A 108,339-nucleotide genomic window follows, 5' to 3' on the forward strand; every position below is an offset into this window, starting at 1 on the left:
CCCTCTCACTAGCAGGACCATCCTGACTATAAAAGAGTCGGATATAAAAGATTAACCAAATTTGAATAGTACTCTCCATATTTTCATCTGATCTAATATTAAGGGTTCCACCAAACCAAACCCTCCTTGGAGTACTACACTGTCGCAAAAGATGATTGATATCTTCTTCTTCACTATTACAAAGCTCACACAAGCTCGAATCGCTTAGATTTCTATGAAGCAGATTACTCTTAACCGGCAAACCATTATAAAACACTTTCCAGATAAATATTTTCCATTTTGGAAGCAGTTTCTGTTTCCACATGAAGTTCAAAAAATTAACCTCATCAAGCGTAATTCTATCATTCTGAAATTGTTTGCTTAGTAAAAAGGCATATCCCGATTTCGTGGTAAAGTCACCAGCCTTGGTAAAATTCCAACAAAACACATCATCCCTATCTACCTCCGGGAGTTCCATATCCCCTATTTCTCTCGCATCTGCAAACGTGAAGGAGTCACGTAGTTTCCTTGCATCCCATGCTCGGTCTTCCCTTTTTATAAAACTACTCACCTTACATCTTAAAGCTTGTTGAAGAGTTACACTTGACTTAGGCTCTGGAATTTTCCCGTTTACCCAAACGTCACGAAAAGCATTAATATTACTCCCATTTCCTACCTTCCATCCGTATCCTTCTTTAAACTTCATTTCACTACTCCTTATACCTCTCATTCCCCAAGAGATCTTTCTGTTTTTTAGGGAGTGTCCCCTACCCTTTAATAGCATAGAAGGGCATTTCATGGAATAGATCCTAGAAATCAATAGTTGAGGGTTATTGTGCATACGCCAAGCTTGCTTCATCAGCAAGGTATCATTCAAAACTTCCACCTTTCTTACCCCTAAACCCCCCATTCCTTTAGGCAGTTGAACAATCCCTTTTTTTACCCAATGGATACCCTATTTCCCTTATTACCCCATAGGAACCTCATCACCAAACTCTCAATCTTGTTAGCAATAGCACACGGAAGCTTGAAACAATTCATAACATGTGCTGCCATCGAGACAAGGACTGTATTTACTAGTACTAATTTTACTGAAAATGAAATGTTGAGAGCATTCCATGACAAAATTTTCCCCGCAATATTATCCACTAGTAATGTGAAATTTGAGCTCTCATTCGATTGAAAATCAACTGGAGCTCCCAGGTGAGTTCCCAAATTTGTCGTAATGTTCATACGCAAGATATTTTTAAAGCTATCTTGCTTTTCCGAAGTTGTGCTTGGGCTGAATTTGATAAAGGATTTGTTCAAATTCAATTGCTCTCCTGAAATCTTACAAAAACGCCCAATAATGGTTGAAATAGAGGTACAAGCCTCTTTCAATGGATGATAGAAAAGTAGGACATCATCCGCGAAGAAAAGGTGATTAATCCTTGGTGATTGTCTTGACAATCTGATTCCTTTAAGAAGATTAATGTCCTCCGCAAGCTGTAGCATTCTTGAAAAAATATCCATACAAAACAAAAATAAATACGGAGAAAGGGGATCACCTTGTCGTAATCCACAACTGGGCTTGAAATTTGACGAGACACTCCCATTTATAAGAATCTTGTAGGAGACTGTAGAGAAACATTGTCTACACAAAGAAACCAAATGGTTGGGGAAACCATATCTTTTCAGAATATTTTCCAGAAAATCCCATCTTACACGGTCGTAAGCTTTGCTCATATCCATTTTAACCACTGCCAAGTCTGCCCCCTTCCGCCTACCATTTATCATATGGAGAAGCTCATGGCTAAGAAGAACATTATCGGACATATGCCGACCCGGGACAAAAGCATGTTGATAGTCTGAAATAAGCTTTGGTAGGACAAGCTTTATTCTGTTTACCATACACTTAGAGGCACACTTGTATATAGTATTGCATAGACTTATAGGTCTAAGATGTCCTACTTCTTCTGGATTTTCAATCTTAGGAATCATAACCAGGATGGATTCGTTCCAAGATTTTAGGATAAAACCATTATTTAAGAAGCTAGTAATACCCGTTATAACCGAAGGTCCAACAATTCCCCAGTGCCTCTTAAAAAATTCCGCATTATAATTATCTGGACCCGGAGATTTATCACTTTTAATCCCAAACATGGCCTCCTTAGTTTCTTCCGGAGTAAAATTCTTATTAAAAATTTCTTTATCCTCTTCTGATAAACAAGGTAGCTCCATTTCCCTTAGTACCAAATCAATCTCATCATCACTATTTCCTCCTAGTTTTGGATCATAAACATCCTTTAAAAAATTTACTACGACAGGAATAACATTTTCTTGTCCCTCCACCCATGTATCATCAGTATCCTTCAACATACAAATATCATTTTTTTTCTTTGTCTTTGTTTCATTTTAGAGTACATTTGTTTAGAGGAAATGTCCCCTTTTTGTATCCATACTTGTTTAACCCTTTGCTTCCAATACATAAAGTCAATATCAATTTTTGTAATATTAGACTTTAGAAGAGTAATGAAATCCATACCTTCCTCAACCGTATTAATTCTTGAAGCTTCATTAGCCAAAGTTTCCGTAAGATCATTCCAATGTATACCCCAAAACTTCCTATACTTTAAGCACCATTGTCGAAGTAAAGGCCTTAAAATTTGCATTTTTTGTTGCACCACAAACATATGAGACCCATTAATATTTGCCTCCCACACTTCTTTAATGATCTTAGTAATCTCCTCAAAATGAAGGCACCAATTCTCGATTTGATAAGGTCTTCTTGAAACAAGCTTCCCATAGTCACTATCATATACAATCGCTCCATGATCCGAGACGGTTAAAGGTTGGTGAATCACACGACCATTTGGGTAATTGTCCAACCAAGTAGTATCACAGTAGGCTTTATCTATTCTTTCCAAAACTAGAGTATGATCTTTCCTTTTATTATTCCAAGTATATTTTGGAACTAGGTACGGCACCTCCATTTTTCTAGAATTAAACCTCCAATCCATAAATTCATTCCACCCTTTAATAATTCTAGAACCCCCTAATTTATCGTAAGAGTGTTCAACTTGATTAAAATCCCCAATTACTAGAAAATTGGGATTTAATCTGATTTGTGAAAGTAAAGAAAACCACACCTCCTCCCTATTGTCTAGGTGAGGAGCACCGTACACAAATAGCACATTCCATTCATTACCATTAGGTTCTACTACATTACAAGCTACAATATTTTTAGAAGAGAAAGTACAAGAAATATTAAAAGTGCTTCAAGCTAATACTAGTAAGCCTCCACTAGCCCCTACCGAGTCCGAACCGAAAACAAATTAAGAAAACACTTTTAAAATAGATGTGCTAAGCCTACTGGATAGATTTTATTAGAATGATATTAAATAATTATATCATTTATCCCATCCACATTTGTCTTATCTCCTAATTTCCAACTTTAGAATCATCATCAAATTCAACCTGCACCATAATTTGATCCTAAATACAATGCTGGTTGATTATATTAGTTTTCACACATTCATTCGTATAACATCTTCGAGCTTCAATTTGAAGTTTGGAAATATAATCAAAACTACTTGAAATATTCATAATTAAACTATCCATAGCAAAACCACTCAAATAAATTTCAATTATGTTTTCCTTTGATATTACAACAAATCTTATATTAGATGTTTTTTTTTATATATGTGTTCAATCATCATATGTAAATTACATTAAATTATTAATATATTTACAAATAACGTTCTTTTTAAGAGGGGAAGATTTCTCCTAAAAGCAACCTTTCCTTTCATTCATTTAAGCGATTCAATCAGTAGGAAAGTCATATCACTGAATACTTTTTAGATATCTGTCTTCCTCATAAGCTGCATGAGCGAGAACGGCAAAGAGCGGTGTCGTTGCGCGGGGATGCGATTCGCCAAGCTAAAGCTGCCCGGCCCTACCGGATTATTTCAAACAAAATTAACAAATTACGTTAAAATACATACTTCGTATGTATTATATTGTATATAACTAACACATAAAATTACGTGTATCGCTACATATTACTCATAGTTTTTATTTTATCATATTCATATTAAATAATTCAATGTTTAATATATAGTTATTTTTCCATCTTTTTAAATATATATATTAATAATTTTTTATAAATTAATAGGCCCAATTAACTTAAAACGTCCATACTTAAGGATGCTTAAAATATTTAAATTTTTTGTTAACTAATATGTGTAGATTTAATTATTAAATATATTTAAAAGTAAAAGAGATTTGAAGAAAAAAATAAAAATACACAAAATGAAAATATCAAATTAATATTTTTATATTTTAACACAAAATGAGAAAAAGTCATAATATACGAAATGAATGATATTTTCTTATTTGTACATATTTTCTAGGGGTGAACAAATCGGGGACTCCGTCAAAATATTAGAAATCGAACCTGGAATTGGTTAGGATTGAGTTTTAAAATTCGGAATTAGAATTGGAATTAGTTCAATTAGGTCCTAAAATGTTGGAATCAGAATTGAAACCATAGGGACTAATTTTAGTTTCGGGTACTCACTTATGCATATAATGATATAATCGTGAAAATAAAATACAAATAATAATACTTAATTTGGACTATTTTCATTTTGAGTGTATAATATTTTAGGATAAATATGTTTTAGTAATCCCAACTATTTCGGCGTTTTTGTGTCCCACAGAAGAGTTAAAACACGAAGACTGGATTCTACAAAGACGCCTGTACCTGCAAAACAACGGAACATCGAATGGTCGGTGGTCCGCCTCCGAAGATTAAGTTAGTACGGATTCGGAGAGAAAACGTGCGAAAAGAAAGGTTATCTGCTTGGATTCCAAGCTCGAGTGTACTGTTTCTTGAGAGTGACAGTTCAGGCAATGATTGGTATTCAATCAGTGATGTGTCCTAGAAAAGTGTGTACGTATCAAAATCATACCCCATAAATGAGGGGAATGTTCCCTATTTATAGGGTCCTAGGAATGTGTCATTCCTAGGGTTTTGTGCCCTTCGGAAGGGCACACTGTTTTTTGCAGGGCCTCGGGATTTGGGCCTTGAAATCCGCCAATCCCAGGGGCCTTTATTTGCCTGCCACGTGTCGCCCTCTAGAAGGTCCAAAGTGGCGCCCCTTCCAGTGACACGTGGCGGGCTCTAATTGGGCAAGCTAGCTAGGGTAAAAATACCTAAATCACCAACTTTGATTGATTTTCTTTAAATGATCCCAACTTTTGATTTTTCTTGAATAATCTTAACTTATGTAGGTATCTTCCTAAAATAATCCAAAATGTTATTTTGTTGCTTTTGATAATCCCTTTTGGGACTATTGTGAATAAGTAAAATATAAGTTCGGATTATTATAAGAAGATACTCACATAAGTTGGGATTATTCTAGAATAATAAAAAAATTGGATTATTTATAGAAAATCAATCAAAGTTGAGATTATTAAAATTATATTTGCCTAATATAAATATGCATATATGCATTAAGCTATTTTATTTATGCTAGATATTTTTTTTTGTTTTTTGTTTTTTTACTAACTAGATACCTTCAACATATTTTTATTTTGGGGTTTTTCTATATAGTAACCCTGTTATGTAAAGGGAGGAAATGAAAGGGTAAATTTAGGCTTGTCTTGCAATGACGGGGTGTTTGGTAACAAGGATAAGTAGAGAGGATAAAGATAGAGAATTAGGCCCTGTTTGATTCACCTTAATTTTGCTGAACTGAAATTATTTTTACTGAACTGAACTTATTTTTACAGAACTGAACTTAATTTTACTGAACTGAAATTATTTTTACTGAACTGAAATTATTTTTACTGATTTTCTATTATAATTCTTCTTTAAGAAAACTGAATTTTACTGAACTGAACTTATTTTTACTGAACTGAAATTAATTTCACTGAACTGAAATTATTTTTACTTAATATTATTTTTTTTAAGGTGAATCAAACAGGGCCTTAGTAGGTGGACGAGGATAAATAATTATTATACCATATTGGTATGTAATAATTGTGGGATAAATGATATAACTACAAAATTACCCTTATGAACTTTTCGTTCTCTCCTTAGAATGCGTTTTACTCATCTGATTTTCACTTATTTAAATTTTTTATTTATGGTTTAAATTTATTTGAACTTATTAAAATTTATTGTAGTTTTAATATGACGATAAACCTAAAACAAGTGAAAATAAGATGAACTAAGTAGGCCCATACACTTTCCATTTCATTAAGGGCAAATTGGTCTTTTTCAACCCATTTTCTATCTCTTTGCCACCTCTTGGTTATAGAAATAGAAGGATAAGGGGGTATTTTTATCTGTTTCGTTTTCCATGTCTCCTTAACCAAACATTGTATTTTTCTTACCCAAACATCTTCTTCATCATCCATCCCTTTACTCTTGTAAACAAACACCCTCTAAGGGTACGGTGCTCTTAGGTGAGAGTGAGATCTAAAGTAAAATGTGAATAATAATATTGAAATATAGTAAAAGTACATGGAAGAGAGAGAGAGAGAGAGAGAGAAGAAAATAATGTGGATCCTACCATCAAGAGAAAATAGTGATGGAGACCACCCTCTAATTATATCACAAGAAGCTTATACTCGTAGAATACTAGTGATGATCAAAGGGCAAGCCGAGACAAGAGTAAACTTTTTTGCATGTTTTGGTCGAGTTGGACCTAAAATGCATGCCTAAAACTTGAAATATTAGAGCAAGGCTGGCAGGCTCTTAGGGCCTTTTCGAGTCGGACTAAAAAAACTAACTTTAATGCTTGAAAATGCATGTCCAGACTTGCAGGAAGATAAATAAAATTTGGGCAGAAACTTTTTTGTCCAAAGCCCATCCAAACTTAAGTCAGGCCTGACAAGATCATGTCTATAGAATACAATTGAAATTTTATTAAAATACCACTTTTAAGACCTGTTGGAAGATTAAAAAATTTTGGGTGGAAAAATTTTGTCCAAAGCTTGTCCAAAATTGAGCCAGGCTAACTGGTCGGGCCTGATCAAATCTATAGAATAGAATTGAAATTTTACTAAAATACCACTTTTAAGTGTATTTGATGCTACTACAAGCATTACATATAGTATTGCTACCAAGCTAAACTTGGTCTAGTGGTGAGCATAAATTGCATTCTCGAGATCAGTTTCAATTTCACTGTAATTTTTAAGCTCCCAAGCTTCTTGCCAAAATTTTGGGTAATGTGCCAAATACACCATCGATGAATGGTTCCTTTCATAGCCACTTTCAACGCTTTCCTCATCGCCGGATCTTGATCCGTTAGGATCCCAACAGGCTGTTTTCACCCATACACCTCAACCAACTGGAGAAGACCCATTCAAACGTTTCCGCGGTCTCGCGACACACTAGTGCACATCCGAACAAGACGGTTTGACCGTGATGGTTAACCCCGACAAAATCACAAAATGGGAGCTTATACTCATTTGTCAAGTAAGTTGAATCAAAGTATACAACATCTCCAAATTCCTCGTACGCCACCCAGCTCCTAGCATCGACCCATAACACATCTTGGAGCCTACCCAAATCATCCACTCGATGGGTATGGAAAAAAAGTGGGTTATCATCCACCATCCTTTTGAAGTAATAAGCAAACATTGCTTTTGCATCACCTTCTTCAAATATGATTTTCCTTTGCTTCGCAACCTCATCATGCAAATCCCTTTGAGTAAATTGGATCTCCTCTCAGCCATTCCTTTGACGGACCATACAATTGAATATTGATGCAGCTGGAACACTCGCCCTGCGGTCATTGAATACTTGTTTAAGAATGTGCGGATTGTCCGTCAAGAACTTCTTCCTAAATTTAGTGATGTTCTTTGTAATACCCCGTATTTTTAATGTATTTTATAAATCATTTATTTAATTATAAAATATATTTTGGGTCAAACTATTTGAATTATTGGATTATAGTTAAAGCAAGTATTTATATTTGGGTCAACAAGTATTTAATCCAAATGTAGCCCATCTTTCTTATGAACCCAATCACCCTATTTTTTACTTTTGGGCCACCTATTTCAACATTTAAAGTCCATGACTATATGAAGCCCAAACCTACACTAATTACCCTACACTATATATATCTACTAGATCCCCAAAATTTCCCACACAAAAAGGTTAGTCTTATTTTCTTCCTTTTTCTCTCCTCTTTTCATTCTAGCTATTTTGATGATTTTATTTATGGGTTTTGGTTTTAATTATTCAAAATATGTTTGATTAATATCATAATTATGTTTTGATGATTAAAGATTGTAAATTTTAAATAATAAAGTGTTTTATATTCATATTTCATAAAATTATAAGTTAGGGTTTTAAAATTATTAAAGACTTGATTTTTAGGGTTTTTATGAATAATTGATTTAGGGCTTTATAGTAATGATATTTTGGAAATTTTGGTGATTATAACTACTAATTAGTTTAACTTAATTCCAGATTATTTTGAACACATAAATTCGTGTTTTAATTTATAGATTCCCGTTCGTTAATATTAATCCCGTTTTAATCCCGATCAGGTTCTAAACTCATCCGATTTTGACAAAAAAAGTAGTGTTTTCCATGTGGAAACAACGTTTTAAGAAAGACTTTGGTAGTGAGCACCACCCTCTCGTGGCCAAATTCAGCCTCTAAGTATGATTTTCGGGCAGTTTTTGATTTTTAATGAAGTTTTTTTAAAATTTTATCCTTGAGTTTAAAGGGTAAGAGATAATTTAATTTTTCTATAGATAATTTAAGTATGAAAATATATTTTGATGAAGTTTTAAAGGGGTTTTTGATTAGTTTAAAATGCTGGAATTTTATTTAAAGTAGTATAATTGTGATTTTAATAAAAGGGCGTGATAACCTATTAAAAAGGAGTTTAATTAGGGGTTTTAAAATAAATTTCAGATTATTCTAAATAGTTTAAAGTGAGTTTAAGTTGCTGGAAATTGTGTATACAAGAGTAATTAATTTAATATTATTGTCCCTTATTGTAGGAGACTTGATTCGGGAATTGTTGTAGTATTTTCGGCCACTTTATGGGCTTAATTGAGGTACGTGCGCGTACTTAGCATATTTGATGATGTAGAATCATGCTAGGTTTGGTTTCAATCAATTACAAGTAGTATCATGCTAAGGTTTATGTATTAAATTGTGAATTTATTAGTATTGGTGATTGAATTATGAAGCATGAATTTATTTGTGATGATCTATGGATTGGAAATTATATTTTTAGCATGAGTATATGGACTACATATTTATTTATGGCATGTTAGAGAGCATGTTTAATTAAACTAATTGTTTAATTATGTTTGGAATATTGAAAAGGAATTTTATTATTATCCATATAATTTTTATTGATGCATTAAGCATGAGGAAGGAACTATATAAGTGTCTATGTACACAAGGAATAAATAGTATGTTGGTGCCTTTGTGCACTTAAGGTGTTTTTAACACCGAGGGATAGGATTATTGGCGCTTTATGCGTTTAAGGTGTCTTTGACACTGAGGTAGAATTAAAAAGGGTTCAACATTAAATACTATGTGGTCACTAAATATTCAAGAATTAAATTGGTATGTTTGAGTGATTGAATTATTATTGATGATAGAGTTGTTATGCTTTGAGAGTCATCACCAAGTCTAATAATATGTAAATAACGTAAAGTGAAAGAGATTACGCACCAAAACTCTTGGAACGTATATACCTTGAGTATGAACATATGGGGGGAATTATGGGGTTTTATATTTAACCATAACTTCTAATGGAGTACAGGACGCTGTATATTCCCTTTTATTATTATGCGCTGGAATTCCGCCACCAATGTGTGGCATAGGTGATGCTAGCACGGTTAGCTCCCGTGTTAGTGGGCCTCAATTTATTGAGGTAGGTTTAGTTGGAAACCCGTTCGATGCGTAATCAACGCTAAATGAATTATTTAGTGTCCAGTTAAAGAGTCTTGTTGCTTATTGTGTGTGCTTTTAGACAGGTGCAATGAGGTAAGTATGTGTGATGCTAGGAGTTGCATGTTAGTGTGTTGAAATACGCTTATGTACTCAGCTTTGCTGATTATGTGTGTTGTTTGTGTCTGGCTATGTCTTTATCTTGGCCCTACGATGATCCATTTTAATGGAGAGTAGTGGGGGCAAGTGGAGATATATGATCTTTTCAGGTGTTGAAACATATTCATGACGGGACATGAGTGAAGAGCGAATCATGCTAGTTTCTGTTAGTTGAGATGTGGCTTATTGCATTCAAATATTATATTATATTATGTTATGCTTATGAGACTAACGCAAAGGTTTTTGTAATTTAATTGGATTTGATAAGGGCCTTTAATGGTTCCAAGTTGTAGGTTGATTTTATTTGACTTCGTTTGACTTTGGTTTTAATCTTTACTTTCGTTTGGTTGACTTTTAAGTTGACTTGTTTTGAATGGTTTTGAGTTAAGTCTTCCGCTGTGTGTCTTTGATAATTGCCTTAGCCATTTTCACAGTGGCGGTAATGTCTTAGATATTCCCAAATCGTATTTTTAAAAGAGTAAAGTGTGTATTTAAAGGAAAGGAATTTCTAGAGTGTTACATTCTTGGACTTCCCCGGGGTTGGTAAGTGACCTTTATGTTCTAGAATGGCTTTATCAATTACCCAATCCCCACCTTCGTTCACCTTTGCATATAATTTCACCGGGCATTGCACTTTTTTGCTCTTTCGTCCTACACAAACTTCGTCACATATTTGTAAATTCGAAACAAGCGTGGCATCAGTTTTCTTGCCCCTCTTGGTAGGCATACCGTAACATTCACACGCCCATGTCAAAATCCGCTTGTCCTTAACATTAGAACCTTTCCCTATTGAGGCTCCACTTGAACGGACTACACCGAAACCTTCCTGTTTCCCGTAGTCCCTAAAATATGAGTCAATTTTTCTTCCAACTATCAAAGACCATTCTTGGTTCAGGTGGAGAAAGGGAAACCTCTACATTTGCAGACTCTTCGATCTCGAAGCATATAGCCACACGACTCTTTCCTTTGGTTAGAGTCTTGTATGAATCTTCACCAACAATCACCTTTTCCAACATTATTCAAAGCATATCAAAATTCAAACAACAGCAACTAATTTCAGGGCACCTTTCATCTCATATTCTCATTATTTACGTAAAACAACAACAATAACAGAGCGAGTCAAACTAAAAAACTAACCAAAACAAACACATTTCATCAATTTAAACTAAAGCACATCTAAACTAAACAATCACAATTCATCAATTTAATTTAATCAATTTAATATCAAATGTTATTAGTTTCAGATTAATTAATTGTAGGGAATATTTCAAGCATTATGACCCCAAACTTGAACCCCACTGTGATCATACACTTAAGTATGGTGGCGTTCCAAAGGGAAAGAAAAGAGAGCAAAAGAGTCGCCAACAAGTTTTAGGAACTTGTAAACCCAAAAGACAATCCAAAAGGACCATCAACTCCATAAGGTCTTAAACCAAATAGGGTTCGGGGATGAGGGTATGATGTGTTCATTTTATATATATATTTATCCCCGTCCCTTGGTCGTAATTAGTAGTGTTTTTGGCTCAACCGAGCCACTTTTATTACTAATTTGTGTTTTCCAGTGCTTGGGTAGTTTTGCTTGTGTTTTGTAGGAATTTGCGTACTTGGAGCATTTTCCCGAGCTTTTAGAGGAGCATCTACAAGTATTGGAGGACCGCGACCCAGTTCGATAGCCCAAGACCGATTGGAGGCATCAAATCGGTGATTAAGGGCTCGATTATGAAGATTCGAGGACTTGGGCCAAGTTCGGAGGCCCAAGGGAGCAAGTTTCGAGGCCCGGAAGCCTCGCCCAAGGCAATACGCTCCGCCCGAAGGCGGGCCCGGTCGGGCGAGCCACCGCCCGACCGGGCGCGTGTCCCCTCTCAGCAATAATTAGCTTTCCGATCAATTTTGTTTAGCGTTTTAGAGCTTGCTTAGTATTAATGTAATTTTTATTAGGCAAGAGGACGATCTTTTCTTATTATTATTACTCTAGTTTTAGTTTCTCTCCTCCTTCTCTCTACTTAACTTTCTCTCTCTAGATTTTATTTTCTTTCCTTGTTCTTCACACTCTTGTAATTCCGCCGTCTTGGTACGATTTCTCCTTTAATTAATTTCAGTATTTTATTCTTTCCGATTTATGTTATGTCTTGTTTAATTATTATGCTTTGTTTAGTTTTGATCATGTCGGAGTAGTTTCCTTCTAGGGTTTATGGGGATCTAATAAATAATATGAAGGGGTTAATTATATGATCGTTAATTATTAATGCTTAATTGATTTCTTATTGATTGTTTACATGCTATGCAATTAGATTTGGCCAGATTTGATTGTATGAGTTTAGCAATATTGATTCGAGATTCGAGAGATGAGAATTGATGTTTAGGCTTAGTTTCAATAAGCAGATTAATTTATAAATGGTTAGGTCGAGATTCGAGAGATGAGATTCAATACCGGTAAATTAATTCTGTGATTGTAATACGTAGCGAAAGCCCTTTACGATCTGATTAATTAATGCATTGATGATTGGTTATCGTGTTTACCCTGGAATATTGTTTATTAGTGAACCTATACCCTAGACTTTATTATTATTGTTTTCTTCCCTTACTCATTCTCCCTACTTATATCCTTCGTAGTATAGACTTTTATTCACAATAATATTGGTTACTTTAATAATTTAGATTATAATTAATTAATTAATTAATTAGGATTCGACCCTACTTCCCTATCTGCATTAGCTAGTGGACTTAGGTAATTATTTTTGATTAGGTGATACGACTTTAGCCTGTCAAAATTTGGCGCCGTTGCCGGGGAAACGGTTTTATTTTTATTTCTAATTGTTTTTATAGTTTAGATTATTTTCTCTTTTGCCTCAAGGGACATTAGTTCTTTGAGGTAGTACTAATATCTGTTTTTTTTAGTTCTTTGTTTATGCCCAGGTGTTCCAGATCAGGTTACATTCCATTCGATCCTGAGATCGAACGCTCGTTTCATAGACAAAAGAATCTTTACAGGCAGATCTTAGCAGATTCCGGGAGTAGTGATATTCCTGGAAATCCATTACCTTCCTCTAGTGATTCGGAGCATTCTTCTGATTCAGAACTAGAGATGGGTACACCACCACCTCCACCACCTCGTAAGCTAAGCGATTATTCGCAACCATCGCTGACAGATTTTCCGCATCTTTCTCCTACGCCCGATCTCGAGGGAGTCCAGTTCGAGATCAAGCCCCAATTCATCACGATGATAGAAAGAAAGCAATTCAGTGGAGCAAAGGGTGAAGATCCTAACCTTCACATTGCAGATTTCTGTCAATACTGCAATACTATTAGGCAGAATGGGGTAACGCAGGATCAAATCAGGGAGATTCTTTTTCCCTTTTCTTTATGTGGAAAAGCTAAATTATGGTTTAATGGTTTGAATAGAGCTGCACTTGGTATTACTAACTGGGAGACTCTTGCGTTGAATTTCTATAATAAATATTACCCTGCAGAGAAAACAGCTTTATTAAGAAGCGCCATTCAGAACTTTGCCCAGGAACCAGATGAAGCATTATATGAAGCTTGGGAAAGGTTCAAAGATCTGCAGAGGGAGTGTCCTCACCACAATTTGGCTAAGTGGCAACTAATTCAAGCCTTTTACAACGGATTAGGAAATGCATCTAGAACAATTTTAGACTCCGCAGCTAGCGGTAGATTTATGAATTTAAATGTTGATGATGCAGGTCAGGTTATTGAAGATATGGCAATCCATAATTCCCAATACGGGAATGCTAGAGGTTTTGCTCACAAGGGCAAGCATCATGTTGATTCAGTCACTCTTTTGCAAGCCCAGCTTACTTCTATTTGTCAGAAATTAGATAATCTTACCACGAACAATTCTAATTCCGTTGCTAATGTTTCTGCTGTTGCTAATAATGCTAATGATGCTTTTTGTGAAAATTGTGGCAGTGTAGGTCATTATGAACAAGATTGCAGGAGTTCTATGGAGCAAGTTAATGCTTTCCAAACTTACAAGCAAAATAACCCTTACTCCAATTCCTACAATCCTGGCTACCGGAACCATCCCTACCTATCTTACCGTAGCACCAATGTTCAAAATCCTCCACCTCCACAACAACCACAACAAGCACCCCCTCCACAGCAGAAATACTACCATCCTCATGCCAATCAGAAACCCCCATCACAACCCCCTACTACATCTTCTGACCCTGCTTTATCAGAAATTAGGGCAATGCTGACTAATATGCAAAAGCATATGGAGAGTAGAGATCAACAGATTGACTCTATTATAGCCCATAATAAAGTCATGGACACCCAAATTGCCCAATTGTCCTCTACCCTTCAATCTCGTCAGCAGGGAACTTTATCAGCGCAGGGAATCCAACCAACGGATCATGCAAATGCAATCACCCTAAGGAGTGGTTCACACTACGATGGGCCCCAAATGCCCAAAGAGGATGAACCTGAATTATCTGACGTTGCTAATCCTGATTCCTTTGTACCAATTTCCCCTGCAGGGCTGCAGGGTAAAATTCCTGACGCTAATATTTTTGATGATTCATTGCAGGGTACAACCCCAGGGAAGGATACACCCCAGGAGAAGAGTAGGGAAGCACCACCAATTATCAAATTACCTTTCCCTAATCGCCAACTAAAGACTAAGTTGGACAAGCAGTTTGGTAAGTTTCTGGAGGTTGTTAAAAATTTGCAGGTAACGGTTCCTTTTACTGAACTTATTACACAGGTTCCTGCATACGCTAAATTTATGAAAGATATTCTGACTAGGAAGAGGGCCTTTATTGAAGTAGAAACTGTCGCTTTTACTGAGGAGTGTAGTGCATTATTACAAAATAAATCTCCTCCTAAATTAAAGGATCCTGGTAGTTTTTCTATCCCTTGTCATATTGGTAATGTCTTCATAGATAAAGCATTATGTGATTTGGGTGCTTCTGTTAGCGTAATGCCATCGTCTATTTGTTCTAAATTGAATATGGGAGAATTAAAAATTACTAATATCACTTTGCAAATGGCAGATCGTTCTGTTAAATATCCCTTAGGTATTTTAGAGGACGTCCCTGTTAGAGTCGGTAAATTTTTCATCCCTGTTGACTTTGTTGTTTTAGACATGGCTGAGGACACACAAATACCCATTATATTAGGTAGGCCTTTTCTCCATACTGCAGGAGCCATTATAGATGTTAAAAATGGTAAACTAACCCTATCTGTTGGTGATGATAATATTACTTTTAATTTAGGGAAGGTTTTAAAAGGTCCTATGCTTGAGGAAAACTGTTGTTTGATTGATGTGTTGGATATAATGGATGATATTTGTGATGATAGCTTGACACAGATTCTTGCAAGGGATCCCTTGGAAGAAATACTTTGTGGTAATTTGTCTGCAGGAGATGCGAGTATCTGGAGCAAGGAGGTGGATATTATTGAGAAAGCACTTGCCATAGAAGAACTGGATGACAAGGAAAATAAGAAGGTAGTAAAATTAGTTCAGGAATCGAAACCTGCAGAGGTAAAGAAACCTGAACTAAAACCTCTCCCTTCTCATTTAAAATATGTTTTTCTTGATGAGCAGGAAATGAACCCTGTGATCATCAGTACTGCACTTGATGACCCACAAATTTCCCAACTTCTAGAGGTTCTCAGAACCCACAAAAGGGCAATAGGGTACAGTATTGATGATCTCAAGGGTATTAGCCTAGATTTTTGTATGCATAGGATACACCTAGAGGATAACTACAAGCCCTGCATTCAACCCCAGAGGAGGTTGAATCCTAACATGCAAGAGGTAGTCAAGAAAGAGGTTATGAAATTGCTTGATGCAGGTATCATCTATCCTATTTCTGACTCCTAATGGGTAAGTCCTGTACAGGGGGTTCCTAAGAAGGGTGGGATGACTGTTGTTAAGAACGATAAAAATGACATAATTCCCACTAGAACTGTTACAGGGTGGCGTATGTGCATTGATTATCGTAGATTAAATGTCGCCACTAAAAAGGACCACTTCCCTCTCCCCTTCATTGATCAAATGCTTGAGAGGTTAGCGAATCATAAGTTCTTTTGCTATTTAGATGGGTATTCGGGATTTTTCCAAATCCCGATCCACCCCGAAGATCAGGAAAAGACAACATTTACATGCCCTTATGACACTTTTGCATATCGGAGAATGCCTTTTGGTTTATGTAATGCACCTGCTACTTTTCAACGTTGCATGATGAGTATCTTTTCTGAGTTCATAGAGTCTATCATGGAAGTCTTTATGGATGATTTTAGTGTCTATGGTTCTTCATTTGATGCATGCTTAATTAACCTAGCTAAAATCCTGAAAAGATGTGAAGAATGCAATTTGGTCTTAAATTGGGAAAAATGTCACTTTATGGTGACAGAGGGAGTAGTATTGGGTCACATTGTATCTGATAAGGGCATACAGGTAGACAGAGCAAAAATTTCAGTGATTGAGCAATTACCTCCCCCAGTAAATGTTAAGGGAGTTAGGAGTTTCTTGGGTCATGCGGGGTTTTATCGCCGTTTTATCAAAGATTTTTCTAAAATTGCTAAACCACTGACTCAGCTTTTGCTAAGGATGCCCCTTTTGTTTTTACTGACGAGTGTCTTGAGTCTTTTAACAGGATCAAGCAGGCTTTAATTTCGGCGCCCATCATATGTGCTCCTAATTGGAATCTTCCCTTCGAGATCATGTGCGATGCAAGCGACTTTGCTTTAGGAGCCGTGCTTGGACAGAGGAAGGACAAAGTTTTACATGCTATCTATTATGCTAGTAAAACTTTGGATGAGGCTCAAATCAACTATGCCACCACAGAGAAGGAGTTTTTAGCTGTCATTTATGCTTTAGAAAAATTTAGATCATATCTAGTTGGTTCTAAAGTTATTGTTTTTACTGACCATGCAGCTTTAAAGTACTTGATAGCCAAGGCGGAATCAAAACCTAGGCTACTCCGGTGGGTTCTCTTGCTCCAGGACTTCAACATTGAAATTAGGGACAAAAAGGGCGCAGAGAACGTTGTGGCAGATCACTTGTCACGAATCAGGTATGATGAGGGTAAGGATTTTCTCCCTATAGATGATTCTTTCCCTGATGACAACCTGTATGCAGTGGTAGAGCAACACCCCTGCTACGCCGATTTTGCAAATTATTTAGTGGGTGGTACTCTACCTCTTGACTTATCCTACCAGCAAAAGAAGAAATTCATGTATGATGTTAAACATTATTTTTGGGATGATCCTTTTTTGTTTCGTGAGTGTGCGGATGGATTATTTCGCAGGTGTGTTCCCGAATGGGAGGTACACGGTATTCTCACTAGCTGCCACACTTCACCTTATGGAGGACATCATGGTCCCTCTAAAACAGTGGCCAAGATAAATGAGTCAGGATTCTATTGGCCCACCATGTTCAAGGATGCTAACATTTTCGTGCAGGCTTGTGACTCTTGCCAGAGGACCGGCAACATCTCGCGGCGGCATGAGATGCCTCAAACTGGTATTTTGGAAGTTGAAATTTTTGATGTTTGGGGTGTTGATTACATGGGACCGTTCCCTTCCTCTAGAGGGAACCGCTATATACTAGTCGCCGTAGATTATGTATCCAAGTGGGTAAAAGCCATTGCCACTCCTACCAATGACGCCAAGGTGGTCCATAGGTTTTTCAAGAAAACCATTTTTCCTAGATTCGGAGTGCCTAGAGCCATAATTAGTGACGGAGGATCCCACTTTCATGAGCGGAAGTTAGATACCCTCCTAAAGAAGTATGGTGTTTACCATAGGACAGGGCTAGCCTACCATCCCCAAACTAGTGGCCAAGTCGAAGTGTCTAATCGCGAGATTAAGGTCATCTTAGAGAAGGTGGTAGCAAAATCTAGGAAAGATTGGAGCGATAAGTTGGATGACACCCTATGGGCATATAGAACCGCATTTAAGACCCCTATAGGTACCACTCCCTATAGACTTGTGTACGGAAAAGCATGTCATCTTCCGGTAGAGTTAGAGTACAAGGCATATTGGGCTATTAAGGAGCTCAATTTGGACGCTAAGCTAGCGGGAGAGAAGAGGCTTCTACAACTTAACCAACTTGATGAGTTTAGGTTGATGTCCTATAATAGTGCGCGAGTCTACAAGGAGAAGACAAAGAGATGGCACGACAAGATGATCCTTCCGAGAGAATTCAACGAGGGTGATAAGGTGTTGTTGTTCTACTCTAGGCTTAAACTTTTTCCAGGAAAGTTGAAGTCAAGGTGGTCGGGTCCTTTCACAGTAAAACGGGCCAACAAATTCGGTTCCGTAGAGTTGTTTGATGAGAATGGTAATGAATTCAAGGTAAATGGTCAGAGGCTTAAGATTTATCATGACGGGGCTACGATTGGTGCAGTTGAACTCCTACACCTGACTAGTTCCAGCTCACCTTGAGAAACCTATGGTAAGTAGGTCGAGCGGGACCTAGATAAACCAGCGCTTTGCGGGAGGCAACCCGTATTTTACTTGCTTTTATTTTTGTTTTCTCTTTGTTTTTCTTATGAGAGGAGAGAGGAGGGAATTTAATGAGTTTTATGAGCTTTTGGTACAGTTTACAGGAAAAGAGTTAGTCAAATTTTGTGGAGGAAAAATTTCGTCAAATCTTGCTCTCGGGCCCGGCCGGGCGAAGTTTCGCCCGACCGGGCGCGAGAGTTGACGTATACGGACTAAAAATTGGCCCGTCCGGGCGGGATTACGCCCGACCGGGCGCGAGAAGAGACCTCAAAATTGAAGGAAAATCGCCCGACCGGGCAGTGAGACGCCCGATCGGGCGCGAGACAAAGTTGCCCCAAGGGCGAAAGATCGCCCGATCGGGCGAATTGACGCCCGATCGGGCGCGAGAGAAAGAGCATGGGGTGGGTAAGATCGCCCGACCGGGCTCAATACCGCCCGGTCGGGCGCGAGAACTAATAGAAGAGATTCGTCAAGATCGCCCGACCGGGCGGCCCATCGCCCGGCCGGGCGCGTCTACCCGGCTCCCTTTTCTTCTTCTTCCTTCGTTTTTTTTCGTCATTTCTCTTCTCATTCTTTTACTTTCTCTCTCTAAAACTCTAAATTTCCTCTGACTTCTCTCTAAGATTTCTCCTCCTTCTCTTACCCAAATCCAAAACTTTTTACATTTTCCTACTCCTCTCTTCATCCTCTACGTTTCTATACCAAAATTTCTACATTTTCCACAACATAAAATTTCCGACCACTCCTAATGGCGGCAAAACGGGGAAGAAGTTTACTCGGGGGTAGCTCCAGTTCTTCACAGCAGTACGATCCGGCGCTCCAACTTCCCCAATGGCCGACGATCAAGATCGCAACGGCGGAACAACGGGAGAAGCTCGAAGTGTTATACGGTCGCGAGGTAATCCCTTCACGGTGGTTACACCTCCCTACTTTAGAAGCTTTAGGCATTTTTGGTTTTGTTAGAAGATTTTTAAATGATATTGGTATGCGTAAATTTGTTGATATGCATTATGCGACTTACCGTGAATTAACTTGTGAATTTTTGTCTTCTCTTGTTATTCAAAACCATAAAAGTGGTCCTAAATTAATATTTAGGCTTAACAATAAAAACATCACTCTTACTTTTGCGGAATTTTGTAAATTGTTTGAACTGGAACCGGAATTAAACCGCCAATGAAATGCTGAATTTAAAATGGAGGATGTTTATTTAGCTTTAACTGGTATTCCACATGTGAACGCCCAACATGCTAGTGCTAGGCCTATTCATCACCCCATCCCCAAATTGTGGCAAAGATTTGCCGGCGTATGTTTCCTAGGTAGAAATGAACCCCATAACTGTCAGACCTACGAACTTGCTGTGATTGGTCATTACATTTTTGGGTATGAAAAACTGAACATCGCCCGGTACATTATTCACCACCTAGGTAGGCACGCCACGGCCAGCAACCACCACACTACCCCTATCCGTCTTGGTGGCCTTATCACTAGGATAGCCATCAAGAAGGCCGGTTTTGTAGAGAGTGGACCTCATAGGATGACCAACATGGGGCCGGATACTTACATGACCTCTAGGTACCTTGAGGAGCTGGGGTGGTTGAGAGCGGACGAGAACCAGGTCCCCCATTGGTGCATTAGGACAGGGACTGAACAACCCTTGCCTATTTTTCCTTTGCCCAACCCTGACCTGACCGCCTTTCCCCCAGGGCAGGAGTCTTATACTTATGCCCTGTTAGTTGCCCATGCTAGGGGTGATGATCCACAGCAGGCCCAGCCACCTCCTGTACAGCCCATTCCCCAGCCACCATCACCTCCCCGACAGTCCTACTCCGTCCCTCACGGTGACTCTGACCCAGTTTGGGATTTACAGAGTATTGGCCAAGCCATAGGTCGTATAGAGCAGACCCAGACCGAGTTTAGGCAGATGATAGGCTCTGTTGACCATAGGTTAGGCTACCTCGAGAGGAATCAGGGTAGGGGGCTCTACCCTATTTATGATGATTACGCTCGTCGGGGCAACATTCCCGACGATGCGGTTTACCCAGATTGGTTTCAGCCCCCACCCCAGGGATACGATAGGGATCCCACTGCCCATGGCATTTACACAGACTATTCCTCGTTCCATGGGTACGGACAGGACATTCCTTTTGGGGGACCGCCGGGGGGGGACTTTTCACGCTAACTATTTTGGTAGTGGCTCTTTCGGTGCAGATGGTGCCGGTTCCAGTGGTGGAGCAGGTGGGTCCTCTCATATGGACCAGGATGCGGATGAGTAGCCAGCTGGGCTACTTTCGAGCCAATGAGGACATTGTCCGATCTTGGCTTGGGGGAGGATTTTTGGATTTGGTATATACTTTTCTCTTTCCTTTTCTTTATTTTTGTTTATTTTTGGTGTGTTTTGTTAGTTTAGTTTTATTGCTTTCTAGTTTAGTCTATTGTTTTCCTTATATGAAAAATACAAAAAAAAATTGATTGAAAAATAAAAAAAAAAAATAAAAAATACGAACCAATGAACTGTAAATCATGCTTCCCTGTGCCCCATACTTGAGAAAAATTGTTTTGATTCTTGGCATTTGATTGTGAGCATTGTGGATTAGTTGATCATAACTTGAAGTTTAATTATTTGGATTCCTAAACATGCGTCAATTTTGTCCAACTACTTGTGAATATAGTGCTTGACTAGTTGATTTGGTTAGGAATGTGTGATTAGTTCCTGGTATGTCAATGAATTTGAGTATTGGTTTGCAACTATGAGTAGTGTTTCATGACTCAATATTATGCACTTGTGGAGGACAAAGGCATTTGTTATTTTAGGTGGCCTTCAGATTTATTTAGATACATTTGTTCCCTTCTTGCTACCCATGTTGTTGCCTTGACCTTTTGTTGTTTATTTGCCACATTACAAGCCTAATTTGCCCCATTGGTTACTAGTCCCAAGCTTGGCTTGGGGGAGCTATTAGTGAGTGAGGTGAGGGAGTTTGTAGTGTGCACATTATTTGCTCAATTGGGTGGGTTTGAGAAGTTATTTGTTCTTGATCATATTTTTATTTGATGAGTTTTATTGTGTACATATTTGAGAAAAATAAAAGTGTGATGAAAAAAAAAGGAGAAGTTCAAAAAAAAAATAGTGAAAAAAATGAAAAAAAGAAAGTGAACTTCTAGAAAAAAAAGAAAAAAAGAAAAAAAGAGCAAAAGGAAAAAGTGTTTGATGTTCAAATGTGCTAAGTGAAGGTTGATCAAAAGAAAAAAAATTGAGTTTCATTGTAAATATTTGAGTTTTGAGTTCAAAGTTTGTTTATTCACTCTTGTTCCTTATTATTATATTTTTATGAGTGAAATTGTAAGTTTTGGGATTGATTTTTATGATTGGAGTATATTTGGTGGATTTGTGTTGGAGTTGGTTATGTTGGAGATGTGTATGATCATTATTTTTGGTCATGGGTTTATTTAGGATATGGCTCCCTTATTGCATAGCTTTTCTCTCACATGTTCCCAAATTTATCCTACCCTTTTCCCTAGCCTTACATTACAAGCTTTAAAAGACCTTTTGACCTTGTGCATAGAGTTGTGTAAATATGAAAGTGTTGTTTATCAATGCAAGTTATGATTTGACATATTCCGAGTCGACTATTAGGTTGAGTGTATGTCTTTTTAAACACACGAGTGTTGTGAGTTGGGAGGGCATTGTTCACATTAAAGGGGTTGGGATGGAGAGCGATCGAGTACATCTTTTACTCGCCACATAAATGAGAGTTGAGTGTGTGAGCACTAGTCTTGAATTCTATATGCTCTTGTGGTTTGCTCTATTTGACAATTGTTGGTGATGAAGGGTGATTAGATGGATAGGATTGGTTGATTTGGAAGCATGTTCACTTGATTTGCCTTTAATCGTTTGTGCTTGATTTTTATATTGGGGTGAGGCATGTTTTATTTGTTCATTGAGGAGCTCCTTGCTTAGGGACAAGCAAGGGTTTGGCTTGGGGGAGTTTGATGTGTTCATTTTATATATATATTTATCCTCGTCCCTTGGTCGTAATTAGTAGTGTTTTTGGCTCAACCGAGCCACTTTTATTACTAATTTGTGTTTTCCAGTGCTTGGGTAGTTTTGCTTGTGTTTTGTAGGAATTTGCGTACTTGGAGCATTTTCCCGGGCTTTTAGAGGAGCATCTACAAGTATTGGAGGACCGCGACCCAGTTCGATAGCCCAAGACCGATTGGAGGCATCAAATCGGTGATTAAGGGCTCGATTATGAAGATTCGAGGACTTGGGCCAAGTTCGGAGGCCCAAGGGAGCAAGTTTCGAGGCCCGGAAGCCTCGCCCAAGGCAATACGCTCCGCCCGAAGGCGGGCCCGGTCGGGCGAGCCACCGCCCGACCGGGCGCGTGTCCCCTCTCAGCAATAATTAGCTTTCCGATCAATTTTGTTTAGCGTTTTAGAGCTTGCTTAGTATTAATGTAATTTTTATTAGGCAAGAGGACGATCTTTTCTTATTATTATTACTCTAGTTTTAGTTTCTCTCCTCCTTCTCTCTACTTAACTTTCTCTCTCTAGATTTTATTTTCTTTCCTTGTTCTTCACACTCTTGTAATTCCGCCGTCTTGGTACGATTTCTCCTTTAATTAATTTCAGTATTTTATTCTTTCCGATTTATGTTATGTCTTGTTTAATTATTATGCTTTGTTTAGTTTTGATCATGTCGGAGTAGTTTCCTTCTAGGGTTTATGGGGATCTAATAAATAATATGAAGGGGTTAATTATATGATCGTTAATTATTAATGCTTAATTGATTTCTTATTGATTGTTTACATGCTATGCAATTAGATTTGGCCAGATTTGATTGTATGAGTTTAGCAATATTGATTCGAGATTCGAGAGATGAGAATTGATGTTTAGGCTTAGTTTCAATAAGCAGATTAATTTATAAATGGTTAGGTCGAGATTCGAGAGATGAGATTCAATACCGGTAAATTAATTCTGTGATTGTAATACGTAGCGAAAGCCCTTTACGATCTGATTAATTAATGCATTGATGATTGGTTATCGTGTTTACCCTGGAATATTGTTTATTAGTGAACCTATACCCTAGACTTTATTATTATTGTTTTCTTCCCTTACTCATTCTCCCTACTTATATCCTTCGTAGTATAGACTTTTATTCACAAAAATATTGGTTACTTTAATAATTTAGATTATAATTAATTAATTAGGAATAAAAAGACTTGTTTCCCTGTGGATTCGACCCTACTTCCCTATCTGCATTAGCTAGTGGACTTAGGTAATTATTTTTGATTAGGTGATACGACTTTAGCCTGTCAGGGTACGAATCCAATCTAAAAAAGAAAGGATCCGCCCTATAAAATAGGCCTCTACTTTGTTCAGCTCGTATTCATGTGCGCTTTTCGAATAACATACAAACATTAGGTTTAATCCTAACTTGTTTATCTATGTTGGTTGAATATTAATGCACAAATAAAACTATCATTGGCGATCACTTGAGTTAAAATCACATTAGCCTAAACCAAATTAATAATTATCTTATTAAGCGTGATTTCAAGTACAAATTCCCTTTAACAAGCATAAAAGGTGTGATCAAGCAATAACAATAAAAATATAATATCAAGCAACATAATCATAAAGCAATAATCATAATAACAATCATAATATAATGATAATCATGATAAGGTATAATAAAGCTTAATAAAATAGTAAGATCCTAGGCATGATACTAACAAGATTAATAACAAATCCTAGCATGTCACTAAACAATAAAGATCAAAGCTTTAAACCTAACATGGCACTAACATGATATTAGAAAGCATAAAATAACATCCTAACATGATACTAGGAATTAAAAGCATCCTAACATGATACTAGGAATTAATCAATAATAAACATACTTTCTACATTGAAAGAGGGTAATAAGATTACATACTTTGAAGCCTCGTACCTCTTTCTAATAACAAAATACACAAGTTAGTAAACTTCAATGAAAATAATAAACCAAAGAATTAAATTAAATAATTGAAAGAAAGAGTTATAAAGTTTAGACTGGATTTGGGACCAAACCTTCAGAAAAGTATAAACCTTTCACGTCTAGGGCGAAGGCAACTTCGAACTTGGCTAAGTGATTCTAAGTCTTGTGAATGCGGAATTGTGTTTTATAAAAGGTTGGTTTAGAAAGAGAGAGAGAAAATAAGAATTGAGTAATTCTTAATGAGAGTTGATGAAAATTGATCGGGAGAATTGATGAATAAAAACAGAGGTCGAGGACCCTATTTATAGGAAAATAGTCCGGAAAATCATAGAATTTGATAAGGAATAAAACTCCACTCTGTCGCCAGAAAACTAGACTTGTTGACAGAAATTTATCTTGTCGCGAGGCGACAGGCTTGTCGTTTCGCGACAAGACAGTTTTTTGCGGATTTTGTTTTTATCATATCTTTTGATCTAGAAGTCCAAATAAGTCATATAATATGTCGTTGGAAAGCTCTTGAAGTCTACTTTCTAATGCAATTAAAATCAGATTAAAATATTTTGTAGGTAAAAAGATATGAGCGAAATAGTAAAAGGGTGTCAGTTTTGGATAGAGTTTCGTATTCCTTTCATATCTTTTTCGTTATAGCTCAGATTTAATATTATAATATATCATTGGAAAGATAATTTCAAGATCTATCCAACTATATAAAATTTGGATAAAAAATATGAGGCACAAAAATAATATCTGACTATCTTTGAACAACTTTAAATTCGAATAGAATTAAAACTTTAAAAAAGGAAAGTTTATATTCAAATCAAATTCCATGATCTTATCTTTTCAAAAAGGATAATTAAGATCTTTTAGAATCTTATACAAGATTCTAATCAATCCTAATTAGTTTAGGAATAGGATTAAACCTTTGGACCCTCCTCATGATCATTGGGTCGTAGGTAAAATCCGGTTTGGGCCCAATTAAGTATTTTGGCCATAACTTCCTCATTATTCATCGGAATTGGGCTTATAATATATCGTTGGAAAGGTCTTTTCAAGCCCCATCCAACTACACCATTATTGGACCCTTATCATGGACCAAACTAAATAGGATTGGACGTTTTTATAAAATAGAGTGGGTTTTCAAAAACAGAAAAAAGATTTTAATAAAAACTAACCGCAACACTTGACTTTTCACACTTTCACCTCATTCGATTATGGTTCGACGCAAAAGGTATTCATCACTGGGTTTGGTTTTGGGGAGACACAAATGGGTGCCTACATTAATCAAAACCCTAATTAAAACAGCGATTTCTACCCTGAATTCAAAAGGTTACTTGCGACATTACCTCCTTCAACAAAGCTTAAAGAGCTAACGAACAGTCGTCTTCGTCATCTTCTGCTTCTTCATTGGCGGTTGCATGATCTTCAATGTCCGTTTCGTTCACTTCTTCTTCAATGGCGGTCGCGTTCAATGGGTCTTCAACGGCGGCTGTGTCACCATCAGATAAGTCGAAACCTTCTGAAAAGAGTGAGTCCTCCATCACCAACATCTTCCTCGCCATTTTGCCTCGAGGTTTTCACCTGGAAATGGCGAAGGTGAGGTTGAAGACAAAGAGGAGTAAAAACTGAAAGGAGGAGTAAAAAGTAAAAGAGATAAAAAAAAAAAGGGCAAAGTTGTCTTGTACACTTGTATATTTGATTATACACTTGTATTATACCTTGTAATTCCCTTTTTATTTGATAAAGTGATGTAGTAATTATACCTGACATGTGGGACCAATCCCTTTCATTTTTTCCTCCGTTCCGCTCGTTATGTAACGAAACTGCATTACTACTTCCTCGCCTTGTATAAATAAAATTATTTATTTACCCCTCGGTATATATATGAGTACATACAACGATTATTAATTTAAAATGCCTAGGGATGGCAACGGGTCGGACTCAGAGCGGATTATGCTAAATCCGACTCCGACTCGAAAGGATGTCGGAGGTTAAATCTGACATTCGACATCCGACTCCGACATCCGACTTCGACTCCAAATTCAAAATCCGACCTCCGACTCCGATCCGACCCGACTCCGAATTTTTTTTCATTATTTTATATACTTTGAGATGTTGGGCTATTAGGGCATTTACAACCCACACCCAATGCCACCATGAGCCACACAAAATCCCACTATCTATTGGAGTCGGAGTCGGATAATCCGTCAAAGTCGGACATTTGTCGGAGTCGGATTTTTTTCTCGGATTTTTTGTAGGATCCGACTCCGACCTTCATCCGACTCGGAATCGGATTATTTTAACTGAGTCGAACTCGGATTACTTTTTTCTCAAACTCGGAGCGGATTTTTTTTACCTCGGATCGGGCAGAGTAGGGTCGAATCCGGACTAGATTGGCATCCCTAAAAATGCCTCGCGTAAAATGAGCGTCGCGACCTGTAAGAAAAAGTATTGGTCCCGCAATGGCCACAAGGCCACAGTCCAAATTCTTACAACAATTATTCCCCTTTTAGCCACGTAAACCATCCATCTAGTAGCTTCATTCATCAATTCATCATCAAAGATCCTTGTAACAATGCACTCTCCTTGAATAAATAATAAACCACGTTAATTGTGTGTTTATGTTACTGTATTTGTAGCTTTATAAGCGTCTCCACTCTCTTGTATTCTCACTCTCAATTCTAAACGTCTCAAATTCGACTCATCATTTCATTTGCAAAATGGCTATCGAAGTTTGTGTCAAAGCTGCTGTCGGTGCTCCTGATATCCTAGGCGACTGTAAGCCCCCAAATTTTTCATCTACCTTAATATTTGTATAATTTGGTGGTTTATTTGGTGAATTTTGTTGTGATTAATCTATAATTATGATAAATTAGGTCCATTTAGCCAAAGGGTTCTTTTAACATTGGAAGAGAAGAAAATCCCTTATCAGATGCACCTTATTGATGTTAGTAACAAGCCCAAATGGTAAAATTCAACCTTGTTTTCGTCATTTATGATCAAAATTTTTGTGGGGTTTTTATTATCTTATTAATTTTTAATTATTTGTGAAGAAATTGAGGTGGGTATTTCTTGTATGTAATGTTTGATTATATTTTTTTTAATAATCATGAAGGTTTTTGGAGGTGAATCCTGAAGGGAAAGTACCAGTGATTAAGTTGGATGACAAATGGGTTTCTGACTCTGATGTCATTGTTGGCCTTCTTGAGGAGAAATATCCTGATCCTCCTCTTGTTTCTAACCCTGAATTTTCATCTGTGTAAGTTTTCTTTTCATGTTTAGTTTTGTGTATGTTATTTGGATTTAAGGTACTCGTGTTGGAGATGGGTACGTGTCCAAGTATCGGATGTTATTTTATGACATGTCTCAATAACTTTGGTTTAAAATGGAGTGTCTAAGCGTCGTTACTCGTGTTGGAGTGTTGAGGGTTTGACATAGATACTTAAGGTGAAAATAACGTGTAGTAGGATAACATATTTATACATGTTTTTATAAATTAATCAAGTTTTTTTAATGGAGCAAAACATGCTGCATCTTGTTCACAGGATGTTTGACTCAAAGTTGTTATTGTCAATTGTGACCTTAAGAATGAAAACAAAACTTGTTATTTTCATTAAAATTTTTTTATGACTTGTTTTATTGACTATTTTAGAGGCAAATATCAAGGTTATAGTCAACAGGTTATGAAGGTATTAATCAATAAAATCAAGTTCATGTTATTTGGGACCCAAATGAATTGTTATCTTTTGGTCAATGATGTATACTTCATTGCATCTTTGTGAGTTGAATCCACCACCGCCTTACGAATCACAGTTTTTAGGTTATGTAATGACGAAATTAAGTTTCATTTAGCTGTTTTGTTTACCTTGTTTGTTATGTAGTAGCTAGCCAACCGATGGTTTTTACTCAGAACTAGTGAATGAAAACGTCTAAGATCGTAGGAATTTTTGGAAACTCATGACAAAGTCAGATTTGGTGAATCTTGACGGAGTCACAATGGTGTTTTTATTGCTTGAATATTATATATTTTAAATTTATAATTAATAATACAAGTACAAAACAAACTAGATTGATAAACCGAAGAAAGTAATTCATGTCTACAAGCTACTGCTCTCTAGTGAATTTTCTCCATCTGTGATACGGAAATTTTCATGTTATCTAAAGGGTGACGTTTTTTGGAAGGATGGAAGGGCAATATGTTTCTTTTGTACTGAGAATCCATCTAGCTGTTTAATCAATGTTTCTTTTCTTTTTGCATATCTTACTAGCATGGAGGAATCTGATTCCAGATATAAAGTAATATTGACTTGATGGAAAATATTGATACTTTTGGTCACTTTGTAACATTGACTACTGTATGAACTCAGGGGGTCTAAGATCTTTTCAACTTTCGTGACTTTCTTGAAGAGCAAAGATGCAAACGATGGGTCTGAGCAAGCTCTGCTTGTTGAGTTGAAGGCACTAGATGACCATCTCAAATCTCATGTATGCTTAAACACTACAATTTTACTATTTTTATCAATTTGGGGTTGGATAATTAACATTTTGGTTTCTCGCTATTTGATAGGGACCGTACGTGTGTGGACAGAAAGTTACTGCTGTTGATTTGAGCCTAGCACCGAAGCTCTACCATCTTGAGGTAGCCCTTGGCCACTTTAAGAAATGGTCTGTTCCTGAAAATTTATCTTGTGTTCGTGAATACATGAAGGTGAGAGTTCCTTTATAATTGTTTGGCAAGTGATATTCATTACATATTCATTGGTAGTCTTCCCATCCTTTTAAATTACTATGCCCGTATTTTGCTAGTTTTTGTATTTCACCAACTTCTCAGACTTTAGTTGCTTCTGTGATTTTGTGGTTACAGTTCTAATATCTTTTTTTTTGTTTTTTTTGAATATGAATTACCTAAATTGTGATATGATGGAGCTTTTGATTGGCTCTGGTAACTAGGTCAAAATAATGTAGTCCTGTTTGAGGTGATGTTAATACTTAATACCACTATTTAATCCTACTTGCCTATCAAATCCGAATAATCATATAATTACCGTGGTTTCTAACTCGTGATATGATTGATCTTTTGAGTGGCTTTGGTAACTAGGTCAAAATAATGTAGTCCTGTTTGAGGTGATGTTAATACCACTATATAATCCTACTTGCCTATCAAATCCGAATTATTATATAATTATCCTGGTTTTTAATGCAGATAAAGGTCCCTTCATTTTTACCGATCACTGTGATCCCCCAATAATGTCGGCAAGTCACTGTGAAAAAGCATTTTCTTAATGTTTAAAATTTTTTTTTTTAAAAAAAAAAAAACACTGACCCCCTAAATTTGCTAATTGTATGTCCTACAAGATATCTGCTGATTATTCACACACAGTTGATCCTTATTCTTTTTTGTCATCTATAAACAAGATCTCTGCTGATTATCATGTATGTAATGCTAAATTAATGCTTTGCAACATTTGCAAAGTGTGATGGTGGATAAGTACCATACTGAATTTTATACGTAGGACGTGTTCTTTGTCATCCTCCCTCTCTTTAGTACTTGTGGAATGTGTATCTACATAAGCCCTTGCTTGTAACAATCAGCCAAATCCCTAAAATGCTCGTTATAGGAAGTTCAATACGTTGAATTGTTGATAGGTAACACTCACAGAAGTCTTGATACCAAAAAAAAAAAAAAAAAAAAAAAAAAAAAAAAAAAAAACGAAATTAGCTTAGAGTTGCTTCAAAAGAGTGATGGTAAGACCCAGTGTTAATTATAAGGGTCTAGCATAAGTCAATGACTGCTGGAAGTTATAATGGGGAGTTTTTATCCTGAATCATTCCTCCATATGCTACTCTTAGAACATTAAACCTTATGTTGGGGCAAAATGTTGGTTGGAGGGTATATTTTAGAGAGCTAAAATTGTTGTATATCTGTATTCTATATAGAAAATAAAATTGGAAATGAAAGCTGCTGTGTATTTTTCAACCTACAGAAACAAAATATAAAAAGAAGCCAAAAGACTGCATTCGTGATAATGGAGAAAATAGCAGTGACTAAATTACAAAGTACATTTAAAAAATGACAAACTTCATTTTATCTTTATATAACAAGGAGTATAGAATTGTAGAAATGACCGTTGATGGAGAAGCATTGTATTGCTAGCAAATTAAAATCTGGCATACGTACTTTATACTATTGAATACAATTCCAATTAGTTTCAATTGCTGCTATTTGCATTGTTGCATGTGCCACGTTTTACATATGAATATATGATGATCTTCCATATTTGTCTTCTACTCCTTCATATTAATCAGAAACACTACTATAACTAAGCTAGTGTGAATCTCTTGATAGGCAGTGTCTGGCTGGTTGGTTTTTATATCATCATCATCACCAATTTGCTTGATGCTCTTTGCTTTAACATGACAGTGCAAGGTTTAGCTTAAATAGCTATTCTAATTATTTGTACTTGTCAGTTGCTAATTTACAAAATAGCTGTGAAGGGTGACATCCATTTGCATCTAGTTCATCATTTGAAGAATTTGCTCTTACGTGATTTAGTTATCTTCCGGTCTTCTGATTAGCTGATTTATGGATTTGCAGTTACTCTTTGCTCGTGAGTCTTTTGAGAAAACCAAAGCAGCCAAAGAACATGTTATTGCTGGTTGGGCACCAAAGGTGAATGCATGAATCTGTATCAGTAGATACTGAACAAAATACTAGCAGAAGTTCATTATGATCTTGTGCTGGTGAGGCATTTAGTATCGAGGTTAATATTGAAATAAAAAGCATTAGCACGAAACTGATGAATTGGTGCAGGGATGTTGCTTCAATGCTTGTAACCAAAACATCATTTCGAGTATTAATGCACATAATATGTGGTTTATAACTTTGTTGTAGTGTTTTCTTCTCGCTCTATTTTTGCCTTTTCCGTCGTGATTTTCATCTGCCAAGGAGGGTCTGGTGTGGTTTAGTACTTTAGTTTGTTTACTCATAATCTCTGAACTGTTTAAAGCTTTAAACCCAATTCAGGGCTAATCTATAATGTTAGCAATCATTGACGAGAAATAATAATGTAATTTGAGAAATGCATAGGAATTCAATATGATATGAACCTACCAAGCTCAAAATATAAGAGCTTGGTTAAGAATGTAGAAGAGTATATGTAGACTGCTACAGAAAGTTGATTGTTCTCATTCTAACGGTGGTAGATGTGGGCTGTGTTCAACTGTAAGTGAATAAGTGGGTTTTGAGGGAAATCCTTGCTTGGGCTGTTTCTATTCCAACTTCGTTCTTGAATTTGTCAAAATATCCAATACGTCCAAACTCCAAACAACATATGCACGCATAAATTTAAAATTTATAATTGAATAACTTTACAATTTACCCATTTTTGTCATGCATATAATTCGTTCGTGTTTTTGTAGGTCTTAGCAGCACCCTGCACCACTCCCTATAAAATGAACCTTTAGTAAAAAAAAAAAAAAAAAAAAAAAAAAAAAAAAAAAAAAATGTTTAGTACTAAAAAGTGAAAATGTTTTTTAAAAAAGGTTAATGCTATACATAGCCCTTAGGGCTACATATCTATGTAATATATAAAGAGAAGAGGTGTTTTTGGTTGGGAATTTTTGAGTGGACCAGTTTACCCTTCAAAAAAAAATATTATATATGATAAAAAAATAAATTTTATTTATAGTTTAACCTTAAGAAAATAACTTCCATTTGTAACTACTCCATAAATTTAGAAAGGTAACTTCTCTCGTGGTAGTTCATTTTTTTTTTTTTATGATATTAATCAAACACTTGGTGTTTTAATAGTCAGTGTTTGTAATTTTGCATATTATTTTTCAGCTTTCATAAGAATAACGTAACATACTATAATTTAATTAGTAGTGTGAATATTTATATCGTGCAATGCTTAAAATAAAAATATATAAGATCGTGTAAAAGTAAATCTAGGATTTTTTTTTTGCATGGTTTTCTTTTAAAACTCATCCCTTAAATGAATTGTTACATTTACTGAGTAATAAATTATGTCAATATATCATTTTTGCAAATAAGTAAAGTATATAACATTATGTACGAAAAATAAAAACGGGATAGTCGTGCATGCATTGCGTGCGCTTCTAAACTTAATACGGACGAAGACAATTCAATGGCTATGATAGCAATTTAATGAGATTTTGTAATGCCTCATGAATTTGAAAATTATTTTCTATCTTTATTTAATAATCATTTTATTATTTAATTGGATTTTAGAATAATTTTTTTTTGATATGTGTGTGTGAAAAATAAGGTTTTAAGTCTCAAAACCTCTATATGAGAACTCTTTATTTTATTTTTTTTATTTTTTTTTGAATGGTATATGAGAACTCTTTATTATGTGAGAATTGTTGCCAACTCTTTATTATGTGAGAATTGCTGCTCATTTGACAAATGAGCAAAGAATTTCATGACTATAAAAAATATGAACAATTTTTTGTTTTTTGAATAAAAAAATATGAACAACTTTTAAAAACAAACAAAGTTTAAGATATAAAAAAAAAAAAAAAAAAAAAAAAAAAAAAAAAAAAAAAAAACTAAAATAAAATAAACTATGAAAATGTATATTATTGTTGCAATATAGCTACTCCGTATTATATTTTGTGAGAAATGGATAACTAATTAAATACATACAAGTATATAGCTTAATTTGACCATACAACTAAAGTCAATATTGATGTATTGTAAACAAAAGCTCATGATAGTGACCAAAAGACAGTTTTAATGACCCTACAATTTTAAGCTTCATTTATTACATTCTAATTATTGGTAAATATTGTACACTGTACTATTTAGTTTGATTGCAACAGTAACGAATTTGACAACCCATCTAAAATTACAAAGAAAATTTAGCCCAATATTTTTTGATGTTTTTCATTTTGAGATTCCTTGAGTCCCCACATGTCGTCCTCTCAAGCACCGCCCTTTCGTTAGTACTCCACGTGCTATCTCTTAACCCTACTATTAGACATGTTCAAGAATGACTTAGTTTAAAGAAAATGAAATTATAAAAACGAACCTAGTTCAAGAACTTTCTGAAATAAATTAATAAATTACTCCCTCCATTCCTAAATTAGATTCATATTTCTACCATTTATTCTTCACATAATAGACAGAAACAAGAATATAATTTAGGGATGTAATTAAAAAAAAAAAAATGTAATTTAGGGACGAAAAGAGTAGATTCCTAGAAAAATAGTTATGAGTTTTCAATTTTTGGGTATTAAATATGATTGAATCATTATTGTGAAGATACTTGTTTTGACTTGAACATTTTTATTTTTGTAGATTGATATGATTTGGATAACCAAAACACATTTTTTGTGATCAGGATGAATTTTTAACTAAACATAACACATGTGTATTTCCTACAATGACAAATGAATAATACAGAGTTAATTAATTAAGGTTAAAACATAAAGAGTAGCTACTTGCTATACTATTTTAGGATTGAACTTTTTTTGTTTAATCGACTTTACTTTTTGGTGACAAGTGGAGTAATACGTCCTTTAATTACTTTTGCTAGTTTTGACTTTTGAATATTACCGCCTTTTATTAATTTATTACTTACCTATTAATTTTTATTTTACCATCTTTTACTTTTCAAATGTTTCATGTTCATCACTAGATTACATATTTTGTCCAAGTGAGCCGCAATGAATTTGCTCATATTTTACATTCTCTTCCTTTAGTTATCGAATATCGATCATGTTTAATTGCATTTATATAACAAAAATTTAACTTGGTTTAGGGAAAAGCACTAGTGGCATGATAAATTCAACATATTTAAAGCTCACACAAAGAGAATTAAGTCACTAACATATATCGATTATAATTTTGGTAATGCCGTTTGGGCTCACTAACGCACCGTTCCAATCTCTTATGAACGATGTCTTTCGTCCCTATTTAAGGAAGTTTGTGCTAGTCTTTTTCGACGATATCTTGATATATAGCAAGGCAATTGGGGAACACGAGAATCACTTGAAGTTGGTCTTGCAAAGGCTAGAGGAACACAAATTGTACGCCAACATGAAGAAATGCGAATTCGGGAAATCGGAAATTGCCTATTTAGGCCATGTAATTTCGGCAGAAGGTGTCTCAATGGATGGAGATAAGATAAAATCCATCCTTGAGTGGGAGATACCACGAAACCTCATGGAGTTACGGGGATTTCTCGGGTTGACCGGTTACTACCGGAAGTTTGTAGCACACTATGCTCAGATAGCTGGCCCATTAACATCTCAATTGAAAAAAGAGAGTTTTGGGTGGTCGGAAGCTGCTACTGCCGCTTTCCAAAAATTAAAGGTCGCAATGACCACGGCTCCTGTTCTGGCGGTTCCGAATTTCAAGGAGGGGTTTGTGGTGGAAACCGACGCATCGGGGTTTGGATTAGGGGCGGTGATGATGCAAGGTGGGCGGCCAATTGCGTATTATAGTAAGTTGCTTGGGGTCCGAGCTCGTGGGAAGTCTATATATGAAAAGGAATTGATGGCAATTTCCTTAGCGGTGACAAAGTGGAGGCACTATTTGCTTGGTCGGCCATTCGTCATTCGCACCGACCAACAAAGCTTGAAGTACTTGGCCGAGCAAAGAGAAGTGAGTAGTGAATACCAAAGGTGGCTAAGAAAGCTTGTGGGGTTCGATTTTGTGATTCAATACAAACCGGGCACCTCCAATAGGGTGGCCGACGCTCTGTCACGGAGGGATGAGAGGTTGACTGGTAATGGAGTTCGAATACAGGGAGTAATGAAGAAGATGGAGTTGAAAAACATGATCCACTCACAATATGTGGATTGGACCGAATTAGAGAAGGAGTTGGAAGCTGATAAGTGGTTGGGCCAAGTTGTTAGTGGGCTCAAGGAAGGGAAAAATGGGCCGAGTGGATTTCATTTAGAAGGGAATCGAGTTTTTTATAAAAACAGAATTGTTTTGCCTAACTCCTCAAAGTTTGTTCAATTGCTTTTACAGGAATATCACACCACTCCAACTGGTGGCCACGACGGCGAAATCAAAACCTATCTCCGATTGGCGGCAGATTGGTTTTGGTCCGGTATGAGAAAGGATGTCGGAAAATTTGTTCGAGAGTGCAAAGTCTGTCAACGCAACAAGTCAGTGAGCAAGTGTCCTTTGGGATTGCTCCAACCCCTTCCGATCCCCGAAGCAATTTGGGAAGATGTGTCCATGGACTTCGTGGAAGGGCTCCCTTTATCCCGCGGCTTCGACATGGTGGTGGTTGATCGGCTCTCCAAGTACAGCCATTTCATTGGGCTGAGACACCCCTTCAACGCCCTTAAAGTGGCCGACGTCTTTGTGAGGGAGATAGTGCGCCTCCACGGATTTCCGGCCACCATAGTTTCCGATAGAGATCGAGTGTTCATGAGTGCGTTTTGGAAGGAATTGTTCAGGTTACAAGGAACCCAATTGAGCGGGAGCACGGCTTATCATCCCCAATCAGATGGGCAAACGGAGATTGTCAACAAGAGCCTCGAGACTTATCTACGTTGTTTCATCGCCGAACAGCCGAAGCAATGGGCTCGGTGGTTACCATGGGCGGAGTACTCTTATAACACCTCCCCACACTCATCCACCAAGATTACACCGTTCAAGATCGTCTATGGCAGAGATCCTCCGAAATTATGGAGATTGGGAGCAGGGCAAACCTTAGTGCAATCGCTAGAGGAGAGTTTGAAGGAACGAGATAGCATCTTGGATGAATTAAGGGTGAATTTGCACCGAGCGCAGCAGATTATGAAGATGCACGCTGACAGGCAGAGAAGGGAAGAAAATTTCGAAGGAGACAAGGTGTTCCTTAAATTACAGCCGTATAGACAGAAGTCTTTAGCGAAGAGGCCTTTCGAAAAACTAGCAGCAAGGTTCTATGGACCGTTCGAGGTGGTGAAAAAAATTGGGAAGGTGGCGTATAAACTCCGGTTGCCTTCGGATTGTAAGCTACACCCAGTTTTTCATATTTCCCAATTGAAGAGAGCGCTGTAACTCCTCTATCCCGCAACAATTGACTGCCGAATTGGAATTAATGGTGGAGCCAGAGGAGTTACTCGATATTCGCCGAAGGAAACAGGGCTCTGTTTTCGTGTTGGAGGTGCTAATAGCGTGGAAAGGGCTGCCACACTTTGAGGCAACGTGGGAAGACTTTGAAGCGGTCAATTTACGATTTCCCGACTTCCACCTTGAGGAAGGTGAAACTCAAAGGGGGGAGTGATGTTATGGATTGGTTCAATGAGGTCAACACCGCAAGTCAACCACCACTTTTGGTGTATACGAGGCGCGCTAAGTTGGGGCAGCAGGGGTCAGCACCAAGGAGCAACATGACAAAGATAATTAAAAGGAAGTTTGGGAAAGGAAGCAGCCATCTTTAATCATGCCTTCTATGGGTTTCTATTTTCGTTAATGAATTGTCACATGTTTGATTTAAGCCTTGAGTATATGTATGTTAGTATTAGCAGTAGTATGAACTATCCAGAAATTTGAGAGTTAATCTTGGAGAGACTTGTCAAGCTACTAGAGAGAGTCATAACCTAAAGTTATGTTTATCCATTTGTAATCATCCTTCAATCAATCAAAGTACTCAAGCTTTCATTCTCAATTCTCATTTCAATTGTGCAATTTACATTACTCGAATTCAGTACATAACAGGGAGTAAGTATGAATTCTCACATATGGATCTATTCTCACCGGATCCCTCCCCTACACACACACACACACATTGTGGTGTGTGTGTGTATATATATATGTGTATATGTGTATATTTACTTGAAACAATTTCAAATTGCAAATTTAAACAGATGTGAAGTACACATCTCCTTTTTAAAGGGAAATCAAATACAGTACATACCACATAAATCACTTGTACGCTAAATTACTATTGACTGATCATATAACCTTAAGTGCATGGGTCGCACACTCTGGTATAAATATGGACCATTCAACACTTTATCTTGCCCCAAACTTACGGAACTTTTTACAAATTGGCCAACCCAAAAACTTGGAACATATGTGCCAAAAACAAGTATTTGAATCCAAAACGACATCATCACCCATGTCAAACCATGTCTACAATTTATGTTGGATTAGTCACAATGTATAATCTTATACTAACTTTTTTTTTTAATAATACCTAGTAATATACAATTACGGACATTAATGGTCAAAGTGCAAATGTGTCAATTAAACTGTTGCATTTATAAAAAAAAAAGAATTAATACCATAGGTGGTGAATATTAAGAAGTTGTACCTGATGCCTTAAAATTCCAATGACATTAAATGCATTCACAAAATTCTCCTCATACTTCATGTAAAGCTCTAATTGTGGTGCCAACTCCCTCAATATAAACTGCACGATTGGGGTATTCTCTAGATCAGAAGACGGAACCAGCAGCCTATCCCAAGACACAAAGAGTAAGGCGCCTAGCTTAATGATATCTCCTAACTCAATATAACTTAGGCAAAGATCAAATATCTTCAGTTGTTCAATACGTGAAGCCAACAATTTGATAACGTTAAGAGGTTCCTCCTGTCGAAACAATTAACATAAATCAGTCTTTAAAAGCCATAAAAATGTACAGTAGTCGGTATTATTGATTCAGGGACAATAATCATCACCAATTCCGGCGATCCCAATAATTCAATCAATTTGTAGTATGTTTGTTGACGATTGATCCAACGTATAACATAGTCATGAAATCTGGTAACAATGAAGAAAAAAGAGTTGGTCACAAGCTACAACAACTTTCTATAGTAGTTTCTACCTCCTTTATTAGTTTGCATTTTTTTTTACGAATGACAAATAATATTCCTTTGTTGTAACTAATAAGAAACATAGGTTAAATATAGTATCTATCTATTTATGTAATATACTATAAGACAAGTAAATCAATGTGAGGATGACACTCTCATTCACTTGTCTTATATAGAATATTGTCCATATTTTTTTATCTACATAGTTTTAAGCACAATTATTATAGTAAAACTTTAAACTTAAGTCTATCCATAACAAGCAAGCTTCTATACATAGAATTGATGATCTTCATAATTTCCTACCAAAAGTGTTGATTTTATTTTTAATACTACGTAAAAAAATATATACTTTTTCCTTTTTTTTTTTTTACTTTACCTAAAAATTTAACAATTACTCCCTTCGTTTTAAAATACTTGCTCCACTTTTCTTTTCCAGCCGTTTTTACATACTTGATCCATTACCTTATTTAGAAACCTTTTTACAATATTTAATTAATTTCTCTCACCTAGTGGACCCAACATAAAATATTTTATTAATTTCATGTTATCTTTCCTCCGATTCTCTCCACTACTTTTACTTTATACATTTTTTTTATTCTTCCACCCACTCCACTACCTCCATGTTTTATTACTTTCTCCAATTTCTCCTAAAACTCCGCGCATGGAGAAATAGAGCAAGTATTTAAAAACGGAGGGAGTAATAGTTTTAATTCTCCACAAGTAAAAAAATATAAAAATCATATATTATGATAATACTTATTAAGAAATTTTGTAAATTATTACCTTAAAAATAAAGCCTTTGTGAATTACTACCCCTAAACAAAAAAGTTGTGAATTACTACCCCTAAACCAATTAATTCTAATAACTACTACCTTTTTCCCTAATCAGCCTACTTAATCATTTAATGACATCATTATCCGTTAATATTGTAATTAATAGCTTTTAAACCTTTATTAGTTAGATAAACCCTTGCACCGCCACACCACCTCCAAGCCTTCTTACTACATCCGACAGCTCCCTCACCGTGAATCTCGTTCCCTTTTCCATCCCCCACCGCAAAAACCACCCCTCCCATTCCCCCACTACAAAATTCAATCTAATCCCCACTCGTTCCCCCGCCACGATTACCACCTCCCTCCTACTTCTCACCACAATTTCCACCCCCACCCCTTCCCCTACCATGAAACTCTTCACTCTTCTGTTTCCCCACAACAAATTCCACGTGGCTTGGGGTCCAAATTAAGCTCAAATTTTGAAAAAAAAAAACACGTAAACGCCTCTTTTTGCGTTTTAAGAAATGTCTGGAATTTGTGTTTTAACTAAATGTATTTTGGATTTCTCATAAAAGGGGGGCACTTCGTAGAAAACGAAAGTTAAAGGTTTACTATATAGAAAAAAACCCTTTCTTTTTTATACATAACAAAAAAAAATGAAGCAAAAATCAGTCTTAATAGGTAGAATAAATGTTAAATTAGACTTTAGGCAGGAAAAGATAGGATCAAAATGTATTACTTAATATTAGGATTGAAGAATGTGGTTTACTAGATATAATAAAATAAAAAAATACGTGCAATAATATTATATTGTTCTATTTCTATACATTATAATATTGTTAAATAGAATATTTACTTTCTAATTTACATAATAAAATCAATAACATAATATCAAAATAGACACCAACCTTTTCCCTCCAAAACCTCTTTTTTTTACCTTCACTTAAGCAATTTTATGTATAGCTAGAATCTAACTATTTCCTATTGTTTCATTATATAATAATGCTTTCTATAATTCAAGATTTAAATTTATCCAACGTATGGTTTTACATTTGGCACTATGTACCAGTTCGCCTAATATATACCAAAAAATGTATATCATTGATAATATACAGTAGCAAACATGAATCATTATACTACGTATAAATAAGGAGATGGGTCGGTGGGTGAATGTATACAAAAAAAAAAAAAAAAAAAAAAAAAAAAAATTGTGTAATAATAAATCAAATGCTTATAAAAAGATTTAAATTAGTTAGAGAGATGATATTTATCTAGAAAAACTTTTGTATACACCCGGTTTACACCAATAAGAGTGTACATTAAGCAGTATAAGGGTAACTTATAGCTAATTTTAGGGTAACTTTTTGTCTTTCTTGGGGTAACTTTAAACATAATACTACAATTTTTATATAAATATACAACAAGAAAAGTTTTATAAAGGTAATTTAATTACATTCAATCACTAATGATTGATTTTTAGTCCTTTAAAATGTGATTCTTTACTAGTAAAGTGTAGATAATTTTTATTTGTATTAGGTTACTTTTATTCATCACTTTAGGCTTTCTTTATACTATAATCATTGTACACCCAATTTAGCCATTATTTAGACAAATATATAAACTGCATTTAAAGTTAGCAGGTAACATAGTATTTGAAAATATAGTGCGAATGCTTCGAAAAAGTTATGAAAAGACTTGTGATTTTCGTTAATATTTATACATTCAATATCAGGATAAAACATAGTATGCTTATAAAATATACTCATTTTGTTAATTAACTATATTCCTTGGCATTCTTATTGAATTATATAACAAATTTGCATGCGTTAAATTTACCTTTAATTTATAATTGATATTCAAACTCATAATTATAAACTATATAAAAATGCTAGTTTTACCTAAATGCGAAAAGTGCTTTCTTGAGCACTACGTCTTTGGCGATAGCTCCGCGGCATAAAAGAAGGTGAGTAAGGCTATAAGACAACCCATGAGCAGCGAGTTCCAATGGCAGGCATATACCCTTATATTTTTCATTTAAATCAACATAAATGTGGAGTTGAGAATCAAGAAATGCAGTAACACAAGCAGTAGCACACTTTTCGCAAAGGCGCTCCAACACTTCGGATGCAGGGAAAGCCTTAAGTTTGTAATAATTTTGAACTATGAAAGATGCAAATTGATCCTTGTCATTAATTTCAATTTGCTTAGAAATTTGTTTTGAGAGAGAGTCGTATTCGGCAAGGTAAGCAGTCTCTTCTAATTCAAACAATTCAGTAAGACAGCCAGCAGATCCAGCCAATACTAAAGCATAACATGGATCCTTGTAGTGATGGTGTTCCTTCAAGTATAACAAAGTTTCAGCCTTGAATTCTTCATCATCCTTCTGTAACACACAAACAAACACCATACCATTAACGATCGAAATCCGTCCATTCTTATTCAGATTTAATCCCGATTCCAAAATTCCGCTAATTATTGATTCAAATAATCAAGACAACATAAAGTTATATCCAGATCTGGAACTTACCTTGTAAACATCGTCTTCAGCCATAAATTACAACTTGTCTTTGCAATTCTTGAATTATGCTTCACAAAATAAGAATTATCTCTTAAAATATCGACTCTAAGGAGATCTGTCAACCTTTACTTGATAGAGAATTAAGAGCTAGGAGATTAAAGAGAGAGAAAGAATGTACTGTAAAAGAGGGTTAGAGGAAGGATGAGGGTGGCGTAAGAAATAGAATGAAAGGTTAGGAGGCTGAGAGTTTCAAGGTTTTGTTTGACGAGGGCAATTGGTCTTAGGCAATAGGTCTTGGCTGCACTCTAGTGCAGCTAAGATGGCTACAACAAGGCCCAACAGCCCAAACACAAATGCGGATCAAGCCACTAAAAACGGCCCACCCAACAAACTCTCTCAATCTTTTAGAAAAAACGGTTTTTTTTTAAACCACCATCATCAACATTAATTTCAACTTCTCCTCCAAAAAATAATTTACTTCCCAACTTCAATTTGCTTTCTCTCTCCTTTCTCTAGTTTTCTCTCTCTAAAAAATTGCAAATTCCATGGAAAGTAAGCTTCAACCCAAATCTCTCTCTCTTCTCTGCAATTTTTTCTCTCTTCTCTGCAATTTTTTCTCTCTCTAAAAAAATGCAAAAACCACCATGGATATTCAACAAGAACTCCATATATAAGCAAAGAATCTTGCTTTTTTTTTTTGAAACTGTCACTCGCTCTCAAACTTAAATTTCTAATATTTATTACTTCTCTATTTGATTTTCTCTCTCTAACAATCAATCACACAATTCACTCTCTCCAATAAAAACAACTATGGATATTTGAAATGAGATAAAAAAAAAAGGAAAAATTGCTCCCATAAATCCCAACTTTGCCTCGTCCGCCCAAATTAATCCCTACTTTTGATTATTATCTATTGCACCCAACTTTAGGGGGTATTAATTTCTATTGCACCCAACAGGTCACCCAACCTGATATAACAGGTTACCTAGACACGTGTCACCACGTGATAGGTCTAAAAAAAATTAAATAAAAAAAGAAAAAATAAATAAAATTAAAATTAAAAAAAAAAACCAAACCCAGCCACCACCCCCATTTCCGGAAAACACTCCATCACCACCCCCACCCCGCCGGAAATTCACGCCCACCCCCGAAAACCCCTCCCCCGCTCCCAGAAACCGCCGCCCAGCCACCCCTTCCCTTCCCCCACCCCCGAAACCCCTCTTCTACCCCTTCCCTTCCCCAAATCTCGAAATTAGCCACCGCCCAACCACCGTTGATGAAATTAGCCAAGAACGGCCGAAATCGGTCGATTTTGGGCTAAACCCAACCATCTAGCCTGAAATTCGGCCGATTTCGGTGGTCGTATTCATGGAGAAATAGGGGTTGCGGCGTTTTCGTGGTGGTTGTTTTCAGCGGCCAATTTTAAAGGGAAAAGGGAGGGTGGTCGGGCGTCGCTGACACTAGGAGAAGGGAAGCATGGCTAGGCGGTGACCGGCGCTCTAGGGGAAGGGGTCTGGGCGGTGGTCGGAGCTCCGGGAGTGTTGGCTGGCTGTGGGTGGGTGGGTGCGGGATATTTTTTTTTTTGTTTTCTTTTAATCTTTAAATTTATTTATTTATTTTTATCTTTAAAATTTTTTTATTTTTTATTTTTGAACCAATCGGGTTGCGACACGTGTGCAACTATTCACAACTCGGCAAAATTGACCTCTTCAACCGGTTGCAAGTCATTTGGGTGCAATAGAAATTAATACCCCCTAAAGTTGGGTGCAATAGATAATAAACGAAAGTTGGGATTAATTTCGGCGAATGAGGCAAAGTTCAAATTAATGGGAGCAATTTTTCCAAAAAAAAATGAATCCTTCCAAAAAAAAAAAGGCAATTTTATGTTAATTTCACTTAATATTGTTTGAATTTTTATGAATATCACTTAAATTCCTTTGAATATTGTTAATTACTCTTTTGTTCGAAATTTTATTGGAATTGTTAAAAAAAATGAAATTAAACGGATACAGTATGTTCATAAAATGTTTTGAAATGTTCATAATTTAAATATTTGTTGTTCATATGATTAAATATTGTTAATGTTCATAAAATGTTCTTAATTTGTTTGTTTATGCTTATGTTCAAATTTTAATGCTATGTTCACTTTCTGAAAATGCATATGTTCATATTTTTATGCATATGTTCAATTTCTTAAATGCTTATATTCATATATTTGAATGCTTAAGTAAACTTTCTGAAATGAATATGTTCACTTTTTGAAATTCATATGTTCAGATTTTTGTATGTATATGTTCGCCTTTTGAAATTCTTAAGTTCATACACATTCAAAAAATGAACCAATGCATATGTTCATATTTGAATGCGTATATTCATTTTCTAAAATGCATATATTCATATTTTTAATGCATGTTCATATTTCGTAAAACTTATAATGCGTATATTTCATAATCATTTTTTTCAATTTTCTTATGTTCATAATTAAAGGTCGTAAATTCAATTCATATGAATTATATGTTTACAAACCTAATGTTTGTGAAATCAAACGGATACAGTATGTTCATAAAATGTTTTGAAATGTTCATAATATAAAAATTTGTTGTTCATATGATAAATTATTTTTAATGTTCATATAATGTTCTCGTTTTGTTTATTTATGCTTATGTTCACTTTCGGAAAAAGCATATGTTCATATTTTTTTATTCATATGTTCAATTTTTTAAATGCTTATATTCATATATTTGAATGCTTAAGTAAACTTTCTGAAATGTATATGTTAACTTTCTGAATTCATATGTTCATAATTTTTTATGTATATGTTCACCTTTTGAAATTCTTATTTTCATACACATTCAAAAAATGAACCAATGCACATGTTCATATATTGAATGCGTATGTTCATTTCTAAAATGCATATATTCATATTTTTAATGCATGTTCATATTTTGTATAACTTATGATGCGTACCTTTGATAATCATATTCTTCAATTTTCTTATGTTCATAATTAAAGGTCGTAAATTCAATTCATATGAATTATATGTTCACAAACCTTCGACCAAAATTCATTACAAAATCACCACATAATATAATCGAAGTTCATACATAGATCAAATTGGTAGAAATTTAACAAAATACAATTACAATTGAATATAACCTTTCAAAAAAAATAAACTTAAATGAACACGTCCAAAAATAAAAATGTAAATAACAAAGATACTGCTCTCTTCCAACTTCTTTCATCTGGATACTTCGGCTTGTACTCTCTGAAATAATAAAAATAACAAAGTGTTCATGACCTGCACAATAAATGTTCATAAAGTGGACTACGAATGTTCACAATGATTATATTTAGTGAAATAACAGTGTTCATTGTTTGGTGAATGTACATTGCTCACTTCTGGAGAATGAATGTTCATAGTATAGAAATGGAATGTTCATATTGAATATATATACATGTGTTCAAAATACAAATCATAAACGAGTACAATGGTAAATGTATAAAATGTTCATAAAATGAACTCAAAAACAAATTCAATTAAAAAAAAATAAAAATTTATGCAATTCAAGATTTCATAACTTATTGAAGAAATCAATAGCAATTGTAAATTGAAATAGTGCAATTCATCAAAATGTAGATAGTTTTTCAACGAATTCATGAAATTCATAATTATAAAATCACAAAATGAATCAGAAAAACGCAGAACAACATTCATCAAGTTACAAAATCAGAAAAACCAAGATGAATCAAAAAATTCATCAAATTCATTCAATTCATCAAAATCAATTAATCAATAGTATATTGAAATTCATAAAATTATAAAATCATAAACAATTACAAATTCAACGAAATATAAACTAATTAATTATAAATAACACAAAAACTAACCTCCATTGATGATTTCATAAGGAATAGCAACCACCTCCATTATTAAGTGAAGAACAGAGGAGAGAAAATCTTGATTAAAAGAGAAGAAGAGGAGAGAGAAAATATCAAATGGAAAAAAGGAGAGAGAAATTGCAACTAAATTTGTAATTTGAATGAAGAAAGGAATCAATCCATACATTAAGTAAATGAAATAAGGAAAGGGGGATATTCAGTAAAGTTCTAGCAGGAAAAAGGGAAGTTGAAGGAGAAAATAGCTAATTGCGTTTCATTAATAAACACCTGTGTTTTGGCTTGTTGCAGCCATCTTGGCTGCATTAGAATGCAGCCAAGAATTTACAGGTCTTAGGTGCATCCTCATGCACCTAAGATAGGTGCAACAAGGAAAGGCCCAAAACGCGCGGCCCAATTAATAACCCAGACAACAAATCCGCGATCCGCCAAAATCAACACTACGTTCTACAAAATGAACATATAGAAAAAAAATATGAACATGAAAAAAAATGAACATTTAATAATAAAAAATGAACACGTAAAAAAATAAACATTTATTACTTATAATGCATATGTTTCATAATCATATTATTTTTTATTTCTTCAAATTTTTATGTTCATAATTAAAAGCATTATATTCATAATAATATTTTACATGTTCATATATAATTTCAAATATTTGTAATGTAAATATGTGTTGTTCATGAAATATTAATTAAATATGTTTATGCATATGTTGTCTTTCTTAAATGTTTATGTTCATATTTTTTTTACATATATGTTCACATTTTAAATGCTTATATTCACGTTAAGAAAACCAATGCTTATGTTCATATTTGAAATGTTATGTTCACTTTCTGAAATGCATAGGTTCATTTTTTTGCCTATGTTCACTTTCTGAAAAGCTAATGTTCACATTTAAAGGAACCTATGCATATGTTCATAATGTAAATATTCATAGTAAATATTTCTTGTTCATGAAATATTCTCATTAAGCCTGTTTATGCATATGTTCTCTTTCTTGAATGCATATGTTCATATTTTTTTACGCATATGTTCACAATGCTTATATTCACTTTAAGGAAACCAATGTTTACGTTCATATTTTGAATTGTTATGTTTACTTTATGAAATGCATATGTTCATATTTTTTTATGCCTATGTTCACTTTATAAAAAGCTAATGTTCACATTTAAGGGAACCTATGCATATGTCACTAGTAGAAAATAGTAAATGGGAAGCCCCAAATGGCAAGCGGTTTTGAAATTCCGCTTCCAAAATTGTAAATGGCAAGCGGTTTTGGGTGAACCGCTTGCCAAATTGTAAATGGCAAGCGGTTTTGTGTGAGCCGCTTGCAAAATCCCCAAATGGCAAGCGGTTCATACCATAAACCGCTTGCCCTTTAAAAAAAAAAAAAAAAAAACCCTACCCATTTTAATTATAACCCACTCAGCTCAGCCCTCACCCATTCTCTCTCCTCCTCACGTCTCCTCTCTCGCTTTTCTCACTCCTCCTCCCATTTCTCGATCTCTTTCTCGCCCCTCCCTTTTCTCACTCCTCCCTCCTCCATTTTTCTCAATCTCTTTCTCGCTCCTCCCTTTTCTCACTCCTCCCTCCATTTCTCGCACTTCTCCTCCTTGATCTCTTTCTCACTCTTAATCTCCTCGACCAAAACCCCCAAAAAGTTCCAGAAAATTCAAGTAAAATTTTTAACCAAAACCCCCCAAAAAAAATTGAACCTAAACCCCCAAAAATCAAGAGCGAATTTTGAGTAAATTTTCGAGCAAATTTTGAATTGTGGGTTTCGATTTGTGGGTTCCGATTTGTGGGTTTCAATTTTTTTTTTTTGGGTTTTGATTTTAATTTGTTGGAGTTTTCAAGTTTTTTAGGTCAAATTCGACCATAAAAACTCTAGATCTAGAGTTTTTATGGTCGAATTTGACCCTTAAAACCCAAATTTCTAGCAAATTTCGAGGTTATGGTGGAATTCATGGTTTGTTCTCTTATTTATTTATTTATTTTTTTAATTTTTAAGTTTTTTTTTTTAATTTAATGGTGATGTGTGGTTATAATTGGTTTGTTTCAGGTCGATTTGGTGTTGGTGGGGGTCGTAGTGGGCGAAAAAGGCTGGGATCTGGAACAAGAGCCTCGTGGTGGTGCGCGTGGACGGTGGTGACGGTGGTGGTGCACGTGGACGGCGGTGGTGCCTGGTGGTGGAACAAGAGCTGCCTCGTATATATTTTTTTTTCAGACTTGTATTTTTTTTGTTTGACAGAACTTGTATTAATTTTATTACTTGTATTAATTTTTTTTTATTTTTTTTAATGAAAATGTATTACTTACATCAATTAATTAATAAAAATATTATTGTTTTTATATGTATTTTATTTGTTTACCAATTTCAGCGAAAAAAAAAACAAAAAAAATTTTTTTTTTTTTAATTTTTTATAGTCTTAATGGGCAGCGGTTTGGCGCCAAAACCGCTGCCCTTTCTCTTCAAATGGCAAGCGGTTCTGAACCGCTTGCCATTTAAATGGACATTGGCAAGCCCCCCAATAGGGAGCGGTTCAAAACCGCTTGCCATTGTGGGGTTTGAACCGCTTGCCATTTTGTTTATTCTACTAGTGTGTTCATATTTTGCAGAATTATGTTCATCGATAAAAAAAATGCAAAAAATCAGATGCAATTCATACACAAATGAAATCGATCGAAGCTAAAAAAAATCGATTCATATGAATTCAAAAGTTAGATAAACTTAATCAATCGAAATTAAGCACAAATTCACCACATAATAAATTCAATTGAAAAATTGAATCAAAAAATTGAAACAAAAGATAAATAAAAAATTAAAAAAAAAACAGAGGAGAGAGAAATTAAAGAAGGAAGGAGAAAAAACAGAGGAAAAGAAAATCATAATGATATTTTTTATCATATTATCCAATCGAAACAGATGCAATCGCAAAAACAGAGAATAATTTTTCCAGAAAAAACAGAGGAAAAAGGAATTAAAGAAGGAGAAAAAACAGGGAATAATTTTTCCAGAATATAAAACAAAGAACAAAATATAGTAATGAAAATTTTAATGGAAAACTTTGATGAGAATTAGGAAAGATAGGAGAAGAGAGAGAATTGGAAAAGAGGAAACCAAAAAATTTGAAAAAGGAAACTAAGAATCTGATGCGGGAAGAAACATTAGAGAACATTAAAAATGTGTGGCTGCGTTTCATGTAGTTTCTCCTGCGTCTTGATAGTGACACCTATTTCTAGGTGCAGGAGGTTACACCTAAGAATATGCCTGACGAGGGGTTGAGTGTTTTATTAGCAATTGGGCTTAGAAATTAAAATGGGCCGAAAGTAACTCTTATTTTAAGGCCTGTTCGGTTTATTTCCAATCAATTTAGCAATTACTGTAGTATTATGTGCACCATGGTGCACCTAGAAATAGGTGCACCACGACTATACTTTGAACATTTAGTAAAAAAAATTGAACATTCTACAAAAATGAACATTTAGTAAAAACAATATGAACACGTCACAAAAATTGAACATAAACATGCAATTTTTACGTTCATATTTTATCAAGAAATGTCCATTTTGTATATATTAAATGTTCAGTTTCTATTACAAAACTATTGAATTATTACGAGTCAGCTCAAAATTTGCCTGACTCGTAATAATTCAAAATTTGCGATTGTTCAGATTTTTTTACTAAATGTTCAAAATTTGTTATTGTTCATATTTTTTTACTAAAAGTTCAAAATTATAGGCGTGGTGCATTGCGATTGTTCAGATTTTTTTACTAAATGTTCAAAATTTTTGATGTTCAGATTTTTTAACTAAATGTTCAAAATTCTTTATTGTTCAGATTTCTTTTACTAAATGTTCAAAAGTATATGCATGATGCATTGCAATTGTTCAGATTTTTTAACTAAATTTTCAAAATTTGCGATGTTCAGATGTTTTTATTACATGTTCAAAATTTGCAATTGTTCAAATTTTTTTACTAATTGTTCAAAAGTATAGGCGTGGTACACCTAGAAATAGGTGCACCATGGTGCATCTTAAAATTTGCCATCAATTTAGTTTAGGTATTACACTATTACTACACATCTACAACCTTTAAAAGTGGAAAGTTGAGAAGATTAGGAGTTTTGGCAAAAATTAGTGAAAGGAATAGTGATGTGCCGAATTTGCCCTTGAAATTTCCCTTGCTTTTACTGACTCATCTTTCTTTTTCCCCCTTTTCCTGCTCCAGCGTTCATTCTCCATGGAAGCGGTTTACAATCATAATTTGATTATCGTCAATTCTTTTTTTTTCCTTGCTTTGAGTAATAATTGTGTTGAGCAGATTTGAAGTCGGTACTTGCGGCGAAATAATGAAATGTATCTGTTGTATTATCCGCGGTCGATTTTAGATTTGTTGTCAAGGAGATAAAGTAAATTGGTATTCAGATCCATGCATGTAGTTTTTCATCTTCTTCGATAAGGATGAATAGTGATGATGAAGAAATTGATGAAGAAGATGAATATCACATTTTCCATCCCCTCCATTGATGCAGTTTGTGAGGTAATTTATTTTTAAATTATTGACTTTTGCGTCTCTTTTCCATGCAAACCTTGATCGTCTTTCAAGTTTTCTAACAAAGAATTTTTCTAATGTTTTCTAACTTTGATAATTTGTTATTTGGGAGTTTCTTTGACTGTATTTTCTATTGCTGCTAATTGAGATTATTTTGAAATTGGAGTATCCTACTTTCACCCAATTCACAGATTTTCATGAGATTAGTTGATGGGATCTTTGGGTTTTTTTATTTTGGTTCTGAAATTTTGTATTTGGGATAATTTTTAGGAAGGGTTGTGATTGATTTATTTAATTTGGAAGATTTTAGGGTTTAAGTTGCTTTTTTAAAGGTCTAAGCTCCATCCATCACTCTCAATGTCTAAGCTCCATCTTTCACCTCTCTTTGTGATTTTATTTATTTATTTATTTATTTCTAATCTTCTCTCTCTTCGCTCATAAAAACATCCCAATTAGTCGTTGAATCTACATGCAAGGTTTGCAAATACTTGTTTCTGGGTTTTTGATTTGAAATTCTGGGTTTTGATCTGGAATTTCGGGTTGTAGTAGGGTGAGGCATGTATGAAATTATGAATGCCCAAACAATCAAGAAATTTGTGGAGGAGAATCAGAAATCGGCGGCTAAATGTGTGAATTTAGCGATTTAGTGTTCGATTATTCTTCAATTATTTTGTTGAATTTGTATTTTTCTGAATTTTTAAGCGATTTGTTTTTTGTTAGGTGTTTTTCAAATCTTTGCAAACATCCAGCTTAAAGGTATCAATTAATTCGATAAATAAAATCGAATTTCTTCAATTATTCTATTGAATTTGTTTTATGATTTTTTTTTTTTGTTTGGTGATTTTTCAGATCTTTGCAAACATCCAGTTGATGGGTTTTCAACAGGTTTATCAGAGGAAAACAATTTGTTTGAATGGAGGGTCACTATTATTGGTCTTCCTAATACTATGTAGTAAGATTTTTACTCTTATTAATTTTAATTTAACTAGGGCAGGTAACGAGCGCGATACGCGCGTCATAGCTAGCCATATCTTGAAGGTTTTTTTGGTTTGGCTTTTAAATCACAAAATTAGTTAAATTAACAATAAGAGAAATTTTTCCTAAAAAAAACAATAAGAGAAAATATGTAATCAACTATTGTTTCGGGCATTTTTGTGATAACTCGAAAGGGGGGTATGGATTCCCGCGGGAGACAGATCCGGGATGCAACACTCGTACGACCCGAACACCTACAAAACAACGGAACTCCGGTTTACCGGAGTTCCGCCTCCGACGATCAAGTTAGTGACCGGAAAACGGATTTTTAGAGAGAGAAAGTAGAGAGAAGTAAGAACATATTTTGGGCATTGTGCCTTTTGGAATATTGTGTGTGTGTTCCCTTCCATCATGAAATGATGGGGTATTTATAGGGAAGTGGGAGATCATGCTCCTAGGGTTTCATAACCTAGGAAGATTGGCTGCCCTATACGTGGTTGACATGTGAATTAAGGCGGTGAATACTTAAGCCATGAATTCGATGATCATCTAAAAGAACATGGTATACTTTCAGAAGTGACACCTCCATGAACTCCACAATAATGGAACGGAGTATCCGAAAGGAGAAATCGAAGCTTGTTAAACATGGTACGATCAACGATGGGTCTTAACGATCTTTTAATCTCTTTCATCTGGGGACATGCACTTCTAACTACGGCACTAACATTAAACCGCACTCCGTCAAAAGTTGTGGAAAAGACTCTATATGAATTATGGACGAAACAAACCTCCTAGGTTGTCTCTTCTCAAGATTTGGAACGGGGTTGCGAGGCATATGTCAAAAGATTGATTTCTGACAAACTTCACCCAAAATCTGACAAGTGTTTCTTTGTGGGATATCCAAAAGAAACCAAAGGGTATTGTTTCTACAACAAATCCAAGAACAAAGTGTTTGTTGCTCGCGATGGTGTCTCTTTGGAGAAGGAACATCTTTCCAAAATGACAAGTGGGAGGAAAATCAAACTCGATGAAGTTCGAGAGGACGAGCAACAAGGACAAACTGACAGTCAAAGTGTTGATATTGGTCAGAGTCAAATTTTTATTAGTGACATGCTAGGATTTGTTATTAATCATGTTAGTATCATGCTTAGGATCTTGCTAACATTATTATTATGCTCTGATGAGAATATTATATGATGATGATGATTGTTGTGTCAACAATATTATTATGGTGCTTAATATATTATTGTTATTGCTTGATCATGCCTTTTCTGCGGGTTTCAAGGGAATTTGTACTTAAATCACACCTAATAAAATAATTAATAATTGATTTAGGCTTAATATGATTTTGATTCAAGTGATCGCCAATAATAGATTTATTTGTGCATTATTAATCAACCAATATAGATTAAATAGGTTTAGGGCTAACCAAATGATTGTATCTTGATCGGAAAGCGCACATGAATAAAAGAAAAATAAAGTAGAGGAATATTTAGGACGGCTCAATATCTTTTAGGTTGCATTCGTACCATCATCCCCGAATATTCAGTCATAGTTCCGGACCACTATGGAGTTAGCTATCTTTGTGATCGTGAGTGGGGTGTAATCTTCACACCTGTGAACGGTTTACAAGTTCCTAAAACTTATTGGCGACTCTTTTGCTCTAGCTTCCTTCCCTTTGGACGCCATAATGCTTAAGTGCATGATCACAGTAGGGCTCAAAGTTGGGTGTTTGAAATATTCTCTATACCTCTATACTTGTCTTTAGGCTTGTTAAGTGATTATAAAATTTGTTTGACCTTAGGGAGGATTAGTCAACGACCTACTTTTCCCCACGTTAAAATAGTGTCGTTGCCGGAGAACGGTGTCTATGTTTTAGTATTTTTGATTGATTGAGTCTGAGTGTTTGTATATACTTTTCTTTTATTTGACTCTTGTTTATTTTGAGAAAAAAAAAGCCATGTCTCTTATTTCCTCAATATGATAATGAGTCTTTTTGTGAATATTTTAATAGACTTGAGGAATTTGTTGACTATAACTGTTGTAGTCTTTGGGAGGCTTGTGAGATTTGTTTGACTTATTTTAATACCACATGTCCCTCTCTTCTTATGTCAAAGATCCTATTGGGGACCCTCCTTCCATTTGTGATATTCAAGCTCATCACTCATCAATTATTGAGAAAAAGGGTGATTTTGCCACCTTAAAACATTTTGAGTAGAGTTTGCCTTAGTTTTCTTCTTCTTCTTATGTTGAATTTGCTTTTGATTCTTCTTTTTCTTGCATCTCTCCTCATTTGCGTGCACTATCTTTATTCCACGTTCTCAACCTGTCATTTGCCTACCTTCTTCTTTACGACATGTTTAGTATTGCATTTGACAAGCTCTTGCGTTTGTTGCAAAATTGTTTACTAGAGAGGTCACGCTTAGACCATAAGCAAGCCTTTCTCGGAAAGTAACACGTGTTTTATTACTTTCATTTTCTTTTCTTTTTAGTATAGATTTTCTCTCATGGGAATGTTTGTGTGCCTTTTGCTAGGTACATGACTTCTTATACTGTTTTGCATTGGTATCGGATCAAGCATCAAGGAAGTTAAAGCACGTGACACTCCGCTTTCTTAGCATATGGCATCAGAGACATCGTATTGGAGGAAATTGGCTTTGAAAAGGTTGAATAGGGTCATTTGCGGGTATTTACACCCACCTATATTCGGTATTATATTTCCTTGCTTTTTCTCTAATAGTTGGTGACTTGTTGGATATATATTGGTTTGTTGAATTGATTTCTTTCTTTCCACTCCCATGGATTCATTGGTTTATGGTTTGAGCAAGTTATCTAATTTAAACTTGGGGTAGGGTATTCTATCATGTTTAGTGGAATTTTAATTCTTATATGCCATGCACATTTTTATATACATTTCCATGTTCTTTATTTTGAAAAAAAGAAAACTCTAAAAAAGATTTTTGTTTCCATCAAGGCAAATTTGTAATTTTATATTTTGTTCTTGCTTTGGACATAAAACTTTTGGATTTGTGTTCTTGAATGCTTTTTTTCCTAAATGGTAATGGCGTGCATGTTTTGAGAGTATGATAGGTGATTAGTGACTTTTACTCGTATATCACTTTTAGGGTATACATAGGCTCGTTATTAGCTTTGTTTTCTAATAATTTCTCTAGTTTTTGCGTTTCTCTCTCTTTCTCCATCTTCCCTAATAATTTCTCTCTTTTAGGGTATACATAGACTCTTGAATATATTTTTTAGCTTTTAATAGTTTTTAATTTAATTTCATAGTATTAGTAAATAAATTCTCACCTCTGTTTATTTCATATCTATTTAGTTTAGCACTTGATTTTATTTTATATTTTAGTTTAGCATTCTCACTTCTCTCCTCGATTTTATTGGTGTGTATGTGTTCAGGTCACGGATTTTAAGATAAAATGGTTGCTCGGGACTCGAGTCAATCAAGTTCAACAAAACTTCTACTTGCTGCCCATTAACCATCACCACTCCCTCACCTATCCTCCACCACACCAAAATAGCAGCATCTCCTTCAACATTCCCCTGCTCCCTATTCCCCACCAAAAAACTACTAACCAAAACAACCTCCCTGCTTCAGTGCTTCCCCTCCAAACAGCCACGTGTCTCCCTTCACCCTGAATCAACAATCTCAACCTCCTCCTACCACAGAACTGCGCGCACCACCTCTGCCAAACATCGCTGCCTCAACCAAATTTGCACCACCAAGACAACATTCTGCAATACACCCGCAACAAACCCCATTGAATCACCCCTTGCCATCCTCGTATCAATTCCCAACAACAGCGCATCCGGCAATTTCCCAACAAAAAACCGCCACCATTACCTCGCCATTCAACCACAAACTGCCAGCAACAACCTCTAACAGCAGCAGCCCAAGAATCGCAGCAAATTAGCCCAAAGTTAAAAGTTTAACAAACTGACTTGAGCTTAGCCTTGCCCGAGTTCCAGTTGAGCCAAATCAGGTTCAATCTCAGTTCACCTCATTATCTACTTATCTCATCAAGAAGGAGCATGATGAATTATGGCCAATGAAAGCCCATGATACATACACCTTTTGAGTCATGAATCCTACAGGATAAAGAATTACATAACAGGCCTTTGGGAGTCCAAGGAGCATCATTCCAAAAGTTAATGGGGGATAAAAGTCCAGCATTACCAAAATACCAACAGTACAACTAAAATCAAAACAAACAACAAAGGAAAGTTCATAGTAAGCAAGTCGACTAAGATGGCCGAGATTCCAGTGAAAGGCCTTCTAGGTGCTTGCTGGTAACTTAGTTAACTTCCCACACCTACTTGATAATCCTCTTGACAATCCGAAGTAGAGGCGCATGAGCTCTTGCTATTGTGAAAACATTACGCGATGATGACTTCATCGGTGTGGTATTAGATTTCTGATTGACGATGTCATGGTAGATAGCTAGCCGATTAGGAGATGTATGTGTTGGAGGAACTGACATTTGTAGCGAAAATTGAAACCCAGTACCAAATGCAGGCTTCTGCACCTGAAAGGATATTGCAGCCCCAACAGATTAGTGTACAGTACATAAACATCCCATTTGAGGTGAAGTTATTTTCACCGACCAGTGAATGAGTGATGGGAAGAACATCATCAGACCACTTAAACAAAATTGAATTTCAAAAACTTATTTACTAGAAGTTAAAATTAACTAGTCCTTTAAAGGTTAGCCAAAAGTAGCAAGTGTGAAATTCAAAGAAAGAGGAAAATCAACTAAATTCCCAAATGCATAACCCAGGATGATAGGGGAGTGATTTTTCTTTTTTTTTTCAAAAAAAAAATAAAAAATAAATAAAAAACATGCTATTAAATGGGCCAATTTGAATCTTTACCCCAACATAAGAGTGTGAAGTTGATCCAGAAAGCATTTGCTTCTTAGAAAATATCTTCCTTGACAACACTAACAAAACAAAAGCTATTGCATTAGATGAGAGATTATTTATGAATTTTGTTTCATATCTCACAACTTATAACAGGTTGTTTGGAAAAGGTAGTGGACAAAGGTACATACCTTCAGACTCAGAGGTGAGCTTGAGAAGCAAACTTGACCAATCCACAATGCAGCATCATATTCACAAACAAAGTGCACAAGTTACCCACTATGTCAGATTGGCTGATCAATTTAAAATTAGACTACAGCAATTTGAGCACACAAAATCTAAATGACAAAGAACTGAAGATTTAATTGCAGTATTACTCCCCTTATACAGCCTATGTCCTAATTATTTATATTTTGTATCAAAAGAGTGACTAGAATGCTTAACTACCTTTATTAGCCAACAATGTATAGGAGAACTACCATGTAAATATGTAATATTTACCAAAGTTTATCCCTCAAATTCAAATTCCTTCATCAATAAGGCTAATGCTATTAAGTTTATTGAATAAAAGATTTTTTCTTTGTTTCGATGAGTAGCTATTCGTCAAATGTGTAGAATGCAATATTGCCAAGAGAAACACACTCCAAAATTCAAATTCCCATCCTCAAAGCAGTAAAGGTGTCTTTTGGATCGAGTTCAATTTGGGTTATGGCTCAGATGTAGAGTTTACCAATATGTATAAACTCTATAATATATCAAATAAGTCACATACTCCCTCTTTTATTTATTTACCCATTTATCTTAAACTATTTCACCCACTGTCCTCTTTTTTGTTTGCACAAATGCGGTAGTGTTACTTTTTTTAATTTTCTGATAAGTGAAGTTGACAAGACAAAGGTGGTGGGACCAAATGATTTTATGTGAGAGTAAAGTTGTGGTTCCTATAAAATGGGGCAATCTTTTAGGAAATCCCAAAATGGAAAATGGGGCAATCTTTTGGGAAACCCCAAAAAGGAAATGGGGCAAACAAAAAGGTATAACATGGAGTATTTTTAAGAGGGGTGAGTGGGTGTACGAAATGAAAGGATAAGAGTGAGGTCGGGTAAAAAGTGCAACTGCAGTGGGGTAGAGGGATAAGATGGTAAAATATGTTTTCAAACAATAGATTCAACAACTATATACTAAAGGCAAAAGCAGATCTGGTTATATTGGTTATTTAAATTTATTATATATTTTCCTACCATTTTTACTTTTATTTTTGTTGCCAAATCTTGATGAAAATAAATTTATATTCTGTACTCTCTCTGTTTCAGTTTTAAAATTTTAAATGCAACACTTATTCATCTTCGAGTCGTTTCATAATAATTGCAACACTAATATTCTCTACATCAAGTTTGGATAAGACATTCACACACTTTAGTTTGGATAAGACATTCACACACTTTAGTTTGGGTTACAAAAGCTCTTGTGATATTCTCTACCATTATTCAACACAGTTTAGTTTGCCTAATAGTGCAATTTCTTGTTAGATGAGAGGATATCATCATGCTAGTCTGTTAGACAGTTTGACAAGACCCAACTGCTTTGAGCTAGGTAGCCACAACTTATCTTATTAGCTCTCAAGTTACTTAGCTTAATTGCAAGAGATCGGCAAATCCAGTGTCAGCTTTCAAGCAAGAGAGGGAGAAACAGGATACTCACAAAAGGGGACAAATTTGTCAAAGCATATTTGAATAATATGCCATATTTCCAATCATGATTTTCTCTTAAATAAAGGGTTTTACCAGCTAAAACAACCAAACTATTTAGGGCAACTAAATAGTAGCAATGAATATATCCAAGAACATAAAAACTCAACAAGAATAATAATCAAATCTCTTTACCAGTCTGCAATGTCACTGCTCGCTCCCCAAGGTCCCGCATATGTAATGTCACGTGACGCTTCATGCTTCAACATTATCTTTAGAGCAAGGAGAAATGCAAAATAAAATGTAGGTTGATAATCCTTAATATGCAAAATAAAATGTATATAAATGTAGGTAGATAATTCTAATATGTTCTAAATAAATGTATGTAGATAATTTCAGTCACATGTTCTAAATTTTAACTCGTATATTCTAAATTTTTATTCACATGTTCTAAATTTTAAATCAATTTTCATATACTCCCTCCGTGTTTTTTGAAGTGTTACAGTTTGACCGGCACATAGTTTTAGGCAATTTAATTGACTTAAACACAATAAGAAGTGGGATAGTTGGAAGATTAAAATATTGTAAAAGAAAGATAGTGAGGTTAATACTTTATTGAAAAGTAATGAATGTGAAGAAAGATATAATAAAAAAGTAGTGGGTTTGGGAGGGAATCATGAGAGGAGAAAGATATAATAAAAAAATAACCGGAAATGAAAAATGTAACACTTAAAAAAATACGGAGGGAGTGTTATGGATTGGTTCAATGAGGTCAACACCGCAAGTCAACCACCACTTTTGGTGTATACGAGGCGCGCTAAGTTGGGGCAGCAGGGGGTCAGCACCAAGGAGCAACATGACAAAGATAATTAAAAGGAAGTTTGGGAAAGGAAGCAGCCATCTTTAATCATGCCTTCTATGGGTTTCTATTTTCGTTAATGAATTGTCACATGTTTGATTTAAGCCTTGAGTATATGTATGTTAGTATTAGCAGTAGTATGAACTATCCAGAAATTTGTGAGTTAATCTTAGAGAGACTTGTAGCCTCAAGCTACTAGAGAGAGTCATAACCTAAAGTTATGTTTATCCATTTGTAATCATCCTTCAATCAATCAAAGTACTCAAGCTTTCATTCTCAATTCTCATTTCAATTGTGCAATTTACATTACTTGAATTCAGTACATAACAGTTGGTATCAGAGCGGTGGTCCTGCGACCGCCGGTGCCGGAAACCACCACCCAGTTTTTTTTTTTTTATAAAAAAAAAAAAAAAAAAAAATATCGAATCAGACCAGCCATGGAAGGAGACTTACCGCAACGCCTCACCGCCATAGAAGGAGCCCTAACTCTCATACAAGAGAAGCTGCAGCCCCAAGAAGACAACCTCACGCGCACCGTAGCAGCGGCCATTAAGGCGGCCATGGAAGAAGAACGCAGGGAAATCGAGAAGGAAAGGAAGAAAACGGAGGAGGTGGTGGCGAACACCGTCAATCGCCTAGAGGAACGCCTAGAGCAATTCCGCGCCACCGTGAACACCCAGGCCACCTTAGACCGTGGCAAATTTACGAAACTTCAGGAGGAACCGGAGAAATTGAAGTTCGTGCAACCCCAAAACCAACATCCGTCGCAACCAGTGTTACCTCCCCTAGAGCAGCCGGTGGTGGGGGAGAATACCTCTCACCCGGAGATGGAAAGGGTCCGAACCCCCTAGGGCCGAGAACCTTTGACGAACGAGGGTGGCATCCACCTGATAACGGGTGGCGCGACGGCGGCGGAGGAGGCGGCGGAGCACAGTGGAAACACCGCAAATTGGATATGCCCGTTTTCGAAGGTACTGACCCGGATAGTTGGACCGCTCGGGTAGAGATGTTCTTTGAGTTTTACCGATTGTCGGAGAGAGAGAAAATGGAAGCCACGGTGGTGGCTATGGATGGGGCGGCTTTGAAATGGTTTCAATGGGAACAAAAGAGACAGCCGTTTTATGGATGGCCGGATCTCAAACAGCGAGTCCTCAATGAGTTCCGACCCTCTCACGTCGGAACCTTACACGAACAATGGTTGGCCGTTGAACAGGTGGGGACGGTGGCAGAGTATCGTCGTCGCTTCATAGAGATGGCGGCGCCACTTGAGGATGTGCCGGAAAGTTTGATGTTGGGACAGTTTATCAAAGGATTGAGGGAAGAGGTGAAGTCAGAATTAAGGCTCTTGAATCCGTCCACATTAGAGAAGGCTATGGAGATGGCGGGTCGGATTGAGGAGAAGAATAGAGTCCAGCAAGGGAAACGGCCCATGGGAGGCTGGAAAGGAGTGGCGAATAGTGGGCCTTCAAATTCGAGCCCAAGAGTGGCCCTTCTAACCAACCCCTTCACCAAACCATGAACAAGGGAGGATTAATCTCCACTTATGGGCTGCCGAGCAGCAGTGGAAGTGGGCCGCCCAAATCTTGGCCAAGGCCCCTGAGTCTCAAGGATCAGTGAACATGAATCGTGCTACGCAAGGTCAACGGGAGGGACAAGAAGGCTTACCGAGTTTGAATTACAAGAGAGGGCAAGAGGCTTGTGTTTTCGGTGTGATGAGAGATGGGGTGTAGGTCATCGATGTAAGAGGAAAGAGCTTAGTGTACTTCTAGTAGCGGAAGGAGAAGAGGAGATTGAGATCGAAGGGCCGGAGGTGGTAGATGATACTACTTCCGAGGAGCAAGCCTCACTTTGTGCCGTGATTGGGATTCACAACCCGAAAACAATGAAATTACGAGGTGTGATTCGAGGTCAAGAGGTTGTGGTGATGATAGACCCCGGGGCTACTCACAATTTTTTGGCTCTTTCGGTGATAGAACAAGTGGCGATTGAGGTGGTGCAAGGGGGAGAATTCTCGGTCTCATTAGGCAACGGGGACTTGGTTCATGGGAGTGGGGTGTGCAAGGGAGTTAAGGTGGAGTTGAGTGGTGGGGTGACCATCACGGAGGATTTCTTACCACTCTCACTAGGAAGTGCCGAAGTCATCCTTGGTATTCAATGGCTTGCGAAGTTGGGCTCGGTGGTCACAAATTGGCGGACCCATGTCATGAAATTCTCGATTGCCGGAACACCGGTCACTTTGACCGACGACCCTACACTTGAGAAAACTCAAGTGACGTTGAAGTCCATGCTTAGAATTTTAAAAAAGGAAAAACAAGGCCTTTTGGTGGAATTAAATTTGGCAGAGTCCACCAAATTAGGCCCAAGTCCAGCAAGCCCACCTCCTTACTTGGAGAAGTTGTTGGGCCAGTTTCAAGGGGTGTTTGAAATGCCCAATGGACTACCTCCTAAAAGAGATCATGAGCACTCCATTAATCTCAAAGGGGGATCCGACCCGGTTAGTGTCCGTCCTTACCGGTATCCTCAAGCCCAAAAAGACGAGATCGAAAGGCTTATTCACGAGATGCTCGAGACCGGAATTATAAAGCCTTCGATGAGCCCTTTCTCAAGTCCGGTATTGCTAGTGAAGAAAAAAGACGGGTCTTGGCGGTTTTGTGTTGATTACCGGGCCTTGAACAAGGAAACGGTGCCGGATAAATATCCGATTCCCGTTATTGATGAGTTACTAGACGAGCTACATGGGGCTACGGTGTTCTCGAAGCTTGATCTTAAATCGGGCTATCATCAAATTCGAGTTTAGCCGGAAGATACGCATAAAACGGCCTTCCGAACCCATGAGGGCATTACGAATTTTTGGTAATGCCGTTTGGGCTCACTAACGCACCGTTCCAATCTCTTATGAACGATGTCTTTCGTCCCTATTTAAGGAAGTTTGTGCTAGTCTTTTTCGACGATATCTTGATATATAGCAAGGCAATTGGGGAACACGAGAATCACTTGAAGTTGGTCTTGCAAAGGCTAGAGGAACACAAATTGTACGCCAACATGAAGAAATGCGAATTCGGGAAATCGGAAATTGCCTATTTAGGCCATGTAATTTCGGCAGAAGGTGTCTCAATGGATGGAGATAAGATAAAATCCATCCTTGAGTGGGAGATACCACGAAACCTCAGGGAGTTGCGGGGATTTCTCGGGTTGACCGGTTACTACCCGGAAGTTTGTAGCACACTATGCTCAGATAGCTGGCCCATTAACATCTCAATTGAAAAAAGAGAGTTTTGGGTGGTCGGAAGCTGCTACTGCCGCTTTCCAAAAATTAAAGGTCGCAATGACCACGGCTCTTGTTCTGGCGGTTCCGAATTTCAAGGAGGGGTTTGTGGTGGAAACCGACGCATCGGGGTTTGGATTAGGGGCGGTGATGATGCAAGGTGGGCGGCCAATTGCGTATTATAGTAAGTTGCTTGGGGTCCGAGCTCGTGGGAAGTCTATATATGAAAAGGAATTGATGGCAATTTCCTTAGCGGTGACAAAGTGGAGGCACTATTTGCTTGGTCGGCCATTCGTCATTCGCACCGACCAACAAAGCTTGAAGTACTTGGCCGAGCAAAGAGAAGTGAGTAGTGAATACCAAAGGTGGCTAAGAAAGCTTGTGGGGTTCGATTTTGTGATTCAATACAAACCGGGCACCTCCAATAGGGTGGCCGACGCTCTGTCACGGAGGGATGAGAGGTTGACTGGTAATGGAGTTCGAATACAGGGAGTAATGAAGAAGATGGAGTTGAAAAACATGATCCACTCACAATATGTGGATTGGACCGAATTAGAGAAGGAGTTGGAAGCTGATAAGTGGTTGGGCCAAGTTGTTAGTGGGCTCAAGGAAGGGAAAAATGGGCCGAGTGGATTTCATTTAGAAGGGAATCGAGTTTTTTATAAAAACAGAATTGTTTTGCCTAACTCCTCAAAGTTTGTTCAATTGCTTTTACAGGAATATCACACCACTCCAACTGGTGGCCACGACGGCGAAATCAAAACCTATCTCCGATTGGCGGCAGATTGGTTTTGGTCCGGTATGAGAAAGGATGTCGGAAAATTTGTTCGAGAGTGCAAAGTCTGTCAACGCAGCAAGTCAGTGAGCAAGTGTCCTTTGGGATTGCTCCAACCCCTTCCGATCCCCGAAGCAATTTGGGAAGATGTGTCCATGGACTTCGTGGAAGGGCTCCCTTTATCCCGCGGCTTCGACACGGTTCTGGTGGTGGTTGATCGGCTCTCCAAGTACAGCCATTTCATTGGGCTGAGACACCCCTTCAACGCCCTTAAAGTGGCCGACGTCTTTGTGAGGGAGATAGTGCGCCTCCACGGATTTCCGGCCACCATAGTTTCCGATAGAGATCGAGTGTTCATGAGTGCGTTTTGGAAGGAATTGTTCAGGTTACAAGGAACCCAATTGAGCGGGAGCACGGCTTATCATCCCCAATCAGATGGGCAAACGGAGATTGTCAACAAGAGCCTCGAGACTTATCTACGTTGTTTCATCGCCGAACAGCCGAAGCAATGGGCTCGGTGGTTACCATGGGCGGAGTACTCTTATAACACCTCCCCAAACTCATCCACCAAGATTACACCGTTCAAGATCGTCTATGGCAGAGATCCTCTGAAATTATGGAGATTGGGAGCAGGGCAAGCCTTAGTGCAATCGCTAGAGGAGAGTTTGAAGGAACGAGATAGCATCTTGGATGAATTAAGGGTGAATTTGCACCGAGCGCAGCAGATTATGAAGATGCACGCTGACAGGCAGAGAAGGGAAGAAAATTTCGAAGAAGGAGACAAGGTGTTCCTTAAATTACAGCCGTATAGACAGAAGTCTTTAGCGAAGAGGCCTTTCGAAAAACTAGCAGCAAGGTTCTATGGACCGTTCGAGGTGGTGAAAAAAATTGGGAAGGTGGCGTATAAACTCCGGTTGCCTTCGGATTGTAAGCTACACCCAGTTTTTCATATTTCCCAATTGAAGAGAGCGCTGTAACTCCTCTATCCCGCAACAATTGACTGCCGAATTGGAATTAATGGTGGAGCCAGAGGAGTTACTCGATATTCGCCGAAGGAAACAGGGCTCTGTTTTCGTGTTGGAGGTGCTAATAGCGTGGAAAGGGCTGCCACACTTTGAGGCAACGTGGGAAGACTTTGAAGCGGTCAATTTACGATTTCCCGACTTCCACCTTGAGGACAAGGTGAAACTCAAAGGGGGGAGTGATGTTATGGATTGGTTCAATGAGGTCAACACCGCAAGTCAACCACCACTTTTGGTGTATACGAGGCGCGCTAAGTTGGGGCAGCAGGGGGTCAGCACCAAGGAGCAACATGACAAAGATAATTAAAAGGAAGTTTGGGAAAGGAAGCAGCCATCTTTAATCATGCCTTCTATGGGTTTCTATTTTCGTTAATGAATTGTCACATGTTTGATTTAAGCCTTGAGTATATGTATGTTAGTATTAGCAGTAGTATGAACTATCCAGAAATTTGAGAGTTAATCTTGGAGAGACTTGTCAAGCTACTAGAGAGAGTCATAACCTAAAGTTATGTTTATCCATTTGTAATCATCCTTCAATCAATCAAAGTACTCAAGCTTTCATTCTCAATTCTCATTTCAATTGTGCAATTTACATTACTCGAATTCAGTACATAACAGGGAGTAAGTATGAATTCTCACATATGGATCTATTCTCACCGGATCCCTCCCCTACACACACACACACATTGTGGTGTGTGTGTGTATATATATATGTGTATATGTGTATATTTACTTGAAACAATTTCAAATTGCAAATTTAAACACATGTGAAGTACACATCTCCTTTTTAAAGGGAAATCAAATACAGTACATACCACATAAATCACTTGTACGCTAAATTACTATTGACTGATCATATAACCTTAAGTGCATGGGTCGCACACTCTGGTATAAATATGGACCATTCAACACTTTATCTTGCCCCAAACTTACGGAACTTTTTACAAATTGGCCAACCCAAAAACTTGGAACATATGTGCCAAAAACAAGTATTTGAATCCAAAACGACATCATCACCCATGTCAAACCATGTCTACAATTTATGTTGGATTAGTCACAATGTATAATCTTATACTAACTTTTTTTTTTAATAATACCTAGTAATATACAATTACGGACATTAATGGTCAAAGTGCAAATGTGTCAATTAAACTGTTGCATTTATAAAAAAAAAAGAATTAATACCATAGGTGGTGAATATTAAGAAGTTGTACCTGATGCCTTAAAATTCCAATGACATTAAATGCATTCACAAAATTCTCCTCATACTTCATGTAAAGCTCTAATTGTGGTGCCAACTCCCTCAATATAAACTGCACGATTGGGGTATTCTCTAGATCAGAAGACGGAACCAGCAGCCTATCCCAAGACACAAAGAGTAAGGCGCCTAGCTTAATGATATCTCCTAACTCAATATAACTTAGGCAAAGATCAAATATCTTCAGTTGTTCAATACGTGAAGCCAACAATTTGATAACGTTAAGAGGTTCCTCCTGTCGAAACAATTAACATAAATCAGTCTTTAAAAGCCATAAAAATGTACAGTAGTCGGTATTATTGATTCAGGGACAATAATCATCACCAATTCCGGCGATCCCAATAATTCAATCAATTTGTAGTATGTTTGTTGACGATTGATCCAACGTATAACATAGTCATGAAATCTGGTAACAATGAAAGAAAAAAGAGTTGGTCACAAGCTACAACAACTTTCTATAGTAGTTTCTACCTCCTTTATTAGTTTGCATTTTTTTTTACGAATGACAAATAATATTCCTTTGTTGTAACTAATAAGAAACATAGGTTAAATATAGTATCTATCTATTTATGTAATATACTATAAGACAAGTAAATCAATGTGAGGATGACACTCTCATTCACTTGTCTTATATAGAATATTGTCCATATTTTTTTATCTACATAGTTAAGCACAATTATTATAGTAAAACTTTAAACTTAAGTCTATCCATAACAAGCAAGCTTCTATACATAGAATTGATGATCTTCATAATTTCCTACCAAAAGTGTTGATTTTATTTTTAATACTACGTAAAAAAATATATACTTTTTCCTTTTTTTTTTTTTACTTTACCTCAAAATTTAACAATTACTCCCTTCGTTTTAAAATACTTGCTCCACTTTTCTTTTCCAGCCGTTTTTACATACTTGATCCATTACCTTATTTAGAAACCTTTTTACAATATTTAATTAATTTCTCTCACCTAGTGGACCCAACATAAAATATTTTATTAATTTCATGTTATCTTTCCTCCGATTCTCTCCACTAATTTTACTTTATACATTTTTTTTATTCTTCCACCCACTCCACTACCTCCATGTTTTATTACTTTCTCCAATTTCTCCTAAAACTCCGCGCATGGAGAAATAGAGCAAGTATTTAAAAACGGAGGGAGTAATAGTTTTAATTCTCCACAAGTAAAAAAATATAAAAATCATATATTATGATAATACTTATTAAGAAATTTTGTAAATTATTACCTTAAAAATAAAGCCTTTGTGAATTACTACCCCTAAACAAAAAAGTTGTGAATTACTACCCCTAAACCAATTAATTCTAATAACTACTACCTTTTTCCCTAATCAGCCTACTTAATCATTTAATGACATCATTATCCGTTAATATTGTAATTAATAGCTTTTAAACCTTTATTAGTTAGATAAACCCTTGCACCGCCACACCACCTCCAAGCCTTCTTACTACATCCGACAGCTCCCTCACCGTGAATCTCGTTCCCTTTTCCATCCCCCACCGCAAAAACCACCCCTCCCATTCCCCCACTACAAAATTCAATCTAATCCCCACTCGTTCCCCCGCCACGATTACCACCTCCCTCCTACTTCTCACCACAATTTCCACCCCCACCCCTTCCCCTACCATGAAACTCTTCACTCTTCTGTTTCCCCACAACAAATTCCACGTGGCTTGGGGTCCAAATTAAGCTCAAATTTTGAAAAAAAAAAAACACGTAAACGCCTCTTTTTGCGTTTTAAGAAATGTCTGGAATTTGTGTTTTAACTAAATGTATTTTGGATTTCTCATAAAAGGGGGGCACTTCGTAGAAAACGAAAGTTAAAGGTTTACTATATAGAAAAAAACCCTTTCTTTTTTATACATCACAAAAAAAAATGAAGCAAAAATCAGTCTTAATAGGTAGAATAAATGTTAAATTAGACTTTAGGCAGGAAAAGATAGGATCAAAATGTATTACTTAATATTAGGATTGAAGAATGTGGTTTACTAGATATAATAAAATAAAAAAATACGTGCAATAATATTATATTGTTCTATTTCTATACATTATAATATTGTTAAATAGAATATTTACTTTCTAATTTACATAATAAAATCAATAACATAATATCAAAATAGACACCAACCTTTTCCCTCCAAAACCTCTTTTTTTTACCTTCACTTAAGCAATTTTATGTATAGCTAGAATCTAACTATTTCCTATTGTTTCATTATATAATAATGCTTTCTATAATTCAAGATTTAAATTTATCCAACGTATGGTTTTACATTTGGCACTATGTACCAGTTCGCCTAATATATACCAAAAAATGTATATCATTGATAATATACAGTAGCAAACATGAATCATTATACTACGTATAAATAAGGAGATGGGTCGGTGGGTGAATGTATACAAAAAAAAAAAAAAAAAAAAAAATTGTGTAATAATAAATCAAATGCTTATAAAAAGATTTAAATTAGTTAGAGAGATGATATTTATCTAGAAAAACTTTTGTATACACCCGGTTTACACCAATAAGAGTGTACATTAAGCAGTATAAGGGTAACTTATAGCTAATTTTAGGGTAACTTTTTGTCTTTCTTGGGGTAACTTTAAACATAATACTACAATTTTTATATAAATATACAACAAGAAAAGTTTTATAAAGGTAATTTAATTACATTCAATCACTAATGATTGATTTTTAGTCCTTTAAAATGTGATTCTTTACTAGTAAAGTGTATATAATTTTTATTTGTATTAGGTTACTTTTATTCATCACTTTAGGCTTTCTTTATACTATAATCATTGTACACCCAATTTAGCCATTATTTAGACAAATATATAAACTGCATTTAAAGTTAGCAGGTAACATAGTATTTGAAAATATAGTGCGAATGCTTCGAAAAAGTTATGAAAAGACTTGTGATTTTCGTTAATATTTATACATTCAATATCAGGATAAAACATAGTATGCTTATAAAATATACTCATTTTGTTAATTAACTATATTCCTTGGCATTCTTATTGAATTATATAACAAATTTGCATGCGTTAAATTTACCTTTAATTTATAATTGATATTCAAACTCATAATTATAAACTATATAAAAATGCTAGTTTTACCTAAATGCGAAAAGTGCTTTCTTGAGCACTACGTCTTTGGCGATAGCTCCGCGGCATAAAAGAAGGTGAGTAAGGCTATAAGACAACCCATGAGCAGCGAGTTCCAATGGCAGGCATATACCCTTATATTTTTCATTTAAATCAACATAAATGTGGAGTTGAGAATCAAGAAATGCAGTAACACAAGCAGTAGCACACTTTTCGCAAAGGCGCTCCAACACTTCGGATGCAGGGAAAGCCTTAAGTTTGTAATAATTTTGAACTATGAAAGATGCAAATTGATCCTTGTCATTAATTTCAATTTGCTTAGAAATTTGTTTTGAGAGAGAGTCGTATTCGGCAAGGTAAGCAGTCTCTTCTAATTCAAACAATTCAGTAAGACAGCCAGCAGATCCAGCCAATACTAAAGCATAACATGGATCCTTGTAGTGATGGTGTTCCTTCAAGTATAACAAAGTTTCAGCCTTGAATTCTTCATCATCCTTCTGTAACACACAAACAAACACCATACCATTAACGATCGAAATCCGTCCATTCTTATTCAGATTTAATCCCGATTCCAAAATTCCGCTAATTATTGATTCAAATAATCAAGACAACATAAAGTTATATCCAGATCTGGAACTTACCTTGTAAACATCGTCTTCAGCCATAAATTACAACTTGTCTTTGCAATTCTTGAATTATGCTTCACAAAATAAGAATTATCTCTTAAAATATCGACTCTAAGGAGATCTGTCAACCTTTACTTGATAGAGAATTAAGAGCTAGGAGATTAAAGAGAGAGAAAGAATGTACTGTAAAAGAGGGTTAGAGGAAGGATGAGGGTGGCGTAAGAAATAGAATGAAAGGTTAGGAGGCTGAGAGTTTCAAGGTTTTGTTTGACGAGGGGTTGAGTGTTTTATTAGCAATTGGGCTTAGAAATTAAAATGGACCGAAAGTAACTCTTATTTTAAGGCATGTTCGGTTTATTTCCAATCAATTTAGTTTAGGTATTACACTATTACTAAACATCTACAACCTTTAAAAGTGGAAAGTTGAGAAGATTAGGAGTTTTGGCAAAAATTAGTGAAAGGAATAGTGATGTGCCGAATTTGCCCTTGAAATTTCCCTTGCTTTTACTGACTCATCTTTCTTTTTCCCCCTTTTCCTGCTCCACTTCCATTTGCTTTCTCTTTCTTTTGCATCAAGCCATCGACCTTAGCTTTCTCACTCTATCTCTCCTTTTTCTCCCTCAATTTCAAAGCAGCAACAATGGCAAGCACCAAAGTCCAGAGGATTAAGACCCCACCTTATTGTTAATTTATTTCTCAACTCTCCATTCAGTTTTTCTTTTACCATTTTTCTTGCTCCGGCGTTCAACCCTGCTCAGTCTTTCTTTTTACCATTTTTCCTGCTACAGCGTTCATTCCTACTCCAGCGTTCATTCTCCATGGAAGCGGTTTACTATCATAATTTGATTATCGTCAATTCTTTTTTTTTTCCTTGCTTTGAGTAATAATTGTGTTGAGCAGATTTGAAGTGGGTACTTGCGGCGGAATAATGACATGTATCTGCTGTATTATCCGCGGTCGATTTTAGATTTGTTGTCAAGGAGATAAAGTAAATTGGTATTCAGATCCATGCATGTAGTTCTTCATCTTCTTCGATAAGGATGAATAGTGATGATGAAGAAATTGATGAAGAAGATGAATATCACATTTTCCATCCCCTCCATTGATGCAGTTTGTGAGGTAATTTATTTTTAAATTATTGACTTTTGCGTCTCTTTTCCATGCAAACCTTGATCGTCTTTCAAGTTTTCTAACAAAGAATTTTTCTAATGTTTTCTAACTTTGATAATTTGTTATTTGGGAGTTTCTTTGACTGTATTTTCTATTGCTGCTAATTGAGATTATTTTGAAATTGGAGTATCCTACTTTCACCCAATTCACAGATTTTCATGAGATTAGTTGATGGGATCTTTGGGTTTTTATATTTTGGTTCTGAAATTCTGTATTTGGGATAATTTTTAGGAAGGGTTGTGATTGATTTATTTAATTTGGAAGATTTTAGGGTTTAAGTTGCTTTTTTAAAGGTCTAAGCTCCATCCATCACTCTCAATGTCTAAGCTCCATCTTTCACCTCTCTTTGTGATTTTTTTATTTTTTTTATTTATTCCTAATTTTCTCTCTCTTTGCTCATAAAAACATCCCAATTAGTCGTTGAATCTGCATGCAACTAGGGGTTGAGTGTTTTGTTAGCAACTAGCCTCTTGGCTCGTGCAATGCATGGGTTATTCATATAAAATTGTATTGAGAGATAAGTGAGGAAATATTAGTAAGTCATTATAGGGTATAAGAAATTAAAATTTTGGAACTTTAATCGAAAAAGAGGCTTAAATAGCAGGTGGAAGGGCTAAAATTAAAGAGAGAATAGGAAAAGGTTGAATTAAAGGGGAGAGATGAAGATGAAGAGATGAAGTGTGTATGAAAGATGAAGTATAAGTTTAATGAAAGAATTAAAAAAAATGGTGTAATAAAAAATTAATAGTGTAAGATGACATGTGGCACTATGGTTAGAGAAGTGTAATAGAATAGATAGGGACATGTGTCTTTCTTAGTTTCTTGGTTATAGTTTTTAAATACTAAAGTATAGAGTATAGATTGGGCTTAGAAATTAAAATGGGCCGAAAGTAACTCTTATCTTAGGGCCTGTTTTTTCACTTTAATTTCAGTTTGATTCTGTAGGGAATATTTCAAACATTATCCTAAACTTGAACCCCACTGTGATCATACACTTAAGCATGGTGGCGTCCAAAGGGAAGGAAACGAGAGCAAAAGAGTCTCCAACAAGTTTTAGGAACTTGTAAATCGTTCAGGAGGTGAATTAAGGTTACACCCCTTAACGATCCATGAGATCGTCAACTCCAAAAGGTCTTGAACCAAATAGGGTTCGGGGATGAGGGTACGAATCCAATCTAAAAGAGAAAGAACCCGCCCTACAGAATAGGCCTCTACTTTATTCTACTCGTATTCATGTGCGCTTTCTAACTAACATGCAATCATTAGGTTAACCCTAAACCTGTTTTATCTATGTTGGTTGAATATTAATACACAAATAAATCTATTATTGGCGATCACTTGAATTAAAATCATATTAGCCTAAACCAAATTATTAATAATCTTATTAAGCATGATTCCAAGTACAAATTCCCTTTAAACATGCATAAAAGACGTGATCAAGCAATAACAATAATATATAAATCAAGCAACATAATAATAACCATAATAACCATGTTAATAATAAATCATAATAACAATAGCAAGATCCTAGGCATGATACTAACAAGATTAATAACAAACCCTAGCATGTCGCTAAACAATAAAGATCAAAGCTTTAAACCTAACATGATGCTAACATGATATTAGAAAGAATAAAAGGCACCCTAAACATGATACTAGAAAGCAATAATAACATCCTAACATGATACTAGGAATTAATCAAATCTAAGCGTGCTTTCTACATTGAAAATAAATAGGGAGCAAGCTAATTACTTACTTTGAAGCCTCGTACCTCTTTCTAATAACAAAATACAAGCGTTAGTAAATTTCAAGAAAATAATAAAATCAAAGAATTAAATTAAATAATTGAAAGAAAGAGTTAAAAAGTTTAGACTGGATTTGGGACCAAACTCTCAGAAATTATCAACCTTTTACGTCTAGGGCGAAGGCAACTTCGAACTTGGCTAGGTGTGTCTAGATCTTGTGAATGCGGAATTGTGTTTGTTAAAACTAGAGAGAGAGAGAGAGAGCTTAAAGAGATTGCTACTTAGAATTAATGATTGTTGATAAGAGTTGATGATTGAAAACGGAGGTCCAGGGACCCTATTTATAAGAAAATAGTCCGGAAATAGGTAGAATTTGATAAGAAATAAAACTCCACGCTGTCGCTGCAAAATTAACTTGTCGCTTGGCGACAAGCATTGTCGCGTGGCAACAGGCCTTGTCGCCACACGCGACAAGGCTTGTCGTTTGGCGACAACTTGGATTTTCACGCGCTTTCAACACGGAGTCCACCTAGTGATCAAAATTGATCTGTAGAGTCCGTACGAAGGCTAAAACTGTAATTTTACATAAAACAATATTTTATTCCAAGTAAAATTCATAAAACACCATTATCAATCCTAAGTCCATTAGGATTTAAGAGAACCTTCTAGAGAGTTCTAGAAGACTATAATCAATCCTAATAGCCTTGGGAATGATAATGGACATTTGGCCCTCCTCTAGATCATTGGGCCGCATGTAAGGACCAAACCGAGCCCAATTTAGTATTTTGGCCATAACTTCCTCAATATTCATCGGAATTGGGCTTATAATATATCGTTGGAATGCTCTGTGTGAGCCCCATCAACTACACTATTATTGGACCCTTATCATGGATCAAACTAAACTAGATTGGCTATTTTCATAAAATAGGGTTGGTTTTCGAAAACAGAAAGAAGGATTTTAATAAAAACTAACCGCAACACTTGAATTTTCACACTTTCACTTCATTCGATAATTGTTCGACGCGAAAGGTATTCATCACTGGGTTTGGTTTTGGGGAGACACAATGGGTGTCTATAGAAGCCCCCACTTTGACTGAGTTTGGAGAAACTTATGTTTCGAAAACAAAAGTCAAAGTAACGATAGGGACGGAGAATGATTCAGAACGTTCTGCGATCCCAAATCATTTTTGTAACGCCAATACCTGCAAACTAGCGTTAGTTTAACAGATAAAGAGAGTTAAGAAACGCGTATCTTGCACTGTCGAGCACACGTCTCTGAAGTAACCGTTTTTGTTGCTGTATTTTGTTTTGATGACCTTCCACAAGTTAGAGAACGCCATCCCGCTTGAAGACTGCTACGCTTGTAACTGCCTTCTATTTCCGCTGTGATAATCTTCCGCAAGCCAGGGAACACTATCGAAGATTACTTCGCTTGAAACGATCCTCATCCGCTTTGTGACCATCTTCCACATCTTAGGGAACACGATCGAAGACAACTTCGCTTGAAATCACCTTCAGTTGTTGTGATAATATTCTGAAGAAAATTATCGAAGATCAACGCTCGCCGATCTTTAAAGTTCGCTTGAACTTTGCTTCCGCTATGCCAGTACGTCGGCGCTTTTGCTGCTTGTGAACCATTACGTCGGTGCTTCTGCTGTTTATGAACCATTATGTCGGTGCCTTCGTAACGAGCCAATGTTTAGGCACTTTAAGCGAAGTGAGACGATCTTTTACCAGGTCGATCACTAAATTTAATCATAATCGAGTCGATCATTAAATCATGTCAAATTTCTTAGAGGGGCTAACTGGCGCACCAAGGAACCCAAATTGCTGCATAAGGTCCACATAACCATATTAGGAGGTCCTACGCTCTGTCGCCGCTTCAGCGCTTGCTGGAAGCATCTGTCGCCGCAATTTCTGCTTGTCGCCACGCGACAACCTTGTCGTTTGGCGACAGGGTCGGGTTTTTTAAATACCCTCCCTTTCTTCTTCATTTTCCGCTGCTGCTGTTCAGTTTCGCGATTTTGCTCAAAACTTCAAATTACTCGTTCTTGCTCAATTCTCAACCGAATTCGCTCAAACTTGTCGCAAATCGAAGCTTATATCATCTATTTTCCTGATCTATGTAAGTTTAACTCAAACTCAACTTGGTTTTTGCTAAATTATGCGTTCTTTGTTCACGAATTTTTTGAAAATTCAAACATGTTCTTACTTAATTTGCTTCGTTTGTTGAATTCAATGCCTTGAATTTACTTGATTATGCTTGTATATTGCCTTAGGAGTGTTTTGAGACTTGTTTGACTCAATTTGGTGAAGAAATGAGCGATTCAGCATTGTTGGACCTCTCGAGGTCGTGAAGTATAATGTGACCTGTTCTTTGCATTCTTGCTAGTTTTTCTTATACAATTTGTCACAATATTTGTCATAGTATTGCAAGAAATTGTTTGGTTGCTCGAAAATGCTATTTATGCTTGAATTAAATTTATGCTTTGTTTTAGTACTACGTACTCTTTTTTTTTTAACATAGTATCATGCGGCTAGGCGAACCTTAGATACTATAAAGCCTTAATTTTTTTTATTATTTGCATAATATAGCATGGCTAGACGACGCGGCTCTGGTTCTCAGTCGAGAGACACACGCCGGGAGGACGAGCCTGTCGGCGATGGTGAGGACCCTTCTACCAGAGTTGGTCCTCTCCCAGAGTGGGATGAGCAGACACTTTTCTTCGCTCCCGAGCACCATCTTTCGGAGCGAGTACGACGCGAGCTTGAGAGTGGGAGAACCCGTAGTCACGGCTCCGGCAACAACACCATTGGCGCACTTCATGATACATATTTTAGTAGAGACGAGCCATTGCGGCAGCTGTGGGAGTCCTGCGGATTGACTCCTCTTCTTCGGGCTACTCGAGCCATGTACTCCTACGAGGGGAGTGACCTTGTTGTTCGTGCTTTGGTGGAGTTATTTTGGGACACCACTAACACGTTCGGGATGAGATGACGGTCACTCCTGCTGACTCTAGTCTTATTACGGGACTGGAGTTCCGTTCTACTCCTCTGCCATTTGCCGGCGACATCACCGTCTATTCGCCGATAGTTCTAGAGCTATTGGGTCTGATCGGAGGTGAGAGTAGGTCGTTGGTCTACGACCCCTAATCAAATTAATTATTTATAACCTAAACTACCCTAATACAAGTATAGGGGTAAGTAAAGGGTCGATCCACGAAGACTAAGTGAATCAATCTATGCTAATTAGACTACTAGGAAGGCTTGTGAGATAGAAAGAGATTTAACTAAACACAACTAAGAACAAACCAACTAAAACTAGGGAAAGTGGAATCCAATTACATCAATGCATTCAACAACATCATAAAATTAGATGAAAATGACCTCGATTAGGAACAATCAACACATTTAACTCACTCTCGCACAATTAAGCATGTTAATTATCCTACTAAACTAATTCACTTTCGTGCAACTAGCCTAGCAAAGGTATGGAAGAATTTAGGGCTCTCAAGCAACTCACTCTCGCACAATTAATTGAAAACACAATTAAGACCATAGAATCAATTAGCTAGAAAGATTCTAATCCATAAAAGCATCATCCATACACAATAATTAAGAAACAATTCCATACTAATCACAATCAATCATTCAATTTATTAACATAACCTTCATCCATTTCCCTAGAACAAAATCTAACCTAACATGATGAGCAAAAACATGGAAAACAAGGCAAAATAAGAATAATAGCAAGAATCAAATAACTAAACTAATTAATCTACTCAAATCAACAAATAAATAAGCAAAAACAATAATAAATGAAAGCAATAAAGGTGAGAGAAAGTTAGGAAGACTCATTGAATAAATGAGAAGAAACATGCTTCTTCAAAATCTCAAAACTCCATGAAAAATCCAAGCTTTCTCTCTCTAAACTACTCCTAAAATAGAGAGACATAATCCTAATCTAACCCTAAGAGAGAGAAAATAAAGCAACTAAACTAATCTAATCAAGGGTAAATTAAAAATGTTAAGAGTTGTCAAAGTAATAAACCCCTAAAGGGTATTTATATACAAGCTAAATAAAATAAAAGAAAAAAAGAAATAAAACTAATTAAAATAACAAAGCTAAAAATAAAAAGAAAAGAAAAGGAAAAAGAAATTAAAAAGGGGAAAAACAAAGCAAAACCCACCAAAACACAATCAGACCCCAATTTCATGCCACTTTCTTCTTCAATTCGAATCAAGTGGCTGCTCTGCTCCTTGATCTTCATCATTCACCATCATCACCATTCAATCATCGCCATTAATCATCGAATCACAACCATTCAACATCATCACATCTCATTGAGCATCGATCAAGGCCATTTGATTTTTTAAACACCCACGTGAGAAGCTCGTGAGGCGGTTCGATCGAACCGAGGGTGGGTTCGACCGAACTTTGTGTTGTTTCGGCCGAACCATGGTTGTGTTCGCCCACACCTCTAAAAATCAGAAAAACTCGAATGATTCTGATTGTTTTTGCATTTTTAATTCGACCGAACTCTTCAATGGTTTGCCCGAACTTAATTGATTTGCTATTTGCTCTGAATTAAGGTTGTTGCTGTGCGATTTGGTGGTTTGATGTGGCGCAATTTTTGCTGTTGTAATTGATGTTAGGTGCTTGCGGTTCGTGGCTGATTTGTTGCTGTAAATTGGTGCGGTAGTACGTTAATTGCAGGGGATAATTGGGGTGTTGTTGTGGTTGAATTTGTGGGGTTGCGCGTGAAGGATGCGAGGAGTTTAGGATGGGTGGCTGGCGCGGCTGTGGTCGCAGGTGGAAGCGAGTCTGGTTGGAGGTGTTGTGGTTGCTGTTGGTGGTGTTCGCGTGGGGAAGTAGGGGAAAGTGAGAGATGGATTCATTTTATCAGGCTGGACCTAGGGAGTTTGTTCCTCCGCGGATGTCTATCCACTATCAGAGTACGTACGGCCCAATTGAGGAGATGATTTCGCCAGCACTGGACGACCAGCGTTTCGTCGAGCAGTCTATCCCTCATCACCAGACTCGGGTGAGTTACTCGTTTACTGTCTTTTTTGTATTTATCTTGTATTATTACTGACTTTTGCTTTTTTGACAGTTTTCTCGTGAGGTGGTGATGATCATGGCGAGGTGCATAGACGCCTTCCGCAGCCAGCTGGTGAGGATGCAAAACCGGGCTACCTGTCGTGGAGACGACGTTGCTGAGGAGGTAGCTCTTTGTCTTTCTCTTATATCACTCATCTTTTATTTGCTCGGCATCTGACTTGATTTACTTTCGCAGGCACAACCTATTCATTCTCCTCGCACTCGGTCGAGACCTGAGGCTAGGAGAGAGCCGACTAGGTTCGGCTCGAGGCGTCGCCGTACTTCTTCCGGCGGTCGGGGTGGCCGATCCGAGGCTGCTCGTACTGAGGACTCGGGTTCTTCGCCTAAGGATGTCTTTGCCGGGCCGATGGGCCAAGGAGGCGTGACATCGGCTCCTTCGACGGGTGGTGGGACGTATGATGTCGGCTCGTCATCGCAGCAGCCCTTGCAGCCTCAGTCGTTGTCGATTGGTTATCAGGGTGAGCCTAGGTGGACTGGCCTTGAGCGAAGGTTTCCATCGGTTGGCGGGTCAGGAGATGGTGAGGGGCATACTCCCCGGACTACGACGTTCTTTGATATGATGGGCGTACCTTATCATCTATGGCCTCTAGCACCATAGCTTGTACCTGTGCTTATTTATTATTTTTTTTATTTTTTATTTTATATTATTTTTTTTGACTTTATAGGATTTTGTCCATTGTATTACATGGCTCGTATATTGGACATTTCATATGTATATCTTATGCCTGTTTTATCTTTGCATTTTATTTTTCGTTTTATGTGTGTGTGAGTGTGTGCAAAAAATTGTGACTTAATTTTTTGCGCAAAAACTTCCGTCATTTTTATTATTAATGGAGGGTATCCGACTTTCTCCCCCAAAAGAAAAAATGAAAAATAAAATGATTTTGATTAAAAATAAGCTTAAATTTAATTAAGCTAAATTTAATCAAGGGAAAAAAGCAAAAATACATTGGATTTGTGTACGGGGTATTGAATGAAGGCTGAAACATGCAAAATCAAAGTCGAATCTAAGTCAGAAAAACACGGTTTGCATCACGCGTGACTGTCGCTGGCTAAAACGCATTGTCACCACTTTTTGACTTTGTCGCCACGCGACAGAATTTGTCGCCATGCGACAAGCTTTTCGTTTGGTGACAGGCTTTTCGTTTGCTAACTGTGAATATGTCATCAAGTGGGTCGATTTTGGTGGAAGCTTGAAAAGATGATTGGTTGCAATTCCCAAACTTTTTGCCGTCTTCCTAGCTTGTCAAGGTTGACTTTTTACTATCCTTCTAGAGTGAAGAGACAATACGGGTGATGAGTGACATTTATGGCACTCATTTGATCTCTTTTTGGATGAATTTTATTTCATTTTGTAGCTCTTTTACTTAGTTTTCCTTAGTTTTGCTCTTTATTTCTTTACTTTGTGCTTTTCGTAGTTAGTTTCTTTATTTTGTGCATTTTCTTGTTTATCGTTGTTTTTCTCTATTATTTGTTTCTTTTCATTTGTTTTTAGGTTATGATCGATCATCCAAAGATTTCCGAGCTTCCCTTCAACATTTATCATCACATTGGATGCCTTGTGCTAGCATTTTGAGCTTCAAGTCTAGAGGAACTCGAAAGGCAAGTTTCAAGACCGGTGCACGCATGCGGTGGGGGCATCATCTATGCCTCAAACCCACCAAAATGCCCATATACTTGCTGCCTACTTTGATGTTCATCACCATCACCAAGTTGTTTGCACAAGGATGATCAAGGTCGAAGAAGGGAAAGGAGGAAACCCTCCTAGGTGCGAGCGCACAGGGGGTCTGTGAGGCCGCACAGGAGGCGCGTGCGGGCGCACCCCCCTGGGTTTATGCTCGTGCGCCTCCTCTTCTCCCCTATGTGCGGCCGCACCGGCGTGGGTCTATTTTTCGACGTCATAACCGACTTCTCCCTTGTATATATAGTAGTTTCCTTCTATTTTTAGATGGAATTGATTAGATTTTCATATTAGATTTCATTCATAGATTTTTAATTAGATTTTTAGAGAGAGAATTAGAGCTTGATCATATTTTGTAGAGAGAGAAACTCTAGTTTGAAGAGAGAGAAATTCATGTTGATCTTTGATCAAGTTTTGTAAGGATTACTCATATTTGATTTCAATATAAGTTTGATTTTAGTTGATTTCATTTGTTTTTCATATGATTGTTGATTGTTTGATGTTTGAGAAGTTTCATTGAGTTTTGTATTGATTTTAGATTTCTATTATAATCATGATGAAATTGTTGATTAGTTGTGTTTTGATCTTAATTACTATGATTAGTGAGTAGTTTACTTGCTAGGGTAATGGTGAAGCATGTATGAGTAATGGATTAGTGTTAATTGGGGATAATTGATGGAGTTGATGATTTGATTAAACTTGGTTGATGAATCATGTGCATGTGTGTGATTAATTGAAGAGTAGCTAACTTTGATTGTTGCACTAGATTACATTGTAAGTTCACATTGATATGTGGCTTTCATATACACGATTGAGGTATCTTGTGATGTTTTCTAGCTAGAGTTTATCGTAGTTGACGCTAGTTAGACCTCTAGGAGAATAGCTTGATATGCTCTTTTGGTTGCATGATTGATTTTCCCTCACATTGATTGACTTAGTTGATTTGACCTCCCAATTAGCCATCTCCATTACGAATGCATGTGGATCCTAGCCCTAGTGTTTATCATCTTGATTTTCTAGAAGTTTATTTGTTGTCATTAACTCTAGTTTTAGGTTACAACCCCACTTTTGACTTCGGAATAGCTTAGCGCAAGACAATAGACTATCAATCACTATTCCTTTGGGTTCAACCCTTGACTTGCTACTATACTTGTGTAGGGGTTGGTTGAGTTTATAAATTTTGTTTGACCGTTTGGGGAAGGTAGCCCAACGACCTACCATTTCACCATCGATCAAAATGGCGCCGTTGCCGGGGAATGGTGTCGTGATTGTGTATTGTTGTTGAGTCTATTCCATCTTATTGAAAAATACAAAAAGATTTTCTTTTAGGCTACATTTGTAGCCGTGCTACTAATAATTTTGTTTGAGATTGTGTGCAAGTGAACATGGGAGAAGCTCATAGAGTGACATTGAAGAGTTAGGCACTCCGGGCGCTTACAAGTATGAGAGCGGGATTGCTCCATTATTGATCCCGGATGGTGATTTTGAAATCAAACCGGCTATGATCACCTTGATTGAGAGGAAACAATATGGTGGCACAAAAAGTGAAAATCCTCTCAACTATCTCAAGGATTTTGAGAAGTATTGTAATACAATCATGGTAGCCGGAGCTGCTCAAGAATATATAAGGCTCAAGTTGTTTCCCTTTTTCTCTCATTGGAAGAACTTTAGAGTGGTTGGACAAGGAGGTAAAGCCAAGGTCCCTTAGGATGTGGGATGAAGTCACAAAAGCTTTCTTGTCCCGTTTCTACCCACCAAAGAAGACGGCGGAGGCTAGAGCCTTAATCCAAAGTTTCAAGCAATTGCCTAGAGAGAATCTCTATGAAGCATGGGAGAGGTACAAGGATTACCAAAGGGAATGCCCTCACCACGGAATTCCAGCCTATCAAGTCATACAAATTTTCTATGGTTGTTTGAGCTTTCAAGGTAGATCGAGCCTTGATGCCGGAGCCGGAGGGCCGATTATGAACAAAACGGAAGAAGAGGTTGTGGATGTAATAGATGATGTAGTAAGGAACTACATGGATTGGCATGATGTAGAGAGGGAATCGGCAAGCAAAAGTGGCTCAATCGATCAATCTTATGTCGTCAACGATTTGTCCACATTGGTCTCGAAGTTAGGAAAGGAGGTGAATTCTCTCAAGACCAAGCTCGAGAGTCCTTCACAAGCTTCTAGTCTTCCCTCCAAATTTAAGGGGAGAGGTACATCTTCCTACTCTAACCCTCTTTTTGCTTCTTGTTGCATGATAAGAGAATGCTTGGTTTGTGATTTATGTGGAAAGAATGATCATAATGCTTCTAATTTCCCTAATGTCCCTTGTGATAGATATGATGGATATGAGAATGTTCATGTGAATTGTGATGAAAATAATGATTTTGGACCTAGATTTAATGCTCAAAAGAATGTTGGGAAAATTATCACAATCATGGGAGCTATGATAATTATAACCAAAATAGTGGTTATGGTAACCATGTGAGCCAAGAATTTTGTGGTAACCATATTAACTTTTGTTGTAATGATCAAAGCCATGGCCAAGAATATGGGGATCATAACCAAGGTTATGGTAACCATAATAAAAAATCCGGCTAAAGTCATGGTAAGGGTAATTGGAGTAATCAAGGTAGGGGAGATTTTCAAAATGATGTTCAAAGTGTTGGGGTTTGGTGAGTCCGACTCACCGCGAAAACAACCCCACCCGAGGAACCACTCGCAATAATTAAAATCATCAAGCATAAATAAATAATCACAAAGAAAAGATAACGAATCTTACCCTCGAAGCGAGCTTCGCCCAAAACCTGAGCTCTTACTTGAAAGCTACGAGCACGTCAAGCGCCGCGCCTCCGACGGTATCCACCCACAAAAGAGCGAACACAACTTTAAGGTCTACTACCTTGGGGTTAGCAAGGTCCGACCAAAACCGGAGTGTTATATGAGTTTAAGAGTTTTCCCAAAAATTATGGAATGCTCTTTTTAACTCCCACTTAAGCACTTTACTCCAAATCCCAAGGTTGGTATTTATAGAGGGAAGTATGAGTGGGAATTTCTATCCCATCAATGTGGGATCATGAAAATTCCATAAATTAAATTAAAGCTAAATTAAATTAAAATTGCAAACTAATAATAAATCTACAAGTGGCATTACCATGTGAGATGGGTTGGTGAGGACCACATGGAGAGTAGGGGACCATACTTGCTAACCACTCAATACTCTCCTTGTTCCACATGTCCTCACTCACTCACTCCCATTTTCCATACTTTCCCTTAACCCATGGCCCTATGGCCCGAGCCAAGCCACAAGCCAAGCCCGAGCCCAGCCCGCACCTAGCCCGCACCCAGCTGCTGCTGTGGCGCGGTGCGGCTGCTGCTATGACGCGGCGCGGCTGCTGCTGTGCCTAGTCGCGGTTGGCCGTGGCTACTAGCACGGTGCGCTAGCTCGCACCAGCCAACCATGGCTCGGCTTGGTGCTTGCTAGCCACCTTTGCTAGGACATTTTGCCCCTAGCATTCGGATGCTCGGGGCACTCCGATGCTAGGGGTATTTTTGGGAATATGGTCGATTTATTATTTTTTTGCGCGTCTCGTCTTTTATCATTTTGACTCGACTTCCGACGATCGGTTTCGACGCTCTAAGCTCGAATTACCGACGTCTAAATATTTAACACTTAGGCGACGAATTAATTTCTTCCGAATTAATTCGTCGAGTTGGTTCGCATATATTTGCTTGGGTGTGACCCGAAGGGTTCAGTCAAGATTAAGCTGTAATATTAATTATATTAATATTACTGATCGGAAGCGGCCTCCACCCAGGCATTCCGATCACTTAATCTTACTGAATATATTAGCTTTCTAATAATTCTGAACCCGCTATCAGAATAATTCACTTGTTCGAAGGACACTATTCCTTTCAATATCCCACTTGTCCTTCCGGACAAGTGTGCATTTAGTGTATAGCCCTTATCCTATGTCTCTTCATGAACTACAGAGTAAGATTACTAGTCATCTCTGTTACGTCCAGAAGTGTTTCTCGAAATCCGAGTTTGACTGTCAATAAGCAGATGATTTCTAAAATCCATCTGAGCACGGCCATGCATTTTTCACAGTCTCACGCGCTCTTCGTGAGGCCTTGTAAACAACAAGACATGTTCCCTATTGTTAGTAGGGGGACATTTCCAGTCTTGTAATGTAGCTTCTCTTACTAAGAGGACTCACCCGCCTGATATCTGTCTTTATAATCCCCAATTACGGCAGACGTTTGGCGGATACCAAAGCGGACCAGTACTCAAACAAGAGATCTCCCACTACTCATGGTCAAAGGAAAAGAGTTCCGATAGTAATAATGAGAAAATACTTATGACGATTTTTAAATCTCTTAAAGTATCCTCATAGGTCGATCCAGTATGGTTCTAAACCAGTACCTGTGCAAATGATTTGTACCCTCATAGCACAAGAAACGGTGCTACAAATCGTACTACACACTAATCTCTGATGGTCATCATTCGTCCATAAAATATGACCTTGATTAGGGATAATTTTCGATTAAAATATTCAATGTTCACTTAATAGGTGTTTCTTTATCCAAGCCATTGACTTGATACCCTATTTTGAATATTTATGAAAATCGAATGGACTCATTATTTAATTCTAAACCACAATTAAATAGTTTTGTGGAATATTTAGAAATATTTTATTCCACTATGAAACTTCACAATGTTTCATCTTATGATAAATGGTTTTACCCAAATGTTTAAAGAGTAATACTCTTCATAAAACATTCATAGAAATCACACCCATATTTGATATGCTTGATTTCTTTCATGCAATTATGAATGTTGTCGTTCACTTATTGCAAAGGTTTAGTTAAAATTACTTTGCAAATCTTAGCATCTTCATTGTCCACCATTTCCATAATAAGATGATAAAATTTTGAGAGTGTTAATGGATTACATGTGATTAAGGATTTATTGTCTAAGCAATGGCTCCCACTCATTTTCATGATTTGAGACCTTCTACTTGACAACCTACAATCATTAATGTTCAACAACGAACCTTTCCATTTAACATCTATCTTATTTTTGCCTTTAAGGCAACACTATTCTCAACATATATTTTTGTAGACTCCCCGATGATGACTTGCTTGGGTTTTACTCCAAGCGACTCACAACGATTTTGGATACCCTAATCACTTGTGATCATGGAAATTTTCCTTAGATTCTCGCACATCATATATGGATGCACATCCATGTTACAATTCTCAAGCCACAACGCTTTTTGCCTCGTGCTTATAAATGGCTTCCTTGCTAAGGATCTAATCCTTGTTAAGGTTTGTGCTTGCAACATCAAAACTCAAATTATATTTGTTTTCATGCGTCAAGAACTTCATCCAACTACTTATCTAAGTTCTATGGATGTTCTTGACTATAATCTAATGATCTAATACTTAGATTAACGTCGATTGGTATTATATACGTACTTCACATGCTCTAAGCAAGTAAGTCGTCTGACGATTCCATATCATAGCTTTACATGATGGATTTAATTCTAGAATGATTCTCAATTTTATTCCATCCATGTGACATTTAGCTCATACAGTTACACTGAGTCTTACCAAATTGTTCGCTATATGATATGATTGAAAGTCTCTTACTAGAGTCTTTCTTTTTTGATTTAGTACTTACCCTAGCTTATACTTAGTTCAAACATTTACTTAGCTTCATACATATGGGTCGAAAGCCTTTCAAAGTTCTTCATGTTTAACATGGTAATTTCCTTTACTCATTTAAACATTTTAATTAAGTCTATACCATAGAACTTAATTCCCAACATGTACTAAGTATCGTCTTTAGCTCGGTCCATTGTCGAAAATACTTTCAAATCTAAGCATTTAGCATTTGATAGTTGTTTCACAAAAGAGTTCGTAAACATCTTGTTGGACCATTACTTTTGCTCCCACTAAACTTCTTGTTCATCAGAATTTCTATGTTTCTCCATAAGTCAATCCTCTTATTAACTGTATGAGAAAACACGTTCCAATTCCTTCATGCAATGCTTCCTTTAATCCCATGACGGATTCCATGTGCTTGCTTTCAAATCTAGCATTATTTAGATTTTCAAAACCCTTAGATTATTCCATAGTCACTTCCAAAATTCCATTTTGGGAGGCGGTTTTGGTATCCATTTTGCCATATTTCATATGCGCAATTTTGCTAGATCAATCACGAAAAGACTTGAGCATTCCGATTGGTGAATGGGCTTTTATTAAAATCAACTTGAAATTAATTATATCCTTTACAACCAATCTAGCTATGTATGCATATACATTTCCATAATTGTTAGTTTTATCCTTGAAAACTTATTTGCAATCGATGGGTCTTTCACCTTTCATGCAAATTAATCAAGTTTCAAACATGATTTTCAAACATGGAGTCTATTTCGGATTTTCATGGCTTTTAACCATTATTCGGAATTTGGATTTGTCGTAGCTATCTTACAAGACATTATTCTTTTACTATCTAATAGTAAATAGTATGCTTGTAAGTCTTAGGTTTTTTTCTAACTTAATAGAAAATTTATAGGATTCAATCCAAGCCTTTGTTTAATTCTATACCTATATGGGGCAATTGCATCAAACACTGAGTTTTAAGGCGCTTTCAAAGCCCTTTTATTATGTTGATCTTACTCCAACATTTTTAATGTTTTGTGAGTAATGAATTCTCTTTTAAGGCACTTGTAAAGTCCTTTTGAGTATTCTTGATCAAGTATTCTCATGAAGTCCTTTAAGGTCTTCCGAGATTCTCAGTTCTAGTTTGTTGCTAAGCTCGATGGTCATCGAGTTTATTCTCCTCCCACTTGTCGTTTTGGAAACATGTTACTTTCCAGAAAGACACCACTTAGAGAAACAAACATTATGTTCTCAATTAGGATGTGGAGGTAATGCCCGTAGTCTCACTTGAATGCTTACAAAGAGACATGTATATTGTCTTTGGTAAAAGTTCGTTGTGAAACAAACAGTTAGCTCCCACTTGAGCTATCTTAGTCTTTATTGAGCCATTCAGCTCCCACTGAGCCACCTAGCTCCCACTGAGCCACTTTTCTCCCACTGAGCTAGTGAACTCCCACTGAGACTAAGAGCCTTAGACATATACTTGAAAAGACTTTTAGAAGTTATTTCTATCCATAACTAAATATGGCGTCCTTTCTTAGCTTCGACATTTTGTTTAGTGTAACATTAGTCATTTGTGCAAATCTTTAAGAAACTTTATAGGAAGGGTTGTGAACCATGTTCGTTCGAGTCATTTTCAAATGACGCCGAGGTCTCTGTGAAGACACACCATGTTCTTTGTGGAGTTATTTATGAAAATTTCCATTCATAACTTTGAGATAGTCACGCTTGGCTCAAGCAAACATCGCTCGATCTAATCTAGACGTTTTGATATCTTGCCAAGTCGATTCTGTACTTCACTAAACTCTTGAGCTACTCAAGTCAAGTTTGTTCACATTTGATGAATATAGCCATATCCTTTGAAATTCTTTGTGAAACGTTGAAGTAATTGAATCCTCTTTAGCCTTCGGAGTCAATTGTCTATACCAAGAACAATAGCTCTCTGCTTTGTCGGTTTCAACAAGTAAGACTTTCTTGTCTTAGAACGATTCCAATTCGAGCAACTATCAAGAGCCTATCTAATAGATCCTTGAGTACGTTCTCATCGATGTGACATTGCTAAAGATGTTTGGAACACAAATCAAGCTCTTGACTTGAACTTAGTGAGTTTATCATGTTAGAGAAATGTTTGTTTATAATCAAGCATTCTTAACTCAACGCTTGGATAACCATCCCATTCAAATAAATCTCGCAACTATTGCTCATTACTTTGGATGTGAGTCTTTCCGTGTGTAAACGGATCAATTGCTGATTATGGAACATAATAACCATTACTTGTTCCAGCCTTTGGCTTAAAAGGTCTTTAAACAAAACATACAACCTTACAACTAATGTAGCTCTTCTTGCTTCATTCTAAGCTTGTAAGTCGATAACTTAGCTTAACTTCAATAGTTTGAGGTCACTATCATAGTGGAACACTCAAGCAGTATCTGATACTTATGAAGAAAACGAATTGCTAAGTAAACTACAATAACATGAACTCGTGAGTTGAAATGAAATCTAATTCCTTTTTTTCGTTCCTTCTTTCCTATATTTCTTATCATACAATATCTCATAATCTTACTTTAAGAATCATTTCTGTAAGTACCTTGACTCTTATACTTTGTTAGGCATAATCAAGCACCTAGTGCGCCGTTAAACAAAGTTCCATCTTTTCCATTAATTCTTACTCGAATTACTACATCAATGAGTCCTACTCAATTATGTATGATGCGAAAAGATACGTTGGTTGTCAAACATTGACAATCTTGAATTTGCAACTCAATACCTCATGTTTTATCAAGACTACCTAGTATTTTGAATACATGATGTCCAACCGTCCTTTCGGACTTAGTTATAAAAGTCATTTATGAGAATTGTATTTTAGAAATGCTTTTCCTGTCTTTGAGATCTATTCTCAAGGATTTCCTTTACCAATCATGGAAACAATATTATTTGATTTAGAATACTATAAATATACGTGAAAAGTATAACCATTTATCAAGAACATAATAAGTTTGAAATTTAATAGCATTCATGCAAACTTCAATCTTCTTAAACGTCTTATTTACGCATAAAAAAATTATCCCTATTTAGTGAAAATAAGGCGATTCCAAGATCCGAAGAAACAAAGAGTGGTTAAGCATGCTTTGGCTTGTCTTAAACACTCGATCTTCTAGGGTAAGCATTGCCTTGCTAATGGCTCTAAGCCACTCTTGGTTAGACAATCGTCGCATCTAATGCATCTTTGACGATGTATCTCTTTTGCCACGGTATGTGAGGACTCCTGACTCATACCGATGAGTTAAACCAAAACCAACGTGCACACCCGGTGTGCCTTATGCCCCTTAGAGAAGTGATGGCACCTCGCTTTGGCGTAGCCTACCATCACCATCGTCCGGTTAGTAAGTGTTGTTTTGGAAAGGCAAGTTTGACTCAATATTATTAGGGACCTAGGATTTCTATGTTGGTTGATTTAAGTGAACTTAACTAATCATCGCAACATCAAGAAAACCTAAACATGCATCTAACGAATAATTCACACATATATATATATAAGCATAAAATATAAAGTGAAATTATAGATGCATATTGGCAACTAGCATGACCCCTTGAAATCTTTATATCTTCAAAAGGTCTTCATTTGCAATTCAATGCTTTGTCTTCCAAGATACGCCGTCTTCAAGACTTAACCAAACTATGCAAAAACTAGTGTCTACAACTAGGAATAATCTAAATATTAAAGTACAAAAATACTTAACGGTGCGTAGACCGTATTTAGATTTACAAAAATACATAACGGCACATAGTCCGTATTTTCTATCCTAGTCGAGTCCCACTAGTTGCCATTTCATAAAACATGTGAGAGAGAATATATATATTCCATTCATCCATTCACTATTTGTGAATGGCCCATGCAATTTACAAAATTAAAAACAAGTAAAATGCATTTAAACAACGCGCGCACTAGTAACTAATCTAACTGGTTAATCCGATTAACACGCCTATTTAAAACTAGTCAAAGTTGTTTAACTGATTATATAATTTACGTCATTAATAATTGAAGCTCCCACTAAATTCCGCATTTCCTTAATTAATCTAATTAATTAAGTCGGTAGCACCCAAACTTATCAAAAAGAAATTTTGCCAATGCCGCTCAAAACTGAGGCCTAGCTGATGAGTGGCATTTATGCCACGGTTTAGCGCTCCTTTTACGGGATTTTTCCTCCTACTTGTAGCTTGTTTGCCCCTTTTTCCTTCCCTTTTTGTTCTTCTTTTCTTTGTTTGCCTTTCTCGTGTTTTCTTTCTTTCGTTCCCTTTTTCTTGTCTTTTCTAGCTTTTTCTTTTGTTTTGTAGATCTTTGGCCCTTCCGGATGAAGCATTGAAAGCTTGGCTAGACTTGGAGTGGGGATATGTTGATCAAAGATGGAAGTTTGGCAGAGCAGGGGAGCCGCGGGCGCGGGGACCTGAGCAGGGCAGACAGGCAGTCATTCAGTAGATGCCGCGCCGCGCCTCAGGAGAGGGCTCTCCTCCCTGACCCGCGGGCGCGGCACCAGAAGCCGCGGGCGCGGCAGGTCGAGCCTGACTTTCCTCCTGATGCTGTGCCGCGGCCTCTCCTCAAAAGAAGATGGCATCTCCTTGGAGCCGCGGACGCGGGTGTCTGGGTTTAGCAACTCCATAACCCACGATGTAGAGGGCGCGGCTGCAAGCTAGAAGGCTCTCCAAGGCTTATTATTTCTGTCTTTTATGGTTCATATATATAGCCTCCTATTCAAGTTTGTATTATCATCTATTATTACTTAGAAACATTTTAACCCTAATCTTAGAGAGAGAAAGTGTAGTCTTAATCAAGTTTTCTTCATGTATGCAACTTTGGTTCAAGTTTCATTTTAATTAATCAAGCAACCTAGCAAGTTTTAATCTTTCTACCATTGCCTACTTAGTAATTTCTAATCCTTTCTCTTAGCTTAGTTTATTTGCACTCTAGTTGTTTATTTCTATCTATTTTGTGGATTGACATCTTTGGTATTTTCATTGCATGTTTTTGATCATGTTTGCTTCCATGTCTATTTTCTTTTCATTTAGTTTTATCATCATGTTTAATCTCCCTTCTCTAGGCTAATTTCTTAGCTAGGGGATAGGGGTGGAAAATATGTGTTGAATGTTGGATGACTGATGATGGTTGGATTGAATACATGCCTTAAATTGATGAAAGATATGATTTTTAATGGCTTGAGATTATTGTTGCACTTTATTTGATTACCTTCTAGTTTAAATGCATGAAAATGATTTGAACTAGATTAAGATCACCTCTATTTTGATGATTGCATGAAAATGAGTTGTTAAAATAGAGTTTTATGATTTGTGCCTTTTTATTCTCTTGATTTTGCTAGTGTCTAATAGGATGCATGAGAATAATTCTATTAGCATAGGGCTCTTTCATTGATTTGCCTAGACTATTGCATGAGAATGAATTGTTTAGGTAGGATCTTGTGTTCTTTGGCATGTTCTTCATGATAACTATCATTATTCACCTCTTTCTATTCATGTTTGACACCCTCGTACCCCTAGCGTCGTTCTCTCTTGATTTTCAATCTTCTTTATAATTGCTTGTTTGTAGTCTTAGTGCTTTTTATCCAAAAACCAACAAAATTATCCTTTCCTTGACTCTTGCTTAGTGAATTTGATATTTAGCTTGCATGCTTCCTTTGGGTTCGACCCTATACTTACCCCTATATTAGTATTAGGGTAGTCTAGGTTATAAGTAGTTAATTTGATTTGGGTTGGTAGTCCCAACGACCTACTAAATCCCGATCAAATTTTGGCGCCGTTGCCAGGGAAGCGGCTTGTTTGGTGTCTAATTTGCTTTTGTTAGAGTAATTTTAATTGCTTTCTTTTTGTTTTGTTTTGTTCAATCATACTTGTCATTGCTAATTGTTTCCTTAGCTTTGGTGAATGCTTAGAAGATCTCAAGGACCACCTACCCATCAAATTGACCAAGAGATCAACCGAACTTTGAGACAAATCCGCAGGCTTTTTGAAGAAGAAGGGAGAGGACTTGGTGCTATAATTGATAGTGGGAGTGATTCTTATTCTTCTAGTTCGCAAAGTGAATCAATGGCGGGACAAGAAGATGATGTTTTATTTCGTGAGTTTGGTAATCCGGAGGATTATGAGCTCACGGGAGGGATTTTGTTACCCGTCACGGAGACTAACTTCACAATTCATCCCCAATATACAAGAATGGTTCAATCGGAGCAATTTTCGGGTTCTACAAGTGAAGATCCCATAGAGCACCTTGATAGATTCCTTGAGCTATGTGCCATGATTCAAACCAACCAAGTTTCTCAAGAGTACATCCGGATGCATTTATTTCGACAATCTCTTTCGGGTAGAGCAAAGAAGTGGTTGAAGCAAGTGAAGCCTAACTCACTCACATCTTGGAGGGAGGTAGTTAAGGCATTCTTGAAGAGGTTCATTTCCGAGGAGAAGACCGCCGAGATGAGAAGGAAGATTGCATCATTTGAACAAGAAGCGGATGAGAGTCTTAATGAAGCTTGGGAGAGGTTCAAAGAGTTGGTACAAGCATGTCCTCACCATGAATACAATCAAAGTTTGCTCATGAGGATTTTCTACGATGGTTTGGAGCCCATGTCTAGAGCCAACTTGGATGCGGGGGCGGGTGGACAACTAATCAAGATCCCTCAAAATCAAGTGGAAGCAACAATCGAGGAGGTAGCAAAGAACTACTCTTAGGGAGGTAGAAGAAGGAGTGCACCGAAGAAAGGTGGGATGTATGAATTGGAGAAGGTCGATCAATTGCAACATCAAATTGAGCAACTCACAAAAGGGCTTTCAAAGTTGAACACAAGTGTTAATGCAAGCTCAAGTGGTGGAGCAAGCTCTTCTCAAGTCAACTCTTTCTCATGTCAAAATTGTGGAGGAACGAACCATGATACATCTTATTGTGGAGGTTTGAGCCCCGAGCATGTGGCGGCATACAACACAAGACAAGACGGTTTTAGAGGAGGTGGTGGTGGAGTAGCTTGGAGACAACCACCACCCGGGTTTGCATCTCAACCTCAACAATGGGGCCAACAAGCTCAACCTTCTTACAATTCCAACCCCCAATACCAAAATCCACCTCCATCTCAAAACCAAAACCCAAGAGGAAGCTACCCTAGGAACAACCAATACAACAACCAAAACCAATACAACAATCAAACCCAAGGGCCCCAAAGAAATCAAGAACAAGCACCTCAAGCGGAGCCAACACCCACACAACTCCTTCAAGCTATGCATTCACAAATGCAAACTTTTGGGCAACAAATGCAAGAAATAAGGGCATACAACAAGATGGTTGATTTACAACTAGCTCAATTGGCCGAGAGGGCTCCTTTCAATTCACCATCAACTCTACCCGGACAACCACAACCTAACCCTTCTCATAACCAAAAACCCGATACATGCAAGGCAATCACTTTGAGGTCGGGAACATCCTATGATGGTCCAAATGAGGGGGATAGTGAGGGAAAGAAGGGAGGAGAAGAGAGTGTGAATGAAGATAGGAGAGGTGAGGAAGAAGAAGGTGATGAAGTCGAAGGAAGTTCGGAGAAGAAGAAGCTCAACAATGAGAAGACAACTTCAATTCCTAGTGAGACTAGGAACCTTGATGGACCGGTTCCTTTTCCAAGTAGGCTTGCGGAGAGGAAGTTGAATGACAAGTTTGCAAAATTTTTAAGTATGATGAAGAACTTGCACATCAATCTTCCTTTTCTTGAAGTAGTGACACAAATGCCATCTTACTCCAAATTTCTCAAGGACATCCTCACCAACAAAAGGAAGCTCAATGATGAGCTTATCACCCTTCCACACCAAGTGAGTGCTCTTGTTCAACATAAAATGCCCAAGAAGGAGAAAGATCCGGGGAGTTTCACTTTGCTGGTGAAAATTGGAAACATGGAATCTAGGGGTGCATTGGCCGATCTTGGAGCAAGTGTTAGTCTAATCCCCTTATCCATTGCTCAAAAACTCAATATTGAGATGATCCCTACAAGGAAGACCATTCAACTAGCTGACCGCTCGGTGAAGTTACCTTGTGGAGAACTTGAGGATCCAATTCAAGTGGGACACATCTATGTGCCTTGTGACTTTGTAGTGATGGACATGGAGGAAGATGTGGATACACCCTTGATCTTGGGTCGGGAAGGTCTTAAGACTTTGTGGGCGGTCATCAATTGCAAAAACAACACCATTACATGTGAAGTGGCCGATGAGAAGATAGTTTTTGAGTTCTCAAAGTTGCTAAAGAACCCTATGGTTGAAAAGTGCTACCGTGTTGATGTTGTGAATGAGGAGTTGGACCGTTTGGGAAGGGTTATGATGAAGCCTCAAGATCCAATTGTGGAATCTCTAACATGCAATGAAGAGTTCCACTCTCAAGAAGCCAAAGAATTTGTCATGGCAATGGAGGAATCCTCAAAGGAGGAAGTTGATGAACAAGGAAAGATCGAACTTGAATCAATGGAGGAAAAATCGGAAGAGAGTTCCAAGCCTCCTCCCAAGGTAGAACTCAAGCCCCTCCCCCCTTCTTTGAAATATGCTTATCTTGATGAGGAGGAAAAATACCCTATTATTGTCAATTCTACCCTTGATGAACTTAATTTGAAAAAATTGCTTGATGTTTTGAGAAGATACAAGGATGTGATAGGGTATAGCATTGATGATATCAAGGGAATTAGTCCTTCTCTTTGCATGCATCATATTCATCTTGAGGATGATCATTCCACCTCCATTGAACCTCAAAGAAGGTTGAACCCCAACCTCCAAGAGGTTGTCAAGAAAGAAATTTTGAAACTACGTGAGGCGGGCATCATCTATGCTATCTCCGATAGCAAGTGGGTGAGCCCGGTTCATGTGGTTCCCAAAAAGGGTGGAATGACCATTGTCAAGAATGAAAAGGGAGAGGAAATCTCCACCCGGACGGTGACCGGGTGGAGAATGTGTATTGATTATAGGAGATTGAACAAAAACACCAAGAAAGATCATTTTCCTCTCCCTTTCATGGACCAAATGCTTGAAAGGCTTTCTCACCACGCTTTCTTTTGCTTCTTGGATGGATATTCCGGATTTTTCCAAATCCCTATCCATCCAAGCGATCAAGAGAAAACTACTTTCACATGTCCATATGGGACATTTGCATACCGAAGAATGCCATTCGGATTATGCAATGCTCCCTCTACTTTTCAACGATGCATGACTTCTATTTTCTCTGAAATGCTTGAAAAAGAAATTGAGGTTTTCATGGATGATTTTAGTGTTGGTGGCTCGTCTTTTGACACTTGTCTTTTTAACCTTGAAAGAGTTTTGCAAAGGTGTCAAGAGACGAGTTTGGTGTTGAATTGGGAAAAATGCCATTTTATGGTCGAGGAGGGCATTGTCCTCGGTCATAAAGTTTCAAAAAATGGCATTGAGGTTGATCCGGCCAAAGTTTCGGTGATTGAGAGATTGCCCCCTCCTACTTCCGTCACGGGAGTACGTGCTTTTCTTGGGCATGCCGGTTTCTACCGGAGGTTTATAAAAGATTTCTCCTCAATCGCCAAACCTTTGACCAAATTACTCAAAAAAGATGTTGTTTTTAGCTTTGATGAGGCTTGCCTTGAGGCATTTCGTAAGCTCAAGGAGGCTCTCATCTCTTCTCCTGTTGTGCAAGCTCTGGATTGGAGCTTGCCTTTTGAGCTAATGTGCGATGCGAGTGATTTTGCAGTAGGTGCTGTCCTTGGTCAAAAGAAGGAAGGAAGATCATGTGTCATCTACTATGCAAGTAGAACTCTTGATGAAGCTCAAAAGAACTATACAACAACGGAGAAGGAGATGCTAGCCGTGCTCTTTGCTTTTGATAAGTTCCGATCTTATCTCATATGTTCCAAAGTTATTGTGTACACGGACCACATTGCGGTCTGATACCTCATGACTAAAAAGGAAGCGAAGCCTTGCTTGATCCGGTGGGTTCTCTCTCTTCAAGATTTTCACATGGAAATGAGAGATAAAAAGGGAGCGAAAATTATGTAGCGGATCATTTGTCAAGGCTTCCAATTGAAAACAAGGAGGTTGTTCCGATCAATGATGAGATGGGGATCGAAGCTCTAATGGCTATGGTAGCGTCTTCTACACCTTGGTATGCCGATATTGCCAACTACCTTGCTTGTGGAGTAGTGCCTCTGGAATTCTCTTCTCAACAAAGGAAAAAGTTCTTCAAAGAAGTGAGGAGATATTTTTGGAATGATCCCTACCTTTTTAAGCAATGTGGTGACGTTCTATTTAGGAAATGTGTCCCCGACCATGAAATTGAGGGGGTCCTTGAGCATTGTCACTCACTACCATGTGGGGGACATGGTGGTGTTGACAAGACGGTAGAAAAAATTTCCTAATCTCTACTTTGGTGGCCTTCAATGCACAAGGATACTCACAAATTCATCATGCAATGTGACCGATGCCAAAGAAGTGGTGGCATCACTAAGAGGGACGAGATGCCTCAACAAGGAATTCTAGAGGTGGAGCCTTTCGATGTGTGGGGAGTGGATTTTATGGGTCCGTTCGTTTCTTCATGTGGGAACCTTTACAATTTAGTAGCGGTTGACTATGTGACGAAGTGGATAGAAGCTATACCCTCTCCTACCAATGACCACAAAGTTGTTCTCAAGAAGATAATTTTTCCTAGGTTTGGGGTACCAAGGGTTCTAATCAGTGACGTAGGGTCTCATTTCGCCAAAAAGCAATTGGAAGCTCTCCTCAAGAAATATGGTGTTCATCACAAGGTTGGGTTACCCTACCATCCTCAAACGCAAGGGCAAGTGGAAGTGTCAAATCGAGAAATCAAGAATGTCCTTGAGAGGATGGTAAAAAAATCAAGGAAAGATTGGTCCCTAAAGCTTGATGATACTCTTTGGGCTCTTCAAACAGCATACAAGACTCCCATTGGTACAACCCCCTATAGGTTGGTGTATGGGAAGGCTTGCCGCTTGCCGGTCGAGCTAGAATACAAAGCTTGGTGGGCCATCAAAGAGCTAAACATGGATTTGTCGTTGGCGGGTGAAAAGAGGTTGTTGAAGCTCAACGAGCTCGAGGAGCTTAGAGATGATGCCTATGAAAACTCAAGAGTCTACAAGGAGAAGACAAAAAAGTGGCACGACCAACATATCCGGAACAAGAGCTTCAAAGTTGGGGACAAAGTCTTACTCTTCAACTCAAGGCTTCGTTTGTTCCCGGGCAAGCTCAAATCCAAGTGGTCGGGGTCTTTCGTTGTATCAAAGACCACTCCTTATGGTTCTTTTGAGTTGGATGCCGACGAGAACAAATTCATGGTGAACGACTCTCGTTTGAAGCACTATTTTTGCAAGGAAGAAGTCGGTGTGATTGAGTGTCTAAGGCTTGACCCTTTGGGTCCTAAGCCTCTCATTTGAAGGAATTTGCATCATGGTCAAGCTAATGACCTTATAAAGAAGCGCTCCCGGGAGGCAACCCGGCTTTTTAACCCTTTTCTTTTCTATTTTCCTTATTTTTAGGTAGTTCCGTTGTTTCATGGTTTGTCTTATGGCTTTCTCTTGTTATTTGTAGGTACTTGCCTCATGGTGCATGTATGGTTGGGTTTTGGGGATCCTATGATGATGAATTTTTGAGCTAATTTCGAGTTAAAGAGAAAAAGAAAGAAGTGAAGAAGAATTGCAGCTGCCGCGGGCGCGACTCTCAAAGGAGAGGGCGCGGGGGCCATGAGGACAGGGGTTTCAAACCTGTCGGTAGAAGGCCAGCCGCGCCCCAGGAGAGGGCTATCCTCCCTGACCCGCGGGCGCGGCTGCCAGAGGACCCGCGGGCGCGGCTGCCAGAGGACCCGCGGGCGCGGCCCTGCTGCCGCGGGCGCGGCCCCGCGGGTTCTACAGCTCCCACGACAATCAAATGCAGCAGCCCGACTCTCCTTTTCCCATATTTCGCCTTCTCCTTCTCCTTTTCTCACTCTCTCTCTAAAAAACCCCCAAAACCCCAACCCTAACTACTTCAAATCCATCAATTTCACTCTAAAAACTCACAATTTTCTTCCTTAAATCATCAAATTCATGTTCCATTTCCACTTTCCATCATTTAAAATCCAAAAAAATTAATTTTTCCACCATTGTTACTCCTTGAAGCGTTTTGGGAGGTCTTGGTCTTGAAAGCTAGTTGGAGGAGATTCTTGGCTTCATTGTTGGTATAATTCTCTCCTTTCTAGTTTTTATTGAACTATTATACAACTTTGGATGAATTTCATGATAAATTTTTGAGTTTTTGATTTGGAAATTATTATGTATGGTTTGATGATTTTTGTGGATTAGTATTGTTCTAACTTTTTGTTGATTGGTTTTGTGAGTTGTTTGTTGGAATTATTTGTTGTGTTCTTGGTTAATTTGTGTTGTCTTGTGAAGTATTTTGTTTGTGGTGGTTGCTTGGTGATATTTGTGGTAGTTGTGTGGTGTTTCTTGTGGTTGTTGGTTGATTTGGAGTAAGATTTTGGTGTTGTTCCCCTTGAGAAGGAAGAGTAAAAAGAAAAAAAAAACAAGAGGGAGAATGGAGGTTGGTAGTAGTTCAAAGAAGAGGAAGAGTGGAAAGGAACCAAGAGGATCATCCTCTCAAGCACAACAAAATGTGGAACCCCCACCACCTTTGACTCCTCTAAAATTCTCCAACCGACAACACCGAGCTAACTATGATGTCCTCCAATCCCGAAAACTCCTTCCCACTAAACACTAAGACCAAACCATAACCACTAAGCTTAGTGTTGACGAGCAATGTTGGTTCCTCTTTAAAAACCTAGGGCTAACCGACTTTGTCACCAAGACATACAACACCTACCGAGAACCTACCCTTGAGTTTCTTGCCTCCTTTGAGAAACACACCTCGGGGAACAATAATATCTCCGTCTCTTTCCAACTCTTCAACAAAAAAGAGACAATGTCCCTCCACAAGTTCAATGAATACCTTGACCTCAACCCCAATGCCGACATCCTCCTACCCGAATATGCCCAACTCCCGGACTACAACCCCCGCCGATGGTGGAAGCATATCTCCCGGCACAACAACTTTGATGCCAAGTATTCTTTGGCAAGTGAAATCATGCATCCGGCCTTGAGATTGCTACACCGCATACTTGGGTATATGGTTTTCAACAAACAAGACTTGGGGAAGATAACTTTGGAGGAGATTAGGATACTTTGGCTTGCAACAATGCCGGATTTGGGGCATAGAGTCAACTTGGGGTTCATCTTCACTCAATGTGTCGAAGCCATTGTCTTGGGTAACAAGAGTGGAGAGATCCATTGTGGAGCTATGGTGACTAGGTTGGCCATAAAGTGTGGCCATGAGGATAAATTGAGGTCATGCGCCATAGTGGGAAAAGGGGATGAAAGTGACATTTTGCTTGATGAGAAGCAATTGAAGACAATGCAATTCATCCGGGGCATCAAGGGAGTTGAGGGAGTGTGGAGCCTCCTTGTTTCTCGGCAACATCATTGCTTCCTACCGAGACCGGAGTACACCTCTCATACAAGAGAGGGAGCACAACACCCTTGGTGGGTGAGGAAGGATTCAGGGGTGCTCCCTAACAATGTGCATGTTGATTTAGAGGAGGTCTTCGAGGAGGATGATGTGATTAGGATGGAAGGAGAAGAAGAGGATGAAGTAGCGGAGCAACAACAACAACAACAACATATCCAACAACAACAACAAGGAAGAAGAAGAAGGCAGCAACAACAACAACAATAACCCGATTCTCAACAAGATATGGCGGCCATGAGGGCGCAAATGGAAAACATGCAACTTTGCAAGAAAGGTATGTATGCCTCTTACCAAAACAATGCTTTTCAAACTAACGCCTTATACAATTTGAGTGTGCGTAGGGGGGAGGTCGACCCTCCTGTCAACTATCCATACACACCGCCCCAACAAGGGCCCGTGGCGTCATGGAACGGTGACAACCTCCCTACGTACCCTTTCTGGCAGGGTGTTGAGAACCCCGATGTGCCTAGGCGTAACTTCCCTGACGAGTCCGGTCACTATGACTACCGTGTCTCGGGTGGGAGTGATTATAGAGGTGACCCCGATTACCACTATGTTCACCCCGAGCACCCCGCACCATTGGTGCAACCCGAGTCCTTCGATTAGTTGACCCAGCCCCAGCTTGACCTTTTCCGTGGTCACTACGGGTTCCCTCCCGGTTATACCAGTGGTTGGGACCCTCATGGGCCACCACCCACCCCACCTAGGGATGATGGTGCCGGCCCTAGTGGCCGCTAGTCCCCCCCTTGTATGCATGTTTCCCCACCCCTTTTGGTCCCTCCCTTATTCTTTTCATTTGCATGTGAAGCATCAAGGTCGATGCTCGTATTTAGTGTGGGGGTGTATTTGAATCAAATGGGAGTATTTTCGAGTCAGTGTGGGGGAAGACATTAAGGACTTGTGGGAAGGTTTGAAAAGCTTTTGTTGCGAATTGAAGTCTTGTTTTTAAGCGTCGGGTTGTAGTTGGTTGTTGTGTGGTATTTCCTTTGATGATGATGAGTTAATGATGATGATGCTTTTGATGATGATTTCGATAGTTAGTTTGTCCATGGGCCAAGTTTTTAGTTTTCTTATGTTTTTCTTCCCCGTTCTACTAACTCTTTTTTTCTTGGTTTAGTGTTCGCTTTTGTTTTCTTTTCTCTCTTTTATGTAGCCTTGAAGATCGATGGAAGCAACTCTTGAAGCTTTGGAGCCTTGGTAAATGGTTTGGTTGCTCTATTTTTCTTTAAGAGACATTTGGGGTGAGATCTTTCCTTTCCCCTTTTTCCTTTTTCTTTGAGTGCTTAGTTTAGGTTTAGTCTAGGAAGAGTTGAATGGTTCAAGGTTGTTTGATTTGGTTCTAAGGAACTTGGGATCGTTGATGTTGTATTCAACAATCATTGTATGTCGATTGGGATTTATATGATTTACATGCCTCTTTTATGAACCTATTTGATCTCTTCCTTTTTCTTTGTGTGTTGTTTTCTTCTTTCTTTTGTGTGACATTCATGATCATGACAAGTGAAAATTTTTTTCGGTGAGAATTTGCTCGGTCATTTGGACATGTGAACCTATATGCTTTCGTGATGACATGTTTTTGAATGCTTACCTTCCTAGTTGAAGAGGGTCTTCACGGTTTGAGAGTGCTTAGGGTTGAACTAGACACATTTAAGCTAAGGTAGCCCGGTTTAGAACTCTTGAGGACGTTTGAACCCCTAGTTCACGGGAAAGTGGTAAGATGGTGTTGCTCTCCGTAGTGAATAGGATTCCCTTGGTTGGTATTTGCTTATTTCCATATCCCGTGTGAGCGTTTATTGTTCAAGCCTCCATCACTTTTGTTGAGCGGCATTTTGGATCCTTAACTATGCGTGTCTTAATTCTTGTGTTGGTATCTAGCTCACAAGATCGTGATCATATAACTATAGAGGAGGAAGAGGGCATTTCTTCTCATTTTTCTTTGTTTTCCTTGTGTTTTGTTACAAATTTGGTTTTTATTTTACATATACCTTCTTGTTAGCCATGTTGAGCCTTATTTCCCCTTTCTTGGTTAAACCACATTACAAACCTAGCGGCCTATGTTTTACCAACCCTTGTAGTTAGTGAAGCATCGGCTTGTGAGGTTCGAGTTTGAGAGTCTTGGTTTTAAGCAAGGAAGTTGTGCAATTTGGTTCGAATGAGGTCTTGAAAGTCTATACATGAAAAAGTGTGCAAAAGGGTTAGGAAAGGAAGTTGTAAGTTATGAAAACCAATCACCATTCAAAAAAAAAAAAAAAAAAAAAAAAAAAAATTGAGGAAAGAAATAAAGGAAAAAGAGAAGGAAAAATTGAGTTGAATGAAAATCTTGCAAAAAAGAGTAGTATTGTCATGTAATTTGTATTGGAGGTTGTGATTTGAAATTTAGGTTAGATTCCTATGTTGTTATTGAGAGATGGCCACTCTTATGCTTCACTTAGGAGTTTCCACCAAAGTTTTCAAATTAATTCCCAACCTTAACCTTTAGCCATGGCATTACAACCTTAACTAAGACCCTTGTATTTTAGGGGGGCGTGGTCAAGGAAACGGTGGAGGGAGATGGATTTCAACCCTATGGAGATGTCGGGATAGCCTCATTGTTCCACATAGAATTAATTTTTTCCAGTTCCCTCGCGGAATCATGAGGAGCCAACTAGGGGATGAATTGAAGCTAGCGGAGAGAACGTGGACCGTCTTGGATGGGGCTAGGGCGGAGGATGAAATCATTAGTTCTCTATGCTTAGCTTAGGTTTGTCTTTTTCAACCTTGAGCATCTTATAACGTGTTTTCCCTCTTGAATTTAGAAAGGTAAGTATTCTTTGATCAATGTCATTATATTTGAGTCCGAATTGAGCATCTCTCATCATGGTACTTGATTGATTTTCTCAAACCTTGTCATGTCATGTTTCTTGTGTTGTGTTTTCTTTTGCCTAGGTTTCCTTTGCTTGAGGACAAGCAAGAAGCAAGTGTGGGGGAATTTGATGAGTGGCATTTATGCCACGGTTTAGCGCTCCTTTTACGGGATTTTTCCTCCTACTTGTAGCTTGTTTGCCCCTTTTTCCTTCCCTTTTTGTTCTTCTTTTCTTTGTTTGCCTTTCTCGTGTTTTCTTTCTTTCGTTCCCTTTTTCTTGTCTTTTCTAGCTTTTTCTTTTGTTTTGTAGATCTTTGGCCCTTTCAGATGAACCATTGAAAGCTTGGCTAGACTTAGAGTGGGGATATGTTGATCAAAGATGGAAGTTTGGCAGAGCAGGGGAGCCGCGGGCGCGGAGCCTGATGCCGCGGGCGCGGGGACCTGAGCAGGGCAGACAGGCAGTCATTCAGTAGATGCCGTGCCGCGCCTCAGGAGAGGGCTCTCCTCCCTGACCCGCGGGCGCGGCACCAGAAGCCGCGGGCGCGGCAGGTCGAGCCTGACTTTCCTCCTGATGCTGTGCCGCGGCCTCTCCTTAGAAGAAGATGGCATCTCCTTGGAGCCGCGGGCGTGGGTCTTCATGCCGCGGGCGCGGGTGTCTGGATTTAGCAACTCTGTAACCCACGATGTAGAGGACGCGGCTGCAAGCTAGAAGGCTCTCCAAGGCTTATTATTTCCGTCTTTTATGCTTCATATATATAGACTCCTATTCAAGTTTGTATTATCATCTATTATTACTTAGAAACATTTTAACCCTAATCTTAGAGAGAGAAAGTGTAGTCTTAATCAAGTTTTCTTCATGTATGCAACTTTGGTTCAAGTTTCATTTCAATCAATCAAGCAACCTTGCAAGTTTTAATCTTTCTACCATTGCCTACTTCGTAATCTCTAATCCTTTCTCTTAGCTTAGTTTATTTGCACTCTAGTTGTTTATTTCTATCTATTTTGTGGATTGACATCTTTGGTATTTTCATTGCATGTTTTTGATCATGTTTGCTTCCATGTCTATTTTGTTTTCATTTAGTTTTATCATCATGTTTAATCTCCCTTCTCTAGGCTAATTTCTTAGCTAGGGGATAGGGGTGGAAAATATGTGTTGAATGTTGGATGAATGATGATGGTTGGATTGAATACATGCCTTAAATTGATGAAAGATATGATTTTTAATGGGTTGAGATTATTGTTGCACTTTATTTGATTACCTTCTAGTTTAAATGCATGAAAATGATTTGAACTAGATTAAGATCACCTCTATTTTGATGATTGCATGAAAATGAGTTGTTAAAATAGAGTTTTATGATTTGTGCCTTTTTATTCTCTTGATTTTGCTAGTGTCTAATAGGATGCATGAGAATAATTCTATTAGCATAGGGCTCTTTCATTGATTTGCCTAGACTATTGCATGAGAATGAATTGTTTAGGTAGGATCTTGTGTTCTTTGGCATGTTCTTCATGATAACTATCATTATTCACCTCTTTCTATTCATGTTTGACACCCTCGTACCCCTAGCGTCGTTCTCTCTTGATTTTCAATCTTCTTTATAATTGCTTGTTTGTAGTCTCAGTGCTTTTTATCCAAAAACCAACAAAATTATCCTTTCCTTGACTCTTGCTTAGTGAATTTGATATTTAGCTTGCATGCTTCCTTTGGGTTCGACCCTATACTTACCGCTATATTAGTATCAGGGTAGTCTAGGTTATAAGTAGTTAATTTGATTTGGGTTGGTAGTCCCAACGACCTACTAAATCCCGATCACTAGCCTCCCAAAATTTTAATTAAAATAAACAAAATTAATTAAAATAAATAAAACGGCAAAATAATTAACATCAAGCCTACTACGGCTAGTCACCTCACCGCACCAAGCATACGCACACGCATACACCACGAACACACGGCCCACGGCACACGGCCGCGAGCTGCTGCCACGGCACAGCTGCGCGTGGCTGCTGCTGCTTCGCGTGTGCTGCTGCTGTGCGTGGCTGCTGCCGCGCGTGTGGCTGCAAGCGAGGCGGCACACCCACCTTGGCAGCCACATACGGGCTGCTGTGCAGCCCGACTCGCCATGGTGGTGCATTGCCTCGTTTTGCGTGCCACAACCTTGGGATTTGATCCCTTTTTCGCGAGACAGAAATAATTAATTCTAAATTAATTTTAGAACTAATTTAGTGAGCAAAATAAAATTTTAAACAAGTCTAACTTAATAAAATTTTCAAAGTGCAATAACCAAAATAATTCTAAGAAGCATCGTTAATTAAATTGGTTTAGCTTGGTGCAAAATAAAATTGAGGCAATTTCTCACTTTCAATTTAATCAATTTAAATTAAACTTGAGAATTTGACAAAGTAAAGGGAAGTTGGAAAAATATGAACTTTAATGTTCAAATGAAAATTCCAATATCTAAAATTTGTGAATCCTTGAAAATTATGTCTTCCAACATGAAGATAACCAAATTTTTATCACAAAAATCGAAACTTTATGTTTCCAATCAACTCAAAATTATTAAAACAACAAAGTTCAACTCAAAATAACATGGAATTTAGTGGTTTTTAAAGTTTCAATCACTTATCACAAATAAAGATTGAATCTTTAACACTTAGGAAGCCTCAAAAATAAAATTTTCACACTAAAAAGCAATTAGTTTGCAATTATGTGAAAATAAATCAACCTTTAAACATCAAATACTACCAAGTAAGTGTGCTTTAAGGGGACATAAAAATGCAGAAAATAATGCAAATAATCAACCATATAATCAACAATTTATGCCATTAATTTCAAGGTTAGAAAAGACTTAAAATTTTTCGTCAAAAACGAAAAACCCCTCGAAAAAGGCATTTCTGGTCAGAATTTGGCTAAAATCACAGTCCTTTTGGGATAAAATCCTTTCCAGAACACGTTTTCCACCCAAAATTCACTAGTCTTGGGCGAAAATCTGGGTTCTGGGCCAAACTCGACATTAAAAACGGGTTTAAATAAATAAAACCGAGCTACTAATTTAAATAGTAACATAAACCAGAAAATAAAGCCAAAAATAAACCTTGAAAAACATGATTATAAAAATAAACGAGCGGGGCTCCGATACCCCACCCGAGGAAGCACTCGCAATAATTAAAATCATAAAGCATAAATAAATAATCACAAAGAAAAGATAACGAATCTTACCCTCAAAGCGAGCTTCGCCCAAAACCCGGGGCTCTTACTTGAAAGCTACGAGCACGTCAAGCGCCGCGCCTCCGACGGTATCCACCCACAAAAGGGCGAACACAACTTTAAGGTCTACTACCTTGGGGTTAGCAAGGTCCGACCAAAACCGGAGTGTTATATGAGTTTAAGAGTTTTCCCAAAAATTATGGAATGCTCTTTTTAACTCCCACTCAAGCACTATACTCAAAATCCCAAGGTTGATATTTATAGAGGAAAGTATGAGTGGGAATTTCTATCCCATCAATGTGGGATCATGAAATTCCATAAATTAATTTAAAGCTAAATTAAATTAAAATTGCAAACTAATAATAAATCTACAAGTGGCATTACCATGTGAGATGGGTTGGTGAGGACCACATGGAGAGTAGGGGACCATACTTGCTCCCCACTCAGTACTCTCCTTGTGCCACATGTCCTCACTCACTTACTCCCATTTTCCATACTTCCCCTTAACCCACGGCCCTATGCCCAAGCCAAGCCACGAGCCAAGCCCGAGCCCGGCCCGAGCCCAGCCCGCACCTAGCCCGCACCCAGCTGCTGATGTGGCGCGGTGCGACTGCGGCTGTGGCGCGGTGCGACTGTTGCTGTGGCGCGGCGCGGCTGCTGCTGTGCCTAGCCGCGGCCGGCCGTGGCTGCTAGCACGGTGCGCTAGCTCGCACCAGCTAGCCATGGCTCGGCTTGGTGCTTGCTAGCCACCTTTACTAGGACATTTTGCCCCTAGCATTCGGATGCTCGGGGCACTCCGATGCTAGGGGTATTTTTGGGAATATGGTCGATTTATTATTATTTTGCGCGTCTCGTCTTTTATCATTTTGACTCGACTTCCGACAATCGGTTTCGACGCTATAAGCTCGAATTACCGACGTCTAAATATTTAACACTCAGGCGACGAATTAATTTCTTCCGAATTAATTCGTCGAGTTGGTTCGCATATATTTGCTTGGGTGTGACCCAAAGGGTTCAGTCAAGAGTTAGCTGTAATATTAATTATATTAATATTACTGATCGGAAGCGGCCTCCACCCAGGCATTCCGATCACTTGACCTTACTAAATATATTAGCCTTCTAATAATTCTGAACCCGCTATCAGAATAATACATTTGTTTGAAGGACACCATTCCTTTCACAAAGAGATACCCCACCCCAAATTACTCCAAAGACTCAAAGCCAAGGTGATGATTTCTATGCTCAACGATCCCAATTGAATAGGCTAGAGAATTTCATGATGGCTCAATCCGAGAAGTTGAATGAATTCACATTGTCTTGTAACAAAATGTTTGAGTACCTATTTACTCATGGAAAGAAGCTTGAGAACCAAATTGTTCAACTAGCCGACCCTTTGAGAGATTGTGCTAGTCCATCTTCTTGACCCTCACAAGAAGTATTCTCTAGGGAACCGATGTGTGCTTTGACCACTAGGAGTGGTAAATTCCATAAAGAGAGTGTTCCTAGGAAGAATAAGGAAAGTGAAAAGGAGAGCGATCCGAGTGAAGGGAATAAGAATGAAGAACCTAGCAAGATGAGTGAGGATTCCAATGATAAGCCTAAAGAGAAAGAGCGGAAGCAAGACGAGGTTTACATTTCTAGACTTCCTTACCCCCAAAAGCACAATAGGAACAAATTGGATGAACAATTTGGGAAATTCATCGAGATGCTTAAGCACTTCATCTTACTCTTCCTTTCACCGATGTTGTAGAACAAATGTCAAACTATGCTAAGTTTCTTTAGGAAATTTTGAGCGGTAAGAGAGATTGCAATATGGTGGAACCGGTGAATTTAGGGGAGTGTTTTAGTGCCCTTATTCAAAATGACTTACCCCAAAAGTTGAAAGATCCCGAAAATTTCTCCGTACCTTGCAAAATCAAAGGATAATTGTTCCACAATGCTCTTTGTGATCTTGGTGCTAATGTTAGCATCATGACTTATTCCGTTTTCAAGAAACTTAAGCTAGGTGAGCTCCTTCCATCCAACATGACCCTTCAATTGGCCGATCGGTCTATTAAGTTTCCAAAGGGGAGAGTTGAGGATGTTCCTCTCAAGATAGGAGAGTTCACCATTCCCGTTGATTTCATTGTGCTTGAGATTGCGGAAGATGACCATATCCCTATCATATTAGGAAGACCTTTCTTAGCCACCTCGGGAGCCTTGATAGATGTTAAGGGAGGTCGTATTACCTTGAGAGTTGGTAAGAATGAGGAAAGTTTTGATTTAAAACCAATGCATGAGTCTTTGTCTCTTGTGAAAGGAATTATGTGTGTTAATTCCCCTTGCTCTATTGATAATGTATGCATGATTGATTCTTCAACTAACGATTTTCTTGAGAATTATGATGATGTGCTTTTGAGTTGTGATTGCAAGAAGGTTAGTGAAAATAAAATGATGATTCCCAAGCTTATGGACGAGGAGGAAGTTGACATTCCTCATTGGTTTGAACTCTATCCTCAAGATGAAGGTGATGTTTCCATGAGTTTAGATGGTGAGGAACCATCTACAAAGAACAACAAGGCAAAGAAAAAAGCTCGAGATTCTAAGAAGAAGAGAAAGAGAAAGAAGTTGTGGAAAGAAAAGCTTGCATTTGAAAAGTCTTTGTATAAAATCTCATCAAGCAACAATGAGAAGTTGCTAGAAGTTGAGGAGAAATTTGCTCTTTCCGCAACTTTGAGGAAGGTGGTGTTCTTTGACCGTCCATGATTTGGAGGAAGGGTCGAGCTTAGGACCATAAGCAAGCGCTTCCCGGGAGGCAACCCGGAGATCTCTAAACTTTTCTTTTTGATTTTGAATTTTCTTATTTTCCCTTCTTTTAGTTTCTTTTCTTTCACTTTTCTACTTGTTTGGATTTGTAGGTTAGATTCTTGGAATTGGATTTCATCAAGTGAGCATGAGGAATGAGAAAGTGTTTTGTGGTTTGTTTATACTCGATATCATCAAAATTTGAGGTAAAAGGGGAAGAATTTTAGTGAGGTAAGATAGGGAATTTGGTGCTTTAAAAGTTGAAGGAAGTTTGTTTTTGGTGGGTTCATGTGGTGCTACCATTATTTTGGGATTTTGAACCCACTAAAATGGGGATTTTGCTACTGCCTATGTTGGTGTTTATCATCATCATTATTTGTGTACCCACCAATGGCCGCGCCCACTGCCATGCCCCTTATCTTCCCCTTCCTTCTTTCTTCTTTCATTTTCCCTATTTCCTTCTTCTACCTTCGACCCCTATCACCCTCATACCCTCAAAACCGCACCAACCTTTTTCCATAACTCAATAAATTTCATTTATCTAAAGCCTTTGGATCCAAGTCTATTTGAATCCAAATTTTGTAGTCATAGTGTCTTTTAGTTAGCTTGTAGTTTAATTGGTTACTTAGTTTTCTTGTCTTTCTTTTTAACTCTTTGTTAGCTTAGTTTAGTGTTCCTTTGTAGTTTCCTTTTATTTTCTTTTGTTTTGAAGTTACTAACCTTTTTCCTTTGTTTATAGTTTCTTTTATTTTTCTTATTCTCACATGGCTTTTTGATGATGCTCACGATCTTGGAATGCAACGAAGGTGGTTCTTTCTATCGCTTTTGTTTATTATGCTAAGCATGGATAGCCCGGTGAGACATTTCTAAATTTTCTCTTTATTTTCTTTGGATGCATAGATTAGGATTAGTTTAGGGGAAGTTGAACGGTTCGAGGATGATTGCTTGTTGACACGTAATGTGTTTGGGACCGATGACGATGTTGTCAATTCGATCACTTGTTTGTCGATTGGGATATATGTGTTTAACTTGCTCTCTAGTTATTTTCTCCTTTTCTCCTATTCTTCTTTATCTATGACTTTCCTTTTCTTTTCCTTTTCTCTTATTTTTCTTTCCCTTTGTTCTAGTTTTGGTTTGTGGTTTGATTTTGAGGCTTATTTTTTTTATTTTTGATTTCTTTATGAGTTGGACTTTGTACATTGGACTTTGTCTTTTGCATGATTTTCTTCCTAGGTGGTAAAGGTATGGTTTAAGACTATGTTCGGTTGACTCTAGGATAGGTGTATGCTAGGGTAGTTGGTTTGAACTAGAAGGATCATGAAGCCGGATTCTACTTGTTTGTGGCATGCTTGGTAGTTGCTCCCTATAGTCAATTTGACACCACTAGTGAGTTTTTGCTACATCCATGTGAGGTTCATCATTTTTCAAGCCTTCAACCTATTTTGTATGAGCGGCGTGGATCCTTGACTATGCAAGCCTAATCTATAAAGCTTGATGTATGATTCTTAAACCCGAGATCGAGCTATCTAGGGAGGACAAAGGCACATTTTTCGGGGTGGTGCTTTTCATTTTTAGGATAGTTTGTATCATCTTTATTTTTGGGTTTACATTTTCCTCCTTGCAACCATTTGAGCCTTATATCTTATTTTCAAGCCACATCTTTAGTTCTTTGGCCTTTTGTTTTATTTCTTTCTTTTCTTGTTTTCTTTTTTTTTTTTTTTTTTTGTGAAACAAATTGATCATTGTTGATGGAGTTCGTGGTGGAGAAGTTGGAAAATTGGCCTGTATGAGTGCAAGTTTGTGTTAAGTTTTCTTTGTGAATAATGGCAAGTGTTTGAGTAAAAGCCGTCTTACATTATAAAAGGCACGGACAAATAAATTGCATTATTGAAAAAGCCGTCCGAATTTAGTAAGAGGCAAGGACAAAGCATATCGGAAAAAAAAAACAACAAAAAATTTGAAAAAGTAAAAATTTCAAAAATATATTGATGTATTCTTTTCTCCTTCTAAGCATTGAGGACAATGCTTCATTTAAGCTTGGGGGAGAAGCGTTTACGCTTTTTGTATATATTTCTTGTGAGTA

The 108,339-nt window shown here is 37.4% G+C and overlaps 3 protein-coding genes, 1 long non-coding RNA gene and 3 other non-coding genes across 7 annotated transcripts; 2 read left to right on the plus strand and 5 right to left on the minus strand.

Annotated features, from left to right (window-relative positions):
- Nucleotides 1-13,532: 13,532 nt before the first annotated feature.
- On the minus strand, nt 13,533-13,639 carry LOC145596328 (small nucleolar RNA R71). Its single transcript, XR_014103173.1, has one exon. It is a non-coding gene; the product is annotated as a small nucleolar RNA R71 (small nucleolar RNA).
- Nucleotides 13,640-27,043: 13,404 nt separating this feature from the next.
- Nucleotides 27,044-31,401, plus strand: LOC145596195 (glutathione S-transferase DHAR2-like). Its single transcript, XM_081652620.1, has 6 exons — nt 27,044-27,269; nt 27,368-27,458; nt 27,607-27,750; nt 28,859-28,976; nt 29,059-29,199; nt 31,087-31,401. The coding sequence occupies exons 1-6, from the start codon at nt 27,212-27,214 to the stop codon at nt 31,171-31,173; spliced, it is 639 nt and encodes a 212-aa protein (XP_081508746.1). The 5' UTR covers nt 27,044-27,211; the 3' UTR covers nt 31,174-31,401.
- Nucleotides 31,402-37,726: 6,325 nt separating this feature from the next.
- Nucleotides 37,727-41,605, minus strand: LOC145594091 (uncharacterized). The gene is made up of 4 exons (XM_081650429.1): nt 41,582-41,605; nt 40,953-41,437; nt 38,146-38,227; nt 37,727-38,056 (listed from the first exon to the last, which is right to left on the minus strand). Exons 1-4 carry the CDS (start codon nt 41,603-41,605, stop codon nt 37,742-37,744), a joined length of 906 nt encoding a protein of 301 aa, XP_081506555.1. The 3' UTR covers nt 37,727-37,741.
- A 5,397-nt stretch (nt 41,606-47,002) lies between these two features.
- LOC145595684 (uncharacterized) lies at nt 47,003-47,827 on the plus strand. The gene is made up of 2 exons (XR_014102994.1): nt 47,003-47,444; nt 47,538-47,827. It is a non-coding gene; the product is annotated as an uncharacterized LOC145595684 (long non-coding RNA).
- A 7,162-nt stretch (nt 47,828-54,989) lies between these two features.
- On the minus strand, nt 54,990-68,524 carry LOC145594092 (uncharacterized). Its single transcript, XM_081650430.1, has 8 exons — nt 68,501-68,524; nt 67,872-68,356; nt 65,072-65,153; nt 64,704-64,982; nt 57,764-57,840; nt 56,072-56,103; nt 55,893-55,960; nt 54,990-55,546 (listed from the first exon to the last, which is right to left on the minus strand). The coding sequence occupies exons 1-8, from the start codon at nt 68,522-68,524 to the stop codon at nt 55,334-55,336; spliced, it is 1,260 nt and encodes a 419-aa protein (XP_081506556.1). The 3' UTR covers nt 54,990-55,333.
- Nucleotides 68,525-79,973: 11,449 nt separating this feature from the next.
- Nucleotides 79,974-80,079, minus strand: LOC145596281 (small nucleolar RNA R71). Its single transcript, XR_014103134.1, has one exon. It is a non-coding gene; the product is annotated as a small nucleolar RNA R71 (small nucleolar RNA).
- A 10,261-nt stretch (nt 80,080-90,340) lies between these two features.
- On the minus strand, nt 90,341-90,445 carry LOC145596393 (small nucleolar RNA R71). Its single transcript, XR_014103232.1, has one exon. It is a non-coding gene; the product is annotated as a small nucleolar RNA R71 (small nucleolar RNA).
- Between the last annotated feature and the right edge of the window lie 17,894 nt (nt 90,446-108,339).

Source organism: Chenopodium album, chromosome 19, assembly GCF_948465745.1.
Source record: "Chenopodium album chromosome 19, dcCheAlbu1.1, whole genome shotgun sequence".
NCBI lineage: Eukaryota > Viridiplantae > Streptophyta > Magnoliopsida > Caryophyllales > Amaranthaceae > Chenopodium > Chenopodium album.

Excerpts from the sequence above, each read along its gene's own strand:
- LOC145596195 (XM_081652620.1), top strand. The coding sequence starts at position 27,212 with ATGGCTATCGAAGTTTGTGTCAAAGCTGCTGTCGGTGCTCCTGATATC. Across the intron at positions 27,751-28,858 it reads AACCCTGAATTTTCATCTGT|GGGGTCTAAGATCTTTTCAA; the intron begins GTAAGTTTTCTT and ends GTATGAACTCAG. Across the intron at positions 28,977-29,058 it reads ATGACCATCTCAAATCTCAT|GGACCGTACGTGTGTGGACA; the intron begins GTATGCTTAAAC and ends GCTATTTGATAG.
- LOC145594091 (XM_081650429.1), bottom strand. The coding sequence starts at position 41,605 with ATGGCTGAAGACGATGTTTACAAG. Across the intron at positions 41,438-41,581 it reads CTGAAGACGATGTTTACAAG|AAGGATGATGAAGAATTCAA; the intron begins GTAAGTTCCAGA and ends TGTGTGTTACAG. Across the intron at positions 38,057-38,145 it reads TATTGGGATCGCCGGAATTG|GAGGAACCTCTTAACGTTAT; the intron begins GTGATGATTATT and ends TTGTTTCGACAG.
- LOC145594092 (XM_081650430.1), bottom strand. The coding sequence starts at position 68,524 with ATGGCTGAAGACGATGTTTACAAG. Across the intron at positions 65,154-67,871 it reads AAAGCACTTTTCGCATTTAG|ATTTCATGACTATGTTATAC; the intron begins GTAAAACTAGCA and ends CATTGTTACCAG. Across the intron at positions 56,104-57,763 it reads AGCAGTGACATTGCAGACTG|TTTGCTTCTCAAGCTCACCT; the intron begins GTAAAGAGATTT and ends GGATTGGTCAAG.